This window comes from Orcinus orca, chromosome 1 (assembly GCF_937001465.1).
Source record: "Orcinus orca chromosome 1, mOrcOrc1.1, whole genome shotgun sequence".
Classification (NCBI taxonomy): domain Eukaryota; kingdom Metazoa; phylum Chordata; class Mammalia; order Artiodactyla; family Delphinidae; genus Orcinus; species Orcinus orca.
In genome coordinates this window covers 104,757,417-104,878,147 of record NC_064559.1, presented here as the reverse complement: position 1 = coordinate 104,878,147, position 120,731 = coordinate 104,757,417, and the positions used below count along the sequence as shown (strand labels likewise).

Below are 120,731 nucleotides of genomic sequence, written 5' to 3'. Positions count from 1 at the left end.
TGATTTAAAGGATCTAAGTATTAAGCATCAATAGGTGTTGTTATCACAAAAAGAGAAGCAATTAGCCATTATGTCCCCTGATATGAAAATATATATATGTGTGTGTGTATATATATATGGCACTAGCTATGAAGTAGTCTTGGCAGGGAGTGGAAAAGTGAACCTAAATCTAATCAAGCCTCTGATCCAACTACTAATTTACAGGAAATACAGAGACAGAAGGTCATGATAAACTACACCAAGAAGTAATTGGCAAAATCTGAATTGGGAAAACTCTACAGGGAAAACAACCCAGTTTCTTCAACAAAGAAATTACAAGAAATAAAGAGATGGATGGGAAACATACATTAGAGTTAAAAGGCATCAACCAACCACTATGTGTAGATTTATTTGGCTTCAGGTTCAGATAAAGTACTTTTAAAACATATAGATTAGATTAGATAGGGAGATTAAAATTAAAAATTTGAGCACTAACTAGATATTTGATAAATTAAGGAACTATTGTTAATTATTTTAGACATGATTTGGTACTACGGTCCTTATCTTTTAGAGACACATAAGGAAATTTTTATGGATTAAATAATATGGTGCCTGGGATCTGCTTCAAAATGACACAGGATAGATGGCCTTGAGTTGATAACTGGTTTGAGTTGATAATTGTTGAAGTTGGATAAGGGGTACATTGGCATCTGTTTGTGTATATGTTTTAATTTCTCAATTATCAAGAATTAAAAATATGTTTTTTTTAAAAGCTGCTATTTACAATCCCTGCACAAATATCTTAGAGTGATTTTCTAGGGGGTTTTGTTTTGTATTCATATATGAAAAGAGAATTTTGATAGTTATTGTGAAATTACCCACTAAAAAGTTTGCACCAAATTCTTCTCTCACTACTAGTGTATGAGAATACCTCATTTCTCTAGCCCAACCAGCTCTGGGTATTGGCAAACCTTTGCATTTGGCCAATTATGAATCTCACAGTCCCCCTCAGAACCTCATGGTCCTCTCAGAGCATGATGGTGGCTGGCATCAGCCTGGATGGCCTGATGAAGCCATTTCCACATTAAGGGAAGCCACTGAAATGAATGGACACTCTTTCGAGGGTCAAGGTGTCATCCGCAGTAGAGGTTGCTTGAACGGGTACAGATGTTTCCACAGTCACGCTGGCCCAGAAGCTAATCGGGTTCTTTAAAGTCCGTTTCCATATGTCTGGGCCAATCCCTCAAGGTCTGGCTCTACCTGCCTACCTCCTCACCCTCTAAATACTACCCATACTAAATTTCTTGCAGTTCCTCCTACCTCCCTGAGCTTGCTGTCTTTCACTCTCCTTCAAGTCCTTCTTCAGAGACGCCTTCCTTAGCCCCATCAGTGTTAAGTTAGGCCTCCCTCCATTACACTCTCTGTATCTGTACTTCTCCCAACTTAACACATGTCACATTTTATTATAGTCACTTGTATAATATCTATCTTCCCTTCTAGCCACTAAAAGTCCAGGAAGGCAGAAGCCATTCTGTTCCGTTTAACCTTAAACCAGATTGCCTGCTATCTAACAGATACTCAATAAATCACTGAATGAAAGAATGACTTAATTATATCATACCTAACAATGCTCAGGAGTCAGAGTGGTCCTAGAGAGCCTTTCTTACAGAACTTAATAATATTAATAGATACTTAATAATTATTTATTAAATTAGCAGATACAGATTTTCAATCACCCATATTAAATGAATGATTAAACCTAGTCTCCCGAGCCACAGGGACGGTCTTCCAGTTAAGGGTCAGTGTCTGAAACCTGAACAGAGCTGCCCCTCAGGCTTCCTCCCTGTGCCACAACCACTGATTAGCCATATTGTGAGCTATGTTAGCCTCCCTTTTAAAGGAGCGGAGTTCCCCAGACCATGCTGTGAGACCAAATATGGTATAAGAACTGCTGATAGTTTTACATTTTTTACTCTCATGTTTTTCTTTTGAAGGCCAAACTGAGTCAGAGAGGTAGGCCACCGTCTGTGCTTTAGACGACTACTCTGGCCATAGGACATAAAATGGATTAGAGACGTTCTGAGCCTCGGAGAACAAAAGTGAAACCCTAATACTTTCTTCCACTTGAATAAGTATCTGTGTATATGGCTCATCCACCATCTGAGTTCCTTCCCCATTGAAGGCAGAAAGTTTATTGTGCTCGTCTGTGGAACCAACACGACACAAAGTTGGAGTGCATTAAAAAGTGGAGAGGGGCTTCCCTGGTGGCGCAGTGGTTGAGAGTCCGCCTGCCAATGCAGGGGACACGGGTTCGTGCCCCGGTCCGGGAAGATCCCACGTGCCGCGGAGCGGCTGGGCCCGTGAGCCATGGCCGCTGGGCCTGCGCGTCCGGAGCCTGTGCTCCACAACGGGAGGGGCCACGGCGGTGAGAGGACCGCGTACGCAAAAAAAAAAAAAAAAAAAGTGGAGGAAGGGGACTTCCCTGGCGGTCCAGTGGTTAAGACTCCACGCTTCCACTGCAGGGGGTGTGGGTTCAATCCCTGGTCGGGGAACTAAAATCTCTCATGCCATGTGGGCGCAGCCAAAAAAAAAGAAAAAAAAAACTGGAGGAAGGACTGGGAATAACACAACTATCGATCAACAAGTAACTGAATTACCAGTTGCGGCTATACAATGGTATACTACTCAGCAATAAAAAGGAATGAACTACTGATACATGCACCGAAATATATACGAATCTCAAAACAATTTTGCTGAGTGAAAGAAGCCAGATACAAATGATACATTGTATGATACAAACTATCTATAATGACATAAAAGCAAACCAGTGGTTGCTTGAGGGCAAGGATGGGGCCAAAGGAGGACATTGGTGAAGGGAGCAGGGGGGAAGAATTATAAAGGGGCACTAGGGAACCCTTTTTTGGGGGGGTGGATGGATATGTCCATTATTTTTATTGTACTCATGTTCTCATAGGTATATATGTATGTCAAACTTAAAGTATACTTTAAACATGTACAGTTTATTGTATGCCAATTATACTTCAGTAAAGTTTTTTTTGTTTTTGTTTGTTTGTTCAAAGAAGAGATGAGGGTGGTAGAGAAATTAGTTGAGAGGTGTCATTTGAGGTGGAAGATTATGGCCTTGGCTTGAAAGAAAGCTCTGGTCAGGCCAGAAAGAAGGGGCAGTCCAGTCTAGCCCTGAGAAAGAGCAAACGGGTTTAGGGGAAGGTGACTAGACCATGTTAACTAGAGCAGAAATCCTGTATAGCAGTAGGAGATAGAGCTGTGGAAGAAGGAAGAGGCAGATTATGGAGGGCCTTGAATATCAAGCTTTTTAAAAGTGTGCATTGGGTTGTAGTTCCACCATTTACTTCCTAAACAATCCTGGACAAGTTATTTAACTTTTCTGAAATTCAATCTCCTTTACCTATAAAATAAGGATGAAACCCATCTTAAGTGGTGGCTGTGAAGATTAAATGAGGCAATGCTTGTCAACCACTTAGCAGAGGACAAGGTAAATATTTATGTGCTCAAGAAGTAGAAGCAATTATTATTATAACAAGTATTGTTATTAACTCCAACTTAAGCAAATGTATACAGATGTTTGAGAAGGAGAAAGATCAAAGAGGTTCTTTAGGAGGATAAACCTCACCATCATTAATCACCTCCCCTCCAGAGTTAAAATACCAAACTCTAACACCTCCTTCCCCTTTCTCACTCTGTAACTTCCCAGTAAACAGTGGAGGAGCCCACGGTCAGTAACCAAAGCTCTCTCACGTTAGTAAAAGTATTTCAGCTGGTGAGCCCTACAACTATGGGGACAAATAAAACTGAGCTGAACTATGGTTTCTGGAATGGGGAATGAGAGCACCCCACCCAAGACTTTCAGCCACCACCATAGACTTATATCCAAGGTGCATGCTAAAAAAAAAAGCAGGCGGTATTTCTTTATATTTTAATTTTAAAGCATAAATATTTCCCCCAAAATCCAGGTTTTCGGAGAGGGATCTTACTTTCTCAGGTCCGTTAAACATTGAACCAAGAGTTTATTCTCTGGAGAGTTTCCGAGAAGCCGCCTTTCTGTGCCTCAGTTTCCTCATCTGTAAAATGGGACATAATAATGGTAACTATTTCATAAGGTTCTTGTGAGGATTAAATGAGTCATTATGTGTAAAGGACCTAGAACGTCATCTGGCATACAGTGAGTACTCTGCAGGTGTTATAAACTTTCTTAAGGACTTTATTTCTTCTACCTTGTTTATAGTGCTTCTTGTTTGTGGTGATTTTTGTTTGGTTTTGTGGTCATGTATTTTCCAATTACTGAGCATTAACAGTGTCCTCATAACAGGCTATTTCAGCCCCCGTGCACTTCTGGAGTAGAAGTAAGTTTGGCTGATGGTTTATAAATATTCATCTTCCAAGTCAGAGGCACTCAGCTTTTCCACAGACCCAGTAGTGGTTGTATCTGTTCATTTCATTTAGTTAAAAACTAAATTGCAGATACAATAATCCAGCCAAGCTTTTAAATTAACTGGTAACTTTATTAATAACAATAGCATCTACACACATCTGAAAACACACATGTAAGAAACATAAGATTTATTCAGTCTCTGATAATGTCTGGAGCCCATTTGGATTCATGAAACCCCTGCAGTTAACTCCAGGATCCCTTATCCAAAAGCAGAGTTGAATAACTCATCAGACCATCAGTGTCTTTATCAGAAAAATCAAGGCTTGGACAGAAAGATTCAACATTCTGTAATTACATGAAGTAAAACTAAAATACAATTGTCCTCGCATCTGAGGATACAAAGGTGGACAAGGTTAGCTGCATGACCAGTGGACCAATCACTTCGCTTCTCTCAATCTCGTTTTTAAAGGGATATTAATCTTGTCTATTGTATAGGGTCTCCTGAAAAGCAAATGAGATGGTGAACATAAATTAAAAGCTCATCTCCGTGAGGAACAAAGGATCGGGATGGAAGGATGTCATAAATAGAGAAAGGAAAAGGATTTCCAGTGACCAATGTTTTGAATTTAATGAAAATCCAAGAGATTAGGCCAAACTGAGAAGTATAAAGGAGGGACAAAACTGCCACCTCCCCCTTAAAGCAAAAAAAAAGAAAAAAAGAAAAAAATCTTAAAGTCCTCCTCCCAGCTGTTGCCCTGAGGTGACCACGGACAGACTTGGGGGAGGAGCTCCAAAAACATTTCCATTTTCATCACGTCTTCACATACATCTAATGAAAATGAACCGCACCCATCCATCCACGGAAGCGATTAAAAAAGGAGTGGGACAGAAAAATTAATTAAACAAATATTAACTCAATAAGTACTGAAGTGTCCACTGTGTGCCCAGTACTGGTTGGCACTGACGATATAGAGGAAAACCAGACCAGCAAAGTTTCTGTTAAGGGCTTGAGGAGAAAGACCGTAAACAAGAATATAAACGAACAAAACAATTTCAGACCGCTGCTAGGAGGAAGATAAAATAGAGTGAGGGCCCAGGACAGGCAGGAAGAAGAGGCGCAAACTCCTGAGTGGATGACTTGGGAAGGTTTCTGAGAGGTGACGTTTGAGCCCAGACTAAAATGACTAGTGCCTTACAGTTACTTGAGGCCGAAACATTCCAAGATAAGAGAATTAAATGCAAAAATGATCCACCAACCAAAAAATAACAGGGATTTCAAAGCACCAAAGTGAGCGGTGGAAACCAGAATCTATGAATTCTGGAGCGGCGCGAGATTTTGAATATTCATGTCGTCCAATCAGGGAAAGGCTGAGACCAGGCAGCGCGGGTTCCGTCCTAAATACCCCGAACTACTGGTATCCACAGGAGGTCACGTCGCAGGGCGTAACTGGTGACTGGGCACCCAAGCAGCCGCCAAACTCTCGGGAGAATTCTTCAGGGCTGTGATGCAGTGTTCGCAGGACTCGGGCTTACTTACATCCTGGGGTCCTTTCTTAAATGAGGATGGCCGAAATCACTCACTTCGTTTTAGAACACCGATGAAACGTACCTAACAGAGCCACCAGGACACAACAGTCTACAAGCAGAGGGTGGGAAGGAGCAGTCTCAGAATCCTAATTTAGAACTGACTGACTCATAAGAAAACGAAGCAGCACAGTGAGGGGTTAAGACTCGGCCTAGATTCAAAAGCAATACCAGTCACGCGCCAAGAACCTCAAGTCATAAGGGCCTAAAAAGCTACGTGTGCCATTTGCCATTACTTTCATCCAACTACTGCAACTTACTTTGTGAGAAGAGACTGAGGGAAAACAAGTGAACAAAGCTCTTCTCTGGTGATAAGGTGGGTGGCTCTGAAAAGAGCCTTTGGAAAGTCAAGCGGCCCGGCGACTTTTGCGAGCGCCGCGTCCCGGCAGGGACTCACTTGGAGCTGGTGTACTTGGTGACCGCCTTGGTGCCCTCGGACACGGCGTGCTTGGCCAGCTCGCCGGGCAGCAGCAGGCGCACGGCTGTCTGGATCTCCCGGGAGGTGATGGTCGAGCGCTTGTTGTAATGCGCCAGGCGCGACGCTTCGCCCGCGATGCGCTCAAAGATGTCGTTGACGAACGAGTTCATGATGCCCATGGCCTTGGACGAGATGCCGGTATCCGGGTGCACCTGTTTCAGCACTTTGTACACGTAGATGGAATAGCTCTCCTTGCGACTGCGCTTGCGCTTTTTGCCGTCCTTTTTCTGAGCTTTGGTGACAGCTTTCTTCGAGCCCTTCTTGGGCGCGGGAGCGGATTTTGCCGGTTCAGGCATTGTAGAATACAACACCCGTTAGCAAGGAAAAGTGGCATGAGAATGGGCGGGCCTGATCCTTTTATAACCACCGTATGCAAATCAAGGCTCCAAAAGTCTTACGTTTCCATTGGGCCATGTAGAGACCTTGCGTTATCAGTAATAGCTACGTAACAACACCGACTCTTGACCTTATTGGCCATTTCTGGAGCCAATTTAGGACCAATGAAAATTTCGTTCCTGACCCCACCCCTAGGAAAGCTTATAAAAGCTTTCCAGTTGCTGATCTTTGAATCCTGTTTGTTGCGAGAATCTGAGCTCTAGGCCTTGTAGCATTATTTTCAGTTATGTCTGGCCGCGGAAAGCAAGGAGGCAAGGCCCGCGCCAAGGCCAAGTCGCGCTCGTCCCGCGCAGGTCTGCAGTTCCCGGTGGGGCGAGTGCACCGTCTGCTACGCAAAGGCAACTACGCCGAGCGGGTGGGGGCCGGCGCGCCTGTCTACATGGCGGCAGTCCTCGAGTACCTGACCGCCGAAATCCTGGAGCTGGCGGGCAACGCGGCCCGAGACAACAAGAAGACGCGCATCATCCCTCGTCACCTGCAGCTGGCCATCCGCAACGACGAGGAACTGAACAAGCTATTGGGCAAAGTCACCATCGCCCAGGGTGGTGTTTTGCCCAACATCCAGGCCGTTCTATTACCAAAGAAAACTGAAAGCCACAAAGCCAAAAGCAAATAAATCCAGACAAAGTGAACCAAAGACCAAAGGCTCTTTTTAGAGCCACCCAAGTTTTCAAAAAAAGAGCTAATGCGCTGTTTCGTGATCAGCCCTTCATTTGACACTTTAGTGGCTCTTAAAAGAGCCTTTGGGGTGAGTGGGGTTGGTGTCAAGCCTCCTAATTACTTATTCTTGCCAGGCTTGTGACTCTCCGTTTTCTTGGGCAACAAGACTGCCTGGATATTGGGCAAGACGCCGCCCTGGGCAATTGTGACACCCCCGAGTAACTTGTTGAGCTCTTCATCATTTCTCACGGCTAGTTGCAAATGGCGAGGGATGATGCGCGTCTTCTTATTGTCTCGGGCCGCGTTGCCGGCCAGCTCCAGGATTTCCGCTGTCAGGTACTCCAGCACAGCCGCCAGGTACACCGGCGCGCCAGCCCCCACTCGCTCGGCGTAGTTGCCTTTGCGCAGCAGGCGGTGCACTCGCCCCACGGGGAACTGAAGGCCTGCGCGGGACGAGCGCGACTTGGCCTTGGCCCGAGCTTTGCCTCCCTGCTTTCCGCGTCCTGACATTACGGCTAAAAATGCAGTTACAGCTTCTTTTTCAAAGAGAAGAATGTGGCAAGGATAACCAATTTGATGTAATTTATAAGAGCTACCGGGAGGGGTGAAGCGAAGTGGTTTGATTGGCTAAAAGCTGAGTCCGATCGAACAGCCAATAGGAAAGCGAAAAGCAGACTCTTCGTTTGCATCTTGTACTACGAGGAAATGACGGCCTTGGTAAGTACCTACCAATCGCTGTGAACCACATTAAAGCCCCTTATTTGCATGCCAGGATTTTTAAAGCGAAGGTTTTCAAACAACACGCTGTTTTGTTTTTTATTGAGTGGCAGTTTTTTTCCAACTTAAGAGTGGTAGGTTTTTTTTCACCAAGGGAAATCCCAAGAAGGACCCAAAAGGACTGCAGAGAGCCTCTGGCAGATGTAGAGTTACTCCCACTCAAGGGTACCGAATTCTGAAGCTGATTACCCCCTTGAGCCCTAAATTACCCTCCAAGTCCCTCCCTTTGTGGCTCGTCAAAGCTAAACTTCTTAAAGAATATAGTACTACTAAGGCCTCCCCCTTTCAATTTACTCGTTGCCTGCAGTGTGGCTTAGCCCCATGCCACCCGCCACTGCTCCTCGGACTCCAGTTTGACCGAGGCTAGCATAGAATTAGTCATCCTCCTCTTTACCTCCCGGCGGCGTCCAAAACCGCCTTGAACCTGAAGGCGGCTTTCCCTTGGCTTTCAAAATGTCGCCCTTCGTCTTTCCTCATCCTGCTTCTGTTCCTTTGCCCTTTTTTTTTACCTATTTATTTATTTAATTTTATTTCTCCCCACCCCCACCCCTCAACTCTGGCAACACCAAATTCCTCTGCCCGTCTTTAAATCCCGGTGTCCAGCTGGGCTCTGCCTCCCTACTCGCCCCTCCCCCACACTCCTCCATTCTTCGCTCTCCCCGAAGAGTCTTACCCAACTCCATGCTTTCAACTAACACCTAAATTTGTTTCAGAAGCTCAGACCCATATACGTGACTGCTGACTGGATACTTCAACCTGTTTGTCCCAATAACTCGACCTATCCAAAAGCAAACTCATCCAAACACCTCCCCCCCCCGCCCTTTGCTCTCTTTACCTGAATGGCACCAACAATATTCCAGGTACCTAAGCCAGAATCCACTGTTCCCTGCATCTCAACAGCATATCCAGTGTTACTTATTTAACTTCAGCCTTTTCCTCCATGATCCTCTTGTTTGCCTCTCTTAGACTTCAGCAACAGCCCCTAGAGACTCGTTTGTGTAATCCTCCACCTACCGTCCATAGAAATTTGTCCTGAAAGTTCCATTTCTTTCTCCTCAGCTTCCCATCCCTGGGAGTTCTACATCCCCACCCCATTTTCACCCTTTCCTGAATATCCCATAAAGCTGAAACCGCTGAAATGCGTCTGGGGGCTCCGAGGAGCTTCAGTTCTTTATGTCTCAGCGCAGAAAGAATTCAGCGAGAGGCAAAGTGACAGATAAGTGACTTATTAGAATAGGACACTTGTGAGACTTGAGACTTCCCAAGTGGCTGGGTGAGAGGGTGCCGTGCTCCTAGAACTTAGTGGGCTAGTTTTATAATCAAAGGAAAAGTGGGGAGGGGGAAAAGACCACCTTCTTCCTCATTCTTGAGTAGACGTCAAACTTCCAGCATTAGCTCCTCCTCCACGTGGCGGGGAGAGGGGGAGGGAGGCTCTTGTCCCTACTTGGTCAAGTCGGGACTGTCATGGTGCAATGGAAATGAGCCAAAAGGCGCTCATTTTCTAAAAATGGTAAATGATCTCAGGTTTCAGTATAATGTCACCCTTTCCTTATATTTTTTTTGTTTTTAGTGTGTGGAGAGAAGCATGCCCTTGGAATCAGCTTACTGAGCTCACTGGGCAGGATGTGGGTCTCATGCCACCATTGTTTTATTGTTTTGGGGCATGTCTCATGCTTCTGTTGCATAGTTTTGTTGCTACGCAGGCCTGCCTGATTGAGTGATCATTAACTTAGAGTGGTCTCCCATACCTTTTTCTTTACTTACAATCCCCAGTGGGATTAACTATTTAATTACCTACTTTGTCCCTTCACTATGTCCCTATCAAAGACAGGAGGTAGAATGCTATAGAGAAAAGAATAGACTTAAATTTTTTTCCCTGAGCTCTTTTCTAGTGTTCCTCTTTTATCCTCACCTTTGTTCCACTGACATTTATTGAGTACATGCTACCTATCAGGCAGTGGGTATACAGATAATTGAGACTAGTACAAAGAGGTCTGTAATGAGATGCCTCTAGAAAATGGAGGACATCTGGTGAACTCTGTAAGTTAAAATTAGTTAACATCAGCTATCTGTAGAGCTTACCCCTGGTAAGATGCTGGTATAGATTTGTGAAACACCCAAGTACAGTCAAAAGTAATGGGAGTGTTTCCTCAATAGTAGGATGCAACTGAAGATAATTCTAGCCAAACTGATTATAGTATTTCAGAAGATGCACGTGTTAATAGAAAGATATGGGCCACATACCATCTAAATGGGGCAATTACAGTAGGAATGTGTTGTGCTTCTCTAACACTTAAGAGTATGTGTCTGCTAGACACAAAGGTTTAGGCTGTTATAGAAGGTTCCCTGGTGAAAGCATCAGCTTGTTCTCATAGTCTGGGTGAAATGTTTCTGAAGACTATCCAACCCTCTTAGCTCAGGTTCTGCTCTCAATTAACAACTTTCCAAGTATTCTACTTTAGGATAAAAATATGAGACTGAAAAGGGGAGAACCAGTATGGGAAGATATATCTATCACTAGAAGTTAATTAATTTGAATTCTGACCTATTCATCAATTGCTTGTGTATTTTGTTAGTGTAACTCTCTCCCCAAGAAGCCAATCAGCTCTGGAAGTTCTAATAGTGTCAATTTTTCAGCCCTACAGAGCACAGAACAAAATACAGTAGTAGGGACCCCATGACAACTCTGGTACCCTTTGAGGCCCTGCTCGAGGGGCCAGCTGACCTCCTGATTTCTTTTTTACTTCTATCACAGTGACCCTGTGCTGTTAGGAAGGGTAAAGGGAAAAGAGATTATATTAAACCCTTATTAAGAGATAAGCCCTATGTTAGGGGCTACCTATGAAGTAGATATACAGTTGTACCTCGGTACCAGGACCCCCAGTGGATACTAAAATCCAAGGATGTTCAAGTCCCTTATATAAAATGGTGTAGTATTTGTGTATAATCTAAGCACATCCTCCCAGATGAAGTATCTCTAGATTACTTTTAATACCTAATACAATGTAAATGTTATGTAAATAGTTGTAAATACAATGTAAAACTATGTAAATAGTTGCTAGGGCAGGGCAAATTCAAGTTTTGCTTTTTGGGGACTTTCCAGATTTTTTTTAGAATATTTTCCATCTACGGTTGATTGAATCCTCAGATTCAGAACCCATGGATACTGAAGGATGACTGTAATTGTTTCACAGATAAGGAAACCAAGGCTCAGAGACGTTTAAGCACTTGCTGAAGGTCACACAGCCACTTACAAAGACATGATTAGAACCAAGGTCTGCCTGACTCAAAGACTGTGCTCATCATCCCTCCAAGCACACTACTTCACTAACTAGATTATGGGTTTCATGAAGTCACTTAACTTACCCAACCTCGCTTCCTGCCTCTGTTACAGAGAGAGGGAGAGCTGGAGAGCAGGAGAGTTAGAGAGTGAGAGTGAGAGAGCATGAGAGAAGAATGGAATTAGACTTAATACTTTAAATTCCATCTAGCTATAAAACCTTATTAGATAAGTCCAGATAGGCCAATATCCTACAAATTTTATCAAGCTCAGTTACTATCTATTGCTCCCCAGACCTCCCTTCCCAGCATTCTTACCAGAGCTATTAAAATATATAACAGAGCAGGCCATTTGTAAAAGTCATACACCATCACAAACAGGCTGGATCTTATCTCCTTTAACACCTCTGGGATTTTTAACCAAAAGCAGCTGAGTTCCTAACCAGGCAATCTAGTTAATCAAACATTTAGGGCATTCTGGGTCCATTCTATCATTCCAACCACACTTCTCTCCCTTCCCCTTTTCTTCCACCTTTCCTCAACTCCACCCCCAGCCCCCTCCGTACTGAGCTTCACATCATTCATAAGAGGAGCAAGGCCTTTCCACAGCTCCCTGCCATTGCACATAACGTTGCCCTTGGCTAGAATGCTTTCAGCCTCCTCTGGACCTGCAAAATCCTCCTCATCCTTCCAGTTTCCACCCAGATATCACCTCCTCTTTCATGAAGCTTCCCTACTGTCACACACACAGCCTCAGTGTACCTACATCTCTTTGTTCATATCCTGCTGATAGCATTTAAGCACTCTGCCCTGTGTTTTGACCTTGGTCTCACTTCCTTTCTGTGACCACTTCAAGGGACAGACCATGTCTTCTTCACCTTTAAATCAGGAGTCCTTTATTCCTTCTACCTGGCTCTTAGTAGGGTAATTAAATGTTTTTTGCACAAACAAATAAAACTATACTCTTAGAGAATTAGCATCTTCTTCTCTAAAATATTTCTCTTTAGTCAACAAACCACTCTCCAAATGCTAGCTAGCTATCAACAGTAGACTGTGGTAGCCAGAGTGACAGAAAATACAACAGAAGCTCATCAATTAAATAAAAATCATATACCCTACCATAATAGAGTTGTTAGAATAAATGAGAATTAAATATAAAGAACCTAGTACAGAGGTGGAACCTGAGATGCCCAAATGCTGGATTAGGAGGCAGAATAGCTTAATGGTTAAGAGCTCAAATTCTGCAGCCTGACTCTCTGGGTTTGTTTACCAGATCTGTGACCATAGGTACATTACTTACCTAACCTCTAAGGGTCTCTGCTTCCTCAATGGTAAAGCGAGAGTAGTAACAGTAGCTACTTCATGGACTTGTTGCAAGAATTAAAAGAGTTTATAAATGTAAAACATTTAGCATAGTACCTGTCACCAACAAAGCAGGGGATCTCAAAAATTTGAACAAATTTGCCATTTCAGAAATAAACATTGAGTTTATCCTATGACCACTCCTGGATATACACCAAACAGAAAACAATGTTTACATCCAACGAAAAGCACGTACAAGGATGTAGTATATTCATATACTGCAATACCACACAATGAAAATGAACAAATCACTGCCCCACACACAGATGAATCTCACAGACAATGTTGAGCAAAAGACAAACACAAATGTATTCATACTATGTGATTCTATTTATAAGAAGTTCAAAAACAGGCAAAACTAATCTATGGTGCTAGAGGTTAGAATAATGATTAACTGTGGCAGGGTGGTATTGACTTCCCTGGGAGCCTTCCGAGGTGCTAGAAATTTTCTGTATCTTGATATAGTGTATTCCCATGTAAAATTAAGCTGTGCGCTTAAAAAGTGTGCATTTCTTATGTGTAAATTATACATCAGTAGGGACAAATCAATTTTTTTTTTTTTTTTTTTTTTTTTTTGCAGTACGTGGGCCTCTCACTGTTGTGGCCTCTCCCGTTGCGGAGCACAGGCTCCGGACAGACGCGCAGGCTCAGCGGCCATGGCTCATGGGCCCAGCCGCTCCGCAGCATGTGGGATCTTCCTGGACCGAGGCACGAACCCGTGTCCCCTGCATCGGCAGGCGGACTCTCAACCCACTGCACCACCAAGGAAGCCCCCAAATTAATTTTTTAATGAACAAATACTGAAGTAATCATCATAGGAAAAAGATGAATACTTTGTTGGGCATCTTACTCCTCACATTACACATTAGTGTTTATTAGTTTTCGTTTTGTTTTCTTTAATTACACGAGGCGGCCACCATAATGTCTCAGTGCTTAAAGCCTCTAAGACTCTTAATCTGTCCATGACAAAGCTTCACTAAGTAGTACATATTGTCATGACTATGTTTTTATTAGAAACAAAGACACTAAACTTGCCCTAGGGAGCTTGCAACTTACAAAGCTTTCATTTATTTTTGCAACAGGAATAATAATGTCGGCCCTCTCTATTCACATACTAGCTCACTATCCATTCGGTACATTTTACCGAACACCCAAGTATGCCAACAGTGAGCCTGGCATAACACATGCAGTGAATACATTGCCTCTGGCCAGATCTCTCTTTCCACATGATTGGTTTCCTCTAGTCATTCAAATCTCTGTTTAAATGTCCCCTCCACAGCAAGGCCTTCTCTGACCACAGCCTCCCACCATTCCCCACCACTGTCACTGGATTAGCAAATTACAAGGCCCTCACCTAAAACAAGTCCTTCTTAGAGAGTCCATCTCTTTAACAGCACTCGAATTGATTTACTTTTCTCTAGCCTGTCTCCTGCTTTCACTCAGATTATCTTGCACCAGACTACTGCCAAAGGCTTTTCTCCTCTTCTCCCTGCTTCCGCTCTTCCCATTCCCTTAATATATTCCTCATACACTAGCCACAGTGATCTTCTAATAGAAAATCTGATTCTTTTCTCACTTTATTCTTTTTCCCAGGTCATTTCACTCCCCTCACCCACTTCCCCGCCTTCCCCCCCCCCACGATCTCATTTCGTCTTCAGCGAGACTCTTGCCTCACATGCGCTTCTCAGATGCTAAAACTAGTAGACAAAAGCTTAATGAAAAACAGAATAGTACATCGACTCAAAGTATCTCCTACAACTACAAAGGGAAAAAGGAAAATTTTACAATTGAGAAACCTGAGAGATACCACCTTAATCAATTAATCAGAATTATCATTAACAATGAGACAAATTGAATTATATGCCCCCTATATGCTTCAGTGAAAGGATTCAATATCACTTCTGCAGTTTTCCTGCCAAAAATGTATATCCTAAATCTGAATCAGAGTGAAGCATTCGACAAACCCAAGTTGAGGGATATTTAACAAAATAAACGGTCTGTACTCCTCAAAAATGTCAAAGTCGTGAAAGACAAAAAGACAAATGAACTATTCCAGATTAATGGAGACCAAAGAGACATAACAACTGAATACAGCATGTGATCCTAGATTGGATACTGGCCCAGAATTTTTTTTTTTCATTTTATATAAAGGACATTATGGGACAACTGGCAAATTTTGCATAAGATCTGTACATTATAGTACTGAATTTGACAATTACATTGTGGTTATGTGAGAAAACGTCTTTTTTTTTTTTTTTTTTTTTTTACTAAATACATATTAGCAAATATATATTAGTCAGAGCTCTTCAGAGAAATAGAACAATAGGATATATATGGAGAGGGCAAGAGCAAACGAGAGAGAGAGAGAGAGAGAGAGAGAGAGAGAAAGAGAGAGAGATTTATTATAAGGAATTGGCTCACATGACAATGGATGCTGACAAGTCCCGAGATCTGCAGGGTGAGTCAGCAAGCTGGAAACACAGGAGAGCTGATGGTGTAATTCCAGTCCAAGTCTGAAGGCTTGAGATCCAAGAGAAGCAATGCTGTAGTTCCAGTCAAAGACTAACAGGCTGGAGACCCAGAAAGAGCCAGTGTTTCAGTTCAAGTCTGAAGGCAGGAAAGAAGCCAATGTCCCAGTTCAAAGGCAGTCAGGCGGGAAAGAACTCTCTTTTTCCAGGAGGGTTAGCCTTTTTGTTTTATTCAGGCCTTCAACTGATTGGATGAGACCCAGCCACAATAGGGAGGGCAATCTGCTTTACTCGGTCTACCAATTTTAATGTTAATCTCATCAAAAACACCCTTACAGAAACACCCAGAATAATGTTTGACCAAATATATGGGCACCCTGTGGCCCAGTCAAGTTGACACATAAAATTAACCATCACAGGTAGTTAGAGGTAAATGGACTTATGTCTGAAACTTACTCTCAAATGAGTCAGAAAAATAATTATATATGTGTAGTTAGATACATAAAAAGAAACAAACCAAACATGATAACATGTCAATATTTGGATAATCTGGGTATCAGGGTGAGGGGTATACAAGAATTATTTGTACTATTTTTGTATTTCTATAACTCTGAAAGCACTTAAGAAAAAGTTAAAAATAAAATACACACACATAGAACCATACATCCAACATGACATCTGTTCTTCGATATCATAAAGACACTTCAGGATCAAGTCCAAAACAGAATTGGGCACCTAGTCTTTCCCTTCCCCACCCTTCCAAACCTGTGCTTCTTCCAATATTCTGTATCTTAGGGAACAAATGCCATCCATCCAGATGCACAAACCTGATAGTTATCCTTCATGCTTTCCCTCCCGTAACTAGCCCATTACCACATCCTGTGGGTTTTACCCTCCCAATGTATATCTTACAGCCACAATTTATTTCCATCTTCACCTGCATGACCACCAGCGTGGTCCAAGTCATCATCATCCCTCACCTAGACTGCTACACTAACCTCCCAACTGGTCTCCCTGCTTGCACTCTTACCTCCTCTACAGTTCTCCATACTGCAGCCAGGGATCTTTGCAAAATAAAAATTTAAAGATGGCTAAATTCAATGCATGATCCTTGATTGGCTTTCGAAAAATAAAAAATTATAAAGGCAGTAATGAGACACCTGGGGAAATTTGAATGTCAACTATATATTAATAACAGTATTGAACAAATATTAAACGTCTTAGGCGTGGTAATAGTATTACGCTTATGTAGGAAAATATCCTTGTCTTAGGAGATACACGTTTAAGTATATAGCAGTGAAATGTAAAGATTTTCGCAACTCTCAAATGGTTCAGCAAAAATGATAACAATATTTTTATTATATACACACATTCAAAGAGAGATTAGGGCTTCCCTGGTGGCGCAGTGGTTGAGAGTCCACCTGCCGGGGACTCACATGACATGGGTTCGTGCCCCGGTCCGGGAAGATCCCACGTGCCGCGGAGCGGCTGGGCCCATGAGCCATGGCCGCTGAGCCTGTGCGTCTGGGGCCTGTGCTCTGCAACGGGAGAGGCCACAACAGTGAGAGGCCCGCGTACCGGAAAAAAAAAAAAAGGGAGATAAAAAGCAAATCTGGTAAAATGTTGTCAGTAAATATAGGTGAAGAATAAATGGGGTGCTCATTGTACTAACCTTGCAATTGACATTATGTTAAATTTTTTGAGTGTGATAGGGTATTGTAGTTATTTAAGAGAATATCCTTCTTCTTAGGAGATACATACTGGAGTACCTAAGGGTGAAATGTCATGCTGTCTGCAACTTATTTTCAAAAAAAGTATAGAAATACATTTTTAAAGTATATAAGTATACATAAAGTACTTAAACATAAAAGTATATATGTATAAGTATATAATATATATAAATGTAAAAAACAGTGAAAGGTAGAGGATGCTGTTTTGCGCTGTTCAACTTTTCTGCAGATTTGAAATTTTTCAAAATTAAAAGTTGGGGAAATACATATATGGAGAAATCGATAAAATATTAGAATACAAAATAAAATACTGGTTGAATTGATGAGTTACATATCATCTTGGAAAAATCTCATCCTGTTATATCCCCACTGAAAACCTTCCCTAGCTTCCTACTGCTCCTAGGATAAAAACAAAACTGCCTAACGAGGCCTTCTCCCCACAGGCCTATACATTCGCTCAGCTTCCCATCACCATCATCTCTGCCCCGTGGGCTCCAACTATATCTAACTACACCCAAAGGAACCACTCCCCCAAAGTTCTCTCTCCTCCTGGCCTTTGTGCGTGCAGCTACCACACTAGGAGGGGCTGAGAAAGGGATTTTTGTGCCTCTTGTAAACTGTTTCCTTAAGTTTTCTCTTCTCCCCCCAAGTCTGGACGACATGCCTCCTTAGCATCCTGCTCTTAGTCCCATCACAGCCCTTAGCACACAGTATTGCAACTGTCCACTCACTGGTCCATCTTCTCCAGTGTTCTGTAAACTGCCTGAGGACAGGGCCTGTCTTACCTCCCCAGCCTCCAGGACTGGTCTGGCACACAATAATTATGTATTCAATAAATGAAATGGACTTCCATTTTCTTGTATGTAAAATAAAGGTGTTGGGCTAGATAATCTACAAGATGTATTGTCAATAAAATGAATCGAATAATCTCAATATCAATTGCACAGAAGTTCCCGTTTTCTTTACAGTTCCTCAGGTTCAGAGCCTCCCACGACCTCACGAGTCGGGGGAAGTAGAGACTACAGTTCCCGAGAACCCTCAGGACACCACGTGGTGGCGGCCCGGTCTATCGCGTAGCGAGGACTCCATTTCCCAGCGTGCCTCAGGACGCGAAGTCTACGTTTCGCCAGGAACTTCAGGAGTCCGGCCCTGAATGGGAGCTGCGGTAGCGAAGACTGAGTGCAAGGTAGAAGGGGCCCAGCCTGGGGTTCAGAGGGGACACAGGGACATTGGCTCAACCAAAAGCCCGGAGTTGCACATACCCTACTCTTGCAACCTCCAGCTCATTCTTAGCGAATCCCCTTAGTAAGGAACGTGCCTCGCGCGCGGGCTCTCTCTAATCCACCGCCTCCCTTCAGCGGCTCGCGGCTGGAGGCCAGATTCCCCCACGTCACACAGAGGAAAGAGGCGGTGCCTCGCGTCTCACTGTCGCGTCTAGGCGGGCTCCCAGTGTGGACGTTGGCCGGGGGGCGGGGGCTGGGGTGGCTGAGAGACTGGTCTCTCACCAAGAGCGAGGCCCTGACCCTCACTGCTCCCGTCCTTGTCTCTGCCGTAGCTGATGCTGAGTGGGCAGCTGGTCGGAAGCCTGTTCTCCATGGCTGGCCGCGTCTGTGTGTCCCGGGGCAGCGCCAGATCAGGGGCCATCGGTCCCGTCGAGGCCGCCATTCGCACAAAGTTGGAGCAGGCGCTGAACCCCGAGGTCCTGGAGCTGCGTAATGAGAGCGGCGGCCACGCGGTCCCACCAGGCAGTGAAACCCATTTCCGCGTGGCCGTGGTGAGCTCTCGTTTCGAGGGACTGAGCCCCCTGCAACGGCATCGGCTGGTCCACGCGGCGCTGTCAGAAGAACTGGCTGGGCCGGTCCACGCCCTGGCCATACAAGCGCGGACCCCCGCCCAGTGGAGGGAGAACCCTCAACTGGACACGAGCCCCCCCTGCCTGGGCGGGAGCAAGAAAACTCGAGGAACTCCCTGAACCCTGAGAGAGAGGGAGGACCGGGATCGAAACGGGTTGGGTGAGAATAAACTACTGGGACCTTCTTCCCTTCAATACAGTCTGGTATTTGTAAGAGTTGAGGACCTGGGCCCCATTCAACCGGCATATACAGGTTCTCCGGAGACAGCAATTCATTTCACATCAAGGTCAACCTAAGGAAAGCAGACAATCACTCACTACTGCTCTTGCCCTGGACTATTAAGGAAAAGCTGCCCAGTTGTTTCGTGTTAAATTGTGACTTAAGGAACCACCAGACCTTATGAGTTGCAAGTAATCCTGTGCATTAAAAGAGAAATTATCATATGAGGTGAATTGCTGTGTTGTTAAAGGCCTGTTGAACCAGTGCTACAGATGTTCTTGGGAGAAGAAAGATACTTGAGGCCTAGCATAGTCAGGAAGGGCTTCATTAAACCAGAAAGGAAAGGAAAGTTGTTGCAGGCAGGGGGAAGAACCCAAGCAAAGGCGTAGAAGCTGGACTGGGCAGAGAGTTATTGGACAAGACAGCAGTTACAGACACATTTGAACTTCAGACTTGGGGAATGTTTGGCTTTCTATCAACCTGTCCATTTCCAAAAGGATTTACATTTGTTCGTGAGAAAAAAAAACTTTAAAAAAAAAAAACCACTAAAGCAGTGAAAAGATTATAATCTGGGAAGTAAGTATAGAAGGGGGAGAAAACTTTACATAGCCCTTTTTCTTATGAGCCTTCCAAATGTCATAATTCTGAGGGAAGCTCAGGTAATGTCTAGATAAGCAGCTTTCTGATGATCTCAATATGGAGATGGAACTTAGACAGTAAAGAGAAAGCTTGGTTAACAGGTATCAACTGTTTCTGGCTAAAGAGTTTAGACTGCATCTGGTTGGGCAGTAGGGAGTCATTGAAGGGTGTTGAGGAAAGGATGCCAAAGAGCATTTTGGGGCAGATTGATCTGGCAGTGATGTGTAAGTGGGTTGGCATAGGAAATAGGAGGCACAGAGATTAACCAATGGTGCAGGCAGAACCCTGACCTAGAGGTCAGCTGTTGAAATGGAAAGGAAGGAGTTGATTTCAGAGCGACCATTTTTAAAAAGTCAGAAAACGGCTTGATTAGAACAGAAATGGACTAGAGTGAGAGGAGCGTCAATGGTAAACCTCAGGCAGTACTTTTCAGATTTCCTCACAGATAAAAATTCCCACGGGAGCTTGTTTAAAATGTGGATTCTAGGTCAACTCTCTTCCAAAAAAAGATTCTGATTCCACAAGTCAGGAATGGAATCTGGAATCTACATTTTTAAAAAACACACAAGGATTTGGAGGAAAGTTGGTTCTATTCTCAAGAAATATTACTCCAAGTTTTTGTTTATTTGTATTCATTTTTGGAGTTCTTAGATTTTTTAAATGTTTTTGTAAATATTATTTTATTATGGCAAAAACTCTTGAGATCTGTCCTCTTAACAATTTTTTTTAAGTGTACAATCAATACATTATCACTGACTATAGGTACAATGTCATACAGCAGATCTCTAGAGCTTAATCATCTTGCTTAACTGAAGTTTTATGCCTGTTGATTGGCAACTCCCCATTCCCTTCTCCCCCAGCCCCTAGTAACCAACATACCACTCTGATTCTATTTGACTATTTTAGATAAAGTGGAATCATGCATATTTGTCTTTCTGTGACTGGCTTATTTCACTTAGCATAATGTCCTCATGGTTTATCATAGCAGAATTTCCTTCTTTTTTAAGGCTGGCAAGTATTCCATTGTTATGTACATACTATATTTTCTTTATCCATTCATTTGTCAATGGACATTTAGGTTGTTTCCACACCTTAGCCATTGTGATATTCTGCAATGAACATGAGAGTGCTAATACCTCTCCAAGATCCTGATTTCAGTTCTTTTGGATAAATACCCAGAAGTGAGATCGCTGGATCATATGGTAGTTCTATTTTTAATTTTTTGAGGAACTTCCATATTTTCCAGAGTGGCTGTATCATTTTGAATTCCCACCAACAATGTACAGGGGTTCCAGTTTCTCCACATCTTTGCCAACACTTTATATAATAGCTATCCTGAGAGGTATGAGGTGGTAGCTCATTATGGTTTTGATTTGCACTTCCCTGATGATTAGTGACATTGAGCATTTTTTTATATATACCTATTGGTCATTTTATGTCTTATTTGGGAAAATGGCTATTCGAGTCCTTAGCCCATTTTTTAATTAGGTTATTAGTTTTTTTGCTATTGAGTTGTAGGACATTACCCCAAGTTTTCAAAACTAGGAGACTGAGGGGGTGCTCCATCTGTAGAAGTGGAAAGGTTAGGATAGAGAGGCCAACTCAGGAAGTAAATGTGATGCATCATGTTACTCTGGCCTTCAGTTTAGAGAGAGAGGAGTTGTTTTTCCATCTCACGTCTTCCCCTCCCAGGACTGTCTCAGAGTTGGACGTAGGTGGAGGCAAAGAAGCAGACATAGATTTTAAGGATTTGTTTCCTTTTTATTTTTCATCAATATTTTCATTTTTTACATCAACAGAGTTGGGTTTAGGGTTCCCCAGGAAAGTAAGGGAGATGGATGGGTCCCTCCAGGGGGTTGCAGGGGAGAGGGCTGCGTCCAGCAAGTGAAGGGTGAGGGAAGAGGGCACACACTCGTACACTGGGCACTGGAGAAGGCAGTCCTTTGAGCACAGACATGAAAGAGTTAAACAGTCACCACCTGGTTCATTGTTACAAAATGGGAGTGACCATAGGGTGGGGGGGCACCAGACGTGGCATGAGGAGGGTGAATTTGGATTTTCTTTTTTTATTGTTGTTTTCACTTTTTTCCTTTTAACTTTTTTTTAACATTTACAAACAGCTAAAAACTACGACACATCACAGCTACGGTGGGGGAAAGGGGGCACCAAAGAAAGCAGCCACACAGAGTAGGGTGGGGCAGGGGCAGCTTAGCCTACAGGGGCTGTCCTGTGGAAAGGGTGAGATGAGGAGACTGAGGCTTCTGGTCCCTGCATTAGGAGTCCCTGGCTTACTGCCTAACCTCTTCCCACTTTACAGGAGTTGCTGGGAAGGCCCCAGTTCCTGCCCCGCCCCAGCTCCTTGTGCTTTTGATCTGCTGGTTGGACCATATGACTGGTTTCTTTCCCTCCACTGCTCCCCTGCCTGTGAGGGGACAGGTTGGAGGTGGGAGGGCTTCTGTGCTGTGCCTGTCTGTGCTATAGTGGGTAGAGCCTCTCATTCCAGAGGAGGCCTGTGCTTCTTGAGAGGAGGGGAGGAGATGGACCTTGTCAGGTGCCCTCAGCTCTCCCTAGACTGTGGGATTCTTATCCCAGCCTGGCCTAGGGCTCCTCCCACCCAGGCCCGGCACAGAAACAAGATTAGGGGAGGTACTGGGGGAGGCAGGGTTGTGTGTGTGTCCACTGAAGTTACCCTTGGCTTGTATCTGAGGACAGCATAACGACACCCCCACCTCACAGCACGCACACACACACACATAAATGTACACAAGCACTCACACACACAGTCCTGCTGAGCTGCCTCAGAACTTAATATATAAATAAATAAGAATCAGAAAGCTAATTTCATAAAATTCAGGCTTCTTACTTGTAGCCCAAATTGAGAAGGAAATGGAGGCTAGGGGGCTGAGGTTTATTGCTACTCCCCCAGCATCCAACAGGAGGCGTGAGAGGGCACTTTACGCGCTTACGACTCTAAGTTCTTTTGGTCCGTGGTCTACACTAGGCCCCTGCCGCCGGCATAGCCACACGCCTGTGCTTTCACCAGGGTCCAGGCAGAGGGAATGAGGGGGAAGGCAGGAAGCCTGTTCTAGAGTCCCAGGCGCCAGGAAGAGCAAGGGCCTCTCTCCAACACTGGGGAGAAGTGTGGGGCCAAGCCTTCTCTTGGGCAAAGTCACGGGTGGGAGGAGGTGGGGGACAGGGCTGCACCCCAAACCTGGGATGGAGGAGCCTTCCCTGTAGTCCCTGCCCACGGGGTCACGCACGTGCACACACATACACACGAACACACGGCTAAGACACCAAACAGGAGCGGGGAATGAGGGCTCTTTGTGGCCAGGATGGCAGGGCAGGGAAGGGGAAGAAGGAATTGTTGGTCTCACAGTGTGCCTGCCACCCCCGAAGCCCCAGAGACTCTCACTGCAGCACCTGCCCCCGCGTCTCGGGCAGCTTCAGGGCCAGAGAACTACCAAGGGCAAGAGCAGCTGAGGCAAAGAGGATGGGGGCGGCCTTGGTGATTCCCACAAAGGATGTGAAGATGCTGATCCCCAGCACAGCTGCCAGCTTACACAGAGCATTCAGGAAGCCGAAGGCTGTGGTCCTGCTCAGGAGTCCCCCAGCGCAGCACGCAGGATGCAGGGGCCCGGCCCAGGAGGGAGACAAAGGGAAGAGGCATGGGAGGGTTTGTGGGGGAAGGGTGGGTAGGTGGGAAAGTGAAGGAGAGACGGCAGGCAGTGTCCAAGAGGAAGAGGAAAGATGGAGAGATTAGAGAGGTGAGGGATGCACATCAGGGAATACAGATAAATTGGGAGGCAAGGGGGAAAGGACACCAAAAAATTAAGTTAAGACTTCAAGGAGTGAATATAAAAGCTACCAACTTGTAGAGGAGAAACTCAAGGGGAATATGTACCCTTTTACCCCTAAAGATGCCTTTCCCAATCAGCCCCCTTCCTCACCCCTTTTCTGTCCTGTTCTGTGAGCACTAAACCTGCTGCCCTGCCCCTACCACACTCCAACTACCTCTTGTCCGAGGGGTAGAGTTCAACAGTCAACACGTCCAGCGCGTTCCAGGATGCAATGCTGACCCCCCCAAAAAGGCAGAGCAGAGCAATCATGGCTGACTCGCTGTTCCCAAAAGACAGGAAGAAGCAGGAGACACAGGACATCACGCTGGAGCCAGCTAGAGCCGGGGAAGGAGAAAGCAGCATGAGCCTGGCCACAGCCCACACTGTCCTGTCGACCAGCGTTGAGCGCAGCCCAGGATGAGGCTCTCTTTTTGCCAAGGTACCCAAAAGAAAGGCTTTCCACTCATCCCCAACCTCCCTTAAAATTGCCTTATTAACAATTCAGTACCAACCATTTCTTCAGTGCAGGCTATGGGCCAAGCAACTTGATGGTTTACACGCATTGCTAATAAGGCAACCTCATGAGACAGGTACTATCATCACCGCCATGTTGCAGATGAGACAGCTGGGCTCATAGAGGTTAAGTGACTTGCCCAAGGTGGAGCTGAGATTCAAAACAGATGACCTCAAAGCCTGTGCCCTGAACTTGCTATTCTGCCTACCTCCTACCCCCAGAAGAGCTTCCCACCAGACCCCTCCCTGTCCTGCAGCCACCCCCAAGCAGAAGACGTGAGAGACAGAACCTTCTATCTTAGCTTCTGGCTAAGCTTTCCACAGACTAAGCTGAGAAGCCCAGTGACAGCCTTCCCCTTCCCCCAGCCCCCTAAACAGTTCCGACACACCACCAGCCAGCCTCCCCGCCTTACCAAGCATCCGGAGCCTGCCAATCTTGTCCATGAGCAGGGCAGACACAATGTTCCCAGGAAGCACAGCCAGCGTCCCCAAGAAGCTGACGAAATACACCATGTAGGCGCCTTCACCTGTCCCTGTCACGTCCAGTGGGCAGCCCTCCTTGTTGTGCAGGAATGTGCTGTTCACCAGACGGCTGTTCACAAACTTGTACTCAAACAAGTCTGGGGGCAAAGGCCAAGACAGGCGGACAGGGCAGATGTGAGAGGGAGGCTGCTACTGCTTATGCCCAGGGCTCTGCCTTTGAGGGGTTTAGCTGGGATGGCTCTCAGAATCATTCAGGACACTCATGGCAAAGCATCAGATAACATCACCATATGAACTAGAACTCTTTACAGCACAAAATGACCATAGTCTACCAAATGAAACAGTGTGGCTGGCTGTTTCCCAGTTTTCTCATTAACAGTGTCTGCTTCTTTCCCATTCATTCTTTTTGTCTGCTCTAGCTGACTACAAGCAGTAGCAGTGCCATGAATTTAGGATAAATTAATGAGCAAAATATTAAAAATCATTAAAAATCCTATCTATTATTTTTTCCTGCAAGGTGGAAAAACTCACCCAGTACTCCATTTAGAGGTGGGAAACCTCAGTCTAGCTCACAAAACCAGCCTTTCATGTGCATACAGTTTGAGAATCACTATTAAAGAAATGGATTAAGGCACTGACTCCCTTTTCTCCACCAAATATCCCTTTTATTGTTTTTCTGTTTCCCAAGGACACTGTTTTGAATGATTTTTGCCCTCTTCAAAAATGCATTAATATCACCACACTGAGCTGTTTCAATTCTAGCCAAAGGCAAAGAAACCTGCTGTTTTTGTCAGATGTTCTATTTATCACAGAAAAATGTTCAATTTCCATTAGATTTTTGTAATTATTGGTAGTAGCTAATAGGCCCCCATACCACCTCCAAGGCTCCAGAGAGCTCAGCTTGAGAACAGTGAGTTAGGAAATGAAGAAGGCTCCTTTTCCCTGGCGCAAGATCCACCCAACCCTTTAGTCTGTCAGCCACTAGCCACCCCACCTTACCAGTGTTATAGAACACGGTGTTGATGAACGTGCAGTTGCGGAAGAAAGTGTTGCTGGATGTGACATCCTCAAAATAACACTCCTCAAATAGGGAGTCCTCAAAGGACACTGACTTCAGACGCAGCCCAATAAACCTGTAAGGCCAGGATGATGAGAGCCACTTTCCCCTCATCCTTAAACCCTCCTCCAAGACTCAGTTCCTTAGTGAAGTAACAGGAAGCTGCAGCGCTGAGGAGAACCACGGCTCCTTGCCCCCAAACACCTTGTCTCCAAATCCCCAGACTCACAAAGGAGGCAAAGGGTAGAAGGGGTGGAAGGAGTGAAGTGCAGAGGTCCCCACATACTTGTCATTGAAGTACTGTCCCCCTCGGTGGATCTGATTCTCCAGGGTGAAGTTAAAAGTCACATGCTCTACACGTTCCCCAGGGAACACTTTGGTGCGAGCTGCATAGTCCACTGCTTGGAGATGGCGGATCATGTCGGGAAACCAGACAGTCAGGCCATAGTAGCTGAAGAGTCAAGGGCAATGGAATCAGACAGGGCTCCAGCATCAGGGCCACGCAGTCCAGAAGGAGGGCGAAATAGAGGAGTCAGCTCATGTTAGGACCTTGCTCACCTCCCCAGCCTCATCTCCTACCTCATCTCATCTTTCACCAATTGCTGTGGTTCTGGGGGACTTCAGGTTCTTCTAACCCTCCCACCATATTATTTCTTACCTCCCAGGCATTTGCTCTTCCTTCTGTTTAAAACAGTCTCCCCATCCCACCCTCAGCCTATCTAACTCCTATTCATCCTTTAGGACTTAGATCCCCTCCCCAGCCCACCCCAGATCTGGGCTGGAAAGCCTGCTCATGTGTTCCAGAAGCACTTCCCCCACCGTGGCACCCATCACACTGCTTTACAGCTAGTTTTCTCTAGCTCCTGGACCAAAATGTAAACTCCATGAGGACTGGGACCACATCTATTCCATCGCATCAGAGTACCTGGCACAGAACAGAAATTAATACTGTTCAGCCTGTAATATAAGTTTGTTGGATTAATGAGTGAAGTATAGGGTGGAGGATAAGAGGGGCTCTGAAAAGCACCTTCCTCATTATTCATCCCCTTCACTTCCATTTTCTCCACCTCCCTCCCAACCCACAAACCATCACATCCCCCACATACCACCCGTCCCACCCACCTCCTCACCTGAACGACATGGTGAACCACACACCCATCATCATCAGAGTGATGCGGCGATATTCTGGACCAAAACAGGAGAGGAAATTCCCCCAAACCTAGGTGGAACAGGACAAAGCCAGACAGTGGCTGCCAGCCAGTAGTTTTAGCACCTAAAGATCCCCATTCTTCTGCCCTACCACCTCCCTTCAGTTCACGCATCACCCCCACACCCAGGCTCAAGCTCTGCCTTCCTCTCCATCTCTCCCACTCCCTTCTTTCTCTCCACCATCCCATACCCCATTACCTGCCCTCCCAGGCTCAAGGCCCGGACCCCCCAGCGCTGGTACCAGGTCCCTGTGTCTGACTGAATCTCAATCAACTCATCCTCCTGATGAATTGTCTTAATGTGGGTTACCTAGGGTCAAGAGAAGGAGCGAGCAGTCACACAGTCTGTACTTTCCACCCCTTCCAGGTACCTCAGTTTCTCCCGCAGTAGCAAAATGGGAGGCAGGAGGTGGACATGATACCCTGAGGGATCTCGCTGAGGGAGAGTGTGGCCAGAGCTGCCTAGGAAGGTGGGTGGGGACTGCGGGAGGTATCCAAAGAGGGGCCAGGTGGGGGCTTGGAGGACTGAGGGGGAGGACTGTGGCTTACTGAGAAGACTCGCTCAGGATGCCCCTTGGCTCGCATGTTGGTGTCATGGACCTGCTTCAGTACCATCCAGGCCTCATCATGTTTCCCGTTCTAGAGCCACAGACACAATCCCCACATCCAGGTTAGCCCCTCCCTGACCCAGGGTTATAGACCCCCTCCCTCAACCTGGCTTATGGAATCACAGGACACAAAAAGGCTCCTACCCCCAACCCCTATGTGCCCCTATGGGACCTATGGGCACATCCATCATCCACTCTGAAAGAGCCCAAGCGGGAGTACAGCAAGATATCATCAGACTTGGGTAAGAGTGGGGGAATCCAGGGTCCTAACCCAGGTCTTAGGGAATCCCCTGGTCCAATGGAAAGAGAAAACTGAAAACAAGGGAAATGATGATGGTGGGCAAGCATGTAGTCAGAGAAGGGGCAGCATCCTAATCCTGCTGGATCAAGATAAAGTTGGAGGGGGAAGGAGTAGGCAGTAGATCCTCTTTTGAACTGTAAAGTCAGGGCCAGGGCCAGGACCTCTGCCTGCAAAACCTTAAGCCACCCATGGTTGAGCAGGTCCCATGGTTTCTCCACCCACAGAACTCCTCTGGAAACACATTCTAAGACAAAGGAAGCAAGATAAAGTCCCCCAGACCTTGGACCCTGTGAGGAAGGAAAGCAGCCACATAGGACCAAACCAAACCCACAGTGGGTGTTTGAATACAGGAGCCCCTGCTGCCCTTCCCCCAGGCCAGCCCCCGCCGCATTCACCTCCAGGAAGAAACGGGGGCTCTCTGGCTGTGTGGTCAGAGCCCCAATGGCAAACACAGAAGGAAAGGCGCAGACGAGGACAAAGACCCTCCAGCTGTGGAACTGGTAAGCGGACCCCATCTGAAAGCTCCACCCTGGCAGGGACAGAGTCACAGCATCAGCAGAGAGGCCAGAGGCTGGAAGGTCCTACCAGAGGGAGCACAGGAGAGGAGGGAGTCTGGGGTGCATCTTCTGGGGGCTGCTCACCGTAGTGGGGGATGATGGCCCAAGCCATAGCAGCGGCGTACACTCCACCAATCATCCAAAACATGCAGAGCCAGCTCAAATGCTCCCCACGTTTCTCCTGGGCCAGAAACTCCGAAAAATAGGAGAAGACGATGGGGATGGACCCTCCAATCCTGGAGGGCATTGCAAGAATTCAGCATTGGAAAATGGCCATATTCTTGATCCCCTCCCTGCCCCACTGCTCTGGATCCCCAAGTCCCTTTCATCTTCCGGACCTTTTAAAGAGACTCTTTCTCACACGTGCCCTATAAGCTCCCTCACCACCAGCCATCAAGCACTCATCCTTGGGAATCTGGAAAACAGGCAGGCCGGTCTCGGGGAATGGGAAGGAACAAACATTGAATGTTGAAGATGACTACAGAGTTGGAAGGGAGGGAATATAATTACAGAAAAGAAGGGAAATCTCCAAAGGAAAAAGAGCAAAGAGGCAACTGAGGGCACATATATGGGAGCAGGCCAGAAGAGAGCTTGGAGACAATGCAGAGAGTACATGCAGGTGGCTGAGGAAGTGTAGGAGTTGGGTGGGTCAGGACTTCAGAGTTCTGGCAGGTGGGGGTATTGACAAGGTCTGTTACTGAATGTAGGAAATATTTAGACTCTGGGAAGGGGATAACTCAAGGGTCCACAGGTACCCAGGGGTGAAGCTGAGACCCACTAGGCCTCTTCATGGAGCCAGGCTCAGAATGGAACTAAAGCATAGGGTGGAAGACTCAGGAGTGAACCACACATGGAATGGCATTCTGGACAGGCAGTAGACAGGTCCTGGACAGGGAGAAGCTGGCCTGAAGATGGTGGGAAGAGAAAGGAATTCATTCATTCAACTCACACATATTTGAGGTGCATCTGGTGTGCCTGGCACTGTGCTGGGCCCTAGAGATATAACAGTGACCCTGCTCTCCAGGGGCTTAGGAAGTGGACACTCACCCGACGCCAGAAAGGAGGCGGCAGAAAAGGAAAGTGCCATAACCCTGGACGAAAGATGAGAAAAAGGCGAAGACGCTGTTGACTGAGAGCGATATGAGCAGACATTGTCTTCGACCCAGCCGATCAGCCAGCCCTCCCCAGAGGAAGGCTCCCACCATCATGCCCAGGTAGACAATGAGGCCTGGAAGGAGGAAAACAGGGGCAGAAGGGGTATGAGCAGACACATTTCAATTCTTCCACTTGCCAAATATTTAAATGAGCTGAAACTGCAGGAGCATGGATGGAGGATCTGAAGGACCTCTAGAAGCTAAGTCTACCCAGAGATGAGAGCAAGTGAGAGAAGATGAATTATGTGAGCAAAAATGGAAGGCCATCTCTGCAGGCCAGGGGTTCAAAGGCAGGGATGCAGGTATGGGAGATCCCTAGAATTCTCCTCTTTCTTTCCTTCATTCCTTCTTGCTTGCTCTTACTTCTCACTCTCTTGCTGTCACGCACACACATGTACACGCACACACATACATGACACCCCCATCTCTGGCTTGCCTGGAATGAGGAATGGATCTGCCTAGATTCTCAGACCCTCCCAGGGTCCCCTCTATTCTCTCTGCCGTGATGCCCTCAAAGCAGCAGGAGGTGTCTCTTATGTTTCCTGGGAAAGAAGCTCCATTGCTTCAATCTTCCCAGGAAATCCCATGCACAAAATCCATCCTTTACTCTTTCCAGCTCCAATACTTCTGGTCCTAAAACTCTCCTGTTTCTTACTTCCTTCATAAAATCAGAGTTGGAATTGATCTTAAAAGTCATCTACTCCAAACTCTACATTTTACCCAGGTCCAAGCCAAGCCCCAGGGAGAAGGGAACTGCCCAAGATCTCATGGCAACTTGGCAACAGAGCAAGACCTGATCCCTTCTGAGTGAATCTAGGGGATTTCCTCCCTCTGGGTCCCCATCAGGAAGGGCCATTAAAGACCAATCGCTGACCCCTGAACACTCCCAAGGCTAACCAAGAGCAAGTGTGACCAGCTTCTCTGGCTGAAGGCCGAGGATTCTTCCCCTCCCCCGACCACCCCAAACTGACTCTCCTCATGTAAACCAAGGAATTTGGATACTGACTTCTTGTTCCCCCCAAAAGGGGAATGGATCAGGATAACAAGAGGGAAGGCTCTGAAGAAACATTAAATGGGGGCCCATCCCACCATGGCCACCTCCTGCAGAACTAAGCAGACCACCACCCAACCACTGGCCCAAGCCCCAGCCCAGCTGCCCTCCCTCAGGCCTCTCTTGCATAAGCAACCTCACCATGACCCAACCCCCAGAGGAGGGGGTGGGGGTGGAGAGTTTGCAGAGGAACCCTGAACCCTCTGGGGACATCTTGGGAGCAGGGTCCTTGGGAGCCCAGTGGTGAGGACAGGAGCAGTTCTCAGGAACAGGAGTGTTTCCAGAGTTTGGGGCAGGACGGGGCTAGAGTGCTCGTTGAGAATCTTACCCAGCATGCCTTTGTTGGAGTCAGACAGGCACATGTCTTTCTCAGCACTGGGCAGCACGAAGCCCACCACAAAGACCTCGACACCATCAGCCATCAGCGCCAGACCAAGCACGAAATACAGTGTCCACTGGAAGCGGCCATGGCCACACTCCCGTAGGATGGCTTCATACTGCTGGGCTAGTTCTTCCCGTTCTTTCCGCCGCTGTGCCTCTCCCCGGCCCCCAGGGGGGCCCTCTCCGTCACCCAAGCCCCCCCTCACTCCAGCCAGGGGTGCCCCATCTGCCATCCGCTCGCCTTTGCCCCCAGACTCTGCACGGGGGATGCCCTGATATTCCCCCTCATAGATCTCATCATCCTCATCATGGCCCTCAGTGGCATCACTAGATGCGCCACCTTCCTCCTCATCCTGGGCCCCTTCCCCGCGGTAATAGCCGTCAGCAGTGGCAGGGAAGTCATCATCATCGTCCTCCTCCTCAAAGCGGGAGTAGGATCTCCGGGAATATTCATCCTGGACTCTGTCCAAGCCCTTCACCACCTTCTTGGCTGCGTGCTTCTTGACTTCCTTGGCAATGTCTTTGGCCCCACGGATGAAAGCTGCCCGGTCTCTGAAACCCTCTTCCATGATGGGGCTTTGGGAATACTTCACCAGATTTCCTACACTCCTTATTCAGATTTTGCTCAAGGACTTGTGGAGTCAGAAAGACCCCGTCCCCCTGTTACTTAGATGAAGTGTGTTCGAGTATCTTTGGGCACAGAATAGGAGAATATAGGGCTTGGCCAGTGTGTGTTTAGGAGGGGAAAGGAGGGAGAGGAGCTTTGGCCCACACCCACTTCAGTTGGGTGCATTGGGAAGGGAGAAGGGGAGAGGGGGAACAGGAAGGGGAGGGGGAGCCAGGTTGCGGAGGCTAAGCTGGGGAGCCAGGATAACTCAGAAAAGGCTGCTACTTCTCTTCCAGGAGCTTCTGGAGATCTAGAAAAAAATAAGAGGGAGAAAAAGGAGGTTGTGAGGTGTAAGACACTGAAGAAGGCCAACAAAGAGCTCCTGCTGACACAGAGCCCCACCTGGGCCATGTGTTACAGAGATGGTCTCCTTGCCTCAAGTCCCACTCGGTAAAAAGGGATGACTACCTGGGCCTACTACGGGCCATTCAGTATAAGCCCCCTTACTTTGACCTTGGAGACTAGACCCATGGGATTTGCTCCAAAGTTACAGTCATCGACCCAGAGCCCTTCTCACGACCCCCTGCCCCCCATCAAGATCAGACCTTTTGCTTTACCACCAACCTGCCAAGAACACCAGAGGAAATAGAGAAACCAGAACTCCCTACTCCAGTCTGGTCTGGGTTTCTTACTGGGGGTGGAGCTTGGGGAGAAGGTAGAGAAGGAGCACTGAGTCCTCCAACCTGTTGCCTTCAGCCCACGGATGGCATCTGAAGGTGGGGCTTCCACAGTCCTTCCCTCGGGTTTCATGTTTACAGGCCTCACAGGGAGGGGTCTTCTCCCAACATAGCTCAGTGGGTGAAAGCTCAGCTTCCAGAGTCAGACACACTTGGGTTTGACTTCCTGCTTCAGCACTTACTAGCTAAGTGACCATGGGCATGTCTCTGAGCCTCCAAACCTTAGTTACCTCTTATTTAAGCAGGGAAAAGTAAGGATTAAATGACATAATGTGTGTAAGCTCTTTACCATAATACCTGGCACGTAAAAATTGATGAATAAATATTAGTTATTACGCTTCACAGTGATAATAATGTACGGAGATGCCCTCTACTCCTTCATAAGATGCCAGAACAAAAGCCCTGTGGGTGCTCCTAAGGGTGAGCAACAGAAAGGGATACTGGCAAGGAGAAAGCTGGTTCAGTGCAAAGCACATGACAGTTACACGACGTAAGTTGAAATCCCAGCTCTGCCATTTACTAACTGATCTTGAGAAGGTCACTTAACATCTCTAAGCCTCAGAGTCCTTATATTTAAATTGGGGATAACAATCTCTATTTCTCCAAGTTGATGTGAGAATTTAATCTCACAACAGACATTCTGTTAGTTTCCTTCCTTCCTATTAGATTGAAGAATGTGAAAGAAGCGGCAAGCAGCAAGGGCAAAGCAGGGGAGTCATACTTGGATGCTACTGTATCCTCCCAAAACAGAGTCCCAAGACCCCTCTGTCTGTGTGCAAACGAATTCCAGCAGCTGGACCCACACTGTCTCCCTCCAGACAAACAATGGAAGACTCACAAAAAGGGAGATCCGGAACCTAAGGTCATGGAAAAAAAGGCAGATCAAAATCTAAGAAAGAGGTGATGACTGGCTATTGCCACCTTCCTTCAGGATGTCATAAATAGGCCCCCATTTCACTAGTGGGGGTGGGAGTGGAAATGACTGATCAAACACATACATTTCCAACATGGGGGTCTAAGGTCTATAGTTGCACCTCATTCCCCCATGGCCTCCCTTCCTAATCCCCCTTAATCCTTTCTGCTCCTCCTCCAGGAGTCAAGGAAAAGGGAGTCCATAAATACCGCATTGCGTAGGAGGCTGATGTAGAAGGAAGGGGGCCTTGGACCTCCCCACCATAAAAGTCACCCTCCAGAGGCAGGCATAGGAGAACCCCCTCTTCCTTCATAGAAGCAGAGGAAGCAGGACTAGATTCTGATCAGAGATCATTCCCCTAAAAACATCCTGCCTCCTTCTGCTCCCACCCATCCAGGGCCCTCATTAAATATCACACACACACACACACACACACACACACACACACACACACACACACACACACACACACACACGGTGGCCCTGGCAAAGAGGGTAAGTAATGCTATGTAGTTCAGAAAGAAGCACTGGCAAGCAGAGTCCTACCCCTCAGGTCAGATGTGGGCACTGGACCACGATGACCAGAACCAGTGACCCCTACATCACCTTCTTTTCTTTGCAGTTCAACCCAAACCATCCCCCATGAAAGAAAGGGAACAGTGGAATCCCCTTCGTGCATGCAATTTGCTTGCCTCTCCTTTCTTTCCCAAATAGAATCTCCCTCCAAACCCTGAAGGAGGCAGATGGACCCACCAGGAGCCATGCCCCTTGTTTGTTAACACTATCCACCCCTGAGAGGTACGGGAAGGGTAGAGAAGGCCCCCAGAGCCTCAGCAGGATATGATGGCTCAACAGCCAGCTCCCCCAGGGCCAACAAGCCCAGGAGGTCAGGATGGACAGAAGGAAGACAAATTCTTTGAGCTGGTGAGGAAGTGGTGTTATTTTTAGCCCCCAAAGCAGCACAGGGTGGCTAAGCCTGTGGGAGAGGAGACAGGACTCGGAGAGGTGGGGGTTAAAGGAGACAAGATTCAGGGTTACAGGGCCCTTTAAGGTTGGCTGACTTCACCTGACCGGAAAATGTGCCCAGGAGATTTTCTGCAGAGGATGGAGGGGCGGGGAGACTCTGAGCAAAAGCTTCCTTTCAGGATAACTGAATCAGCCCTGGATAAGTGGAGGAGGGTCCAGAAGCCCCCTCCCCCCCATCAAAACCCCTGAATTTGGAAGCCACCTGGATTTCCCAACCCACCCTAGCCCAGGTGACAAGGTCATCAAGAAGCAGTCATTTATCAAAACATCCATGGAGGGGGAGGCTCTGGAGCACCCCTCCCCATTACAGCTGGGTGACTGAGCCTCGGTCCCCACCCCAGGACAGCCAAGGCTGCACCTCCCCTCCCTACATGCTACCCTAGGGTTAGGAAGATGGAGTATCTGAGGGAAGAAGATCAAGGTGTCAGCTGAGAATGCCCAAGACGGAATACAGAAAGGCAGGGGCGCAGGGGGAGAACTCCACGCGCACACGCGCAGAGACTGCACCTGCCATCATCTGCGGTGACCGTCCCCATCCCACTCCGCTCTGGTGTAAGAGACGAGCCCCTAGAACTGACTGAACCGATTCTCTGAGCGCCTCCCCTCACCCTTGATTCTGCTGCTGGACGAGTGCCTACTCAACACCCCTTCCCCTTCACCCCGGAGCAACTGCCTCCATCCCCCGCCATCCGTGCCCCTCAGCCTATTCATCTACCACCTCTACCTACCCAGCGCTTCCGTTCATCATTCCCTTCCCTCCCTCCTTCTCCTGCCCTTCCTCCAACCCCCCCCCCCCCGCCCGCGCAACCCGAGTCCAGGCGCACAGACTGAGGTAGCATCCATTCTCTGGCCCCAGCCAAGGTCATTTATCACTCATGGGGGGAGGCAAGGAGGCGGGGGAAGATGAGTTGGGAATTGGAGTTTGAAGGAACCCTGTTCCACCTTACAACCCCCATCCCGTTAATATCTGAGGAGGGTAGTAGAGACTTGGTTAAGGTAGAGAAAAACACCCCTCCTCCCTATATATACGTAAATATATGAGATATATATATATATATACACACACACACACATACAGACAATGTTTTTTTTCTCTCCTTCTCTGATCAGCACAGCAACCACAATAAACGTCCATTCAAACCACCACCAATTCCCTCAGCCTTAAAGAGGGACGGTCACCCTTCCCACAAGCAAAGCATCGGAGGATAAAATGGCTGCAAGGCAAGGCGAAGATGCTTCTGCCCGGGGCGGGGTGGAGCCGAGAGACTGAGAGAGGGGTCTTACCTGGGCTGGGTCCCCCGGATAAGGGAGTCCGGGTGAGGGCGGGGGTCCCGGCCGTGGGGCTGGCGGCAGCGGCGACTGCTCCGGGTACCAGGGGAAGCGGCAGCGCAGACCTGCCCCCCAGCAGGCTCCGGCCCCGCCTCCGCCCTCCCCCTCCACCCCCCAGTGCCACTGAGCATCGGGAGAGACCATTGTTGGGGGGGGGGGGCGGTGGAAGAAGAAAAGAGGATGGGGAGGGACTCGGGGCTCCGCGGAGAAGTGTTGACGGGGCTAGCGGGGCTGTCACAGGGACAGCTGGAGATGACACACAGCCCCTTCTAGTTAAAGACTAAAGGATCTAAGGAAAGTAAAACTGGTATCAGGGAGGCAAGTGGGAAGACAAAAAAGGAGATGGTGAACGAGGAAGCCCCTTCTTCAGCGGCCCAATCCCAGAATGGCAGGACCGACGAATTTCAGGGGCTCTCTCTTCCTTCAGATCGCCTCCCTTCCCCTTCCTCACGGTTCCAAGCCAAACTCCTTTGCACAACCCTCTCCTAAATCCGGAGTGCTCACACTTAAAGTTTACGTGGCTGTTTTAGATGAAGCAGGAATAACAAGGTGAGGTTTCTATCCCAAACTGCCAGAGGCAGAAACTCCTGGATCCCTGCCATCTCCTTCCAGAAAGTCCAGATTATTTATTTCCAATGCAGACCTCCCTGTCCTCCATTCTGCTGGCGACAGCAGAGTTTGGAGAAGCTGAAGCGGTTTAACAGGCCTGACCAAGTGGGCATCTCCCTTTCCATTTATTTGCTCCAATGACTCAAAAAAGAACTCCCTCAGTACTCTTCCCCACTTTCTTACTACACACACACACTTCACACTTCTGCTTCCAGGGCAAGAAGGAGTGAATTGGTTTCAATTCTTTCCTTTATCTTTCCTTTGCCCCTGTACCAGTAACCTGGGCTTAGAGATCCAAGTCATACCACTTGGTGAAATCTTTGCTCCAGAGTGCGGGAGCAGGGTGCTTTGGGGATGTTCATACTGAATGTGTCTACCTATTCTAGGTAAGGTCTTGGGTTATCTACACAGAACACTGACCAGGGGCTCTGACTTGGGTTCTCACTTCCAATAAGCTATGGGCTCTTGGTCCAGTTCTCTGCCTCTCTGAACCTCAGTTTTCTCATCTGGAAAATGAGGGTCTTGGACTAGATGCTGTATCGGATCCCTTTTATATTTAATAGTATGTGATTCTGTTCTCCTAAACATGGAGGTTTCAAAATGCTGGGATATGTTACATGGAGAGGGCTGGCAGGCTGTGTCCCAAGCAACCTGACAGATGGCATTTGTGGTGTTGAATTTACCACTGACAAGGATGTGGGCCTTTGGAGTTTCGCATACTCCAAAGCTACATCTTGGAAATACTGTTTTTTGCCAACAAACTTTATAATTTACTAAAATATAAAACCATAATACATAAGCATAATTTACAGTGAGAAATTTAACTGTCACTCAGACTGAAGGAAAACTCATGTCTGCATGTCCAGCACATTTTCTCCCTTAAACCAAATCAGAATAATAATGTCAACATATAAATGCACAATGACATAACTGAACAGGAGTAGTTGTATCTTTAATGGCATCTGGCCATCCCCAGCAAGGAGTCGTGCCAATGGGTTCAGAAAACTCTTCTTTGGCTACGGTTCTCCACCCCTATCTCTTAAGCTATGGGCAGCCTTGCCAATGCTCCTGGACTACTCTAACTCTGCTAGTTAAGGCACTCTTTCCAGGATGGCTCTTGGAAAGGCTGTGCCCACGTGGGCCTCATGGACTCTCCCTTTACTGGCTAGCATTCACTGCTGACCTCTCTTCAGGTTGACATATTCCTTATTGAAATACGTTAATATTTTCAATTACGTTATAGCCAAGTCCTGCTGGCAGGGAGCCATCTCTTCTCTTTAAGGTTACTTTGCATACTCTCTACTTACCCATTACTAAAATAGAAATCTTGTACTCTTAGAGAGAAAGGTTGTATATACTTTTCAAGTTCTGAGGAAAGACCATCATTTTTCCCTAGAACCAAGGACCCATGCACCTCACCAGCTACTCCTTCACAGGCCCCTTTTCTGGGTCCATTAACATTAGAGTTCCTTAGGGGCTCAGTCCCGGGCCTGTCTCTGCGTCCACCTACTCTCTCTTCTCCTTGATCACTTCAGGTAGACCCAGGACCTTAATGCTGCCTATATGCTATTAATTCCCACATTTCTATCTCCAGTCCAGACCTTTCCACCAAACTCAGAATCACCATCTGTCAATTCAACATCATCACATGGGTACCTAAAAACCATCTCAAACCTAACAGACCATAAACAAACTTCTGAACGAGTTCCTCATCTTTTTACCAAGGTGTTCAGGCCAAAAACCTTACAGTCATCCTTGTTTCCTTTCTTTCTCTTATCCCTACATCAGCAAGTCTGGTTGGCCCTACCTTCAAAATCTATTCTGTATCTACCACTTCTCCACCACTGCCTTAGTCTAAGCCACCATCATCTCCTTCCTTAGCTACTGCAACAGCCTCCTAACTGGTTTCCCTACTTCCAATCTTGCTTACTTAAAACCCATTATTCTCAGCAGTCAGGGTGATCCTTTAAAAATAAATCAAATCTGATCCAACAAATATGCTCCCAAGAGAAATGAGTGCGTATGTCCCATAAAAAGACAAGTATTTTTATAGCAGCTTTATCCATAATAGTCAAAAACTTCAAATGTCTATCAGCCAAAGAATGGTTAAACCTGGATAAACAAATTGTGGCAGCCAAAGAATGGTTAAACCTGGATAAACAAACTGTGGTATATATTCATATAGGAAATACTATGTAACAAACTTAAAAGACAGAACTATTATATACAACTGCATAAAAAGATCTCACAAAATATTGAACAAAAGAAGCCAGGGCTTCCCTGGTGGCGCAGTGGTTGAGAGTCTGCCTGCCGATGCAGGGGACGCGGGTTCATGCCCCAGTCCGGGAGGATCCCTCGTGCCGCAGAGCAGCTGGGCCTGTGAGCCATGGCCGCTGAGCCTGCGCATCCGGAGCCTGTGCTCTGCAGCGGGAGAGGCCACAACAGTGAGAGGCCCGTGTACCGCAAAAAAAAAAAAAAAAAAAAAAAAAACACCAGACCAAGAGTACACACTTTATGATTTCATTTATGTAAAGTTCAAGAAAAAGCAAATTAATCTACTGTGAGAGAAAATAGTGGTTACATGGTGGGAATGTGCTACATTTAAACCTAAATGGTGGCTAAAAGGGTGCATACAGATGTAAAAATACACTTAAGATCTGTGTGTCTTTCTGAATGTATTTTATACTGCAAATTTTTAAAAAAAGCTTTAATGAGATTTTTCATTCTCCTTTCCTCAGATCCTCCAATGCTTCCCATTATACTAAAAATTAAATCCAAACTCCTAACCAAGATCTAAAAAGCTGTGCATGTTCTGGCCCCTACCTGCTCCCTCCAACCCTCTTTCCTTGGTCTCTCCCAGGCTTCAACTCTGCTTTACCTTCACTGGTCTCCCTGCTGTGCCTCCAACATGCCCACATCTGAGGACCTGGGCACTGGGAGTCCTGCTGCCACTGCTGGGAACTAGTCTAGACTTGCTCTTACCTCCCCCCACCAGACAGCTCTCCTCCACAAATGGCTTAAATTGGGTGTGGGAAATAAGATTATGGAGCAGAAGGTGATCAATAAGTGTACAGTAATCATGGTTAACATTGTTAGAGCATTTACCTGACTTGGGCACTTTTCTGACCAGTTACATTGATTAACTCACCCCACCTCCTCATTAACCTATGAGATGATCACCATTTACAGATGAAATTGAGGCACTGATTAGTTAAGTAGTAACTTGATATAATCACACAACTCAAAAGTGGCAAAACTAGGATTTGAACCAAGGCAATATAGATGCAGAGCTCTTATTCATTTTAAATGCATCCATTTTAAGTGTATAGTTCCATGTGTTTTAACAAATGTATACACCCATGTAAGCAACCTTTTGATCAAGATAAAGAACATTGCCCCTAAAAGTTCCCTTGTGCCCTTCTGCGGTCAATCTCCCCATCCTTGGCAACCACTAATCTCCTTTCTGTCACCGTAGATTAGACTTGTCTATTCTAGAGTTTTATATAAGTAGATTCATACAGTATATAGTCTCTGGCTTCATAGCTCTGGGTTTCAGAGCTTTCCAGGGTTTTTAACCACTGCCTTATACTACTTCGTGGTGTAGCTTCTTTCACCACTTACCTATCAAACTGGCTACTCCTCAGGACTTCCCTGGCAGTCCAGTGGTTAAGACTCTGTGCTTCCACTGCAGGGAGCACGGGTTCGATCCCTGGTCAGGGAACTAAAGATCCCACATGCTGTGTGGCATGCCAAAAAAAGTTTTTTTAAATGGCTACTCCTCAACATCAGCCACCCATCTATATCCTATCACTGCTTTTATGCATGCCACTCCAAGCACACGAGATTGTCAGAATGGGGAGTGTAAAGAGGGACAGAACAAGGTCAGTGACAGCCCCTCTAAGATACCATAAAGTTCCAGTGAGAGAGGCTAACAAGTGAAGCACCAAAATTCCTATCCTTGAAGAGCTTATAATCCAGTTAAAGAGAGGGGATAGCTTATATATAAAGCCAATAAGTCGCAAAGCAAAAAATTCATTCATTCAACAAGGACTTATTCAGTAAATATAAAATAGTATAATGTGACTAAGCAATTGGCTCTGGAGTTCAGACAGATCTTACTTCATCTACCACTTCTTAGCATGTGACCTTGGTCAAGTAAATTAGTATCAGTTTCCTGATCTTAAAATTGGCATAACAGCAAAATCTACCTAAGGCGTTGTTTTGAGGATTAATTGAGATAATGCATACAAAACACTTAGTACAGTACCTGGCACATAGTAAAAGTTCAATATATATTAGCCATTATTTTTACAATTATTGTATATGTTAGGCACCTTTCAACACTCTCGGGAGATACAGATTAACAGAATGAGATTCATTAAAGGTTCTTAAGGGATTCAGTTTAGTGCAGGGATACTTAGACCGGGATCCATGAAACTTCTGGAATTTTTGCTTCAGGATATTGGATATATATGCATGTATGTATTTTTTCTTGGGTAGGGTCCACAGCTTTTGTCATATTCTCAAAGGACTGTCCCATGACCTACAAAACACTGAGAACCCATCGTCTGGAGCATGCATTCTCAATGGGGGTGGTATCGCCCCCCCCACACACAAGAAGTCAAAAATTGGTTCAGGGATGGGAATCTTAGATATTACAATGTTTATGTCCTTCCAAAGGGCCATAGTACATATGCAGAGACACAGAATATTGGTGATATTAAAATTTCATGCATAGGGGGAGGGCAATTAGGAAAAAATGTCAGAGGATGGGCAAACACTAAAAAACAAACAGATGTGCAAACTGAAGTACCTAAGTGTACAAGCAATACTAGCTCTGTTCAGAGAATTGCTGAGTACTAGAGTCTGAAAGAACCAGAGGGTGGAGAGATAAAGGAGAGTTTAGGGGAGTCAAACTCAGTGAGTAGTGGAGGCACTCAAGAATCACTGAACGAAGAAAAGCTCAGAGATTCTGAGAATGAATGCCTGAGAAAAAAAGTGGCTCCAAAGAGAGAAGTAGGGAATTCAGCAAAGGCACTAATTTATTCTATGGTGTGAATTCATCAACACGATATCAGATAACAGCAGAAAATACCGCATAGGGGGAGTTCCCTGGTGGCCTAGTGGTTAGGATTCTGGGCTTCCACTGCCGTGGCCCAGGTTCAATCCCTGGTCGGGGAAGTGAGATCTCAGAAGAGTCCATTCATTTGATAGGTAACCTGAAGACAGAAAGGACACAGAGACTGAAAAAACCCTCCCACCACCTGGGGCTGCTTCAGTGCTGTGCCGGGTTCCAAGTGCTCCTGGGACCTCAGCTTATGACCACATACAGCAGAACTCTGAAATTACGAGGTCAGTTTGTCCCATTATGACTCAGAAGACCGGCATCCAGTCATGATGTGAAATATCACATCTAATCTTCCAAGTTTTTTTTTGGCTGCACCATGCCGCATGCGGGATCTTAGTTCCCCAACCAGGTATCGAACCCATACCCCCTACAGTGGAAGCGGAGAGTCTTAACCACTGGACCACCAGAGAAGTCCTTCCCCCAAGCTTTTGACATATGGAATCAGACACCCACTAGACGACCCAACCTGCATATCTCACAACACCCCTCAAAGTTGGCATATCCAAAACTGAACCTATCGTTTTTATCCTGCCCCCCTAAATTCTTCCTGCTGCATACTCTCATCCTTGATGCCACCCTCCCCTTCATTCACTGTATCCTATCTAATACCAAGTCCTAATTTGCCTTTTAAATATCTCCCCACTGCATCTCTCCCTTTTCTTCCCTACTTGTCACAGCCCTCATTTAGCCCTCATCTCTCACCTGAATTGTTGCCAGATGCATAACTTGTTACCTTGCCCCCAGTCTTCATCTCCCCCATATCTACTTTCTACAGTGCAACCATGGTTCTAAAACACCAATTTGTCATCCCCTTGCTTAAATCCCTACTGTGGCTTCCCATCATGGATAGCAACTTCCCAACCAGTGTGCCTTGACAATGATGCTCAGTTATTAATTCCCTCAGCACTTTGGACTGCTAGGCAGGGCCTGGGATCCCTAGAATTCTTAAGCCAATAGCCTCGAGCCTAAAGAACCCTCCTCTCTTTACCTCAATGTGTTGCTTGAAATGGTTCTGTGCCCTGATGTGAAAAAGGGCTGAGAAGCACTGATCTTTGGGAGCTCCCTAACTGGCTCTGACCTCATCCCACCTCCAGCACAGAACAGTGTTATTAGCTTTAGCGAATTATATACCATGTTACTTGTCAATCTCTGCTTCTGCTCAGAAACATCCCATCCACCCGGAATGAGCTTCCCTTCATCTTTGTCTGAGAAGCTTCTAACCTTCCTTTAAGATTATATTCAAGTATCACTTTTTTTCCAGGAAGTTTTCATGCCAGGACTTTCATGCCAGGTTAGATACCCTTCCTTACGCTCCCCAAAATATTTTGTTTCCTATGTGTCAGTCTACCCCCTCGGTAATGATCAGACAGCAGAACCACCTTGCTCATCTTTGCATCTTCAGCGGCCACCAGCATGGAGCCCTTGTATGTACGTTACATGAATGAGAATGATGCAAGAGAACGAGAGAGCTAGGCTCACCTTTTCTTTCCTAGAGTTTAGTTCGTGGTTACGTAAGAGCTTCAGAGAAGGGGGTGATATAACAGGATTAAATGTGGCAAAGAACAGAATAGGCCATTGGATTTGGTCTAGTTACTGCTCTAGTTACTGAAACTCTGAGCACAGATTTAAATATGATGGAAATCAGGTCTGGAAGGACTGAGAATGAGGAAAAAATAGGAATAAGATACAAATCCCTTACCCAAGATACCTGGTGGTATGAAGAATGAAAGAAAATGACGGCTTACTGAGTTCCTACTGTCCCATTTCAATTGTTTTGCAATCATTTAAGACATTTATATGGTTCCAAACAAAACCACATTAACATAGTACACTCAGAGAAATCCAGTTTCCTCCATATCCCTTCCCTTCCCCCAGTGGTAACAATTTCCATTAGTTTTTGGTTTATCCTTCCATTTTTAAAATATAGACAAATGTATATATTACGTGTCACCCCTTAGATAAGGAAACACACTATACATTGTGTTCTGCATGTTAGTTTCCTCACTTAACATATCCTGGAGCTCTCTCCAAACAGTATGTAGAGTCTCCCTCATTCCTTTTTTACTGCTGCTCAGTACTCTACTGTACAGATTTACCAGTTTATTCCACCATTCCCTTACTGATGGATACGTGAGTTGTTTCCAATCTACTGGTATTACAAATAGTGCTGCAATGAATAGCTTTGTGTATGTTACTTTATATTTTTGCCATCATATCTCCAGGAACTTTACTTCTGTTCTCACTTAATACTCACAATAACCGATGCCATGGATACTGGGTCTCCATCTTATGTATAAGCTTGATGTAAGGAAACAGCTGCTGTAGTACACAGCAGTCCAGCAACTGCAACAGCACATTACAGAGTAAGCCCTTAAAACATGGAATAAACACCCTCACTCCTACCTTACCATTCTTCTCCCAATATACATCTCTTCTTAGAGAAAAAGAAGTTATTTTGCCAAGTTAAACACCACAAAGAATAAACAAGGAGTTTAGTTTTATTTTCTCTGTGCATTTGCAAAACACTTAGGACTGACACAGAAAAAAATAAAACCTCCTGTGAAAAAAATTACACTTACAAAAGGAGGCCTGAGAGGGATTAGCGCCTTAGTCCCTGGGAGCTACAGCAACTCTGATTGGTCCAAGGAAGTGAACAGATATTGGGAGGCTATAACAAGAGGAAAGGCAATGAGAAATCACTGAGGGAGAGGGCCTCGAAGTGGGCCTCGAGGGGGAACTGGAGGCCGGGGAGTGGGTCTGGGTGGAGGGAGGGGCCCCCGCTGGTAGCCGTAGGGTGGAGGTCGTGGAGGGCCAGTGTATCCATGAGGGGGCATCAGTGGAGGAGGTCCACGCATGCCATGCGGAGGCATAGGACCTGGGTGACCTGCAGGAAGAAAAGGAAAACTTAGTAAAAACAAGAAACAGGAGACAGTTCACACTGGGACAATGCAGAGAGAGGACAGACAGGGAGACAGTGAAAAGAAATCTAAGAAAGAAAAGTAAGGAAGTGCAGTGGATAAGAGGTGTGACAAAAGAAGCTGCAAGAATGCCACGTGAGGATGAGGGAGGTGGCTACAGCCTACTCACCCATGGGAGAGCCGAACGGAGGCCCTCGGGGGGGCATGCCCATTGGAGGAGGTCCAGGATGAGGCATTCCAGGTGGTGGTCGGGGTGGTGGCTGCCCCCCAGAGCCAGGGGGCCCAGCATGGGGGTGTCCTAAGCCATGAGGGCCATGGTGGGCCAGCTGCATCTGAGACATCCCTATGAGAACAAAACAGACACAAAGAGAAAGGAGACAAAAGGAAGTTAGACAAGAGGGCAAAGAAAACGAGACAGGAAGAGAAGAAAATGGAGAAGCAAGTGACATCAGGAAGAAGAGCATGGAAAATAAGGCTGGTAAAAAGTGCCCTTATCCTTGACTCCATTCCAAGAGAACAAACCAACCAACTACCCAATCAACTCCCTGCCCCCTGCAGCTCACTTGCTCCTTCCATGATTTAGGCACTGTAATAGTGCTGCAACAGTACATAACAAATGGCGTGATTATTCTACGGAGTAGGATTTGGGAAGGTAACAGAGATGCTGTCTGAGCGAAGATCTAATTCTAAAGGATGAAAAGGAATTTTTCAGGTGGACAGCAGAATGGGAACAGAATATTCCAGGCAGAAAAGATTAGCATGTGCAAAGCACGTGTATGATCAACAGCATAGTATGTGAAAGGAAATCCAGTAACTCAGTAATCAGGAGCAGCGTGCAGTCATAGGAGTAAGGGGAAGGAGCCAGATGGTGAAAAGCCTAGAATGCTACGGCAGTGAGTTTGGGTTTCACTCTGTAGATAAAAGGGAGCAACAGAAGAATTTTGAGCAAGGGTGTGTGAACATCTGTATTTTAGAAAAATTACTCTGTGGAAGTCGATGAAAGGTAGACATAATTAGAGTCAAAGTGTCAGGATATTACTACAATAAATTAGGTGTGAAATAATGAGGATATGAGAGCCTGAACTAGGGCACTGGCCTAGTGGAGGTCGATGCCAGATATAAATAAGACTTGGTATTAAGAGTGGGGTGACAGGGAATAGTAAAACATAACTCCTAGATTTCTGAATCAAGCACCTGAAAACAAAGAAAACTAGAGAAAGAATAGGTTTGAAGGGGAATGGCAGAAGAATGGAGCTGTCCATTAAACACCAAGATTAAGGGTATGGAATGTTAATAACCATGGAACAGAGATACAGATCTAGAAGGCATCAGTGTACAAATAATGGAACTATGCAGAAAAGAGAGCCAAAAACAAAAACCTAGGTACAAGCAGAGAAAAAGGAGTCCATTAAGGATGAGATTAAGGATTCAGAGAGATAGATGGAGAATCCAGAAAAATCAAAAGACAAGATTTTCAAACAGGAGGACATGGCCAGTTTCAAGTATAGCAAAGGTCAAACCAGATAAGGAGCAGAAGTGTCCCCTAGACCTGGCAATTAGGTCACTGCTTTTGGGTGGAATTCAGAGGAGAGAATGGAAGTAAAAGTTAAGGAAACAAAAAATAGCAAGTATAGTTATACTCTTTGGTAAAACTGAAATAAGAAATGAAGACAGGGTGGTAGTTGTTAAAGTAAACAGAGTAAAGTATCTTGTATTTACTTTTACAAAAGAATGTCTGAAAGAAAGGAGAACTCTGGGACTATTTATTATTGCTGAAGGACAAAGAGCAGCAGCATAAGTGGTGATAGAGCTCCTCTACCAAGCTCATTCCTCTCCTTCCCAGCAAAGAACACCCACCTGGATGGGGCATCCCACCCGGTGGGAATGGGTGAGGATGTGAGTGTCCATGTCCAGGATGTCCAGCCCCTGGGGTTCCTGCTGATGGGGGGCCATGTCCTCCAGCTCCAGGAGGCATAGGTGGTGGGGGCATGGCTGGGGGTATCCCAGGTGGAAGGGCTCCAGGAGGCGGTACTGGTGGTGGGAAGGAGCCAGGAGGAGGCATGCCTATAGAGAAAATGTAAAAAGAGTTAACGACAGTGAGAAGAGAGTGCCTTTAGAGAGCCTGTTGCAATCTGGTCTCTCCAGGAAGGATGAGCTCTTTCCCCCTCCTCCCAGCTCTCTAAAGTCAGAAGCAATGCTAGATGACTCAAACAACACCTTCTGGAGAAACTCAACAACTTGCTTCCCTCCACAATCATCCCTCCACAATCACCCCTCAATCCCTTTCTTATCACTTACTGACTCAATGTTCTTCCCTTTCCAGGTTCTTTTTCCTTCTCCTTACCTGCCAGCCCCCCAACCCAAGACAAACATGGTTTTTTTTTTGTTTGTTTTTGTTTTTTGTGGTACGCAGGCCTCTCACTGTTGTGGCCTCTCCCGTTGCAGAGCACAGGCCACAGACTCCGGACACACAGGCTCAGTGGCCATGGCTCAAGGGCCTAGCCGCTCCGCGGCATGTGGGATCTTCCCGGACCGGGGCACCAACCCGTGTCCCCTGCATCGGCAGGCGGACTCTCAACCACTGCGCCACCAGGGAAGCCCCCAAACATATTTTTTATCAAAAGCTTTACCTGGTGGAGGAAGCCCAGACCCCAGTGATGATACCACAGGATTCGGAGCAGAGGGTGGAGGGGGTGCATCTGCAAACAGCTGATGAGGGCGGTCAGCCTGGGAGAGTGGGTTCTGTGCTGCCAGAAGTCGTTCAGCGGCTGAGCCATGGCGTTCACCTTTGGAGTCCTTCTTGAAAGCATAGGACACAGTGATTGGGCGGTTACAGAGGTACTGCCCATTCATGGCCTCAATCGCTGCATCCGAAGCATCAAATGAAGCAAAATTAATAAAGGCATAACCTTTGGAGTTGCCTGTGTCAGGGTCCCGCATAATCTTGGGGGTTTGTAAGATGACCCCAAAGGCGCTAAAAGTATCATAAAGCAACTTCTCATCGATCTCTGGGTCCAGGTTCCCAATGAAAATGTTGGCCCCCACATCCAGGTTTTTGTTGTGAGCTGATGCCTTGTTCACCCGTATTGGTTTCCCATAGAGTTTGATCATGTTCATGATCTTAATGGCATAGTCAGCATCTTCCTCACTCAAGAATTCCACAAAGCCATAGCCTGGGGGAGTGGAAAGAAGAGGTTAACAAGTGATTCCAAATGAGGTACAACTCATTTGCCTTCTGAAGCACAAAGAACAAGAAATAATAATCTCACTTCAACTGAGAATGGTTCCAGAAACAAACTGTGAGTTAGGCTTAAGAGAAAAAAATCCTTAGTTTGCTCATTCCAAGACAGTTACGAATACTGCTGGGGGCCTCCTGGAGCAGCCTGTCCCCTCAAAACATAACTGCAATTCTTGCCATGTACTCACCTTGGTGCTGACCAGTGACTCTATCCTTTGGCATGTGGGTGTTGACTACTGGCCCTGCCTGGAGAAATAGCTCCCACAGCAGTGGTTCGCTAACCTTCTCATCGAGGCCCCCCACATACACAGTGGCATCTGGAGGACACGATTAGGAGGTTAGGGCAGAGATGAGAGGAGATAGGGAGGTAACGGGAACATGAAGATGGAACCCAGGCGGGGGATTTGGGGGTTGAGACAGGGTATAGGAGCAAAGAGGGAAAGAGAGAGAGAAAAAAAAAAGACGTTAGCTTAAGCCCTTACACCTCCTCCTTTCCAGAAAACAGATAAACTTCTTAAGTCTAACTTAGAGTTCTAGAGCAAATTCACTTCGTAACTTTTCTTTTTCTTTTTTTTTTTTTTCTTTGAGTGGGAAGGCAGCAGGGGATTGGACATAGCATCACACCTACAGGCCTCAGCCTGCACCCGTCCATCCCGTCCCCAGCAGGCATCGGGGTAGGTCTGGCACCCTTCGGAACGGCCCAATCTCCCGCCCCGGAGGAAACACTGCTAGCCTTAATCGGGGCCCCCCAAACTCCCTGAGTTCATTCCGGGCTTGTCCCCTCCAGTCACCCTGGTTCCGCTCGGAGATCGGCCCGGCCGCCATGGCGAAACAACTCCCGCCTTCTCCAGACAACGATCCCGCCCCCTGACCTCAGTCACAACTTCCACTTCCGGGGCGAAAGCTGACGTGAGGCGGTGGGCGGGCCCTAGGCAGGGGAGGAGCCGGAAGCGGCCGCGGCCATCTTAGGAGCCGCTGATACTTGAAGCGGCGGAGGTGACGGCGTTTGAAGTGCGTCTGGGAGTTGCCAGGGCGGGGCAGACGAACGGAAACGCCCAGACCCTCCTAAGGCAGTGCTAGACGTTAAAGGGTCACACTGCTCCCGAAAATGTCAATTCAAAAGCTGAGAGAACAAAACTTCACTTTTCATGTATTTTGTAGCCTTCTTTCGTTTCCCAGAGAAGGGTGTGCTGAGGAACCCCCCAACGCAAGGCGTGGAGGCAGCTGTCCGCCCCGACCCGCAGCCTTTGGACAGATACGGCCTCACAGCCCCGGCCTGGGCTTGAGGTATTTCGTTTTTCCTCAGCCAGGGGATTGCGGAAGGTCTGAGCTCGCCTAGGCGTTATTGCATAGAGAGTGAGGGGAACGTGAGGCTCAGAGGTGGAGTGATAGCAAAGCTGAAGGGTGGTTGACACAGAAGCCCAGAGTCCTCTGTCTCAACGTCCAGAGCGCACCCTGACGCCCAGCAACGTCTGGGTGTCTTTTGACCCATCTGCACGGAAGAGAGAACCCAAATTGCCTGTGAATTCTTCAGAGCCTCCCCTGACCCATCCCCTTATTTCCTTAGCAATATAATATGGTCGGTACCTTCCTCTCTTGGGTCACACCCCCTTCGCCCACCCCACCCCCCACCGCTCTCTTACCTAGATTCCTTTATTCAGACACAAGAAACAATGCCAGCAGCGTGTATAAATATTGTGCTTTAATGAACTCCTTAAATAGAAATGTCACGACAAAAATATACAATTGGAAGAGACAGGGTGTCTCCCATACCCATGGAAAACTGTAAAGGAAGAAGTAGAAATCGGAATTACAGGAACAGCAAGAGGAGGTGAGAAGGAGGTCTGTAGGCCATCTTGTTGACACTGATAAATGGTATCTCTGATCTCACAATTTACCAGCTCAGTATCCAAAATTTCCATCCAAAAGGGATGGCATTGCCCTGAAAAAAGGATGCGATCATATTCTGGATTGTTTTTGTTTGTTTTCGTTTCTTAATTCTTCAAATCACAAGAAACTATTTAAACCAAACAGGGCAGAGTAAGAGTTGGATAAGGTCAGCACCACCCATCTGCAATGGAAACTCAAGTCAGTGAGCTTGTTTAAGGGCTGGCGTATGAAAGCTGAGGCAGCAAGACCAGGTAAGAAAATTGAAGGATTAGACAAAACTCTCCCTCACCCCAGACCACCCTCTGCCCTGCCCATGAGAAAGCCAGCAATTTCAACGGGACTGGGACATAATGGTATTTGGATTTCTTTTCTTGGAGTGATCCTCAGGAGATATTCTTGGTGTCCATTTCCTTAATAACTCCTGAAGATGGGCTAGCTCAGCCTGAAGGCCAGAGATCGTGGGAGCTGAGAGTCCCATCTGGGGAGGGGGTGAAGAGAGGCAGAGAGGAATATTATTTTAGCTGCAGCTCTCTGCTCCTGGCATCCTTAATTCTCTTTCCCCCTCCAACTATGCCCTAGTTTCCACTTGATATTAGTCGCAAGCAGTTTCCCCACACTCCCAGACCTATCCACTTTGATACCAACAAGAATGGTACCTCATTTCCCAGACCCCCAGCCCTTTTCCTTTCCAGCTCCTGGAAATATCTGGTTTCTCCTAGAACTTCTGGTTCAGCAGTCAGGCCCCTTCTCCCACTCCCAGTCCCTGTTTTTCCTTCTCACCTGGACCTCAGGCCTTCCCCTCAGGTAGCAGCGTCTCCAGAGCCTGATTTGGGGTCCCAGATATCCAGGCAGCAGCAGCCCTGGGGGTAAAGGGCAAGCTCCCCAGTGTGAGGGGAGCCCCCACTCTTGATCAGCCAGGCTTTCAGAGGAGATAGCAGGTCGAGGGAGCCAACGAGAAGAGACTGCCAGCAGGGAGGGACTGTCCCGCCAAGGACAGAGCTGATTCAAGGGGGTCAGGGCCCCTCTAGAGAAGAGCCACACGGAACTGGGGGGCCCAGGAACCATGAAGCTTGGCTAAGGAGGAAAGGGAAATCAACTGACAACCTAGAAAACTGATGACCCCAGTTTCCCCAAACTGGGTCAGGAAGGAATGTCCAGCTGCCACTCACTCAACACTGCACGTGTGATCAAACTACCAGCCTCCGCCCTAGAACTCTTTATCTGCTCTCCTTATTAGCCTTCAGACTAGGCCTCAGGACTGATTCAAGTTGATTTTAGGGAAACATAAAAATGTTTGCGTGAGACAGGAAGACTAATAAGGATGAGGAGGACAAAAAAGATGCTTTATGTTAACTTTAGGATTTCTGTCTTCCTGGGGACAGTCAGGTACTATAAATGCCAGCTAACAGAAGAGGAGTGAGGACCTCAGACACTGTCTTTTCACTTCTCACCTAGTGGGATGAGCCTGTGAGAGAGTCAGAAGAATTTAGGAACTTTAGACACCTCACCTGCTGTCTAGGGAGCCATGAATCTGGGCAGTGTTCTGGGTCATAGCCAAGATTATGGAACCGTAGTATCTGTTCCTTGCTGTAGCGTAAGTCCCAGTCCCAGACAGATAGCTGTGGGTTAACAGAGTTCCCAGCTGGGGGCTGGGAGTACCCTGCAGTATAGACTTGTGTATAGGTGTTGAACTGGATAGAGGAAACAAGAAAAGGATGGTTAAACAAACAAAAATATGTAATCCTTCTCCCAAGTCTAGAGAGAAATCATGAAATTCTCATCTCTTAAGAATCAGATATAGGGTGAAAGTCCCGTCCTGAAAGTGAGCATCAACCTCCCCCTTTCCCATCCACAGACCTCACTTTTCATAATCAAGACTAAACTTCAGAGAGTAGTGGGGTTTTCTGGGGTTTTTTTGGGGGGGCGCACTGCACAGCTTGCGGGATCTCAGTTCCCCAGCCAGGGATTGAACCTGGGCCACGGGAGTGAAAGCCCAAAATCCTAACCAGTAGCCCACCAGGGAACTCCCAGAGAGTTCTTCTTAATGGGGGGAAAAAAAGACAAGTCAAAAATGGAACTCACTGACCTGTCCACTCTGCTTTCCACGCTCCCAGGGAGTGTCTCTCAAGAATGTAAGGGTGTCAGGAACCCTGACGCTGTCATGAAGAGCAAGAAGGAAGAACTCAGAGAATTCAAACTCAGCTGGAGACTGCTGGAGGAGCTGCCAGACGCAATCAAGGAAGAGGAGAAACACTGGGGCCTGAGAAGAGGGAAATTAAGAGGTTGGAAGGGGTTATGGGGACCTAAATGGGGAGGATGATAAAATAACAGGGGATGAGGGGCACAGGAACAGAGGACACTAAGGAGGTCAGGGAGTGGAAATCTCAGTTGAGGTAGGGGGTTGTGGTCCCTCACTCATCTGGGTCTCCCTTCAAGCTTAGCCCAACCTCAGAACCCTTTGGACCTAATTCACCTCCGATGGATTTTACTATTTAATTTTCTCATCCCCGTACTTCTTAATAATACTCTCCCAGTACCCTCCCCAAACATTCTCACCTCTTCACTGGCCCCAGTTCCCCCAAGTCGGGTCAGGAAAGGATGTCCAGCTGCCACCCACTCTCGCTGCACTAGTGATTGGAAGCCAAGCAGTGTCCGGGCTTCAGGGGCTGAAAGCAGCTGGACGAGTGAAGAGAGGAGGCCATTGAAATCACGATCACCGCGCTCTGGGTGATAAAGAGGGATAAGGGACAAAGAAGGAAGGCCAAGAAACTAGGGCAGAAGAGAGTGAGAAAAAGAAATATGGCAAGAGGAAGTGAGCAGCACAGAGGGGGAAAGTTTGGGGTAGGTAGGATTGAGAGGGCACATAAAAGTGAAGAGAAAACAAAGACTTTGAGTGATTCACTTCATACACTCCACCGAGATAGAAATACCCAGCTTCACATGTAGGAAGCAGAATCATAAATGTCCAACCAGCTTCCACATTTTCCTTCCCACCCCAACCCCAATCCCCATCCTCTGATGGAAGGACAGGAACAGAGGGCTGAGAACCCCTCTGTTAGGGACCACAAGCTTAGTGGGGAGGCAGAAGTAGCACTGAAGGATGAGTTAGAGCTGATGGGTAGTTCCTAGCAAAACGAGAGGATGCTAGCACTGGGAGGGGACAAGGAAGCTTTATAGGTCTCCCTCCCTGAGCAGAATCCAGTCAGGTGAGTAAAGAGAAAAGGCAAGGAATGGAGTGGGTTGGCCCAGAAACTCACCTTGAAGTACTACAGAGCGAACCCTGGATGTCACTAAGACTGAGATGTCACTAGCCTTTCGAAGACAAGACCTAGAGGAGTGGGTGAGGAAGAGAAGGGGAGAATAACAAGCCTGGAGGAAGGGAATGATGGGTCAGGGGATACAACAGAGACAGACTCCCAATTCCTTCCCCCTCTCCTTCTAAGGAGAAACAAATAACAGTCTTCTTGGGGAACCAAGGAGAAGAGTTAATGGAAGACCATTTAGGAGTCAGAGGGAGTACCTGACGTAGTCCAACCATCGTGTTCCATCCAGAGCTGAGAGCCATTTATCCTCAGCCACAGATGAATCTGAGAGAGAGTAGAGGAGTCAGAAGGGCAAAGAGATCAGGAGAACTGGGAGTTCAGGATCCAGAATTAAGAAGGGTCAATAATAAGTTGGGTAGTGGTTGGGTCTGGGGTTAGGAATGAGAAGTAACTATAAATGGCTATGAGGTTTCTACAATTAAGTTGTGGCGATGGTTGTACAACATTGTATATACAATGAAATGCATTGAATTGTACACTTAAGATGGGTGAAGGGTGAATTTTATGGTACATAAATTATATCTCAATGAAGCTGTTTAAAAAAAAAAGAATATCTCGGGGTCAAAAAGACAGGAAATCAGTGAGTCTGTGGGAGATGCGAGTTGAGTAGAAAACTAAGGATCAGTGGGTTGAAGGGGTACTCATCCACAGCAGGCAAAAGGGTAAACCAGGTTAGGGTCAGCAGACCTAGAGATGGGGTAAGGGGTCATAGTTTATCTCACCAGGCAGGCAGAGGGCCCTCAGCCTCAGGTGGGCAAGTTGGACGTCTGCAAGACTGGGGAGCTCATCCATAGTGTCTACCAGGACAACGTCTGAATGCCCAGCCTGGAGCATCAACTCCACTACTCTGGAGGGGAGAGAGTCAGAAAGTAAGGGAAGCTGTCTGCCCTGAATATCTAACGCTTGATTCTTCTCATCAAACCTCCCCTCACCTGATATCATCCTTGTTGGGGTCACTGGCTGTATAGAAGCCACCACAGCGGAGAAGATCACTACCCCCAGGGTGATGCCAGGACAGGCGCTTCATGTGGATGAGAGAAGGATCATTGAGGGAGAAACTCCTAGCCCCACCCTACCCTTGCCCCCACACTGACCTCACAGGGATCCCCTCCCTCCACAATGACCCGTAACCTCCCATGACCCTCTAATCCCCAACCGTTACCCTCACCCTCACACTGACCGGTCCACGGCTCTGATGGAAGTGGCCAAATGCTCTCCTGACCTCACTGTCCAGAGTTCGGTTAGGGACCCAGAAGTAACGGGGGAGGCTGTGAAATTGAGAGTTATGTCACAGCTTGGCTCAGTGACCTCATTATAATGCGAACCTGTTATTACAAGGAAGCTGCTTAGGAGGGGATCATTCCAAGGGATCTCAAGTTTAGAGATCTAGGAATTAAAGGGGATAGCTTTGCGGATGTCCTAGGAGGCTGGAGTTTGTGGGAAGTCCTAGTTTTAGAGGATCAGAGAAGTGTGGGAAGATTGAGGGGGCAGCAGGGGTTGGGTGGACTGGGGGATCACCTGGTGGCTACGTCGAACCTCTCGTTGACAGTGCTGACCCTCCAGCCCCTGGCCCCCTGCTTTTTCCGCTCAATCTCCCAGTCTTCTGATGTCTCCAAGAGGGGAATAGGTGGTTTACTGGAACTAGAACTCTGGCCTAGGGCAGGAGGGAGGCACAGAGGAGGAGGAAGAGGAACCAGAGCCAGCTCAGCTGTTTTGCCTTCAGCCAGCTTCTGCTTTTTCAGACTCTCTACCCTTTCCTTATCCTAAAGCCCCCACACTCACCAGCCTTGCTCAGGGTTATCCCTGCATACTGTTGGGCTTGACTGTTCTGAGCTCTGGCTTGGACAATGGCCATGGTCACCTGTAGAAGAAAGGACATCCCATCCTTTGTCTCAGACTGAAGTGAAAAGAAGGAAATAGGGCTCATGTGTTGCTCCACTGTCTTTGCTGCCAATAGAGAAGAAAAGCGAAGACAATCCCTAACGAAGGGAGCTTCCACAGGTCATGGGGACTGGAGTCAGGGGAACACATTTAGGACCAGAGAATGACAGAATGGTAATTCTGGGAGGAATCTTGGGGATAATCTTATGCAACCCTCCCTGTTTTTCAAAGGAAGAAACTTGTCCGCAGTTACACTCCTGATAATTGGCAGAGCTGGGCTAGAATTCAGGCCTTTACTCTCATTATACTATCATTTTAGTCACTCCTTGAGAAGAGAAGCAGAGAGAATGATGAGAGGGATCTTGGGAGACAGGGGACTATTGGGAATTTCCAGGGAAAGGATGCCAAGGTTCTAAGGGGAAGAGGGGTCCTTGGGCTGGAGGCCTCTTACCTGAAAGGCCTGTGGCTCTAGTCCTCCAGCCTCAAAACCAACTCTGAGTAGCCGGAAGTCTTGGCCATGAATCAGAATCTCCTCAGGGATAAATTTAAGCAGGGACCCTGGACGGAGGAGCTGGACTCGGGACAGGCCATTCACTGAAGTCAAGAGAGAATGGAGTGAAGTAAGTCAGAAAGAGAAAAACAAATACCGTATGCTAACACATATATATATATGGAATCTAAAAGAAAAAAAAAAAAAGGAACCTAGGGGTAAGATGGGAATAAAGACACAGACCTACTAGAGAATGGACTTGAGGATATGGGGAGGGGGAAGGGTAAGCTGTGACAAAGCGAGAGAGAGGCATGGACATATATACACTACCAAACGTAAGGTAGATAGCTAGTGGGAAGCAGCTGCATAGCACAGGGAGATCAGCTCGGTGCTTTGTGACCACCTAGAGGGTGGGATAGGGAGTGTGGGAGGGAGGGAGAGGCAAGAGGGAAGAGATATGGGAACATATGTATATGTATAACTGATTCACTTTGTTATAAAGCAGAAACTAACACACCATTGTAAAGCAATTATACTCCAATAAAGATGTTAAAAAAAAAAAAGAGCTAGAGAGCAGTACAGCCATGGATCAGGGTCCCTCTAGGAGGAACTCTTCCAGCCCATCCCACTCCATCCACTCAGGCTGTCCTCTGAAAATAAAGGAAGGATGAGGGGTTCCGATACTCCCAGTGAGCCCCTTCACCAAGCTCCCACACTTACCAGCCTCTAATCGCCCAATGTTGGCCAGGGAAAAATCATACTCACTGCTCAGGGGAGTCTCCTAGAGGAAGCACATGAACTGATGCTAAAGACATCTGAAGTCTCATTCTTTGTCCTACCTTGGCAGCCCTAACCTCCCTAGAGATGGTCCCCATGGACAATCCCTGATACTCTCAGAAGACAGCCCTTAAGCATAACTCTCACTTTCTCACTTCCTGTAATGTTTGTCTACATCTTGTAGACTCCCCTACCCACTTCCCACTAGTTGTCCTTTGCGCTGCCCTAACCTTCTCACCTCACTCCGCTGCCATCCACAGGGCTGGAAGGTGACCCTCAGGTTGCTGCAGATCAGGGTTCCAGGCAGTTCAGGTTCCAACCCTTTCCTCACCCCTGGGGCCCATGCTAGGATCTGCTCCCCTGCAGGGCAAGAAGGGAAGCCAGGTTATGACTGTTCCCAGTACTGCCCACACTTGTATACACCCACTCCTCTCAGACAGGAGGATCTAAAGAGGGAAGATTAAGATCCTCCCCTAACCCCACTAGAATGAAAGCTTAGGAGGAGAGAATTTATATTCTTTTACTCTAGAGCCTAGAAAGTGCCTGGGACATAGTAGGCACCCAAATATTTATTGAATAAGTAAATGAGAAGAGGAGTAACAGGGTCAAGAAAACAGAGGGACCATCAAGGTCCAAGCTCCCAGCCAGCCCTGGACAGAGAAGAGAGCAAACCTCAGGCAGAAGCACTTTGAGCCAGGAGAGGAGTACAGAGGTACCTTTGGTGAGGTTTGAAACAAGGTCTGAGGAGCATGAAATTTGGAGGAGTCTTTGGAGATCAGAAGTATTGGAAGGGCATTATTACCTGGGAGGCATCCAGAGGCCAGGTAGCTGCCAAGCTGATGACTCCTGGGCTCTGGCATCCCACTCCCCTGGACAGACTTTGGTCCAGAGAGCTGCGAAGGGTGTAGGGTTAATCCCTAGGCCTCTCCAATCCTGGGGTCTGGGGTTACTTCAGCAACCACCTCTGGAGGCCTACACTCAGACACTCAGGATAAACTGAGATCAGTGGCTGTGGGGAGCTCAGCACGGGGCGGCGGGGAGGGGGTTGGCAGATAGTTAAGGGAGGAGCTGGTTAATGGATAATGAGACAATGAACTTGAAACTGCAAAAAAGACCAAGCTCCATCAACTGAGGTTGATATGAGACACACCCTCCTCCTCCTCTAGATCCTTTTCTTCCCTCTTTCTCCACACCATCCCCATTCACACCCTCTTGCCAATGCCCCCCTCGCGCAAGCCCGTTTCCTCTCCTTACCCCCATCTCTGGCTCCTCCTTCTGGGGGGTGACGTTGAAACTCTGGCCCCGGCCCCCCCACCACATTTCTCTGGCTCCATCCGGGGATGGAGCGGTCAAGGGTGGGAAACCTCGAGGATGCTCAAGCCCCTTGGGGAGAGGCTGAATCTTGTAGATGGGAGGAGGGAAGTCAGGGAGAGGGGCAGGAGGAAGATTCAAGGGAAAGGAGCATTTAAGGTGCAAGGAGCACGCTTTGGGGTCTTTTGAAAGGTGTGTCCAGCCCAGCTAGAGAAGGCTCCTCGGAAACTTCAGTCGACTCTGGAGAGGGCGGGAGAGATGCCCAGCCCCTTAAAGGAGAATACACACAATTTTGGAAAAGTGGAGAGGAAGTGGAGGAGCCTAAGAAAGGTGAGGAAAAAATGGGGAGTGAGAAAATACCCAGATTCCCCGCTTTACCCCAAACCCAGATCCTATTGTCTTCCTGTTCATGAGCATTGGAGACTGTTTGAGGGGAGCAGTAGTGCCAAGTATTAAACTGGAATCATTGGGCCACTTCCCTGGACTCTCACTGATGGCTTCCCTGGGAAACTGTTCTTGTTTTTTTGTCTTCTTAAAGGGGGTGGGGGTGGGGGGAATGTTAAAGTAGTGCAGACTTCCTTGCTGCCTCCCCTTACAGACCTAACAGAAGTGGTTGAGAAGAAATTTATTAATGGAAATTGGCCCTCAGGGTATTTTTGCCTGGGGAGGGAATTAAGGAGGGGGGTGAGTTAAAGTGTTTTTGTGTATCCTTCTCCAGAGAGCATGAAACATATCTCATGTGAAGGGTCCAGTGGAAAAGTAGGGAGAGAAATTGAAACATCTGCAGGATACAGACACAGGTACAGGTATGTTTACATGCAAGTTCTGGTGGTGGGGGTGGGAGGCTCAAGGAAAAGATCCACTTAATCCAACACACACACACACACACACACACAGCTGGAAACTAGGGCCCATTCCAGGTACAGGAGCCCTCCCTCCAGCCCAGACATCAGATCTCCAAGTTAATGATTCATGTTAAGGACTTTGAAGGCTGCGGTCTGTTAAGTGCAACAGTCCCATCCCCCCACCCTCCCCCTTGCAACCCAAGAAGCAAAGATGGGTGGGGAGGGCACTAGCAGGGAAGTAAAGGAACTGTAGGCAACGGTGACTGGGGGTAGGAACGCAAAACTCTAACTTTAGGTATGAAAAAGACAGAAAATAAAATACAAAGTAATGAATTCACGAGCTGCTGTTTTATTGATTTTGAGTTTGTACAGAGGCAGCAATTCTTAGGTGGGGGCCCCAGTTTTCCAGTGACAACTCTCTCTTCCCCCCACCAGCACACACACCCTTCCGGCCTCAGCTTTAAAAGTTCCCTGTCTTGGCTGCAACTGTGGAAATAGTGAAGATATTCTGAGGCAGGGAGTCAGTCTGGAACAGAGAGGCATACACCTGCTAGGAAGGTAGCCCAGAAGCCTGATTCTAGAAGTCTTAAAAGCTACCAAGCCCCGCCACCCCCACCTGCATTCCATCAGCCTCAATCTCTTGGGGGGAAGAAAATATTTCCCAAGGTCTGTGGCAATAGGAAGAGCTGTGTACCACAGTTTAAAAATCCATTATCCACTTTCCTTCTCCCCACCACCCTTCATTCAAGAGCCTCATTCTATTCTTTAATACTTGAGGTGTAGGAGCAGCAGAGGAATACAGAGAAAAAACATCAGGGGAATGGTGGAAGGTCACAGGCAGAAAAAAGATGGGTGCAAAGGGGGCAGCAGCTGAGGGTTAAGTAACAGGAGGACCCCCTCTGTCCATTCTACACACACCCAGTAGAGGTTTAGTGGATGAAAGGAAGGGTGAAGAGGCAAGGGGCTGTATCAGATTTTTCCATTTTCAGAATCCTGGTCTGGTTGCAGGTTTGTGCCAGGAGTGAAGGCTGCTGGGAGGGGCAGCTAGAGGAAGGAGGTGGAGCTGAGTGACTCACAAGATGAGTCACAGATCCAGTTATAAGCACAGAAAAGAGGCCAAGGTCCTCCCCACCCCCACTCCTCTCTGCGCCACTGTCAGCCAGCTTCCCTTTCTCTTTTCTACTGCCCCTTACCCAAGTGGCCAGTGAAGGGAGGTGGCATGGAGAAAGTCTCCATGGGGGATGTCATATTTTGCTAGTCAACTTAAGTTCAGGGGGCAAAACAGCCTGTAATTTGCAGACCAGGTATCTACAAAGTGAAAGAGACAGACTGCCTACATGAGTCACTGAATCTGTTGTTGAAGGGCCTGGAGGGAAAAGGAAATTAGAAAAATCTGGGGTGCAGGTGATTCCAGGCCGAGAAGGGGCTTCTGATTCTGTCTTCTCACCTGTGGTTGTGTGTCTGGGGCACTGACTCCTTAGAGAAAGAAGAGAACAGAGTCCAGAGGTGTCCGAGTAACTGGGGACAATTATCTTTGAACCTCCTTTATTGGGAAAGATAAAATGTGACTGGAACCTTGGACATGTGGCTGTTTAGAAAGTAGTAAGAATAGCAAAAGCTAGGTTCTCAGAATTCATTCAGCTCCATTCTTTCCAGCTCAGTATCATTCTCAAATATACAACAAAAAGTCATTGCTAATTTCTGTTGTGTTGGTCTGTGAGCTTTAGTTTCACTTGAGAAGAAACAGCCAACAGGAGAGGGAAGGAACTTCCCTCCAGGCCCTGTACAGCACTGAGTTAAACACCATCCGCACTCCATAAAGAGACTGAATCTTAAAAAAAAAAAAAAAAAAACTTTTAATATAATCTTTTACTTTTGTTTTAGAATCCAGTGTGAGGAGAAAACGTTTGGTTAAATCTTATAACTCTCAATAAAACCAGCATAGATTAAGGGAGGAATTTGGAGGCCTCTCCTATAGTATACTTGCTCCATCAGGGCTGAGATGGAGAACGTAGGGTGGAGGGGTAGCACTGTCTTAAATCAAAAGGGGAAAAATAGGAGCCCTGAAAAATCTTCCCTCTCCAATAAAAACCTCAGTAGGTACCCCAGTGCCTGGATTAAAGGAACTAGGTGCACTTATTTAAGCCTGAGAGATATCATCCCTCATCCAGTGTTGAGGGGTCTGCCTCCCCCCTTCACCCACACCCTCCTTAACTAAGGAGTTTGGCTCATTTTGAGTGCACATCATGTACCCTTCTCCTCCCTTTTCCCCAACACAGTAATTGCATGAGCTTGCCTCTTCCACCCCCTCATCCTCCCCAAATACCATAAACCAACTAGAGTCTGTCTTCATTTTGCAGGCATTATTTTTTCACCACCCTCCCATTCCACAGCCCTCTCAAAGGATGAAGCAAAACAAACTTTACTCATCCCTATGGAAAAACATCCATTGACTCAGGGTCCCTCATCTTTAGAATAGAGAGGGTTTTTTTTTTTTTTAATGTGTCAATAAATAGTTACCTTCCCAAATTAAAAGAAGAAATGTATTTCTTAATGAAAAAGCTAGAGGGTCTAAATAAAGCTCTATTTTACCATATTCACCCCTAGGCCACCCACCAGAATTTCCACCTTTTTTATTTGAAAAGAAGTCAAAAGCAATTGGGATTGATTCATTTATAAATCAGAACAAAAGCAAACATGACACAAGGTTTCCGTTTTTGTTCATTTGTCCTCAGTTTTTAAAAACAAAAGTATTAACTAGAATCTAATAACAGGTCAAATCCAAACACAGCAGTCCAGTGGAGAATCAACTTTCCTGGTTTTATTCTCTGGGAAAGTCCCTGGTCTGTTTCCATTTCTATTGGTCCAGGCCAAAATCCTATGATATAGATGGATGCCTATGGGAAAGCTAGGTGAGCTATGCGAATTCTTGGTGTGGGTTTGAGCCACTTGTTGTTTGGGTGCATGTTAGGGGATGAAGTTCATAAGGTGGTGGTCTCACCAGTGCTGTTCTAACCCCGGAAACAGGGTAAGGTGAGCAAGGCACTCACTTTGGGCACAAAATTTAAGGGGTGCCCCAAAACCCAGTAACCAAGATACTATTTTAACACAGTATATTTTGAAAATCAAAACTAATGTAAAAAAATCCACAATGATAAAGTATCAAAATTTTAAATAAAGACAGGATTCAAGCCGTACTTGCTCAATTCAGTGTTCCTACCCTCACTCTAACCCCAGTCCTGTTGGATTCTGTCTTTTTTAAGATTCTGATATTTTGCTTATCATGGATTTTTTGCATTAATTTTTAAAAATACTGCATTAAAACAGTATTTATCTTGATTACTAAGTTTTTGGTATCTCCTTAAGTTTTGAACCTGAGGGGCGTGCTTGTCTCACACTAGTCCCAGTCCTGCCCAGAAATATATACATACCCTCCACCCTCCTTTGGAACCTATCTCCTTTGACCTCATCTCATTGCTTCCTTAACACCAGGTTTGTTTTCAAATAAAAGCCTAAGAATTAACAGCCATGGAAATTATTAAATCAACAATCAGATTTAGAAAATAAGTGACTTTTCAAGTTTGTTGAGGAGAAAGGAAACTTTCTAAATTGTGAGCAGTTCCAATGTATAGGACAGTCTTGGCTGGCTTTGTTACCAAGGGGGAGATGGGATGACAACTTTCCTGATTGGGCAGAAGCAACACAGGGCAAACACGAGTCCCCCTAACACACACACCCAGCCCATGTCTGCCTTGGATCAAATGTGGGGATTACATTCCACAGGATGGTTTATGAGTACATACCTCAAAAGAGAAATCCAAATACAGAAAAATAGCCCCAATTAACACTCTGGACACTTAAGTACACTTATTCCCCTTCCTCATATGCACCCAGGAGTGTATACAATTGCATAGTTGAGTTTTTTTCCCCCCAGAAAAAAAAAATTTAAAGAAAAGGGAAAATTGGCCCAGGATAGGTCCTCCAGTTTAAAGCTCTTAGAAATGGTGCTGGCCAGAGCATAGGCTGTCCAGACTTGTGCTTTGTGCAAAATGCAAAGGAGCTCCCCGCTACTGTGTCCACAGACCCACTCCCATCCTCTGGGGAAAAGGATGGGGGGGGAAGGGGGAAACCCAAAAACAGATCAGCTCATTGGGAGTAATCTGTGATCTGTGGTTATAGTTCACTAAAATATATTTCTCTACCTTTTTATAAATTGCCCCTAGCCCCTACCCCAAGTTTCAACATCAGTCCTATTATCAAAAATATCTCTTCTTACAAAGTATTTTTATTATTTTAATAAACTAACCACAGATTAAGGTCAGCTATGGCTTAACAAAAGAAGCCGGGACGTTAAGTTCATTCTCCAAAAGTAGAGAGGAAGGAGAAAGAATCACTTAAATAGGAGGAAAAAAAAATATTTTTTAAAATGTTTTTGCTTGCTGGGGTCTTTTTGTTTCTTTTCTTTAAAAAAAAAAAATTCCAAAAAATAAGTTGCTTTCTACAGAAACACAGCAGCAGAGGATGGTAGTGCTCTATTTAGGTTTTTGGTTTTGTTTGAAACAGTCTGGCCAAAAGTCTGTCCTCCTCCCACCCCCCTCCCAAGGCGCACTCAAACCCCAATATGTGGTTATTGCTAGTAGTTAAAAGAAGATCACCTCTGTACCAATTCACCTGGAGAAAATTCAACACACACAGCTGCTCTTCTCATCATTCTCTTGCCTTCCCCAGAGGGAACTTTTGTTGTTGTTTTTTAATAAAATTAAAGTCTTAAAAAAAAAATCACAACCTTCTTAGCTCAGCCCTCAAAAAGGATGAGAAAAAGATAGGGGGCAATTGGCAATCTCCTCTCGAACTAGAAGGGATGACAGCTGTTTAGAAGGAAATCAAACTCAAGAGGAAGAAGATTCCCCTTTTAAGTTTCTCCCTTTCCCATCTCACTAAACTGATTTAAGCCAGCCCCCTCCTAATAAGCATCCATAAGCACACGTTACTGCCTCGTCTTTCCAGATCCTTCAAGAGGAAAAATTTATCCAACACTAAATTTCTACCTTAATTCAACTCAATAGAAAATTTGACTAATTTCCCAGTTTCCCTCCACACTCCCAACTCCACCACCATGTGCTTTTTTCCAACCTAAAAGAACTTTGGTCTGTTTTTTTCTTTTATTGACTGAGAACCTCCTTTGCCAGTTCCTCCCCCAGACTTCTGCCCACCTCCCCACCCCCTCACATCAAATCTTCCCTTATACCTTCCCTTAGGTCCTGGGATGGACCCAAGGGATTATGACACAGAATTACCATCTTTCCCCGCTTGTACCTCCTCAGTACCATTAAGTCAAGATGGGCAAAGGACCAGTAGAGCCCTTGAGGCACCATCCAGCCCTGACCTGCTCTTGCCAGCCTGGCAGCTCTCCAGAGCATACACACTTAAAAGTTTCTGGCCAGGTTCACACAAACATTACTGCATTTGCCCCATCAACATGGAGTCTGGGTCTTATGAGCCAATTAATTGAGCTTAACTTTCTTTGTTTAGCCCCCTTGCCCTCCAGGGTTTCCCCATTCAGAACCTGTGCACCAGCAGCTCCCCACCCGGTTCACGTTCCCTTCTCCTCAGTTCTTCCCTGTAACAGCAGGAGCAGAAGTTGTTTGTCTCAGGGTGTCCATAGAAGCTGCAGTTCGGTTGTTTGCATTTGGTCTGGGTTGGGGGAAGCCCCCGGGGACCTCCAGCCCATCCATCTGGCTCAGGGGGCTCTCTGTAGCCGTTGCTATAGGAATCAGCCACGCGGAAGTGGGGTGGTAACAATGCACCCCTGTGAACTCCATCCTTGGAGTGACTGCCTGGCTCCAGAGAAGGGATGCTGTCCTGATGGGGGTAGGGTCGCCCAGGAGGGCACTGTCTGGGGAAGGTGGCATATGGTGGCAGGCCCCCCCCACATGGCCCCCCTGCCATCTGCCTCCGGGGCTCCTGGCAGTGGACTCCACCCCCAGAAGGTCGAGGGATAGTAAAGCCACCAGGGTAGCCAGTAGACAATGCCACCGCCTTGGACTCTGCTGGAGGGGCAGTCAGCAGCTCCTCCCCGCCATCTGGCTCTGGCTTTTTGGCTGGAGGAGGCCCACTCCCTACCCCTCCATTCATGATCTTCCTCTCTGCCTCCTTCTGCTTCTGCTCTGCCAGGAATCTCTCCTCAGCATCAGAAAGGTAGCGTTGGATCATCTCCTCCTGATATTGGTGACGGTGACCCATCTTCAGGGTTCCAACAAAAATAAACTTCCCCTCCCCTTGCATTGCAATCCTCAAAATGCTCAGGCTTTGCATCACCTCCTGGCTATACTTGCTCCCTCCATTACCAACAGACTCAGATGTGGGCTTCTCAGTTACAGGCCCATCCCCAGCTGCCTCCTCTTTGCCACCCTTCCAACTCTTCAGTGAGTTTTTCTTCTTCTTCTCCAGTGTCTCAGTGCCACTGCTTACCCCCGACCCTGTTCCCATCCCTCCAGGCTTAGAACCCTTGCTGTGCATCAGGCCTCCCATGTTCTTCTTGAGCTTGCTGCCCAAGGTTTTGCCAAAGCTGCCCAGTTTGTTAGCCACAGAATCTGCTCTTTTCTTGTCCTTTTCCCGGTCTCGTTTTGACTTCTCTTTCCGCTTGCTGCCCTCATTGCTGGCAGAACTGCTGCCAACTGACTCCTTGTCTGATTCCCCAGACTCAGGAGTGGACCGGGGCTCATCTCCAGCTGAGGCTGTCGGGGACTCAGGCTGGGCCAGGGGAGCCTGGAAGAGACAAGAAAGTGGTTGACAGATATAGGATGGATAAACAACAAGGTCCTACTGTATAGCACAGAGAACTATATTCAATATCCTGTGATAAACCATAATGGAAAAGAGTATTAAAAAAGAATTTGTATATGTGGATAACTGAGTCACTCTGCTGTACAGCAGAGATTGGCACCACATTGTAAATCAACTATACTTCAATAAAAAAAATTTTTTTTCATTAAAAAAAAAAAAAGAATGTGACTGACAGTTATCCCATTGGTTTGGGTTGAGGGAAGCCCCCAGGAACCTCCAGCCCATCCATCTGGCTCACGGGGCTCCCTGCAGCTGTTGCTATAGGAATTAGCCATGTGGAAGAGGGGTGGTAACACCCCTATGAACTCCTTCCTTGGAGTGACTGCCTAGTTCCAGAGAAGGGTTGCTGTCATGACAGGGGAAGGGTCACCCAGGAGGGCACTGTCCTTCCCCAGCTCATCAGCTCTCCCATGAACCAGGGAAAGAGGTATCTAATATCTAACTTTTATCTCACCCCCTGCAATTTGATGCCTTTCTGTAATAAGGAGATACCAAAATGAAGCCTGGATTTTGCTCTTCTAGAACAATGAGCAACTATACAAATATATGGCCTCTGGGTGAGGAGGGAGAATATTCTATAGACACTAGAATGGCCTTTATTATAAATTTCTCTATGCCAAATTCTGCTCAAAATTAATCTCAAGGAAGTCTTGAATAACCACCCCAAGCCTTAACCATTCTGCATCCCCTCAAGTTCTAGACATTCAGCACTGGAGTCCATCAGTTGGCCCTTGCTCCTGTGTTCCTGTTCTATGGATAATAATGACATCCTCAGAACCTACTGTATCAGGAGCCCTTTAAGCTATTCTGTCTCCTCTGGTGCCCAACACAGAGGTCTATGTACAGAGGGCTTGGAACAAAGTAATAACAATCTCAAGTTCACCAAAAAGTTCAGAAAACTTTTCTTGAAGAATGTGTTTTAGTATCAGAAAGAAGAGCCTGGCCGGTGAGAAGATATAGAAAACAAAGGGCACTAACACGTAGAAAGTCAAGAAAAAGTGTCATTTGGAATTTATCTGATATTTTCTAGGTATTCCTAACCTTGAATCATAAGCCACTACTCAGAAGAGACTCAGAAGGAACCACCACCAGATTTCCTTGTTCTCCCTGACATGAAAATGAGGACATGCAAGGGTGGGGTGGGAGAAGTCCTCACCTGTGCATCCGAGGACACTGGGATCCACTTCACATTCATGTAGCCATGCAGCAGATGCAATTTGACCTCTAGGGACAGGATTACACTGTGAAAAGGAGAAAAAAAGAATTTCAAAATACTGTGACCTTTAAAAAGCAGAGCAGTGTGATCCATTTGGGAGGTAGGGTGGGAGAGGGCTACATGGCTGGGAACTCAGACAGGGTTGAGTTTGAATTAGGGCTCCACCAGTTACTAAGCTTTATGACCTTGAGCAAGTCACTTCAACCTCCCTGAAACTCAGGGAGGGGTTGATAATGGGTATAGATAATAATATCTATCCTGCAAGGTTGCTGTGAAGATTAAAATAGTATTTGAAAAGGGCCCAGCACAGTGTCTGGAAACTAGGAAATACTTCCTAAACAGCAGCCACTATTATTGTTGTTGCTGTAAGTATTACTCAGAAGGAGCTTTTCATAATTAGGTGAGAACTATTTAAAAAGCCATAAACGCTGGGTTTTTAAATCAAACCGTCTCAGTTGGGTTCAGTTTTAGGAGCCCAAAGAAGGCGGCACTGGCTAAGAGGTAAGGGAGGAGCTTTTACATTCATAAGCTCTTATGGGAAGTTTGGAGGCAGGAGGAAGCCAACTTCTGGGAGGTGGCAGGGGGGCGGAGAACATATTTTTCTTGCTGTTTAAGTTCCAGAAAGGCAAAAGCCCAGACCAAACTGTTTTGGTCAGCTATTTAAAACCCTTCTCATTTGGGCTGGGAGAAGAAGTGTGATTTGATTATCTTGATTTTCTGATCACTGTTTTGGGGATTCTGCAAGAACACTCCTCATACTGTAAGGAGATCCCAGGATTCCCTTGTCTTTCACAGGGAGAAAAGGCAGCTGCAAGAGTCCTGGTGCCCAATCTGTCTCCCTCCTCTCCATCTTCCCAAAGACACTGGAACTAGGATGCGACTGTCTTTGCCTCTGAGCTGAGGAAAAGTCCCCGGGAGACGGACATCGGACATCATATGTGGAAGAGATCGCAGCTACAAAGCAGATAGAAAGGCCAGGCTTGCCTCACCTGGCCAATCGGACATTGTCATTGTCATCTTTGCCCCACTCCCAGCCCTTTCCAGGGTCCACAGCAAAGTGCAAGGGCAGCAGCTTATGCTCTGAATCTGTAAGTGGGATCACAGCTGGGAAGGAAAGAAACATGATCAAGGAGTCTCTCTGAGGAGAGAGGAAGGCAACTGAACACAGACTGACTTCAGTGAAAAGGAGGCTGAACCATACCAAAGGTCTCTAACTGCAGTCAGTTCGTAACATGTGAATTACCTTAGCATTTAAAAACTTAACAGGCAGGTTTTCCCTTGTAACCCAGCACACAATTTAGGCTACTAATCTCCGTGACTTCCCACCAGTCATCTAGCACCTATGATGTTCTTGCCAGTTAACGGAGATTCAGGGAATTCAAAGTCATTATCAAGACAAATATAGCAAAGCATCATTTGGAAGGTACTATGACCTTACTGTATTAGCTCTTTACTCCAGAGCAGGGAATACAGGCTGTGTTTTTCTCCAAACCTTTTTTTAATTTTAAAACCTCTGTATATCTTATAGCTTAGTAAAACAGTATCAACATGCACTGTCTGAGCTTGCATGTCGCTTAATTCTTTCCTCCTACATTCTCTCTCATTTCAGTTTTTCGAAGTGAAAATAAAGCGGACCAAAAGACACCAGAGACACAGACATTGCATTCCGCACCTTGTTCCTTGGCATTCTCCTTCTGTTCCATGGACACAAGTGCAGAAAAGTGGGCCTGATCGTAGGCGAGCACCAGAGGGGAGCGGTGACACTGGCTGGCTGGAACCTCCAAGGGCAGATAGATTCCCCCAAAGGGAATAGGGGCAAATGCTGCAGGAAACCACGGAGATTATTATTAAGGCTATATTCTTGCCTAGTGGGAAATCCCTCCACCCCACTCTGCCAATTGAGCCCCCCTCTCATTCCAACCCATGTTTAATAATTCTTTCCTAAGAAGCCACATCAATTAACCTCAGCTGCTTTACTCTGAATCTCATGAGAATTTTGCCTTGTTCTAATTTATACCTTGTTTTTTTTCCCAAGGGTCTATATAACCCCTTTCCTGCCCTCCTTCCAGTGCTTAGCCCAAGGCTCTGCAAATAGGGCTGCTCAGGGTAGAGTGAGGACTGACTGACTCACCTTCCCCACCAGAGTCCCTCAGCATGGTGTCTGCCACAACAACTATGGGCCTCCTAAGCACGTGGGCAAGGACGAAAACATGGAATTCTTCTAGGCTCTCATACACAGGCTCTTCTGAACTCTCCACCCTAGAGTTGCAGGAGGCGAGAGAGTGGAAGGGGTGCAGTGGCAGGGAGAGGGAAGAAAACAAAACAAGAGACCCATGAAGACCAGCTCTGCAAAGAGGAAAAAACAATGTCCCTTCCTTGTTTTCCAGTCTTAAGGCTGTCACACACACAGCTGATTATTTTTTATGCTACCATGGCTGTTTCTACTTCCGTTTCACAGATGGGGAAATACAAGAAAAGAAATATGAAGGTTCAAGAGTTAAAGTAGTGTTAGGAATCGGCACGTAATCCCTCTCTTAATACCCATCTTGTTCAACAACCTTCCCCAATTCTTTGTCCAGTAGCTCAGTGTACAGCTGTGTAGCTTCATCCTGCTTATCACTTTACGCACCACAACGCACACATCACACTCACCATGTCCTATCAAAAAAGGACAAAACAAAACACAACAGGAAAGAAACAAAAATCCCTCCTTCTATGTTCACTTACTTGAAGAACAGCCTCACCCATCTGCTTAGTAGCCTAATCAGAAATCTGTGAAATATTTACTGTGCTTTATATTTCATCTTCAATTAATCACCTGGCTTGACCAATTCCATCTTTTAAGTGTCTCTTGTAACTGTCTCCTCTGGCCTATCTGCAACCCACCACTCTTGCTCACACCCATTACTACTACTCCCCTCCGCTTCATCATCCACTCTGCTGTCAGTGTGTTCAAATACATGAATTTGCTCCCGTCACTCACAAACTCACAATTTAGTGGCTTCCTGCCCCCTAAAGCAATGTTATTCAACATTGGGTGCTTGCTACAAATGCAGATTTCTGGGCCTCACCTCAGTCCAACTCAACTGGACTTCCTTAGGGTGGAAGTCCAAAAATCTGCATTTTAAACAATCCTCCCAGATTATTCTTACGCCCAATAAAGTTTGGATAGGTTATAGTTTTTTAACTTTCTAACTATAGAAAAATTTAAAATTTTAAACATATTCAAAACTAGAAAGAATATTATACTAAACTCTCATGTATCCATCACCCAGCCTCAACGATTATGAACAGATGGTCAATCTCGTTTCACCTAGACCTTGATATATTTTCCTAGGGATGGCCCCCACACCCACCCCACCCCACCAGATTATTCTGGAGCAAATCCTAGACATCATATAATTTCATCCATGAATATTTCAGTTTCAATCTCTAAAAAATAAAGGACTCCTTTTAAAAACGGCCACAATACCATCAATACCACACTTTAAAAACTTAACAATAATGTAGACATTATTCACATTTCCCCAACTGTCTTATGTATGTCCATACATTCCAGCTGGTTGATGTGTCTCTAAAGTGTCTTTAAACTTAGGTTCTTTCTCCCTTTTTGTTTTCTTTGTCTTTATTTATTGAGGAAACCAGGTCATTTATCCTGCAGTTTCCCAAAGTCTGGATAGAATACAATTTTAATTCCTTAGCATGGCACACAAAAATCTGGACGGCCTAGCCTCATCCACCATTCTGCGCCACATACTCTATATTCTGGCAATACTGAACTACCTGTATTTCCTAGAACGTACCATGCTGTTACACCCTTCTGTGCCCTTGCCATGGCTTCTCTTCCTCTCCTTCTAACATCCTCTTAGCACAGAGCTCTTTGGACACTGAGGACTCAGCAAAGATTATTTCCTGCTCCTCCAGTTAGACATACTTACCCACCACAGTTGGCTCCATTGGTACCTAGATGCATGCGGGGTTCACTTGAGGCAAGCTTGATCAGCTCATTCCATTCCTTCTGCCACTCATCCTCTGTGTATACCAGCCCCGACTGTGTGAAAGACAGGCAAGGAATATCAAGCAATTAGAGGCTAGGTTCAAGAGGCAATAGCCATTCCAACTCACTCGTGTTACTCCACTCCCTATTCTCTTACCACTTGGCTAACAATTTTTACTACAAAGTCCAATCTCTTCTCCCTTTTATAGTCAGGATCCATGAAAGAATGTCTATGATCACTCACACTTCTTCCATTCTTTTCTGACCCACTGCAGTCTAGCTTCTGTATCTGCCCTCCAGACTATGCCCCCTCCCTCACCCCCACAAACTACTTCACCTAACTGACTCTAGCAAAGACAATTACCTTCTAATTGCCAAATTCAGCAAACTCTTCAGTTCTCATCTTTCTTAGCCTTCATGTGGCATTTGATCTCCTCAAACTTTCTTTTCGTTTAGCTCACACAACACTACTTTCTCTTACCTCTCTGAACTCTGTCTACCTCAAAAATATTGATGTTGTGTCAATGATTTTAGCCTTGGTTCTTTCTAGGTTATCTTTTCTACTACTATAATCTCATCTACTGCTATCTACATGCTCAGGATTCAAAAATCTTCTTCTCCAGCCCAGATTTCCTCTTAATTTCTATGTTCACATCCAGCTGCCTACTGAAGACTGCCACCTGCCCATGACTACCTCAAACTCTGTGCAGTCAAAACTGAACTTCTACCTCTTCAAAAACCCTCTCTTGCTGTTTTCCTACCTTTGTAAACAACACTATCACCCAAACACCCAACTAGAAACCAGGGGGTTATCTACGACTCCTCTCCTTTCACCCGTCCCATACCTGGGACGGGTGAAAGGATTTACTAACCCTTTAGTCAACAGTTATTAAGCATGAACTACGGCAATAGACCCTTAATTGGTTTTACTACTTCCAGTCATACATTCTTACGATCCGTTTTCTACAATGCTACCAGAAAGATTTGTCTAAAATTAAAATATGATGATGTTTGCTTCCTGCTACAAATTAAGACCTGTCATTACCTATTAGATACAGTTCAAACTCCTTAAGCATAGCAGAGACTCCACTTCCTGGCTCCCAACCCACTTCTCTAATACCATTTAATTAGTCATAGTTCCTTGAATGCACTGTGTTGTTTTATACTTCTGAGCTTTTGTCTAGGTTGTGCCTTCTGCCTGGAGCAGCCCACTCCATATCCACCTGGTGAATAATTTCTCAACTGTCAGCAAAGAACTCAAGTATCACTCCTCTATGAAGCCCTTCCTAAATCTCCCTGGTACATCAACCACTCACTGCTTCCTTTGTGCTCTCCCTCCTCAAGTGCTATGTAGACTTCTATCATAGAAGTCATAACCTGTTACTTTGTTGCAATTATGTATTTACATGTCCATCTCCTACTACTACTCCTAAGAACCAGGACCATGTTTTATGCAATATGCCTAGTACCTACTATGTGATCAGTAATCAGTAAATACATGCTCAGTAAAACTATTAACTTTTTATTAAAGGAGTGGAAGGAGTAGTACAAACAATCTTAAAATACCATATTGGCTTTAGGATGTATATGATGATTTGGAAGAAAGTCTATATTATTAATTATATTTGGCCTATATAAGTGTTAAAATGAGTTTATACTTTAAACACACATTGACATAGTAGAAAGAATCACACTGGAAACATGAGAGGTATCAGAACAAATTTAACAGGAATTAAAGAGCTATTGTGACCACATTTTACTTTAACAATAAAAAAAAAGACAAAGCTATTTTCAATGTGTAAAATTCTATCACAGATTTTTTCAACTAAAAATACAAAAGAACAATGCACAGGTTATATATGGGGTGCTCTGGTCACTCTGATAAATGGTCCCTGATACACATTCATGAGGATCTGTCTCCCTCTTGCTCTCACCTATTTTTGTTTGCTGTTTTTATACACACAGCCACTAGGTGGTGTACCCTTCTAGGCTCAAAATGTTCTTACTGTGTTTTACCACCATTTTTAACAACAAAACAAGGAGGCCTGGGAAATCAAAACCAATTTAGTTTGTTTGGTGTTTGGTACTGGCTAAAAGTAGCTTCGCAGTCCGTCACCCCCTTCCCCCCCCCACTATAATGCTATGAATGGTCTGAGCTAAAACAATTATCTTGTTTCCATGTGGAACTTTCAATGTGCTGAGCAAAAGGAGTAAAAAGATCACTCCTTCAATATCTACTATCCTCCAGGCATGTATTTCCATTTGAGGACTTTGAGAGGGAATAGATGGCTGACCAAGAATAGAACTTGGGTATTTCTGGGTCTCCTGGCTAAATACCATCATAATCTAACTTCACCTTTAAAATAGTAACTATAACAGCTTAATATAGCTGGAATTGGGCCTACCTATCCTCTGACTGTGGCTATCACGTCTACTTTACTAGCTGGCATGACCTGGTTTGGTCTTTTCCTGTCTCTGAAGTGGTCAAATCTAAGGTTCAGGTATAGCCTGAATTCAACAATGAGGAAGGCAAACTCTAGGCTGGCTCTAGCTCAGGCAAAAAAAGCTCTCCACATAGTCCAGCTCAGCTCACCAGACTGCCAGGGGGTTTGGTGTCAATAAAGAATGCTGTTTACTTGGCCTTGCCCCTGTGCATTTCTTTCCCTCAGGAATCTTCCGGGGCAGACTGACTGATCAAAGACCGGATTCTGATCTTAATATCATCCTAATTTTAAGGTTGAGTTCTTTATTTTTGAGAAAGAAACATAACACATTCTACTTCCATATTTTAAATCTTGAGAACATAAAATTCTAATAACTGAAACAAACAAAAGTCTGTTAGTTCTATATTATGGCCAGTTATGATAGAGCAATAAAAAGAGAAGGAAAAGAAGCTGGAAATTAAGTTTCTGAAGAGATATTCCCATATTAATGCCAGAAACACCCAGCTTTATATACATGGCAAAAATAAAAAGGATATACATGAAGAGCAGGAGATAAACATAGAAGACAGAGAACCAGGGCAAAAGGAAATAGGAAGACTCATTATCTTTATTTAACTGTATAACGTCATTATTAAAGGGAAGGGAATTGGCAAACTTTTTTCTGTAAAGGGCCAGACAGGAAATATTTTAGGCTTTGCGGTGAGGCAACGTGCAGCTTCTATATTCTGCTGCTGTAGCACAAACACATGTAAATGAATTGAGTTGGGGAGGCTGTGTTCCAATAAAAATTTTTTTTTAACAAAAACAGTTGGTGGGATTTGACCCACAGGCCATATTTTTTTTTTTTTTTTGCGGTACACGGGCGTCTCACCATTGTGGCCTCTCCCATTGCGGAGCACAGGCTCCAGACGCGCAGGCTCAGCGGCCATGGCTCACAGGCCCAGCCGCTCCATGGCATGTGGGATCTTCCCGGACTGGGGCACGAACCCATGTGCCCTGCATCGGCAGGCTGACTTCCAACCACTGCGCCACCAGGGAAGCCCTACAGGCCATATTTTGCCCAGCCCGTTTATAGGAATGGAAAGTACAAACAGTCCAGTGTTACTTTTTTCTTTTTTTTTTTTTTTTGGCTGCGTCGTGGTGGTGGGGACTGAACCCGGGCCATGGCAGTGAAACCGCCGGAGTCCTAACCACTGGACCCCCAGGGAACTTTCCAGTATTGCTTTCTTATACGAAAGCAGCCTTAACATTTACTAAATCCCTGAGAAGTACCAATTAAACTCAACTCAACATCTGCTGAACTTCTAATAGAAGTACCATTCAAACTCATGCTTTTACAATTTTTTAACAGATAAACTGAACATACAAAACACGGTATATATGGCCAAAACTATTTTTACGCATTTACATTTCTATAATGGTTGAAAACATAAGTCCTTAAAAATTGGTCTAGCCTTATTATATGCAAAAACACAAAACAACACAAAAATCCTATGAGCTTGTCGTATTTCATTTTGCAAAAGACTGCCACTAAAGGCTTATTGAGTGCCTATCGGGTAGAAATGCACAACGTTAGATACCTCCTCTACAAGTCTCCACTTCCCTACACCAGTTCTCATAACTCTATCAGAAGGCATGTACCCTATGGTGGTATCTGAATTTTCAACCATTTCCAGGATTACAAGAGGAGTAACACTGACCTAAGCACCTAAGTAGGAGACATTTCCTACTGGTAGGCACTGAGCATTTCCCCTCGGTAACTTTGGGAAACAAGGTGCTCCTGCCCAAGCTCCCTCACCTCTTTATTCTGCTGAGTTTGCTGCCACCTCCAGCGCCGTTTTAATGCTTCCTTCTCCGCTCCCTTCTCCATTAGTGCATACAAAGCTTTCCGTAGCATCAAGTCTCGATCATGGAAACCCCACATCCCTATGGCAAGAAAACATTATGGTTAAGACACCCTACCTCGACTCAACTCCACTCATTAATTATGATACACAGACCCTGGCATGAAGGAAATCAGGCTGAAGCCCAGGTTCAAAGAAACCCCTGCTGTGACTTGGGAGAAAGGTAATCAAGAAAGAAAAGATGTTCCTATTCTGGAGGTTCAGAAACTTTGAGAACCTGAAAGTGGGGGATATACCACATCCTACAGACTCCTGACAAGAAGCCTTTACTCGTGATACCAAGTCTAACAAATTAAAATACAGAGTGGGAATTCCCTGGCCATCTAGTGGTTAGGACTCCTCACTCTCACTGCCAAGGGCCTGGGTTCGATCCCTGGTCAGGGAACTAAAATCCCATAAGCCTCGTGGTGCGGCCAATTAAAAACAAATTTTTTTAATAAATAAAGTAAAATACAGAGTAGCAGCAGATAAGATGGGTCTGGCACATGGTAATCAGCATCAAAGCTTGAGGGGTGGTTGGAAAATGGGGACTTTTTTTAAAAGCTAAGGCAAATAATATATTGAATTATAAATAGGCATAACAATTTAAAGAAAACAAGTCAATAATTATGTAATATTTTTGTATGGTGACAGATGGTAACTACACTTAACATGGTGATCATTTTGAAATATATAGAAATATTGAATCGCCAGGTTGTGTGCCAGGGTATAACAGTGTTGTAGGTCAATTATACTTCAAAAACAAACCCACAGAAAAAGAGATCAGATTTGTGGTTACCAAAGGCAGGGGGAATTGGATGAAGGTAGTTAAAAGGTACAAAGTTCCATTTACAAGACTATTGAGTACTAGGGGTACAATGTACAGCATGATAAATATAATTACACTGCTGTACGTTATATATGAAAGTTGTTAAGAGAGTAAATCCTAAAAGTTCTCATCACAAGGAAAAAAATTTTTTCTATCTCTTTAATTTTGTATCCATGAGATGATGAATGTCCACTAAACTTATTGTAATCATCTCATAATGCATGTAAGTCAAATCACTATGCTGTATAAAACTTATACAGTGCTGTATGTCAATTATATCAATAAAACTGGAAGAGAAAAAAGAAAGAAAAAGAAAAATACATTATTCTAGATTAGACATACATTAAAAAATAATAATAAACAAGTTTCACAGGGGACTGATGAAAACGTATCTTTTTTATATACCAAAAGAATAAATACTTAGTGGAATTATATGCATACACATACAGTATACTGCTTGCTTACTGCTGCGCATTACTTCTGGGGGCCAGTTCTCCGAGTGGGACTTGTGCTAAATCCTATGTACTCCATACGATTTCTCAACAAGACTGAAAAACTAGGGCAGGGCTCTCTTCCATCTCCTCCTGCACCAGCGAGCATGCACGCACACACACACACACACACACACACACACATAGCCTTGCTCTGAGCCATCACTTCTGTCTGAGATCAAGAATAGTCAGATCAAGTCCTTCACATGAGATTTAACTACTGCTTCCTTTCTATGAGGGAATGAAGGACCATTTTCAAGACTCACCAAGAGAGGCTGCGTGCAGGAGGCAGTTTCCATCTCCAGTAGTTGCCAAAGGAAGGAGCCTCTGACAGGTGGGGTCCACACTCACCCACCAGTTCAAACGCCCTACAGAAACAGGACGAAAAGGAGAGCAGCAGATGATGCATGAAGTTCTCCCTACTTCCCTATTTCTAAAACAGACTCCTAATTTGCCTCCTCTAGGAAGCCTATCCAAAATCAAACCATCACTCTATTACTCTCTGTATCTTCTTCACTTATATCTGCTTCATCAGAATCTGGTGAGCACAACTGGTTAGATCAGTTCTTAAGTAGGGACAATTTCGTCTCCAAAGGGACATTTGGCAACGTCTGGAAATATGGTTGTCACAAGTGGTGGGGAGATGCTACTGCCATCTAGTGGGTAGAGGCCAGGAAGGCTGCTAAACACAATATAATGCACAAGGCAGCTCACACAACAAAGAATCATCTGGTCTTAGGTGTCAGTAGTGCTGAGACTGAACAACCCTGGGTTAGATGATGAGGCCTAGGTCATAGGTCGAAATCTGTGTTGGCTACTTGGTCTGGCTCTGATTTCTTCACTCTGGTCAGGAGACCAGCAGACACTGTAGCAATAAAGGTCAGCACAAATCCATCATCAGTAAAAGAAAAACAACCCAACATGTATATTCAAAGTGTCATGCAAGTATCATCTGCATATATGACAGTAAGCATGTCACCATGTATGTGGTACGACTTTAAAGACATAAGCAATAAGACAAAGTACTTAAAATACCCAAGAAAATGATTCTCAATTCTGTAGTCATCCTATAATTGCTGATCCATTACTTATATAAGGAAAATAATTTATGAATAATGCTTAAAAGTTTTTTTGAATTACTGGACAGTCTACTGAAAGAAAAACTGGCCTATAATCACAGCAGTCAGATAAACTGCTTACTACTTAAAAAACTGTAAATAGATGCACATGATTAGTATAGAAGGGCACAAAATGAAAAACAAGACCTTCCTTTCTGTGCCCCCACCTCCCACCCCCCCGTCCTTCTTCCATGGGAGGTTTTTAATAACTGACTAGCTTTCCCAGAAATCCCAGCTGCCTCACCCCAACATACCAACAAATTTTAAATATAATTTAAGACAAACATAATTGTAAAGGTAAATAAATCTTTTGGGAAAGGTTCGTATAAATAAATGTGACTTAGTTTAATCACCACTGTGCATCATGTACAGCATTGGTTCTTGGAACCAACCATCTACAGCATTGGAACACACAAGGTGTTCCAGAGCCAATTATAATTCATTTGTATTTTTTTCATGTATTGATTTTTAGGTATTGATTTGTAGGCCTTTCACATGTGTATCTGGTTTCCCTTCAATCAAACAGGAAATTTCCAGAGGAAAGTGTCTTATTTGTGTCCTTTCTTTAACTTGAAGAAGCACCTAGCTCAGTACATGTCTCTCTGACTGACTGCCGAGTTTGACTGCAATCAATCAGATCGCAGGCTGAGACTGGAAGCCGCTTGTCAAGCCCAGCCCCTCCACATGGCTGCCTAGACGTGGAGAGCAGAGGGAAGAGCATGGGAAAGAAAGTGCTCACTGACCTGCCTGCTCCAAGGCAACCAGCATGGACTGCTCAATGAGGTCTCTCTCTATGAAGCTGCGAAAGTCTTCATTGTACACAGTGAGATCTGGAAGCTGGAAGGCACAGATGGGCATTTCCAGGGGGTGCTCACTGCTCCCCCCACCCCCACCATTGGAGGAGACATGGGACCGGGCCAGGGAAACAATGCTGGAGCTGGCGTGGGAGATGCCCCTAGACAGGCGTTTTTCTGCAATGAGAAATGGAGTCACCTTAGAACAAACACAACCCACTCAGAGAACTTTCCACTCATGAGGTGATGGTTACCTCTTGACAAGGTTTCCAGTCAGGGAAAAACTGTAAGTCTAACTGGCTACCAAATTTCATGACCCTCTTTCTCATGCCAAACACAGTTGGAGAAACATAGAAAGTGGCCTTTTCACAGGCACTCGCATTAGCACCAAATATACGTTCCTCTTTCTACCCTTTTGCCTGAACTTCTCTCCACGACACTGTCTTCTTCCACTTCCATTTCCCAACATAATAGGGACCCTTCATTTGGCAACTTAGTCATTGTTTGGTGGGAGGAAGAGGGAATAAGGGAAATGGAATTTCATTTGGCTACACTGAGTCAAATAATCTCTCTGATAATTTTCAGGGCCTTGGAGAATGTAGAAAAGGATTTCCATTATAGAAAATTAATGACAAATCTTACATATTCAGGAACTTTCTTACCTACCATCAATAACATTTATTTACGTTATTTACTACAACTATTCTTGAAGCTCATATTTATCAGAAATTTATAGGTACAGTCAATTCTTACTTAACATACTACAGAGGAAGGCGGTAATATAGATAGTGCCCCAAATTATTTCATTTGTTTTGAATACATGGCACTTATAATTCTCCAGCAGATATTCCAGTGTGATCATAATTTGCTCAGTATAGTATTGAAATTCATTTGCATGGCTTGAGTTATATAATGACTATCAGAAAGAGCTAAAAATTATATTGGGTATCAGGTCTTAATCCAATATCTGCCAGGGATGATGCATAAAGTAAGTAGTTAGTCTAAAGTTATTTTATAGTGTTATTTTTTAAACTCTTTTTAAAGGTATTTTAAAAGTACCACATGCCCATGGTAAAAAATCAAAATACTACCAAAAGGTTTGAAGTGTTACAAAGAAATGTCCCTCTCATTCAAAATTCCTGATCCCTTCCCCAGAGGCGATGTTTTGTATCCTTCTAGAATTTTTTTGCCATGCCCTGCGGTGTGGTATGTGGGATCTTAATTCCCCAACCAGCGATTGAACCCGTGCCTCCCTGCAGTGGAAGCACGCAGTCCTAACCACTGAACCACCAGGGAATTCCTAGAATTTTTTATGCACATAGAAGCACAAATAACTTTTATAACAATTTTTAAAAACATAAACAGGAACATGCTATATATATTGTTCTGCATCTTACCTTTCTCAATAGATTTTAGAGATTTTTCCAAAATAGCACATCAAGTTCTACTTAATTCTTTCTAATGGCTGCCAGGTATTCCATAATATGGATGATTACAATTTATTTAACCACTCCTCTATTAATGGATAATTAAAAGTTGTTTTCAAGCTTTAACTTTTAAGCTTTACACTACATGTCTTTGTGTCTATTTATGAATTAGGTAAGTATGTATTTATTTAAAAGGATACACACCACACACAGACACACACACACACAACACATATATGATAAATTCCTAGAAACAAAATTGCTGAGATAGAGTATACGTGCATTTAAAAATTTTGACAGATACTAATAAATATTAACAAAATATCCTCCAAAGGGGTAGATGATAGTGATCCTTTGAAATCTATCTTTATGTGTACCTTATCTCAACAATTAGATCGTTATTCTTCTTCCTCTATCTCTTTGAAGATGGCATTTATACAGGATGGCACTCAAGATGCAGAAAGTGAGGGGTTCCAGCATCTGGACAGACTGTCACCTCCGATCATTTGGTTGGGGAGGTGGGGGAGGAATGGAATCATCTCTAAAGGATCACTAAATTCTCTGACTGGTCAGCAGCTGCCTCCCTTTCTTTCTACTCCGCATATGGAAACAGCCCTCAGCACCCCAATACCTTGAACGATGTCATCTTGCCGCTGTAGGGTGGGTCGGGGAGGGCGAGTAGACTCTCTATCAGAAAACCCTTTCTCAGGGGTCCTGGAGCCACCACTCCCCTCACTAAAGGGTGGGGGCAGGTTCCCAGCATGGACCTGACGTAGCTGTTCAAAATCACTGAGGGCGGCGCTCACATCCCAATTCTTTCCTGTCAGGACACAAAGCAAAAAGTGAATTGGGAGCTGAGAGTATAGAAAAATTGAGGAAAGATACAGAACCATCATTCTAAGCATCTTATCAAAACCAGCGAGCATATACTCATGCGTACCTCAGTCATTCTCCTTTTCCTTCCCCTACTTTAATTTCCTTCATAACACTTCGATCTGGAATACCACAACTTCTTTATTTACTTATTGTCTATTTCCTAAGAAAGCCCTGTGTGCATACAGAATTTGTTTCTCTGAACTGAAAGGGCCCTTGGAGACCTAGTAACCTCATTTTACAGATAAAGGAAATGAAGCCTAAAGAAGTAGAGTTACTTGCCCAAAGTCACGGGTAGTTCACACCAGGGCCTCAGCTGGACTCAAGCCCAGGTCTCCTAATTCTGAGATCCAGAGAGTTCTGAGCCTAGATGTGCTCTGGGGTGTCCTAACCACCTGAGACTGTATACAAAGTTATAGGTATGTGTGTTCTAAAGAAAGAGCTGATAGCTGCCATCAGGTTATCAAAGGGAATTTGTTAATTCCCGTCAAATTTAAGAATCACTACTCTGCTGAAGAAAACACCCGAAGGATAGATTTGTCACAGCAGATTTTTCAGTTGCTTTCTCCAGTTAAATTAGTCAATAAATAACATATTGCATAATTGTTCACACTTCTTTCTGTTCTATTCCATTTGTCACCACCTTAATTCAATTCCTATATCACCTAGTGTCCCACCTCCAATCTACTCTAAAGGATCCCATGAGATTAATCTTTCTACAGCACAATTCTGATCATTTCAGTTCCATAATCAAATTTTTAGTGGCTTACCACTACCTACAGGATAAAGTTTAGCCTCCTTTGTCTGACGTTCAAGGCTTTCTATGACCTAGCTTGCTTTTCTAACCTTTCCTCTGTGCTTCAACTTCCCTGGCTATGAAAGTGGAGGTGATACCACATAGGATTGTTAAGAAGATTAAATTAACTGAAAGCACTTAAAACAGTGCTTGGCACACAGAAAGTGTTATATATGTATTTACTGCCATTGCTGTTATGCTTCTTGTTATAATTATAATTCTCCAGTTAAGCTGTATTAATCATCCATGCCAGATGAATTTATTTCTGAGCCATTAGATTCACCACTTGCTCCAACTCCCTTTGCTCACTCTACACTCTGCGTCAGTCATACTGGCCTCTTTGCTGTTCCCAGAAATGTGCTAAGACTGCTCCCACCTACAGCCTTTCCACCAACTATTCCCACTGCCTAGAAGGCTCCTTCTCCAATATATCTACACAATTCCTCATCTCCTTCAGATATTTGCTCAAATGTCACACTCTTAATAAGGCCTACCCTGACTACCCAACTAAAAATCACAACCTACCTCATCATTCCCCTTACCATTTTCCACAGCACCTAACACCTTATACTATGTACTTTACAACTTACTTGGTTATAATGTTTATTGTTTATTGACTATCTCTCAGGCTAGAATGTAAGGGCAGAGATTTTTGCTTGTTTTGTTTTGTTCAAGCATCTAGAACCTAGTACATAATAGGTACTCAATAAATATTTGTTAAAGAATGGAGGACTTTTGTTCTGAACCAATGAATGAATAAATGATTTGTCTTGAGCACTGGATAGTTATCTCCAACTGTCTGCTAAAGTCCTTAAAATCAGGTCCTCCTAACAGTCAACATGTCTAAAACTGAACGTCCATCATCTTCCCTCCTAAAGCCTGCTTCTTCTCCTTCTTCTATAGTCCCTAAATCAGTAATGGCATCACAACCCCTCCAGGCCAGAAACTACAGTCATTTCAGCTCTTCACCATTCCTCAGACCCCACTCCTTCTCTTCCCTCACTATCTACTCAGTTCTCAAGGTGGTTTGTACCCTTGAGACATTTCTCAAATCTATTCTTTCTTGTCCATTTTTATTGTCACTACCCCAATTCAGGTCCTCATATTTTCACCTGGTCTTTTGGGAGGGGGCTCCCTAGTCTCTCTACTCTTAGTCCCCTCCCCTCTATAATTTGTTCTTTACACTACAACCAGGGTTAACTTTCAAAGGAAAAAGCAAGAGACAGAAAGATAGAGACAGAAAATGAGGATCAGATCCTTTGGTTCCCTTTCTAAATTATACCTTAAATCTACCCACTTCTCACTCTGCTGTTACCACTGTAGTCCAAGTCACCATCACCTCTCACCTGAACTATGGCAACATTCTTAACTGATTTTACCACTTCATCTCTGGCCACCTTCCAATCGGTTCCATATCTTTTATCAGTACACTGTTCAGAAACTCAAACCCAATCATTTCTCTCCCCTGATTAAAATCCTTCACCAGCTTCCCACCGAACATACACTGAAATGCACAACCCTTACCACGGCCTACAAAGGCCCCCCATATTCTGCTTCCTGCTTATCTAACCAGCTTCCTCCCACTCTTTCTTGTACTACTCTTCCTACCTCGCTCACTAGCAGTGCCAAACTCTCTCCCACCTCAGGGTCCTTGTATAAGCTACTTTTTTTTACATAAACACTCTGTGCTACATCCCTTTGTCTTGCTACTCCTGTGCATCCTTCTGTGTTCAGTTCACATGTCACTTCTTCAGAAAAAGCCTTTCTGAACTCTATATCCAAATTAGGTTTCTCTCTTAAACTTCCACAGCACCCTCAACTTTTCTTTCATAGTATGAGTGTGTGTGCACATGGGTGTGTGTGAGAGAAAGAGAGACGACATGCAAGCATTAACTTGTAACACACTTGTTAAAAGCCAGACTCTGAAACCAGATGGCCTAGGTTCAAATCCTACTTAACTTCTTGGACCTCAGTTTTTAAGCTGTAATACTGGGATAATAAAACCTATTTTGCAGAATGGTTGTGAGAATAAAGTAATATATTTCAAGTGCCTCACACATATTGAACACATAGAAGTGTTCAACACATGTTACAAGAGGAAGAGAAGGCATTTGAGCTGAATCCGGAAGGATGAGGAAAATTTCAAGAGAATAATGGAGGAAAGGACACTGCAGACTTAGGAGACAACTTAATATGATCAGGGAAAGGAAACAGGTCAGGCCTGGCTGGAGCACAGGAACTGTGGGAGAAGGTAGTAGGAGATGAAACTGAAAATACAAGTTAAGGGCAAAGCCATACTGAATTATCAAACTAGAATTTAAACCCTGATCTTCCGTTTCCAAACCAACCTTATTCTCACAGGTGCCTAAGTAAATGTCATATTGCCACACCTTACTAAGGGCTGACAACCTAGAAAATTACCTATGTGTGCTAAGAACTTGCTCCTTCCCCCACAGGCTCACCTATTTGCGTCATTATATATTTTCACCAAAAAGCATCTGTTAACTATGACTCCAAACAAAGAATCCTACTGACATGAGGCCAAGCCTTAAAGGACCTTAAAATCTAGAACATTCACACTTACGTATACATACAGATATAAGTAAACAAAAGCAGCTAAATGAAAACATTAAATTAATCCACTCTATATAGAATGACCCATACAAGTTAGGGAAGGAAAGACAAAAAACATGAATGATCCCAAATATGAAAATCTAATCATTTATACATAAAAAAGAAGTCTTACAGATCTAAAATTATGGTTTTAGTGGATTAATTATTAGTGGACTAATATCAAATTTCACTTGCATTACCTGAGCTTAAATTGACAGTGGAGAAAGCTACCCAAAAATTCAAGGTGAAAAGGGAATTTTGCATTTTAAAATTATGGTGGGTAATACACAAAGTAGATTATTAGAAGTAACTTAAATGTAAGGCCTACCATACACAAAGTGTCTTTCTGTTCACCTTAAATGTTCCAAATCATCCTAACAATAAATATCACATCTTATTTTCTCTCTTCTCATTCTCCCCCAAAGACTCCTTACCTTCCAGGAGATCTCGGGCCAACCCTGGCTCTGCTCCTGTGGAACGGACAAAATCTGACAGGACAGCATCCATGTCCAGGGTCATGTGATCATTAAGTACTTTCAGGCAGCTGATGTAGGGAGGACATAGATCAAAATTCAGGCCTCCACCTGAGGAGGAAATAAACACATAAGGCCCAAATTACACTGGAACGGGATGATCATAGCCCAATTTCAGCAGCTTCCTAACCAAATGGGGAAACTAACTATCCTAGCTCATTCATTTCAGTAGAATTTATTATAAAGAGTAACATTTAGTTTCCTAATTTCTCATTAACATTAGTTTTTTTTCCTTTTATTATATAAGTTTCAGGTGTCTAGCATTACAGTTCAACATCTATAAACACTACAGTGATCACCATCACAAGTCTAGTTACCATCCATTACATACAGTTCACCCACTTCACCTATATTAATTTCTTAACTACTACATTAACCACAAAACCATAATACCACTCCAAATAATGCTCTTCCTCTACCTTTCTAGAGTATTACATTTCTAGCCATCAGTTTGCTTATCCAAACTAATGGAAGGAAGCAGCAGACTACCACCCTGAAGAATTCCCCCCCTGCATTATTCTCTTACATAGCGTCTGTTTATTTCCTTCTTGGCACTTGATATACCCTGAAATTATTTTAGTTGGTTGCTGTCTAGCCTCCTCCTCCAACGTAAAAGTTTCTTGAAAGTACAGAGCTTGTGTGTTTTGTCCACTAATGTATCCCCAGCATGTATCCCTTGGCACAGTGCTTGGCACACGGCTCTCAGCAAACATTTTACTGAATGAATGAATACTATACACTGAGTAACTTTAGAGTTGACTAGTACTCTGATGCTAGCTGAGGAAATGGGAGGAGCAAACTGATATCTAAACTTAATCAAAATAGGGACTTCCCTGGCGGTCCAATGGTTAGGACGCTGTGCTTCCACTGCAGGGGGCATGGGTTCGATGCCTGGTTGGGGAACTAAGATCCCACAAGCCGAGCAGCGCGGCCAAAAAAAATTTTTAAAATAAGAATACTCAAAATAAAACAATCTGCGATTATGCAAAGCAGAGTGGAGATCCCAAAGGTTCATAACAAACGTCAATCTTTGTCCACTAACTTCATGAACCCAGGAAACATGCCTTTCTCCACTCAGGACAAATGACCACCAAGTAAGTTCACCTGAAAAAGATCGCTTCTTTCAGACTTGACTTTGGCAGAAACTATGTCCCTGACCTGTCGGCCTGGCACCAATCCACATTCCTCTGAAGTTAGCAGTCCCAGCGGAGGGAGCAATAACCGAGTGAAAAACAACTTCTCACCAAAATCTGCCACTTCAGACAGGTTTACAGTTCTCTGTAAAAGAGGACTTGTTGGTAAAGTCACCAGGCACATACCTGCCCCACCAAACCCACCAGTCCCCTGCTTTGGCGGAATGCCAAAAGTAGAGTTCTCAAAGGCAACAGAGTGGCTCAGATGACTGTCTCTTCAGAAGCATCTCCTTCTAAACAACCTAAACTCTAAGGGTGATTCTCAGGTACTTTTTCATCACACCTCCCCTGACCCCAAGACACAGATTCTTTAGTAGTGTGATCAGATCCTAATTATCTAAATTCCTTAGAAATAGTAAGGCAAATAAAAAGCAGTGATTTGTGGGTTATAAAACCAGTAGGCCATTAACTTAATAACTTCATGTAAAAATTTTTTTTTTTTTGGAGAGAGATGGCAAAATATAAAGTATTCCTTCTTGTACTGTTCCATGAGTACAAGAGGTCCAGGAGCAGAGGGACATGTTTAATTCCTATTCGTGCCGCAACATCTAGCACAGCATCTACATTACTGTCGACAGTCAATAAACGCCTGATGAATAAATGATTAAATGACTAACTGAACCTCCACATCAGCCACCACCAAACCAATCAATTTGAGGCTTAATTCAGAAGATCAGAAATGTGAGAGTGGGACTTCCCTGGTGGCACTGTGGTTAAGAATGCGCCTGCCAATGCAGGGGACACGGGTTCAATCCCTGGTCCGGGAAGTTCCCACATGCCGCCAAGCAACTAAGCCTGTGCACCACAACTACTGAGCCTTCACTCTAGAGCCCGCAAGCCACAACTACTGAGCCTGCAAGCTGCAACTACTGAAGCATGCGCGCCTAAAGCCCATGCTCCACAACAAGAGAAGCCACCGCCGTGAGAAGCCCGTGCACCACAACGAGGAGTAGCCCCCGCTCACCACAACTAGACAGAGCCCGCACCCAGCAATGAAAACCCAACACAGCCCAAAATAAATAAATAAAAACAAAAATAAATTTTAAAAAAAAACATAAAAAGAAGAGAAATTCAAGGGTACTTCATCTTTCACATCACCCCACTATTTCTAATGGTCTGTCCCAGTCCCAATCCATCTCTCAAAGTTTTACAAACTCTCCTTTCTAAAGAGACATCAACATACTGACACTTCCACCACCCTCGTATCAGAAGAGTTCTACCTACACTTATATATATTAGCTGGGTGACTTTGGTCAAATTACTTACAGGGTGTCAGTTGCTTCTTGTATATCCTAGACTTGGATTCGATGACTTCTAAGATTCTTCCCAGGTTTAAAAAATGAACTTCTTTAGTTCACTACAGCCTCAGAAACCATGATCCTTACATTCTCTTTTGGTCTGCATATTATCAATGTCTAATTTACTTCCATTTTAATATCACAACTGTCAGAAAAGACTACCATTACATAAAGAACTTTTGGCCTGAGATACCTCAAATTCAAAATGTTGTTGTTTTTAAACAACTTAGTTCCTCAGATAAAATACTTAACAATTAAATTCCTTCAAAATTCACAGATGAATGAGTGGTTTCCCTTTCCTCTAATACAGACAAGAATTCCTTCTTCAAGCCCATTTTAGTCACTGTCTTAGGTCACAGGGCATGGTAGCAGCCCAAATAACTTAAACACATGAATAATCTAAAACCAAGAGCACAGCTGCAAAATGAATTTCAACCTTCTCTCTTAAAAAAACATGCAAAGGAACTTGGTAAAGCCACTCTAATAACTTACTGAAAGGATGTGGGAAATATACAGTAAGTACACAAATAACAATCAACAAAAAGGTACTCAGCAGAAGAGAGGAGTTGATTAAGCCACAGGCTTATAGGCAATTTCCCAGCCAGCCAGAGGCTTTTGAGTGAGAGAAGCCAATGAATACCATCGATGTCATGGCATCGTAGACCTCATATGCCAACGTAGTAGGATATTCTTTTAAAAAAATATTTTTAGGGCTTCCCTGGTGGCGCAGTGGCTGAGAGTCCGCCTGCTGATGCAGGGGACGTGGGTTCGTGCCCCAGTCCGGGAGGATCCCACATGCCACGGAGCGGCTGGGCCCGTGAGCCATGGCCACTGAGCCTGAGCGTCCGGAGCCTGTGCTCCGCAGCGGGAGAGGCCACAGCAGTGAGAGGCCCGCATACAGAAAAAAAAAAAAAAAAAAAAAAGTTTTAAAATAATATTTTTAAAAAATAATTTCCAAAAAAAAAAAAGAATTAATTCTGAGTAAGTCATCTGAAAAATAAATAAATAAATAATTTCAAGGTCCAACATTATCTAGAATGACTTGCTCAAAAATTCGAAGCACTAAACCAAACTTCTTGGCAGCCCATTCTTATATTTGATGTCTCCAGGTGCATGCCATGGACTCCACCCTAAGCCCACCCAACAGGTGAGGACTGCAGCTTTTGTTACATCACCACCAACACCTGGCTTGAGCTTCTTAAATTCCAAATGGGAATATCCAAGGCAATGACTAAGACTCATAGTCCTTGACTCAGCACACAGGAAGGAAAAAAAAGAAAACAAAACACTGGCTTTCAAAATGAAACAGAAGAGGTACTCAAATATTTGTTGATTGAATGGTGTTTAGACAAATCTAAAATGGAGTCAAAATCCTCCAACCTTCCAATTGGTGGGACTTTAGCAATTATTTAAACCAATGTCTGCCCCAATGCAAGAATCCTTCTATTGCATCTCTGACAGATAAATCATCCAGTCTCCACATGAATACAAGCTCTGATGGAGACTCATTTCTTTGCCACAATGTCCATTTTATTGTTGGACAGCTCTAATTGTTAGAAAATGCTTTTTTAAACTAAATCACCAGCCCCCTCTCTCTCTCACATAATGGTCCTTGATCTCTTCTCTAGAACAATAAAATCTACTCCCAGGAATGATGGAATTTTCATGGAAAAGGAACAGATAAAGCATTTCTTTCCATAAAAATGTGTTGTAGGTCAACACTGCAATGTTATCATAAGCCAGCCAGTGCCTTTTTTTTTCTTTTACAAAATTCTTCCTTATATCAATACTTGCTTTTACCTGTATTCATTCATAAATGTTTATGCTGACCCTACAGTACAAACTCAACAAGTGGAATAAATGAAGTCATGTACCTTGTTCAAAATTCACTTCTGCTGCTATCTTTGCCTCTCATCCCTACTTCCACACTTTCATGCCCTCTTGAAGTGATGACAGCAATCAAGAATAAAAACTAACAAGTTAATATTAAGTAAGCACTTTCAAAAACACTATCTTATTCATTAACAACAAAACCCCTAGAGCAGGCTTATTATTCCCAGTTTACAAGTAGAGAAAGGTATAAGGTTTGAAAAGTCAGGTGGGTTACCCAAAGTCTGAACCCAGATATTTTGAACACATGCTCTCTCTACTGTACCATGCTGCTTCCCTAGGGACTAAGTCATTACTGATTCCCAGAACTGCACTGATTCTTATCCATTCAATTCTTTCACCATAGGAAAGGGCTGTGCCTATCTCTCAGTGTTTATTAATGACTTAGACACCTGCCTTATATTTTCCTCAGTTCAAAGCCTACCACCTTCCTGAGCAATTTCAACACCCACCTGCATAATCCATCCAACATTTCTGCCTTAGAGTTTCATAACCTCATCAAATGCAAAGACCTCCATCTCCACTTCAACAACTCAGTCCTGGACCCTGCCATGCCCTGAAACCATTCCACCTCTAAATCTTCAACTCCTAACATCTTACTCTGTCTACAACCTCATCTCCCTCCAGCTTTCCCTTACTACTAAACCTGCTACCTCACCTCAAGACATCCTCACCTCAGACTAAGACATCCAATTCCTTAACCACCTTATTCATTAATTCAACAAAAATTCATGGAGTGCCTACTCTGTGTCAGGCACTACGGTCAGGACTAGGAACACAACCATGAACTAGACATAATCTCTATCCTCACAAAGCTTCCAGTATGGAGGAAAAAACCCACAAAATTTCACAATTATAATAGGGAAAAATATTGGGGGGAGGGGTGTTATAGCCTATAGGGAGTCAGGAAAAGCTTTCCCAAGAAAGTGACATTACACCTAAGGACTGACGAACGAGTAGGCATTGGAGACAAACTAAGAAAGAAAGAATGCTCTTAGCAGAGGAAACACATATCAATGTTCTGTGGCAAGGAGGAACACAGAAGTGAAAATGGTGCAAAATGAGGATGAAGAAAGGGCCTAGGGCTTCCCTGGTGGCGCAGTGGTTGAGAGTCCGCCTGCCGATGCACGGGACGCAGGTTCGTGCCCCGGTCCGGGAAGATCCCACATGCCGCGGAGCGGCTGGGTCCGTGAGCCATGGCCGCTGAGCCTGCACGTCCGGAGCCTGTGCTCCACAGTGGGAGAGGCCACAACGGTGAGAGGCCCGCGTACCGGAAAAAAAAAAAAAAAAAAAAAAAGGGCCTAGTGGACCCTAATGAAGATTGAGATTTTATCCTAAAAGTAATGAGAAGGCTTTGAAGGGTTGTAGGCAGGGATAGGACATGATCAGATTTAAATCATTAAAAGATCATCCTGGTGGCAGTGGGAATAGTTTGTAGGGAACACAAGTGGATTTAGGGAGACTTGTTTAGAAAACTGCTGGAAAAGAGATGATGGTGAGCTAGACTAGGATGAGAGCGGAGAAGACTGAGAAAAACAGATAGATTCCACTTTGTTCCTTCTTACCTACCTGAACATAAACACAATGAGTGATGACTTTATTTTCCTGTAGAAACCTATCCTTATCCTTCCATTTCATTGGCCCAACCTGGATGGACCCTACATTCAACTTCTCTGCTACTAAATAGGGCTACTGCACAAGACAAGATCACATAATACTACAGAGTAAAGTGACTACAGATATATGGCGTTCCATCTCATTCCTTTCAGTGAAACACTGCAGTCTTTTGCTTGACTTTGGTACCTAACCAGTCTTCTCAGCTACTACCCCACACCTTTGCCATTCTCCCTGAGCCTCCCACCAAAACCTTATTACCTCCCTTACTCCTGGTAGATGACCTTCCCTCTGACTTCACAGAAAAAATAATGAAACGAAGCAAAAGGAGTTCCTTCAGGCTTCCTCCTCTGCCCTACCTGCTGGCTGCTATTCTCTTCTTCCCTGCAAAACTCCTTAAATTAGACTACAGTCACTGATGCTACTTTCTCATCTTATGGTCAGTCCTCGACCTATTAAAATGGGCTTCTATAGAAAGACAACGGCACCACTGTCTTATAGATAAGATCATCACCATCCTCCTTACTGCTTATCCAAAGTATCTCTTTGTAGGGACTTCCCTGGTGGTGCAGTGGTGCTCAAGCCCTGGTCCAGGAAGATCCCACATGCCGTGGAGCAACTAAGCCCATGTGCCACAACTACTGAGCCTGCACTCTAAAGCCCATGAGCCACAAATACTGAGCCCACACTCTAGAGCCCACAAGCCACAACTACTGAGTCCGCGTGCTGCAACTACTGAAGCCCGTGCGCCTAGAGCCCATGCTCCACAACAAGAGAAGCCACCACAATGAGAAGCCCACACACCGCAACGAAGAGTAGCCCCCACTCAACGCAACTAGAGAAAGGCCGTGTGCAGCAAGGAAGACTCAACGCAGCCAAAAATTCATTCATTCATTCATTCATTTAAAAAAATGCATTCACAGTCCCCAACTCTTTCAACTCACCCAGGAATCCCACAGGCACTTCAAGCTCAGCACATTAAAAAAATGAGCCCATTCTCTATCTCTGTCCCCCACCCTTTCAAGCTATTCTTCTTCTGGTATTGCCTATTCTAGCAAGTGGTACCACCATCCCTCCTATCACTCAGGTCACAAGCCTGGGAACCACCCTGGATTTCTCTTGTGCCTTATCCTCGCTCACAAATAGTCCTTTACTATGGTTTACTAATTTTAACCTTAAAAAATTCTCAAATCCATCCAACACCTTCAGATGTTCATAACCTGGACCCCAGTAAGTAGCTTCCTAATTTCTCCCTCTTCCTCTCTCCAGCCACTTTTCACAATGGTTGCTTGTAGAGGCTGATCAATCTAAAATACAAATATGATAGTATTATATCCCACTGCTCTGAATTCTTTATTGGATCCTCAGTGACTAAAGCTTAATATCCAAATTCCTATACATGACAAACGAGGCCCTTCATGATCTAGCTCTACCTAACCCTCCAGCCTTATCTACCTCCCATCATTCCCCTCCTTGTACTGGTAGTTCCCCAAGCATATACTACGTGATTCACATTTCAGTTCCTTTGTGAATGTTGTTCCCTCTGCCTGGAACAACTCCTGGCCTAGCAGGTGAATTCTTATCTCTTCTTTAAGGCTAACTTAAGTACTACCTCATCTGCAACACCTTCCCTGGCTTCTCAAGTTAAAGTGCCTGCTTCCTCCTTGGTGTTACATCTTGTACTCTACCTCTATCATATTCTTTATCACACTGCACAGTATTTGTATTTATTTACATGTCTCTCTCCCCACTAAACCATGAGCAATTTGAGGGCAGGAATCTTGTCTTGTTCATCCTGTATTCCTAGCTTCCAAGCACCTGGGAGGTACTCAGTTTTTGTTCAGATGAACTGAATTCTACTTGTACAGTATCCCACTACACACACACACACAAAACAGTATTGTCGATAATCAGATAATCGGTGTTGTAAACAGGCAAGTCATCTCAAAGTGTTTACAGTGTTGTAAACGCTGCTCATCTCAAATACATTTGCTTAAGATTGTAATATGATCTTATTTGCAACAGATTTCTCTCCCTAAACATTTAGCTCAGACTAATATTAAAACCAGTCTGCATGATCTGAGTGCCCAACTACTTAGTAACAGAGAAAAGTGACTTAAAATTAAATACCGACTGTAGATAATACAGCTATGTTAAAATGCGTGAGAAACTACTGACCCTACATTCTCCCATCTACAACATTCCCCAAAGTGTCCACATTCTCACACTATACCCACTCTCCTGGTCCCAGTGATGCATTACAGCTGTGTCTGAGTACTCTCCAACTCCTCCCCAAACTCACTGGAAAACCACAACATTCAAGACTGTCAAGAATTTTCAAAGGTCAGCAACTCCTCCACGTCTATGATGTCAGTCCCAAGGAATCCAGACAGGGAGAAAGAGGAGGGACAGAAACCCTTAGACTTTCACACAATTCTTGACTAGGTGGGCGGGAGAGATGAAAGACTGTCTTGGCAGATTGTTTTTAGTTAATATACATCCTTCCAAGTGAAAGAAACAGAATATAACCTTCTTAGAAAAAAAAGAATTGACCGAGTTCCATACTAAAGAGACCTATATATCACTAAATGTTATAACCCAGAGATAATAAGATGGGTCTAAATGGAAGAAAAGAAGGAAAAGAAGTAATATGTGTTACAGTTTTAGACATTGTTTTTCATTTAAACTTCCAAACAACTCTTAGAGGTTTGTCTGTATTGTTAACTCCATATTATAGATGGAGATGTTAAAGCTCACAAAGGTTAGATAATCTACCCAAGGTTATACAGTTTTAAAAAGTGGTAGAACCAGAATCTTTATGAGTCCAGCCAATCTGACTCCCAAGACCAGACACTTGCACTAAATCACACTTAGTCCAGGGAGGAGGACTGAGGAAACACAGGCAGTCCACCATGTGAAAGTCCACCCTCACTGCTTCAACTCCTTTCAACTCCACCTGGAGAGAGAGAATAGGCTCTGGATTCAGACAGATCTAGGTTCAAATCCCTGATCTACTACTAACGGTGGTGCAATCATGGGTAAGTAATATGACTGTTTTGTGCCTCTGTTCCTTCATGTTAAATTGGGGGAAATACCTACACTTCAGACCTCTTGTTAGGATTAAATAACTTAAGATATGAAAAGCCTTTAGGGCAGTGCCTAGCACACAGTAAGTCCTCAAAAAATGTCATTTGCTTTCTTGCCTAATTCCCTCCCACGCGCTCTGCCTCACTCCACTGTGTGCCCAACACAGCCTCTGTATCTCTCCTTCAGAAGCTCCCCCTACTTCTCCAAACAAACCCTCCAGTCCTACAACTGTTTCCAAGGCACAGTCTTAACACATACACATTGTACATGCTCTATCACTCCCATTCCAGTGTCTTTCAACTCCTCAAGTCCTCAAGAAAACGTCGTAAAGGGAACTCCCTTAGTTGCATCTTCTACCGGATGGTCCCTCAAAAAAAAGAGCAAAAGAAAAATGTCTGTCCTCTCCTAGAGGTACAGACATAGCTAAATAGCTCCTTCATCCCCAAATCTCCAGGAACAGCAATTTCACACATATTGACCGAAATTCTAATGCCTTAATCTACCAGCCCTATCTCCCCACCTTACTACTCTCCTCATTCCAGATTCAAAGACTCTATAATATTCACCTAATCTCATGCACAATGTCTATTTTTGGATTATTGGAAGGAATAATCCTATTCACCCTGCACAATTCTGAGATGTTTTCTACCTCCACTACAGTGTAGACTTGGGGAATGTCTATTTTCTCCCCCAAAAACAAACTCAAGAGAAAAAAACTTAACCCGATCATATAATTTACCACTCCCAAAACAATGTTATTGTGTATACACACCAGTAAGGACTCAAGAATTGGCCCCTGGACTTTATCACTACAACTGGTATGTGTATGAGTCAGAACAAGATTTAACTATTTCTTTTCAAAAGTTTCTAGTTTTTATCGGGCTACAAACAGCAAAATAAATTTCTAAGAGACAAATCCCATAAATAGCCAAATGTTAATATACAAATGAGACAGAAGTTCACAGAGAACTCCTTATGAACTGGTATTTGTCTTTTCAGTGCTACTGATAAAAGGCTCCCTGGATTACAGTTATTTGGGAAATTTAATAATTTGGAAGGCTTGTACAATGGAAGTGACCTTTGGAAAAATAAGGGCAGAGACAGTCACAGAGAAAGTCTATTATTATAATATTGGCACAAGAGTAACTTGAATAGAAACAGAAACCATGTTAATGTTTATTTTTTTTTAGATCCAGACCAGTATGTCTATTTGCCACACACAATGAATTTTTTCTTTTTCCTTTCAGCTAAGGTCAAGGATAGCCCAAGGTTTGATTCTCAGTAAGTTCAACTTTTAAAAGAATAGCCTGTAGGGCTTCCCTGGTGGCGCAGTGGTTGAGAGTCCGCCTGCTGATGCAGGGTACACGGGTTCCTGCCCCGGTCCAGGAAGATCCCACATGCCGCGGAGCAGCTGGGCCCCATGAGCCATGGCCGCTGAACCTGCGCGTCCGGAGCCTGTGCTCCGCAACCAGAGAGGCCACAGCAGTGAGAGGCCCGCGTACCACAAAAAAAAAAAAAAAAAAAAGAATAGCCTGTAAAAACAGAAGTTCTACTGAGCCCTTAAAAATAGGACTTACCTGGTGGCACAGTGGTTAAGAATCCTCCTGCCAGTGCAGGGGACATGGGTTCAAGCCTGGTCCAGGAAGATCCCACATGCTGCAGAGCAACTAAGCTGGTGTGCCATAACTACTGAGCCTGTGCTCTAGAGCCCACAAGCCACAACTACTGAGCCCACATGCCACAACTACTGAAGCCTGTGCACCTAGAGCCCGTGCTCCTCAACAAGAGAAGCCACCACAAAGTAAAGCCCGTGCACCACAACAAAGAGTAGCCCCTGCTTGCCACAACTAGAGAAAGCCCGCACAGCAATGAAGACCCAATGCAGCCAAAAATAAAAAATATATAAATACATAAATTTATTTAAAAAAATATTCTCATTACTGAACTTTTTTTTTTTTTTTGCAGTATGCGGGCCTCTCACTGTTGTGGCCTCTCCCCTTACGGAGCACAGGCTCCGGACACGCAGGCTCAGTGCCATGCTCATGGGCCTAGCCGCTCCGCGGCATGTGGGAACTTCCCGGACCGGGGCACGAACCCGTGTCCCCTGCATCGGCAGGCGGACTCTCAACCACTGCGCCACCAGGGAAGCCCTGAACTTTCGACATGAGAGAAAAATAAATACTACAAATCAACAGAGGCTAGTCTAATAGCAAAACACACTATTTCTCTAGAATCAACCCTCAAATATTCAGTAGCTGACAACCTTCTCTCCCCTTCTTGATTCCTAACTACTGGTCATTTCACTGTCAATTACAGAACTTCCATTCAAGGGAAGAAATAGCAGAAGGGAAAAAAATTCCAATTACTATCCTATCTGAGATTAGTTATCCACAGGAAATTAATTCACTTTGTAAATTCCTTCTGATAAATTAACTTCCTTCAGCATACAACTACTAATTTTTATAAAAGCCTCAATTAGAAAATGAAATCTGCGTTTTATAAAATGATATAATTCAGTTCAAAGAAAGACACTTTTTATTACTATTTTTTTTTTTTTTAATTCTCCACCTGCAAGTTCCACTGTTCCATCTTTCCTGGCTATATCTAATCCTCATTTGAACTCCTACAGGTACAATATGTGAAAAATTCAGTGGCACTTGCTGTTATCATATATTGCCTTATCATATTAGTTGGCTTTCCGGAAATTTACCTCGCCAATTTGACTAACAGTCATTCATTCAAAATTTACCAAGCCGGATCCACCACAGCCTGGGGATACAAATGAAGAAGAGAAGCCAGAGTCCTACCTTCAAGGCACTCCAGTCTGGTGTGAGAAATCTAAACATGCTTTTAGTGCCCAGTGGGGTAGGAAGAGGTATTAGGAGCAACTAGTTTACCTTGATGGGTTAGGGAAGTTTCTCAAACTTAGTCTTTAGGATGTGTAAGGCTGGAGGACAAGATAATTCTAGGTAGAATTAAGATCCTTGAGCTTGGCACCTCTCTTTTATACTTTTAAAAATTCTAAACAGGCCTAACAAACTGCTTGGCACATAGTAGATGCCCAACAAATATTTGTGGTTCTAAATTATTCATGGTAGTCCATGTGTGTGGTTAACTAAGAGCTCATCTATACCTAAAATAGGCTGGTGAATATTTACGGGTTTCAAATGTCACCATTCACCCCATAGACATGTAAAATAAAGGTCTATATGAACAAATACATTTGTACAGCTGTCTGTTCACTAAGAATAGCTTCTCTTTCGCTGTAATTTTTTGTTTTTAAAGCACTTTCACAAATATGGCCTCATTTAATAACAATTTTAAAAATTATATACCCTTTGAGATTTTTAAACCCCTCTTTTCTGATGGAAAACACATACACAGAGAGAAGCTTACAAAGCTTGAGTGATACCCAGATAGCAAGGAGCTTGGACCTACATATTCTGAATTTGAATACAGGGTTCATATCAGTTCTCCAGGGATTTATAGCAAAATGAAATCAGTCTAGCCATGCAAAGTCCACAAGCTGAAGAACTCTTTAATACTTTGCTTTTATAACTACTATCCACATTCACCCACACTGTCTTCTAGCCACCACCACCCTCCCCATCCCCCAGCAATCCTGCCAACACACACCTATTTCTATTTCCAGGTTAGAGTTAAGAAGCAGAAACTCCAACCCAGGGTATCCTGAGCATTATTTGGGTCTCATTCATTTGTATAGGTTGTACCTTTTGTGATAATAATTTCTCTTTTAAAAGCAAGCAAGCCTCTGGTGGCACAGTGGTTAAGAATCCATCTGCCAATGAAGGGGACACGGGTTCGATCCCTGATCCAGGAAGAACCTACATGCCACAGGGCAACTAAGCCCATGCGCCACAACTACTGAAGCCCACGTGACTAGAGCCCATGCTCCACAACAAGAGAAGCCACAGCAGCGATAAGTCCGCGCAAGGCAACTAAGAGTAGCCCCCGCTCGGCACAACTAGAGAAAGCCTGCGCACAGCAACAAAGACCCAATGCAGCCAAAAATAAATAAATAAACAAACAAACAAATTTATTTTTTAAAAAAAGCAAGCAAGCCTCATATTTATGCACATAAAATTAGTTACAAGCATATAATACAATCTGACAAGTCTAGTCTACCTAGTTATACACTTCTAATATATTTACATAATTAACATTTCACATTCAGGTCTTATTTGGAACAAGGCTGGTGGTAAGGTACAGAAAGTCAGTCTATTTTCCTTGTTTGGCACTCTAGAATTATGGACTTTAGAACTAGGATATCAGAGATCATTTCATTCCATACCCTCAAGTTACAGATAAGAACACTGAGAACCAGGTGAGTGAGATTAAGTGACTTGCCCAAAGCCGCACAGCTAACTAGCGAGAAAACTGTGTATAGAACATAAATCTGTTAACTCCCATTCCAGAAATCTTCACTTGACTTCATATATATTGATAACTTTCAATTCTCCATGTAATCTGCACTGTGGATTGATATATGAAAATGTCTTTTCCTCCTGCCACCCAGATAAATCTCTTACTTCTACAGATGTATATCAAAGAAAAAAATGTGTACCTGGGAAATTTAATCACTTAAGCAAACCATATTGGAGAAGGGAAATCATCTATAAAGAAAATCATGAAAACATGCTCAAATCATCATTTTTGTTCTGATCGTCACCACTAAAAATATAAATTGGATTTGAAAATACTGTATTCTTTTAGCCTTATATCCCTAAGGTCTGAAGTTCTGTAAAATTTAAGTTTTATAAAATTATAAAATTATGTATGACATAGGGAGAGATTTTTTCTTTTCTACTGATAGTTTGAAGCTATAATACACTTCTCATACGTTAAGAAATCACAGCAATAACTAAATTTTGAACAGAATAAAACATAAAAACCAAGAGATAAAGCACCAACCTTTAACACATTACTTCTCCTTGTCCAAAAATGTAAAATGCCTGGAAGCATCAAAGCAATCACTTTCCTCGCATTCACATTTATTCATGGTTAGTTGCAGAAAAGCTACATTTCTTCTTCCTCTTAGGAAGGGCCACCATCGGCACAGCAGCACCGAGGTCACACAACTCTCCCCTTATGAAAACTTTAACTTCCTGACTCAATCATTCAATAAGCACTTATTAAGGACCCCCTCAGTGCCAGGCAGTCTGCTAAGCGGAGGGGACACATCATGCATCAACTAATAAGGCATTATCCCTGCTTTCTAGAAGTTCATCTAATGGGCTGGTTCCAGAGAAAACCGTAAGATCAGTATCAGCTAACTTCCTTTATTCAACAAAGATTGACTGAGTGCCAGGCCTAGAGACAGAAAAGGATGGCAAGGAAATTTTTTAAAGTAAGAGGTTTTTTCAAAATTTGCTGAACAAGTTGCTCTTTTGGATTATAAAAATCACATGTTCTTCTCTAAGAACACCAATCATCAGAAGTTGACTGTAAAGGCTTTTAATGATAACACCTAACCAAATATTTTGGTCAAAGGCACTGTTTCCTCAATCTTCCTACACTGGGAGGCCAGGCAGATACTATCCTGGACCAACATAATTTTGTTATTTATTATAAGATCCATAATATAGGAATGTGGTTGATCTTACCAATAAACTGGGATGAGTTGTTTCCTATGTAGACAGATGCTTCCAGTAAAATGTACTATAAGCCTCTAAGGTCAAACATGATAAATCCTGTTAAATTTTCTTGCCACCACAGAGCACCAGGTATAGTATAGGTAACCCTTCATGAAGACATAGCACCAGGCCAAGTTTTCAGGGTGTCAGGTATCTGCTTTTCCTTCTCCCTTCCAGAAAAACTACAAAAGGTATCAATTAGTACACAAGTCATCTGGCAAATATCCCATTGTCCTCTGAGTTCTTCTCCTTGAAATTAATCCAGGAAACCAACCCCTGTAAAAATGAATCCCATTCCATTAATATTTTTAATGTTATTATTAGTAATGATGGTGGTGGTGATAGCAACCACTAGCTCTGTGGTTCACAAAACACTTTCAAATATATTATCTTATTTACTAAAAAAAATGGAGAGGGGATAAAAGGAAATATCATAGGCAACTGTCTCAAATATCAAAAATCAAACCCAGTTTAACTGAATTGAAAAGCAAGCATTTTTAATTCTACCAACGGGTCAAGAAGTTATTTCTATCAAAAAAGCAAAGGGTTGACTCTAGCAAAGCAAAATCACAAATACCCCCTTATATGCCAGGCCTAACTGATTCAATTTATAAATGTTAAGTCTCAGCAAGAATCTGATATTATAAATCTTTGTTACCCCAACCCCTTTCCCAAATGCTTTACCCACAGGTAAAGGCTCAACAAATACTCTTCTAAAGAAGGAACAGTTAATGATGAGGAAGCTGCCCTAGGAAGACAAAGTGATAATACTCAGCATTCAAGTATCTTTTTAAGATTTAACTAACGTTTACTGTGCACCAAATCAAGTATCAAGCACTAGGCTAGACACACCCACATAAATCATCTCATTAACCTCATGAGCCATGCCCAGATATTCCTGGAATCCAAATACTAAATTGACTGGATCCCCAATACTAAATAGTTTTGACACTTACAACCTTGATCCCACCTTATTAATCCCTAGAATTCAACTACTGGAATTTAGCTCATCACTCTCACAGACTTAAGCATCTTTTAATGCTTTCTGCTAGGTAATGCTCATGAAAAAACTCCCTGTGCCTGTTTTTAAGCTCCTAACTCCAGAATACCACTCATTCCAGATATGGCACATGGTGATAATGGCCATAATCTAACAAGTATTCTCTTGGATCACACTTGCTAAAGAATAAACCTAAAATGCTAACAAAACTGGATTTCAGCTGGGCAGAAGACATTGAATATTAACAGTCTTCTCAACCTCGAGACTATTTTCTAGTCCTCTGAATACAGAAAGTCTTCTCTATTTGAATGAACTGTGGAAAGCAAGTGTGACCCAAGAGTCACATACTCATCAGAAAGAACCAAGGGAAAAAGAAAAAAATATTCCAACTGGCATGACCACATCACGAGGTTAACAACACATTACTCATCATTGTGCTACAAGAAAGAACTTGCAAGCGGGCAAGGAAGTCAAGGAAACAAATAAAACTCTCCCAGTGCTCAAAGCACAAACACATCCAAATGCCAAAGCAGGTCTCACTGTCCAGTTCATGCCCAGGTATGAGTGGGTTCAGAGAGAGTGGGTAGAGGGGAGGGGAAGAGAGGAAAAGCATTACTGTGCAGGTGTGCTTGCCAGCACCAAGGCAGATTTATTTCTCAGATTCATCAAGAGCCTTTTTAAAAAGAAATACTGGGGGAACCCACCTATTTTTATAGCTTGATTTGTGCAATTACAGAGAACATGTAGTACATGTAAACAGTAGCATATTGTATTGATAATAATTGTTGCAGACATTCCCTTTGGAATCCATCAGTTCTATACCTAAATCCTACCTCTGCCACTTTCTTGCTATGCGACTTTGGGCAAGTTATTTAACTTCTCTGTGCCTTAGCAGGAACCTCATCTGATATTCACTGTGATATCCCTCAGCACCTTAAACAGCACCTAAATATTCTGCTGAATTAATATTTTATTAACATAGTAATAAATACTTTGGATGAATTACCTGCAAGCAGGTATAAGAATATCTACCTAACTTACGGAATTGTTATCAGTATTAAATGAGGTGATTATATAAAACACTTGGTATAGCTGAGGGTAGGGTCTTCACTATTAAATAGCAAAGTTTTCTTCCCTTTATTCCCCAGGCAGGTCACAAGTTATAAAAGAAGAGTCATGGCAAGGATTAAAATGGGATAAGAATTGTAGAAGCCAAACATTGGAATATGTTGACTACAAGGGAGCTAACATAAAATCCAGGAATATTTAATCTTGGCTGATGAAATTACATAACAGTGCCAGACCCTTATAGTAGATACATAGTGTTAGCTGATCCAGAAAATGCTATTTTGCATCTGCAGGTATCTGTTACCAGATAGATAAAAGCCTGGTAGAAAGGAAAAGAAAAGGAAAGGAAAGGAAAGGAAAAAAAAGGGAGTAAGAAGGAGCCACGGGCTTCCCTGGTGGCGCAGTGATTGAGAGTCCGCCTGCCGATGCAGGAGACACAGGTTCATGCCCCAGTCCGGGAAGATCCCACATGCTGCGGAGCGGCTGGGCCCGTGAGCCATGGCCACTGAGCCTGTCCGTCCGGAGCCTGTGCTCCGTAACAGGACAGGCCACAACAGTGAGAGGCCTGCGTACCGCAAAAAAAAAAAAAAAAAGGAGTCACATCTTAAATATACCTGACTACATATTTAAAAACAAAACATAAAGGATTCTTCAGAAAGCCATTCAATTCTCTAAAAACATACCATTAGCAAAAATACCCTATTGATTCACAGTATTTACTGCCCTTTTTAGGTAATAAGATCTGTGTAAGGAAACTGTTCATAACTGCTGACAGGGTAAATAAGCTTGAAAGATTTGGGTCCAAAACTCTCCTCCTCCAAAAAGACTAATGTGGCCTTTGAGGCTACTTCACCTATAGTTTGTAACCAAAGCAACCTAACTACATGCAGGGAGAAGGACTACTTTATCTTGAAAATTGGGGGTCAGAGAATATATGCAATTAAATCCAAAATCTGAAAGAATCTTTTTCCTTGACTGTGAAGAAGTGAAACTCAGAAGAAGATGGCTCTAAGAAACCTAGATCACTGTTACATTACGAGCCTGACAGAAGTATACACATTTAGTGTCTAAATATAAGGAAAATCTATGCAGAACTGAAACAGCTTGTGGTTAAACCTCATCATAATGTGGTCTTCAACTTCCCATTTCACTTCCAGGCATTTGCTCTGTGTTTTTAACCACCTGACCCACCTCCTCGTAAGCCGTATGATATAATAGAAAGAGCACTGAACAACAGTCAAAAGAATGGGCTCTACACCAAGTTCCACTACTTACGAGGCATGCACACCAGCCACTTAAACTCTTTGTATTCAGTATTATCTGAGTGTTGGGCTAGACTCAGTGCTTGCTTCCACCAGGGTATCCCTTTGGAGAGTAGATCAGAAACCAACCAAATCCAGCTCCCCTACTGCTATAACCCAGAATAAAAACATGAGCATTGTTCTTATCTATCCTTTTTCATAAAAGCAGTTACCAAATTCTATTTAGTTTTCTTCAAATCACATGAGTCTCTCCCCTTTCTCCATTCCCATCACCCCTGTAGAGACTCTTTTGTAACAGTCCTCTAACTGCTCTCTCTTCCTCCATTTCACACCACACGGCTGAATCAATTTTCCTAAAATACTAATTTATATATACAATTCCCTGCTCAGGAATTTTTCACTGTAAGGATAAACCAAACTCCTCGGCCTCAGATTTAAGGCCCTCTCCAATTTACCTAACTCTCCAACTTTATTAATCTCATTGCTCTCCTAGGTGAAACACTATGTCTACTTGTTCTGCCTCCCAAGCAAGATGGGCTCAGCTCAAAGTTCTCATACTTTGAATGTTTCCCCTCTATAATTACCCAGTCTTCTCTCTTCTCTAAGGCCTAGATTATCCTAAGGGTAAAAATTTTCCCTACCCACTCCCTCTAAACTTCTGTATAACTCTATATAACTGTATCCCTCACTTGACACGTAATGCCCATGACTTTGTATTACTATTTATCTTTTTATGCAAACATTCAGTCTTCATAACTTACTAAGTTCTTGATAACTTTAACTCTTTCTATACCTGAGGCCTAACTTTTCAGAGGGCAGATATCTAACAAAATGTTTGTTGTTGAGGGTAACTACCTTGAACAAGTCATTGAAATATTCTGGGCCTCATGTTCCTCACCCAGACAATGATGACAACATGTAAATTTCCTTTCCATTCTAAAATGCTACGTGAGATTATACATAATACTACATAGCCTGTATTTCTTTTTTTCTAAATATGTGTGTGTAAATATATAACACTATGTCCTATTTTAACCCAGAATATATATTCCCAAGGGGCCAAGTCTCCTACTACTTGTTTAGTTTATTTATTGGGTAACACTTCCTTGGCATCTCCTCAGAGCATCTTGTCCAAATTCCAGTACACAGCAGGTGTTCAGTAGAAAGGAATTTATAGTCTCAGCCAGACAGCAAACATCAAGGGAAATCTGCGTAGATGATTTTTTTCAATCTTACTTTCCATAATGAACTAGTATATTACCAAAAATTACAAAGATGATGTGAGAGAGAAGGAACTTAATATTAAAATGAGAGGTCACCTTGTGTCAAATAGCTAGGAATTTATTTTAGGCATCCAAAGAAACTAGGATGCAGCCAATCTTAAGTCTAACTCTCAAATTCTATTTGCAGAATTCTGAGGAGTGTGTTAAGTCTCTATCCCTAGACAGTAAACAGGGACCAAGTATTCTTCATATCAGATAATCTTGTCCTTAGTACTGATGGAAAATTTCAGAAAATGAAGAGTCCAAACACTCAGCCAGGTGAGCTCCTAGTTCAAAGAAGATGAAAGCAAACACTCACAAAGGAACTCATTAGAGCCTTAAAGTTTTTAAATGAGAGCATGCTATCCAAAATATTTTTGTTAGTAGCATTATATTTTCCCATTGTCTTGCCTTCATTCCTCACTTGGGACTATCTTCATGTAAATATCAAGACTTACTCATTCTAAAGCCTCAGAGGAATTCTTTTCTTTTCCTTTGAAGTCAGTTATTAATGATTCAAAAGGCACTAGCAGACCAACTCATTTAAAATGACCTAACTTTTCAAAGAATTATTTTAGAACACAAAGCTGATACTTTCAAAGCTGACGTCTATATATGATGTTTTCCAAGTAGGTATGTGGCCTGGATACAACTTTGATATAGTTTAGGTACAAGGTTTATAAAGAATTCTAAGCGGTTTTGAACGATGAGAGGAAACAGAACCTCTTTAAATTTTTATACATATCCCTTTTTCCCATTTCTGCTCCTCTGCTAACTCTCGCTCTCTACTCTGTTTCTTTGCTCTTTCTCCTGATTTCCGCATTCCTCCTCGCTCTTACCCTAAGAACTGTTTGGGGAACCATGGGTAAGAATCTGGTGCCAGGAGCCAGGGTTCTTACCCTCTTCCCTGTTAAGTCTCCAAATATCAATAAAATCAAGGGTCACAAGCAATTTTCTCTTCCCACCACCAGATCTCTCTTATCAAGACTAGAGAAGAGACATGGGGGTGGCAGGAAAGGATAGTGGGGTGGTCATCTACTCAAAGGAACTGCAAGCTCATTAAAGCCAATTCAATCAATTATATGTAGCTACTGACAGCGTAAGTTTTCATCTCAGCCTTATCTTCCAGGTACTCTGGCCTATAACCTTCACACATTCCCCTACAACCTTCCCAAATATACTAAATGTGTGCTGAGAAATAAGAACATTTTATCAAAAATTTGAGCTAAAGATAACTACAAAAGATAATCGGTTGTAAATTAAAGTTCAGAAGTGCATTTTAGAATTATAAATAGATTTGGAATTAGCCCTCAGAAAGGTCCATAATAATGTTCTTCAGAACCCCCATAGGAAATCAAGACGTGACATGTTAAGTTTAACTACAGTTTAAGTTTAAGCAATAACCATTAAATATAAGCTTAAGCAATAACCATTTAACATAATAACCATTAAACATAATAACCATTTAACATAACAACATAAACATAAGTTTAAGCAATAACCATTGGTGATATTTTACTTACTTTACCTCTAAAATTGCAATTTCATTATAGTTCAACTTAACATTTAATTTCTTCCTGGTGGGGGGAGGGAAGGGCTTCCGTGAGGCCTAACAATGTTATACTGGTACTACACATTCCACAATTAAAAGCTTAAAAATATTTTGCTGAGATACAATCTGGTCGCATCAATAAAAAAGGTGCTGTTAAAAGTATAAGTACATATATATGTACAAATGTGTACATTATTTAGGCGTTCTTTTTTAGAGGCCTAAGAATTCCTGTTTCTCAGCAGTATTCATTAAGTGAACAGATAGGCTGCTTTTTCCCAATGCCAATATAAATCTCCAGTGAAGGTGTCAAGACCTTGATGACAATAGCAGAATTTGATAGCTAGTGAAATGTGTCTGGCCACAGGAGCACATTGCCTCAAATACCATCAGGATCAATTCCCAGGAGTTTCCTCATTGGGATGATATCACCAATCAATTCCTATTTCATTTTTCAGGGAATGTTTGCTCTCATCTCCTACAGGAAGTTAGTCTTGACTGCTCTCAACTTTTATGTGCATTTCTATATAATTTTCAGTGCTGAATGTTTCTTTATAAGCTTTATTTTTCATTAGGGCCACTATATCACTCATAATTAAACAGTTCACCAACTCAAAGGACTGTCTTTTTTTTTTTATTCATTAGTTAACCATTTAGTCACTAATAGTGACTAAATGCCTACTATGTTTATGTTACTGTGGCAAGCCCCTGAGGGATGCAAAGATAAAATAAACTACTTATCTGCTTTCAAGGAGCTCACAGTATAGTAGAAGAGCCATGCTAAGGGCACAAATAAACTAAAATACAAGAATATACAACCACCACCAGATCAGTACCAATAAAATGATAGGCGGATTCAGAAGTAGGAAAGATCGCAGCCTGCAGGAGAAAAAAAACAGGAAAGTTTTCATGGAAGACAGGGTTTAAACTGGGACTCTGATGGGTAGGATTATTTCATGAGGCAAGTGGGGAGGACAGCAGAGGAAAAAGGCTTCAAGATTAAGGTGATTAAATGAACTAGATCTACATGAAAAACAATGTTGAGAGAAAAGGTTGCAAAAATATACATGCAGTATGACTCTATTTATGATTTCAAAAAAAAACTATATGTTGTTTGTGTCTATATTACACATTTTTTTAAAAAGTATAAAACATGAAACGGAATGATACATAACAATTCAGAACAGGATTCATTTCCCAAGAAAGAAGAAGGGGATAAGGATGCAGAGTAGGACTTTGGCTATATCTAATACCTAACAGAGAGTGAGAGATCTAAAACAAATATGACAAAATGTTAATATCCATTAAATTTGGGTTGTGGGCTCAAAATTGTGTTAGGGTTTTTTCCCCTGAACTTTTCTAAATATTTAAAATATCTTAGTATTCAAAATTTTTAAATTAAGAAAGGGCCGGGTAACTGGAAGAATAGGGGAGTCATTAACACAAAAATAATCAGGAGCAGGTTGGTTCCCCTAAACTTTAAGGGAACAGTTGATAAGCTCAGTTTTAGACTGAAGAGCGTCCTTCAGATCCCCCACCTAGTGTGCACAAAAGGCACTTAGAACAGAGTGAGGTGGAGGCTGACATATATGGACAGAAAGGAAGTTTTTATTGCCATCCTAGGTCAGATAACTGAAGGCAGAGAGAACCACCTTCCCACGTAGCTTAAATGCCCTGTAACCAAGTCATCTGCCACAAAACAAAGCCAAGGAAACTTCCAGTTACACAGGAATTCAGATAAAGACTCACTGTGAGTAGCTATTCCATGCCGCCTCTCTCCCCACCCCTCCCCCAAACACTCATAAACAAAAACAAAATGTACCCTTGCCCACTTGAGAAAGAATTAAGAATTGGCAGCTCTGCTAAAGTGGACAGTATCCAATCCAAGGCCCTTCTCTGGAGATGTTGACAGAGCCCAGAGAAAGGAGTAGAGAAATCATAATTCAGTTAAGTTTCGATGAAGACTTACCAGTGGAAGGCATCCATCCTTCTACATCCCCTCATGTCCCAACTTTCCCCAGGGGAATCTAAGGACCTCTAAGATGTCCTCTATCCTGTTCTGTTTTTCTCCAGCAAAAAAGACTAAAACGCAAAATCCAAACTCTTACTTCACGCTTTAAACCCAAATAATTTATTTACCTTCACAAAAATCCAATGAAATTAAAAACATGGGGAAGAAAGATTTAGAATCCAAGTATAATGACAAATCTTGTTTTTTAGATATACTTTTTTCGGTGCCCAATTTATCATAGCTTATTTCTTTTACCAAAGTTTCATTAGTACAATTTAAAATTAAGTTTAAAAGAAAACTTGAAGGCAACTTAGCAGGAGAGATAAATACATCTACACACACAATAACACAAATACCCTGACATTCTTCTACATTTGAATCACTATCGCTGAAGAATCCTAACATCCTATTCACTCCACTCCAGGGCATCCAACTGCCCCAGGTCAAAGTCCCTATTCTCCATGGTACTCTCAGAACAGATCTTCCTCAGTCAGACCTGGGAAAATACCACTGTTCACTTTGGACTAGTAAAAAGGACAATGGAGTGAAACGACAGAAGTCCTTCTGTCTTCTAGCTCAATGCAGTGTGGCAGAATGGAACAAACACTGCAACGGGACTTGTGAGGGAATGAGAGAGGTGAGCTAACATTTATTAATCACCTACCTCATTACAGCCACTGAAGACTGAATTCCAGACCAAGCTATCACTTCACTACTTCTGTGATCCTAAGTAAATCTCAGGTATTCCGTTTGAAAATCAATGAGGGAGACTAAGAAGCCTAACAGTCCCTCTAGTTCTCTGATTCCATGATTCCACAAACATGATCACTCAACAACAAACGTATTACTGTTAAACATAATAAAGTTATTTTAAAAGTCTTTTGCTTTGTTCCTCTCCAATCCACCCTCTATATACCACTAACAAAATAATCTTTCTAGAACATGAAAATTACTTTATCACCCAATGCTTAAAAACCCTTAAATGGCTTATCATTTAGTGTAGCACAAGACAAAGCTGTCCATGATCGGCCTTACCTACTTCTCCAGCCTCTTCCCCGCCCTCCAACCCTGTCCTCCAGCCATAATAATTACTTAAAAGTTACCTGAAGAAGCCTGACTGTTTCGTTCCTTTAAGCTTTTGTTCATGCTGTTTTCTCAGCCTGGAGTGTACTTCTCTCTCTCATCTGTAGGGTATATCCTTAACTCATCTTTCAAGACTCAGCTCAAATATCATCTCCTCTGGGAGGCACTTTCCAACCTCTGAATGTCCAAGGCAGAACTGACCTTTAGGCCCCCACTCTGCCCCCTACATACCTCTAACACAATACCTATCACACTTCATTCCATCTATATACTGACACATCTCTCTCCTCCCACTAGACCCATAACCCCCTTGGACATTGAGATCTTGTCTGACTCATCTGCTTCCTTAGTGCCTAAGACAGTGCTTACAAGAGACATTCAATGGGTATTTGATGGAGTGGGGAGCAGAGGAACAGAAAACATGAAAGGAGACAGAAAAACTCAATTAAGATGGCCTGAAGAGTGGAGAATAGTAGTATTTATCAGTACCACTATCTTTGGCCTTCTGCTCTTTCCCTAAACTCTAGTCCTCAGAGAGTTTATTCATCTTCTTGGCTACAGCTACCACATCTATGCTGATGAACTGCAAAACAACACTTTCAAGCATTATTAACCCTCACCGCTCCACCAGCTGTAGGCTCTTCTCTAACAACTGGAACACCTTTCATTCGGATGTTTCATTGCCACTTTAAATCCAAAACATCTCAAACTGAACTCATCATATTTCCTTAAGAAATGAGGAAACCTCCCTAACTTCTTTACCCCAGTCAGTATCTCAGAAACCCAGGCTTAAAATGCTATCATTATGTTTGATTGAACACTCTCCATCATCTTCCACATCCAGCCCGCACTGATTTCAATTTTTTCCTTCACAATCTCTTTGTCACTCTTTCCCCTCCTTAACCCACCCTCCACAACTCTAGCTCAGGCCTCATCACCTCACACATCCCAGCTGCTAATCTCCCTTCCCTCCAAGCCAATCTATTTCCCAATATCATCATATTACAATCCTAATAAAAAATTCTCAGTGGTTAGCTATTTTCCATTGTTCAAGATCTAAACTTATAAGCCTGACTTTTAAGACCCTCTATAAACATAGCTCCAGACCATCCTAACCACCTGTGTTTTACTACTATTCACTGCGACTCAGGTCAGTCTCATCACTGCCCCAAGAACATTCCAAGTACATTCCTGTGCCCAGGCTTCTGCTTGATCCCTCTCAGCTCCAAATTTAAATGATTTTTTTGTTATTTGCTTCATTTTCATTTCTTGTACCTAATACAATTTTTTTTAAGATCTGGAGTAAGTCACAATTCCTCTGTGACATCACTCATAACTACCTGAGTACTCTTCTCCCAAAACACCTATGGTATGAGGTCTGTATTATGCAAATGATAATACACTTTCACATTTTAAATTTTTCTCTGGCATAAAGAGGCTCAATAGGTATTCATTCCTTCCTATTCCCCTTACTCCCAACTAGGCTGTAAATTCTTCAAGGGCACAAAACTGTCATTTTTCCTAATCCTCCATACCACTTAGTAGAACTAAATTCACAGCAGGATCACTAAAAATAACAGCTTAGTAGTCTCTCCTATCAAAAACTATTTCTTATAGTATAAGGTATAAGACATAATCCTAAAAAACACAGTTAAAAATAATCCTGAACTAAACTGTATAAATTAAGATGACTGATTTTTCCACCTCTGAATTTTAGCTCAGAGATACTTCAATCTCCTGACTTAAGTGGTAAATAATAATCCTGTGCCCATGACATCACAAGCACATAGTTTGGTAATGATTATGAGAAGGCTGGGGGTAGGCAAGGATGAAGGAAAGCAAGTCAACTGAAAGAACAAGGATGGAAGAACAGCTGTGTGATTTTTTTGTTTACTTCTTAAGTGTGGACTTCTCCTCATTCCTTTTTCTTTTTTTTTTTTTTTTCTTAAATTGGCCACATTTTCAAACAAGTTTACTCCAGGAGGAAAAATCTAATAGATTTTCAAAGGAGCTAATATCTGAAGAGCCTCTACAAAGCCCAAGTCCTTCAAAAAAAAGCCAGCTTAATCTTCAACAATGCAGTATCACACAGTAGGACTCTTCCAGATATTGTGTGTAAAGACTTATTCAGGCTGCAACATAGGCATCTTCTACCAATAGCTCTTAGGAATAAGGCAGACAGCCTGAGGCCACATTGGACACACACAGATTTTGAAAAGAAATTGGTCTTCATTAACATACTCAGTATAGCCCAGTCTTAATTACCCTCATATGGACTTTTCATTTTATGGATTTCTGAGGCAAAATCTTTAATCCAAGACTGACGTTTCTTCACCATCAGTATACTTTCCTCACTATCAGGTAATTCAGGCTTAGAAATGCCAATTCATTTCATCAGTATGATCCCCAAAACACTAAAATAAGTCTGGTTTTTAAAATAATGCATTTTCAAACCAAGAAATTTCTTTCTGAAGTTCTGAATTACCTAAACTAGTGCTCCCTACAATAGCAGAGATAACTGAAAGTTCAATGCACTGGAAACATGACACTGCCCTTACCATAAGCTCTTGAAGAGAATCCAGACATAGCCTTGAGACTTCCCCACAGGTTGGTACAACATCAGACAGTCACAAGCAGAGCTCAACATAGTGAGTAAGGTGTGTAAATACAAAAATTTCTACAAGGAATCTTACGTCTCCTGGCTGATCTCTTTAGGCCAGGATGGTCCAGAAGAGAAGTAGGAGAGTCACAATTTACCGGTGCCTGACTCCTTGTCCCTGAGTTCTTGGATCAGAGGGCTCAATACTTCTCATTAAATCCATCCTTTGTTCAAGGACCTACAATGACTCTATTGACCCTTTCATCAACACCCAACAGAGTCTGGCCTCTGAGTCCCCTCCACCCTCTCGCCTGCTCTACCCATGACTTGACCAACCCACATTCTCTCCAGTCATTCTCATTTATTCTCCCCACAAACACAACTTAGTCATTCATACCATCATTGCACACTGTACATTCTATACTTTCTGCCCAGAAGATCTTTTATCTCCTTTTACTCCTAACACAGAATAATTATTTTATTTATTGGAATGCTCACACCTATTATATAGATAAGGATGGAGAAGTAAATTGCCCAAGGTCACATTAGTAAAAAGTAGAACCACAAGTTGAACCAAGATCGTCTAACTCCATAGCCCATGCCTCATTATGACTGTAATCCATAGCCTCCCAAGTCCACTTCAAATTTTACTGACTCAGAAATCTTCCCTAATTTACTTCATTCATACTTTGTTACTTCGAATTTCCTAATCTCTACATACTTCATTTGTAGCACATTAAACTTGGTTTTGTTTATATGTTTTTTCTTAAATGTTAAAGCTTATAATAGTCTGCTTTCTCATTTACATACTGCCTTCCCCAACATCACCCTTGTCCCAAGGGCAAGAACACCTGTTTTTACAACTTTTATATCTCCCCAAAGCCTGTCACTGACACTTGGAAACTGCCTTATCCACAGGAGTGTTCAGTCATTATTCAGCAAGGATTTATTACTTAAAAAAAAAAATCAACTTCCTTCTTCTATCATATTAAAAAATCAACTAATTTCAGGCATTCATGATAAAACTGTCCTGCATCTGCATTCTAGTTACACAGATTTTAATTGTCTGACTTATCAGGGGCTGTTGAAAAGATTCCAGGCTGCCATTCCACAGCTCCTAAGTTTGCATAGGAAAGATACTGCTGAAGTCACACTTCAAAGCATTGTTTCAGGATTTTTCCCTTGATGGGATGAATGTCTGGCGTAAGGAGAACGTGTGCTCCCTTATAAAGTCCTCTGCCAGCATACTTAGCATGCTTGAGACATTCAGGAGCTCTAAAACTTTAACAAGTGGCACTTAGTGCCCCCGTAACAGTCTGAAAACTTATTTTTAATACTGAGTTACTCCATCATAATTCACTTAGTTACATATATATTGAATCTCAAAATTCCAAACAAAGCCTTCTGAGAACTGAAAACAGTGATGGGCTATTGGGCTGCTACACTTATTCCTAGAGTTTATTCACTCCTTCAATCCCCACCCCTAACCCCTGGAATAATATATGTAGTTCAACTAGGGGAAGTTGCTAAATACAGATATGAATTGAATTTGCCAGATATCATCACTAATATTGGCACGAACTAACTCATAAATTAAAACAACTATTGATAGTCAACAGACTCTGGAACAGCATGTGTGATTTTTAAAAATTAGATATTACCCTTCAAATTAAGTCATTTTCAATAGGGGTCCCAAAAGAAAGAGATTAACGAAATAAAGCTTCAGGAAAATTTCCACGTTGTTGGTAACATAACTACACAAAGTCCAACTAGTAATTAACATTCATTACTGGTCAGCTTGCCTTATACAAGTCAGTAGACAGCCCTTTCTTTGGCAAAGGTTTACTTTTTTTCTTCACAAAGGAGTCTTTGGCATTAAATGAAAGGGATAAGTCAAAGCAGGCAACAACAACCACAAAAATAGTAATAGTTTGGAAACTATCTTCCTTCCATCTTTCCTTCCTGCTTGAATGCGTACTGTCCAAAGTGGATATCTGTTCAACTCTAAATTATTCATGTTAATGGATGATTATCGGTAGAAAGGTGCTGATAATCCGAAATGGAAAAAATCGAAAAATAATCTATTTCAGTTTTAGAAAATCTTTTCAGCGTATTTATCATTTCAATTATTCCTAGCATGAGCTAATATGTGTATTCATTTGTAATCTCTAAGTACATAGTAACTGGCCACTAACTCAGGGAGGTGCTCTGAGGCATGCTGCGTAGCTAGCGGAAATTAGAACAGACTGGTATTCAGCTTCCAGATGAGCAACATCAATTTCATTTATTTTACAGTTCTGTCCAGCCTTCAAAATATCAATAGACTAGCACAGCAGGTTGGTTACTAACCTTTAAAAGAAAGGCTCGGAAAAACAATGAGGACAAAGAGTATAATTGTTTGCCCATAATGTATTCATTTGTAAATTATGCACAGCAAATGTTTAATTACAAGTCTGATTCTCCCTAGGCACCCAGCATAAGCCCCTGCTGTCTTCTCCATCCCATCAAGAATGCAATCTCACTTATTAGGAAAGAAAGTTTCTGTTTTTTAAAGTAATACAGTATAGAAAATGTTTTTTAAAAGATTTAGGACTAACTACCCTTTTGGACCCGCCTTATCGACTACCTCTTCTCTCTACTTTGTCCTTTCCCACTTTAGAAATAGGTTGAAAGACAAAGGGATCCAGCGTCCTCTAAGATCTAAATATACAGTATGAGAAGCCAAAGACTGAACATTACCTGTTTCTGATTTTCTATAAAGTATTTTATACATATATGTACTAAAAGTCAACTAATTTTTGCCTTTGCATTCATGAAAACTCCCTGAAAAGCTGGGGAGAACCTCTTACAGAAAATTTCTTTGAACCTAATTTTTATATCTGTATTGTGCCCAGAGAAGCCACCTGGGCTCCAGAGAGATTATCTAGACCGTGGGGGGGTGGGGGGGAGGGGTGGGAAAAAAAGAGGAAGAGAGAGAAGGAAAGACGGAGGGGAAGAGAGAGGCGGAGAGAGAGACTCAGAGTGCTGGTCCTTGTGAGCCGACAAGCTAAAAATACGCCGGCCCAGTAAACAAATCCCGTTCCATCCCGACCGGAGCCACACCGTTAACCTAGTAATTATGAGAAGAGGAGTGAGATCACGCAGCCCCCGGCTTACTCATCATCAGCTTCTAAAGTTTCCATCGGCTCACGGCAACTTTTCTTTTTTCTAAAGTTCATAAGCCTGCCCTAGAACCAACCTCTCTCTCTCTCTCTCTCTCTCTCTCTCACACACACACACACACACACACACACACACACACTTCTTTTTCGCTCCCTTCCTCCATTACTGGACGCACCTCAGTTTGGCTATCGATAGGGGAGAACAGCTTGTTTTCTTTTCATTTTACTTTTATATTGAGACTTTAAAATGAACTTTATCCTACAATGAGGGTAGTACCCTGCACTCCTAGCCACCTTAAAACTCCACCATCCCTCCCCGAAAGTCTAGCTGACAAGGGAGGACCGTCCAAACTGCCCAGCACAGTTGACGAAGGGAGGCCACGAACGGGGAAGGGAGGCTGGGAAGGCGGGACGCAGGTGAAAGGGAGGAGTAACCGCGGAAAGGTTGGGGCCAAGCAAGGAACAGTCAGGGCGAAGAGGGGGTGCCGAGAGGAGATGGCTCAGGGTGAAATATAATCAGAAAAGAGATGGGGAACAGTGGCGATCAGAGGGTCAGAGTTTGGGAGTCTGAAGAGGCGGGAGGGGCGGGAGCAGACGGGGGAGGGTGACAAGGCGGGGGCTCCGTTACCCTCGCGGCTCCCGGGGCAAGGCCCTAGGCCGGGGCGGAGCGCGGGGCCCGGCTGCCTCTCCTCATTCCTCTGCTGTGACCCCGGGGTCCGGCCGGCCCCTCCCCCGTCGACGATGGAGGCGGAGGCGGTGGCAGAGACTGAGACCGCGGCTGTTGTTCCGCACAGGATCAGGAGCTGGAGCCAGACGGAACTGATCTGGACTGGCCTCCCCCAGTGGCTTTTTGCCTGCTCCACACTCGACTCCGGCTGCTGGTTCAGGATCGGTGGTTTTCGGCCGTCCGGCCGGAAACAAGCGCCAGTTTCCGGCCGGAGCGGGTTGGTGGTGACACCCAAGCGGCCCCCGGGCCTCCTCCCGCCCAGCCCCGCCCCGCCCCACCCCGTAGCAGCCCCGCCCTTAGCGCCACTCCCCTAGCTGCGGCCAGTTTGGCGCTTGCCCCGTGCGTGACCCCGTGTTTTCCTGGCCCGTGTACCTAAAGCCCCTGTTCTGGAGAGTTCTTGAACCGGAACTGGAGGGCTACTGGGTGGACTCTTGAGACTTTGAGGTGTAGTCAGTTGGACACAGCCCTTTGGGAAGAAGCAGAAAGAGGCGGGGTAGTTCTAGAAAGGTGAGAGGGATGAAAATACTTAGACTGAGAAGACTGAAATTCTAGTTACTCTACGCGATCATTCTGGACTGACCGGAGGAAAATTAACACTTCTTCCAGACCAATCTCCACCCAGTTAAGCACTCTCCCTCCTTCACTCCTGCAGTGAACATAGTGTAAGATGTTAGGGGAAAACCCGAACGAACTTTTTGGCCAACCGCATACTTTTCTCTGTAAATACTCAATATTTATTTACTTGCATAATGATAATACCCTATTGACATATCTGCCTTAGACTGTTAGCACAAGCAAAACAAGTTATGTAGTGCTTTTTTGGTAATACCTTTTAACAGCCTTGTACAACAACCATGCTGTAGCATAGTTCAATTCACAAATATTGAGTCCCTACTACGTGCAAGGCACTGTGCTCATTGATCCTGGGGACACAAAAATGAATAAGACATAATTCCAGGCATCAAGGGTCTTACACTTTAGTAAAACACAAAACTGTATTGTATAAGGCAGAACTCACATATGTGCTGTGTGATTTACAAGGACCTATGGCTATGGGAACATAAGCCTTGCCTGGCACATAGCAGACCTTCCATATTTGTTGAATGAATAAATATTAGACGAACGTGGACAGTTTCAAGTAAGAAGAGCCATTTAATAAATACCTCTTTATGACAAACACAAAGTGCAGCCAGCCCCTGCTATAATCTGACCAAAGAAATGCTAAGTTTTTTTAAGTTTATTTATTTTATTTATTTATTTTTGGCTGTGTTGGGTCTTCATTGCTGCGTGGGGGCTTTCTCTAGTTGCGGCGAGCGGGGGCTACTCTTCGTTGAGGTGCGAGGGCTTCTCATTGCGGTGGCTTCTGTTGTTGCAGAGCACAGGCTCTAGGCGCGCGCGCTTCAATAGTTGTGGCTTGTGGGCTCTAGCGCTCCGGCTCGGTAGCTGTGGCACTCGGACTCAGTTGCTCCGTGGCATGTGGGATCTTCCCGGACCAGGGCTCAAACCCTTGTCCCCTGCATTGGCAGACGGATTCTTAACCACTGCGCCACCAGGGAAGCGCAAGAAATGCTAAATTTTAATTCAGATTCCTAACATAGTGGCAACTGGTTTGCGTTTTCAAAATGTTGTGCCCATTAGGCCTATTTAAAAACAAATATTACAGTCAACTTTTCTGTCCCCTCACTACTTTCTGAAGTCTTCAGTTTCTAAAGGTAAAGAGGGGAGCATAGACACTTTAGAATTATCCAGCTCGAGACTAGAAAATTGACATCTGAAACAAGAAACTTCCTAGACAGCTATATCTCTTGGGAATATCCTGGATTTAGAGTTGAAGATTTAGGGCCTAGGGCTATACCAAGGCCAAGTAGGTCAGAGTACCTAGCATGAGGCACATCCAGGACCAGCAATACAGGTTGGCAGGCAGAGGCATTTGGGGGACAAGCATGTGGGGACTACAAATTTTGGACACTGTTCAGTGGCAAATTTGAGAAGGAGTAGGATGAGACTTGGTCACCGAACTCCATGGATCACACCCACCCTTGCCAGCTAGATCTGAGGTAGGAAGAAAGGTCCACAGATGAGGAGCCTCAAAAATTTAAAGCTGTCTTGTTTCACCAAGGCCCTCCCAGGACCAGGTTATGCCCACCTGTTAACTACCTCTTTCTAGTCTTAACTCCACTACCACAGACTTATTATGACCAGGTATGACGTTCAAAGGCCTTCTCCACCTCTCAGTACAAGGCTGACCTTTACTTTTGGCAGTGACTACAAAAAGTTTCCAAATTTGAAAGCTGGGCCAAGTTGCTGATCAAACTCATTTAAGTGACCACACTTTATAGGCTTGCCTGGAAATTTAGGGGCCAGGAAGTGATGGGGTTGCAGTTGCTTTGTGCCTGTTTCTTGCTCTGACCATCCATCACTCATTGTTGTTTGTGCAGTTGCTCAATGGGCTGCTTGTTTTGGGTCAGCCCAGGCTGTATGCGTAGCAGTGTGGTCAGCCGGGCTGGGAGCCAGGCCACCTGGGTTCTGGTCCCAGCTCAGCCAGCCCCTAATCCATTAAGTGATTCCCTATTCCTATGTGTCAATTTCTCTGCCTAGAAGCAGGGGACCTCTTTTGTAGTGATGTGCAGCCATTCAGGCTGTCACTATGCTAAATGCTCAGAAGCAGCTGTCCAGTGTCATTGTGGGAAGTCAGAACACAGGTGATTATTTTTTGCTGACAGGTAGAAAAACAGTAAGGGAAGTAAAAACAGCAGAGAAAACCCTACCAGTATACACAGGGTCACACAGCCTTATCTGCCATTCAGTACAAAGTTCTCATCCACCCTAAAGGCCTGTTTACTCATTTTAGCAATTCTAAGGGCTACTCCAAGGAGCTCCCTGAGTTTTCACTTCACTTTAAGCAAGAGCAGAAAAAAACAGAGCTTTGCCTTTCAGCAGAGAAACTAAAAGGAGAGATTATTTCAACACCTGGGCTAATGGATAGAGTAGGGGGAAATGTTCAGAGAAAGCTATTTTGCAGCTAACCAGGAAAACAAAAAACAAACAAAAAAAGCCACCCGGCAGTTGTTTGCATTTATATGCTTTTGTGGTAGAAAAGAAAATCAAACCAAAATAACTTCCTTTCCACTACCACCACTATAATTTAGACCAGTGGTTCTGTGGAGTCTTAAAAACTACATACCGTATGTGCCTAGGAACCTCAGATGCCTAACTCAGAATTCTTAGGACTGAGGACCATGAATCTATATTTTTTAAAAATATCCACAGTTCTTATAAAGTGAAATGCTTTCCTACTCTGTAACCCAGCAATTCCACTCGTAGGTATTTACCCAATAGAAATGAAAACAGATGTCCACAAAAAGCTTTTACGTAAATGTTCATAGCAACATTATTCATAATAGACCCAAACTGGAAACATCTCAGATGTCTACCAACAGAAAAAATACACTAATCAAACAATGGAATACAATTTTTAAAAAATGGACTCCCTTTAAACACAACAACATGGATAAGTCTTAAAATCATTTGTTGAGAAAAAGAAGCCATTTATATGAAATTCGAGAACAGGCAAAAGTAACCATGATGATAGAAATCAGAACTGTGGTTGCAGGGACTTCCCTGGTGGCACTGTGGTTAAGAATCCACCTGCCAATGCAGGGGAACATGCGTTCGAGCTCTGGTCCGGGAAGATCCCACATGCTGCAGAGTAACTAAGCCCATGTGCCACAACTACTGAGTCTGTGCTCTAGAGCCTACGAGCCACAGCTACTGAGCCCGAGTGCCAGAACTACTGAAGCCTGTGCACCTAGAGCCCGTGCTCCGCAACAAGAGAAGCCACCGCAATGAGAAGCCCGCGCGCAGCAATGGAGAGTAGCCCCTGCTCGCCGCAACTAGAGAAAGCCCGCACGCAGCAACAAAGACCCAAGGCAGCCAAAAATAAATAAATAACTTTATTAAAGAAAAAAAAAAGAACTATGGTTGCATATTGGGGGGAAGTGGAGATTGAATAGAAAGGGGGCATGAGGGAAATTTTTGAGGTGACGGAAATGTTCTATATCTTGATGAGGTAGCTGTTACACATGTACATCAAATTGTGTACTTAAGATCTGCACATTTCACCATGTGAACTTTACCTCAATTTAAAAAATAGAAAACAAACATCTTGGGTTCCTTCATAACACTTAACCAAGTTATAAATTTACATTTACTTGTAGATTATTTCATTGATATTTGATTCATCAGTTAGATTGCAAAGCTCCACCAGATATGTTCACCGTTTTATCTATAGTACCTAGCATAGTGCTTTACCCATGGCAGTCATTCATTACATATCTATTGAGTGAATGAGTGAATGAATTGGCAGTTGAGAACCATTGCTTTGGTAGTACATATCAGACTCTATTTTATAATAGAGTCACATCTAGACTCATAATAATATAACTGGGTCTATTTCCAGGCCTTCTATCTGCTCGCATACCATTGCTAGATTACGCTTTCTAAAATGCTTCACTGATATTTTCTCCCTTTTCAAAAGCTGTAGCAGCATGTTGCTTGCTTAACCACTGTCCATCCCCCTTCCCCGCCCTTGCTTATAGAATCCTGATCATGTTTAAGCAGCCATCCTTCTCTATGTGGCCATGGGCTTCAGGGGAGATTGACTCCAGTGTAGGGGTGGGGGCTGAGTGGGAGGGAGATGGGTGAAACACTGATGGATCTAAACCAATCACGGGGTTCCATTCCCCTTGCCAGTACTTGGTTTAGGACTATGATAAAATTCTCTCCAGTGTGAGATTTGAGGAAATCTGATGGACTTCCTTGCTCCTACAAAGAGACAAAGAGAAATAAGAAATGATTCTCTTTTGCTGCTGAGTGTTGCTGGATTTGGAACTGCTGTTCTGTTTGGAGGACAAGGTGACATACTAAGGATGGCAGAGCAAAAAAAATGAAAAGAATCTGGGTCTTGGGTGAACTGCTGAATTAGCCAACCCTCAGCCGTCCTCCTTGAATTTCTTATTATATAAGAATACGTCTTCCTTATTGTTTAAACAATTTTGAACTTAGTTTTTCTATTGCTTGTAAGGAAAAGCATCTCAGCTAATATAAAGCCATCAACAATTCCTCGATATCTACAGGATAAAGCCAAAATTCCTCAGTCTCCCCTGTAAGATCCTATACAATCTGACCCCAGTCTAGTACTAACTCCAGAATGTGGCTTGCTAATTTCCATCTCTCCAATGGTTTTCTGCTTTCTTTACCATCAATGGTAAATATTAACAACGAGCTCTCCAGGTGGAAAAGGCCCTGATTTATAGCCTTTACCAATTTCCATTGTGTAAATATTTCTACTCCTGATAATTTCATGCCACTAATATGACATCACTGAACACAGAGTCGGGAAGAGACATGCAATCAGCACCAGCAAGCCAGTTAGAGGACTCTACCATGCTACTACCCACCTTCCTTTCTTCTGTCTATAAGTTTTCTCCCTAGAGTTCAAGGCCCAACCTGTATCATGTCCTTTTAAAGACTTCCCATAAAATTCTAAACTATAAATGGCTTTACCAATCAATTGGAATCTAAAAATTGTCTTGAACTGTTAGTCTTCACAAGCATTTGCTCATCAGTCAACTATTTAATCAATTAATTTAAGAACCTAGGAATAATAAAACAGCAAGAGAGAAGAGTTCAGTGATACCATTTACGTTCCCACATCTTCTAAAGGGTTCCTAAGATTAGGCACTAGGGGAACTACTAAGCAGAAAATCCTGCCTCCAGGCCCTAGAAGTAGTAAAGATCACTGGAGGTACATTGTTGTAAATAGAACCTATCAGCTCTCAATTATTGCAAGTGCTGGTCCCCAGGAGAGCTATGTTAGGACATTAACTACAAGGCTGTTGGCAAGATTTGGGCTTGTTCCTATTCTGGTCCTGACAAATCCCCTGAGGATGTAAGAATGGGAGTTTAAGGCCATCAGAGGCCTAGCAACAGGTAGGTAAAGAAGAGAAGCCAGTTCCTGAGGCTTTGAAGAGAGCAAGTGCTACCTTACCTGATTGGAATGCCATCCAGGTGGATCAGCTTCATCTCCACCTCACAGGTGACACTCTTAGGTTTGGAGGAAAAGCAAATAATTAGACTGCCAACACATTGGCTGGGGCAATGAGGAGAGGCGGGGGAATGGAGTGACTAAGTCACTCTGTCCCCTGACTAGGTCAGCCCTGGGAGGCAGGCCAAATTCAGGCTACTGGAAACTGACAGAGCATTCAAGGGATAGGAGATGTGAGACTGCACCAAACTCTCCTTTTTTAATGAGACAAATGGCCCATATTGAGCTCTATGGGTACTGAACACTAGGAATGTTTTCTAAATTATAAATATGTGCTTCTTTCCTGCCTTGGAGAGCT

The 120,731-nt window shown here is 44.0% G+C and overlaps 8 protein-coding genes and 3 long non-coding RNA genes across 21 annotated transcripts; 4 read left to right on the top strand and 7 right to left on the bottom strand.

Annotated features, from left to right (window-relative positions):
* Positions 1-4,499: 4,499 nt before the first annotated feature.
* On the bottom strand, positions 4,500-6,803 carry LOC101282701 (histone H2B type 2-E). The gene has a single exon (XM_012538829.3). The coding sequence runs from the start codon at positions 6,746-6,748 to the stop codon at positions 6,368-6,370; it is 381 nt and encodes a 126-aa protein (XP_012394283.1). The 5' UTR covers positions 6,749-6,803; the 3' UTR covers positions 4,500-6,367.
* A 124-nt stretch (positions 6,804-6,927) lies between these two features.
* LOC101282952 (histone H2A type 2-C) lies at positions 6,928-7,485 on the top strand. Its single transcript, XM_004285125.4, has one exon. The coding sequence runs from the start codon at positions 7,075-7,077 to the stop codon at positions 7,462-7,464; it is 390 nt and encodes a 129-aa protein (XP_004285173.1). The 5' UTR covers positions 6,928-7,074; the 3' UTR covers positions 7,465-7,485.
* A 126-nt stretch (positions 7,486-7,611) lies between these two features.
* LOC101283201 (histone H2A type 2-B) lies at positions 7,612-8,021 on the bottom strand. The gene has a single exon (XM_004285126.4). It carries the CDS (start codon positions 8,016-8,018, stop codon positions 7,626-7,628), a length of 393 nt encoding a protein of 130 aa, XP_004285174.1. The 5' UTR covers positions 8,019-8,021; the 3' UTR covers positions 7,612-7,625.
* Positions 8,022-8,079: 58 nt separating this feature from the next.
* BOLA1 (bolA family member 1) lies at positions 8,080-19,171 on the top strand. 3 transcript variants are annotated; one of them, XM_033415492.2, is made up of 4 exons: positions 8,080-8,225; positions 8,999-9,145; positions 18,101-18,310; positions 18,680-19,171. In XM_033415492.2, the coding sequence occupies exons 3-4, from the start codon at positions 18,278-18,280 to the stop codon at positions 19,094-19,096; spliced, it is 450 nt and encodes a 149-aa protein (XP_033271383.1). In that variant the 5' UTR covers positions 8,080-8,225; positions 8,999-9,145; positions 18,101-18,277; the 3' UTR covers positions 19,097-19,171. The 3 variants fall into 3 exon arrangements, with proteins under 3 accessions (XP_033271383.1, XP_033271382.1, XP_004285175.1); XM_033415491.2 differs by having other exon boundaries at positions 8,082-8,225; positions 9,002-9,145; XM_004285127.4 differs by lacking the exon at positions 8,999-9,145 and having other exon boundaries at positions 8,087-8,225.
* A 2,404-nt stretch (positions 19,172-21,575) lies between these two features.
* Positions 21,576-36,722, bottom strand: SV2A (synaptic vesicle glycoprotein 2A). 5 transcript variants are annotated; one of them, XM_004285128.3, is made up of 13 exons: positions 35,555-36,722; positions 30,935-31,904; positions 29,449-29,629; positions 28,486-28,637; positions 28,240-28,373; positions 27,485-27,574; positions 27,135-27,245; positions 26,858-26,946; positions 26,014-26,178; positions 25,670-25,803; positions 24,601-24,807; positions 23,850-24,009; positions 21,576-23,430 (listed from the first exon to the last, which is right to left on the bottom strand). In XM_004285128.3, the coding sequence occupies exons 2-13, from the start codon at positions 31,554-31,556 to the stop codon at positions 23,247-23,249; spliced, it is 2,229 nt and encodes a 742-aa protein (XP_004285176.1). In that variant the 5' UTR covers positions 31,557-31,904; positions 35,555-36,722; the 3' UTR covers positions 21,576-23,246. The 5 variants fall into 5 exon arrangements, with proteins under 5 accessions (XP_004285176.1, XP_033271541.1, XP_049554557.1 ...); XM_033415650.2 differs by lacking the exon at positions 35,555-36,722 and adding an exon at positions 33,053-33,188; XM_049698600.1 differs by lacking the exons at positions 29,449-29,629; positions 35,555-36,722 and having other exon boundaries at positions 30,935-31,073.
* Positions 36,723-43,816: 7,094 nt separating this feature from the next.
* SF3B4 (splicing factor 3b subunit 4) lies at positions 43,817-48,407 on the bottom strand. Its single transcript, XM_004285129.4, has 6 exons — positions 48,284-48,407; positions 47,681-47,809; positions 46,885-47,427; positions 46,112-46,318; positions 44,424-44,597; positions 43,817-44,220 (listed from the first exon to the last, which is right to left on the bottom strand). The coding sequence occupies exons 1-6, from the start codon at positions 48,315-48,317 to the stop codon at positions 44,033-44,035; spliced, it is 1,275 nt and encodes a 424-aa protein (XP_004285177.1). The 5' UTR covers positions 48,318-48,407; the 3' UTR covers positions 43,817-44,032.
* A 767-nt stretch (positions 48,408-49,174) lies between these two features.
* MTMR11 (myotubularin related protein 11) lies at positions 49,175-57,242 on the bottom strand. Of its 4 annotated transcripts, none has more exons than XM_004285130.3 (17): positions 57,108-57,242; positions 56,656-56,746; positions 56,092-56,213; positions 55,797-55,857; positions 55,038-55,180; positions 54,488-54,566; positions 54,224-54,359; positions 53,886-53,973; positions 53,638-53,726; positions 53,428-53,552; positions 52,903-52,969; positions 52,640-52,710; positions 51,939-52,105; positions 51,469-51,642; positions 50,891-51,073; positions 50,163-50,456; positions 49,175-49,860 (listed from the first exon to the last, which is right to left on the bottom strand). In XM_004285130.3, exons 1-17 carry the CDS (start codon positions 57,171-57,173, stop codon positions 49,714-49,716), a joined length of 2,103 nt encoding a protein of 700 aa, XP_004285178.1. In that variant the 5' UTR covers positions 57,174-57,242; the 3' UTR covers positions 49,175-49,713. The 4 variants fall into 4 exon arrangements, with proteins under 4 accessions (XP_004285178.1, XP_033271472.1, XP_033271473.1 ...); XM_033415581.2 differs by having other exon boundaries at positions 55,842-55,857; XM_033415583.2 differs by having other exon boundaries at positions 49,725-49,860; positions 50,163-50,242.
* On the top strand, positions 49,527-55,256 carry LOC117198527 (uncharacterized). The gene is made up of 2 exons (XR_004479734.2): positions 49,527-49,633; positions 51,497-55,256. It is a non-coding gene; the product is annotated as an uncharacterized LOC117198527 (long non-coding RNA).
* A 116-nt stretch (positions 57,243-57,358) lies between the features above and the next one.
* Positions 57,359-67,580, top strand: LOC117198528 (uncharacterized). The gene is made up of 3 exons (XR_004479735.2): positions 57,359-57,494; positions 57,883-57,970; positions 66,867-67,580. It is a non-coding gene; the product is annotated as an uncharacterized LOC117198528 (long non-coding RNA).
* OTUD7B (OTU deubiquitinase 7B) lies at positions 60,668-114,514 on the bottom strand. 2 transcript variants are annotated; one of them, XM_033415579.2, is made up of 13 exons: positions 114,229-114,367; positions 98,576-98,787; positions 83,771-83,920; positions 79,686-79,874; positions 77,577-77,804; positions 75,982-76,083; positions 74,311-74,438; positions 70,010-70,122; positions 68,203-68,330; positions 67,744-67,893; positions 67,061-67,175; positions 66,012-66,096; positions 60,668-64,777 (listed from the first exon to the last, which is right to left on the bottom strand). In XM_033415579.2, exons 3-13 carry the CDS (start codon positions 83,853-83,855, stop codon positions 63,569-63,571), a joined length of 2,532 nt encoding a protein of 843 aa, XP_033271470.1. In that variant the 5' UTR covers positions 83,856-83,920; positions 98,576-98,787; positions 114,229-114,367; the 3' UTR covers positions 60,668-63,568. The 2 variants fall into 2 exon arrangements, with proteins under 2 accessions (XP_033271470.1, XP_004285179.1); XM_004285131.3 differs by lacking the exon at positions 98,576-98,787 and having other exon boundaries at positions 114,229-114,514.
* A 1,065-nt stretch (positions 114,515-115,579) lies between these two features.
* Positions 115,580-120,500, bottom strand: LOC125961353 (uncharacterized). The gene is made up of 2 exons (XR_007471961.1): positions 120,377-120,500; positions 115,580-115,841 (listed from the first exon to the last, which is right to left on the bottom strand). It is a non-coding gene; the product is annotated as an uncharacterized LOC125961353 (long non-coding RNA).
* Positions 120,501-120,731: the final 231 nt, after the last annotated feature.

What these genes read in the sequence shown, in the direction of transcription:
- BOLA1 (XM_033415492.2), top strand. Translation starts at nt 18,278, where the DNA reads ATGGGAGCTGCGGTAGCGAAGACTGAGTGCAAG. An exon ending in TAGCGAAGACTGAGTGCAAG is followed by an intron (nt 18,311 to 18,679) that starts GTAGAAGGGGCC and finishes TCTCTGCCGTAG; the next exon opens with CTGATGCTGAGTGGGCAGCT.
- SF3B4 (XM_004285129.4), bottom strand. Translation starts at nt 48,317, where the DNA reads ATGGCGGCCGGGCCGATCTCCGAGCGGAACCAGG. An exon ending in AGTCACTGGTCAGCACCAAG is followed by an intron (nt 47,428 to 47,680) that starts GTGAGTACATGG and finishes CCACTCCCCCAG; the next exon opens with GCTATGGCTTTGTGGAATTC. An exon ending in TCCGTTCGGCTCTCCCATGG is followed by an intron (nt 44,221 to 44,423) that starts GTGAGTAGGCTG and finishes TTCTTCCTGCAG; the next exon opens with GTCACCCAGGTCCTATGCCT.
- LOC101282701 (XM_012538829.3), bottom strand. Translation starts at nt 6,748, where the DNA reads ATGCCTGAACCGGCAAAATCCGCTCCCGCGCCCAAGAAGGGCTCGAAG.
- LOC101282952 (XM_004285125.4), top strand. Translation starts at nt 7,075, where the DNA reads ATGTCTGGCCGCGGAAAGCAAGGAGGCAAGGCCCGCGCCAAGGCCAAG.
- SV2A (XM_004285128.3), bottom strand. Translation starts at nt 31,556, where the DNA reads ATGGAAGAGGGTTTCAGAGACCGGGCAGCTTTCATCCGTGGGGCCAAA. An exon ending in TGGTTCACCATGTCGTTCAG is followed by an intron (nt 26,179 to 26,857) that starts GTGAGGAGGTGG and finishes TTGACTCTTCAG; the next exon opens with CTACTATGGCCTGACTGTCT. An exon ending in TGGCAGGCTCCGGATGCTTG is followed by an intron (nt 24,010 to 24,600) that starts GTAAGGCGGGGA and finishes CCCCGGCTCTAG; the next exon opens with CTGGCTCCAGCGTGATGTCC.
- OTUD7B (XM_004285131.3), bottom strand. Translation starts at nt 83,855, where the DNA reads ATGACCCTGGACATGGATGCTGTCCTGTCAGATTTTGTCCGTTCCACA. An exon ending in CCTGCACGCAGCCTCTCTTG is followed by an intron (nt 74,439 to 75,981) that starts GTGAGTCTTGAA and finishes TTCTTGCCATAG; the next exon opens with GGATGTGGGGTTTCCATGAT. An exon ending in GAGGGACTCTGGTGGGGAAG is followed by an intron (nt 67,894 to 68,202) that starts GTGAGTCAGTCA and finishes GGTTTCCTGCAG; the next exon opens with CATTTGCCCCTATTCCCTTT.
- MTMR11 (XM_004285130.3), bottom strand. Translation starts at nt 57,173, where the DNA reads ATGTGGTGGGGGGGCCGGGGCCAGAGTTTCAACGTCACCCCCCAGAAG. An exon ending in AGGAGGAGCCAGAGATGGGG is followed by an intron (nt 56,747 to 57,107) that starts GTAAGGAGAGGA and finishes CACCCTTCGCAG; the next exon opens with CTCTCTGGACCAAAGTCTGT. An exon ending in CGATGGTTGGACTACGTCAG is followed by an intron (nt 52,711 to 52,902) that starts GTACTCCCTCTG and finishes CCACTCCTCTAG; the next exon opens with GTCTTGTCTTCGAAAGGCTA.
- LOC101283201 (XM_004285126.4), bottom strand. Translation starts at nt 8,018, where the DNA reads ATGTCAGGACGCGGAAAGCAGGGAGGCAAAGCTCGGGCCAAGGCCAAG.